At 41.3% G+C, this 115,789-nt stretch overlaps 1 long non-coding RNA gene across 3 annotated transcripts; it reads right to left on the minus strand.

Moving 5' to 3' along the window:
• Window positions 1–15,622: 15,622 nt before the first annotated feature.
• On the minus strand, window positions 15,623–95,081 carry LOC132020641 (uncharacterized). Of its 3 annotated transcripts, none has more exons than XR_009405047.1 (4): window positions 94,884–95,081; window positions 74,137–74,213; window positions 30,585–30,693; window positions 15,623–15,847 (listed from the first exon to the last, which is right to left on the minus strand). It is a non-coding gene; the product is annotated as an uncharacterized LOC132020641 (long non-coding RNA). The 3 variants fall into 3 exon arrangements; XR_009405046.1 differs by lacking the exon at window positions 15,623–15,847 and adding an exon at window positions 22,747–22,940; XR_009405048.1 differs by lacking the exon at window positions 15,623–15,847 and having other exon boundaries at window positions 30,584–30,693.
• Between the last annotated feature and the right edge of the window lie 20,708 nt (window positions 95,082–115,789).

A 115,789-nucleotide genomic window follows, 5' to 3' on the forward strand; every position in this document is an offset into this window, starting at 1 on the left:
TTTCCTAGAATTAGCATCCAGGGTCTTTCTCAAAACAATCTGTGCTCATGTTGATCTTGTCAAACACATGCAAATCTGTTTTTTAAAACTGCAGCACTGTCTAATTAAATTTTCACTCTTTCTAAACTTTGTCATGGAAGAACTGGCACATACACACACTCATCTGAAATCTATGAGAATACATGCCTTGGGTGGTTCTGATGTATGCTCTTCACTTTTATTTTTTAAAAAGTTGCCAAATTCTATTTCTGAGATTCATTTTAAGAGAGTAATTTTAATAGATGCTCATGAAAAGAAGTTGCATGGTTCATTCTGCCTAGCAGGAAAATGTCTGTTTTTTTAATCAAGGTACAATTTATATACAGAAGAGTCACCCTTTTTAGGCATACAATTGGATGGTTTTTGATGAATGTACACAGTTGTGTGACCACCACCAAAACAGTGAACTGTGTTGCCCATCCAAGTTGCCACATGCGGCTACTGCACCCTTAAAGAGTGGCTCCCCCTAAAATTAGAGGTACTGTAGGTATAAAATACACACCAGACTTCAAAGACTTGGTTTAAAAAAAAAAAAAAAAAGCAAAAGATCTTATTAATTTATAGTGAAATTATACTTTACATATAGTGGGTTAAATATTAACATAGTAAAATTAATTTTACCTGTTTCTTTTTCCTTTTTTGCTGTGCCTCTTAGAAAATTAAGTTACTATAGAAAATTAAAAGTTACTGACTTGTGGGGCGCCTGGGTGGCTCAGTGGGTTAAGCCGCTGCCTTTGGCTCAGGTCATGATCTCAGGGTCCTGAAATCGAGCCCCGCATCGGGCTCTCTGCTCAGCAGGGAGCCTGCTTCCTCCTCTCTCTCTGCCTGCCTCTCTGCCTACTTGTGATCTCTGTCAAATAAATAAATAAAAATCTTAAAAAAAAAAAAAAGTTACTGACTTGTATTTGTGGCTCAAGGTACATTTTTATTAGACCGTGCTTCAGAGATTATTTCCAGCCCCTAAAGAGCTCCCTCCTCTCCCTTTGCAATAGATATCATTTTTCCACTCCCAGCTCCTGGCAACCACTGATCTGATTTCTAATCCTGAAGTCTTTCTTTTGGTTGTCTCTAAAAAATATATCCTCTTTTTGTTTTCTATCTTCTAATTTTCCATAATCATCTTGTGTTTTTCTAAAAATAGTCCTTTTTTAACTTTAAAAGATCTGGAAATGCCTTGCCTGATCATTTCTTATAGTTTTCATTAACCAATGTCATTTTCATTAACCAGTTCCAATGCTGACAGGACCACCACCATTGTGGGTAACCAACTGCCTTCCAATGGAGGCACGCACAAGTGGTTCATAATGGAATGGAGACCACCATGCAAACACAACAGCTCTGCTCAAAGATGCCAAGGGAGATCTGAGCCAGAGGTGGGTAACCTACTGTAGATTAATTTTATTTAGCTTTAGGGAAGTGGAGAGAAAGCTTTGTCTGTGCTAAGAAAAGGTTGGACGGACATGTAAAAACATTTACAGGTAGGAGGGGGAGTGAGGACAGGAAGCTCTGGCCCATGGGCAATGCCTGCAGTGGGAGCTCTGTGATGACTGATGATAATGGCCAGAGGCAGCAGGACATCCAAGCTGTATCTCTCCCCAGCCCTCACCCTAGGCTCACCTATTCACATTCTGCTTTTCTTCTAATTCCCTTCTAATTAAAATGAAATTAATCATTGTTTATAATAGGTATTCACATCTTCTGCTTCTATCCACATGTACTCTTTATTCATTCTTCAGTTACAACATACCATCTTTCTGATTTCCCAGAATTTAAGGAAAATAGTGTACGCTACCTCCTATGCATATTTTCTCCCATTGGGTGAGTTTGGGAGCTGCATGCTAGTCTACCTCTGATCTCTTGGGGTTATCAACCTTGAGCACATCTTCCTAGATTTCTATATCTCATTTGGACTGTCCCCTGCACCTTCCCTTTGCAACACCCCAGAGAACCAGAACAAAATCTTTGCATTTTGAGCATTTTATTACAAGTCTTTTAGGGAACTGCAGTAAAATGCCAACTAGGCTCTGAAGTTTCTTGTTTCCTCTGAGATAACTAAAAGCACCTGCAGAGTCTACATTCTCCCCATCCTCCACCCCATAGATTTCTTGTGAAAAACTCTCTCCACCAAGAGAACCAACTGCCAATTCAGATTAATGGCAAAGCAAAAACTAAATGTCCAGATTGTTTGGGATTCATTTTGCCAGGTCTCTGCTTAGCCCTGAAGGGATCCCTTCCACACATTTCTACCCTGACTGGAAAATGGACTAGAAATGGAAAGCCTCCAGTGCAGTGCCCACATGAAACACAGAAAGGATGAGAACTGTGGTGGTCCCTTAGGACCGTCAGAATCCTGGAGAGGCTCACAGACCAGGCACCAAGCTGGGAGACAGAGACACTGCTTGACAACCACAAGGCTCCACCTTTCTCTTGCGGGGATCCAGCCTAGGGGAAGGAGATGATCAGATAATCATACAAACACCAGTATAATCACTAAGTGCACACATGATTCTGATACACAATCAGAGCTGGAAATAAGTTTATGCTTGAATTTCTTTCTAAAGATTTTATTTTAGAGAGAGAGCACCCATGAGCAGTGAGGGTAGGCACAGAAGGGGAGGGAGAGGGACAAGCACACTCCTCGCTGAGCAAGTGGCACCAGACTTGGGGCCCAGTCTCCACAATCCTAAGACTATGACCTGAGCCAAAACCAAGACTTGGACGCTTAATCAACTGTGTCACCCAGGCACCCCTACATTTGAAAAAAAAATTTTTTTTAAGATTTTTATTTGACAGAGAGATTATAAGTAGGCTGAGAGGCGGGGCGGGTGGAGGGGGAAGCAGGCTCCCTGCCAAACAAAGTGCCCGATGTTGGGTTCCATCTTAGGACTCTGAGACCATGACCTCAGCCGAAAAGGTGTAGGCTTAACCCACTGAACCACCCAGGCGCCCCCTATGTTTGAAATTTTAAAATAAAAACGTTTTCTCCAGAGAAGCAGTGCCAATGAAACAGGAAGTAGTTTCAATTTCCTTAACTATGAAATAAAAATAAACCATTTACCATGCATTCCACATATATAATCTCTAATCATTACCAAAACTCTACAAGCAAAGTATTATCTCTATTTTGTAGATGATGCAGAGCCAAGTTAAAAATGGATTTGCTGTTGCTAGAAGTGACCTGGAATTGGACAGGCACTCAATTGGTAGGCACCTAGTTGTTAAATTGATAAAAACAGAAGAGTAGAGGGAGTATTTTAACAGAGAGCTAGGAGAAGACTGTGGATTCCCCACATTTGGTGTTGTGTAAGGCACTACCAGTCTTGGCCTAAAATAGGTATAAGACCCGACATTAGGAGATAAAACAAGACAGGCTATATGCATGTCTGGTAACTGCATAAATAATGCTCATTTAGTTCTCAAATAAAGAAGCAACTGTCTCCATCATGCAAAAGTCTGGCCACGGGCCCCTGGGGAATTAAAGCCAGCCCCAAATGATGTTAATATCAGCAATGTGTATGAGAAGGGCTGTTGGAAGGACTGAATGACAGAACAAACACAGGCTGTTACGGTGCCTGCTATTTTTAAAAATACTTCAACCTAGGCACTTGTGACACAAAAGGGATTATTATTTTTAACCTATACTCTGGGGCAGTTAGCATTTGAATGACTAATCAAAAGCTCATGTAGAGGTGTCTGGGTTGCTCAGTCGGTTAAGCATCCAACTCTTGATTTTGGTTGGCTCAGGTCATGATCTCAGTGTCTTGAGATCCGAGCCCCGTGTTGGGCTCTGCACTGGGTGTGGAGCTTGTTTAGGAATCTCTCTCCTTCTGCTCCTCCCCCAACATCTCCACCTCTCTACCTTTCTTTAAAAAAAAAAAAAAAAGAAAGAAAGAAGGAAAAAAAGAAAAAAAAAGCTCGTGTAAACAGAAAATAAAGCCAATTATCTGCTGAACACCAGAGGGTTGCTGCTTAGTATAATGGTGGCCACAAATGAGTTTTCATCAATGAAATGGTGTTCATTGTGGTCTGTAAGTATCATACAGATATATTCTGTTTATGCTGAAGTGGGCATAAGAACTATCCAACCCAGCTGTCCAAACCTTTCAAAATGGTGCCCTTGCTGAAGACTGCCACCAGTCGTCTTTCTAGATGCTCTGGAAAAAAATATTCTCACCTGATCCTGACAGAAAAGTCAAATCCTGATTCTAGGCTAATGAAACGTTTTGTTCGGAGTGCTACTCAAATACACAAAGGACACAGCGTTAAAGACCTTCCAGGGCAGCTCTGTCCAACAGAACTCTGCTGCAATGCCAGAAATGTTTGTCTGCCCTGTGATAAGCTAGCCACTAGGTACAGGCAGTCACAGAGCACTGGAAATTTGGCTGGTGTGACCAAAGAACCAAATTATTAATTTAATTTGAATTTGAATGGCCGCCTGTGCCTGGTAACTACTCTGTCAGATGGCATAGTTATGGAGCTTATGAAGGAGGGCTGGGCACAGATTTTGTGCCTGCTTGCTATTAAATGCTTGCACATGGGAGACCTACAGCTCTCATCTACTGCGATTGTCCACTAGCTGTATCAGCCCACGGTGTACAACTAAGTCGGCTGAGGCTAGTTCTCAGCAGCCCACCTCCAGAGGACCTCTGGACTCTGAAGGCAGATCTGGGTAATCTGAACTGCACCAGAAGTTAAGATTGGGATAAAAATACACAACTTGGGCAGCTGTCATGGAAATTAAATGAACAAGCCTGTGAAAGCCCTAGCAGAGTATATAGCATAGGTAAGGCTTCATAATATTTAACTTTGCTTTACACCAAAACACCATTCTCCTTTAATGAGGTCCATGAGCTTCGATAAGGTCTTGTCTGTTTGGGAATAAACCTATAACTACAGCATAGGAAACTGTACGGTGTCCACTCCCCATCCCCCAAAAACAGACACTAAATATTTCAGCTAAGAATTTGATTTGGAAGAATGATGCCCTTGTCACAATAATTCTTATAAAACAAAACAAGCTATAGGAATAAGGGGACTTGCCATTTTCTAAAGAACATCTCTTATAGTCTACTTACACTGGGTCCCCCCCCCCCAACATATGTGTGTGTGTGTGTCTGTGTCGGTGTTAAAATACACACATCATAAAATTTACCATCTTAACCATGTTTTAGTGTACAGTTCAGTAGTATTGAAATTAAATTCATACTTACAATGGTTTCTGTCTCCAAAAATTAAGCAACATATTAACATGTAAAGTTGATAGTAAAAGATGTCTAAGGTAAATAAACATCAAATTGAAGAGAGTGACCATGGGAGAAGTGGGGTAGGAGAGAAAAGGAGGAATACAAAGGGTTTTAAGTTTTATCTAGAATGTTTTGTTTCTTTTTAAAAAATTAGGGGTGCCTGGGTGGCTCAGTCTAAACATCTGCTTTCGGCTCAGGTCATGATACCAGAGTCTTGGGATTGAGCCCCGCGTTGGGCTCCCTGCTCAGCGGGGAGCCTGCTTCTCCCTCTCTGTCTCTCCCCCAGCTTGTACTCTCTCTCTCTCATATATATAAAATTATAAAATAAATCTAAAAATTAAACATGGCAAACTGTTAAGACCTGACCGAAATGAGTTTTAAGTATATAGGTGTTTCTTACATTATTTACTATATTTTTATGTATTCTCTTAAAAATGTTTCTTTTTGACAGTATTTTACACTTAGAGAAAAGTTGCAAACACAGTATCCACACATTCCTCCACCCACTCCCTCTAATATCAACATCTTGAGATCAGGAAATGAACTTCGATATAATACTATTGTAAAACTATTAATTAAAATAAGGAACATGTTGAAATCACTCTACTTTTTCCATTACTGTTCTTTACCTATTCTTGGATCCTACCCAGAATCCCTCAGTACTTTAAAAAAAAATGTATTTCTTTACTTTGGAGTGGAGAGAGGCAGAGGGAGAGAGAGAGAGAATCTCAAGCAGATTCCCCCCTGAGTGCAGAGCCCATGGGTCTCCAGGTGGCTGGACCTCACAACCTGAGATCAGGACCTGAGCTGAAACCAGGAGTCAGACTCTTAACCAACTGTACCACCCAGATGCCCCCCCTCCGTGTTCTGTAGTCTTTGACAGCTTTGCAGCCAGCCTTTCCTTGTCTTTTATGACCTTGACACTTGTCAGTTATTTCGCTGAATGGTTCACAACAGGGGTTTGGCTGACACTGTCTCATTCTCAGGCTGTGATTATGGATTATGGGCAGGACTACCACAGAAATGATGCTGAGTACCTAGTGCATCATATGACAATGTTTGTGATAACTTTTTTATTGTTAAAATAGTTCATAATTTCAAAGATAAAAAACAAGCAGCTATGTTAGACTGGGTTCTCCAGAAAAACAGAACCAATAGTAAATATATGTATATGTGTATGTGTACACACACATAACACACACACACACACGTTTATTATCAGGAATTGGCTTATGCATTTATGGAGACTGAAAAGCCCAAGATCTGCCACCTGAAAGCTGGGGAGCCAGTGGCATAGTTTCAGTCCAAGGCCAGAGGCCTGAGAACACCAGGGGAACTGAGAGAATCAATTCCAGTCTGAGTCCAAGGGCAAGGGAAGACCAATGTCCTCACTCAAAGACAGTCACAACAAATTCTTCCTTACTCAGTTTTTTGTTCTAGTCAGGACTTTAAAAGAGTGGGGTGAAGACTAACCACACTGGGGAAAGCTACTTGCCTTCCCCAGTCTACCCATTCAAATGTTAGTCTCATCTAGAAACACCTCCACAAACAGGCCCAGAAAAATATTTAATCAAATATCTGGGTACCCTGTGGTTCAGTGAAGACAATATACAAAATTAACCCTAACAGTAGCTTAACTTCCAAATTAAAACTTCCTGCATATTTAGGTTCCAAATCCCATCAAGCCAAGTGGATTTTAGGAAGTGTTCCAATTTTTAAAGTTATCATTATCACTAGCTTCAGGCCTAAAACATTGTAAATTCATGACATACTATCATTTAAAAAATTTTTTGGAGCACCTGGGTGGCTCAGTCACTTAAGCATCTGCCTTCGGCTCAGGTGGTGATCCCACGGTCCTGGGATCTAGCCGTGTTGGGATACCCTGCTCAGTGAGGAGTCTGCTCTTTCTCTCCCCCACCTCCCTCTGGCTCTCAAATAAATAAATAAAAATCTTTTTAAAAAGTTAAAAAATTCAAAAAATCTCAGAAGTCTTATGATTTTACTTCAAGAGAAAAGGTGATGATGAGCCAGCTTATATTCAGATTAACTGACTCAAGAGAAGCTTGACCATCATTAACACAAGCTAGTAAGAACCCAAAATCCCTTATTTCTGATATCTTATTCCAGGTGAAAGCTGAGTCCTCTTTTAAAGATATTTATTTATTTATTTATTTATTTATTTGATAGACAGAGAGAGATCACAAGTAGGCTGAAGGCAGGCAGAGAGAGAGAGGGGGAAGCAGGTTCCCCGCTGAGCAGAAAGCCCGATGTGGGGCTTGATCCCAGGACCCTGAGATCATGACCTGAGCTGAAGGCAGAGGCTTAAACCACTGAGCCACCCAAGCGCCCCCTGAGTCCTCTTTTAGAATGAACTACACTGCTCAGTATGGCATTCTAAAGAGGTTCTAGGTCATTGCTTCTTCAGAAATAAGATAGTGGAATGAAATCTATATATATATCAAACAATGCCCTATTATTCTGGTTCAAGAGAGAACGTGAGTTTCAGAGACTTTCACTATTGGAGTTGTATAGTCAAATGAAATATACATGTTTATGCACACACAGCTCACTCTTGAACAACATGGCTTTGAACTTATACATGGATTTCTTCTCCCAATACAATGTAACAGCTCCTAAGGCTATTAGTATTTAAGTTTTGAGGAGTCAGAAGTTATGCTCAGATTTTCACCTGTGGCGGGGGCACTCAGTACCTTAAGCCATGTGTTGCTCAAATGTCAACTGCACTTGTATATATAAATATGGAGAGAGAGAACAGTATATAAATAAACTTTCAAATCTTTTCTGAGGCTTCCCCCATTTGAAACTTTTTATCTTCAGGATCACTCTAAATGTTGGTGGTTTAGGCTGGGAAATAATTTTTTTCCAACTTAAATGTTTATATTTAGTTCAAAGCATTCCATTTCCATGGGTAATGGTACCACAGCTTTTCCCTCACCTTCATTGAAAGAAAGCTACTCACAAATGCTTTTCTAGGTTCCCAGTGCTCTGGAAGGCAGTCACAGGGAATTTTATAAAAAGCCAGAGCAGAGTGATTTAGGTCTCATTATGCCAAAGAGGAAGGTGGACACCCATTTTAAGTCTTTTGGCCCACCACAAATGTGGACACCACTGTTCTGGGCCATTCCCATGTACCACACACCTTCTGCTGTCTCTTAGAACACACAGCTCCACTCAAAGTGGCTTCTTTCAAAGAAACAGTGAAACATGGGTTTGCTTTTGGGCTGGGTCAACTCTCCTAGGGATCTTCTAGGGAGAAGGGAGGCAGTCAGCCCCTGAGAGACAAGAGCATGGAGAGGGTAGGAGTAGGGGCTTTAGACCCAGACTTCCTATGTTCAAATCCAGGTTCTAGGGTTTATGATCTTGGAATGTCAGCAAGTTATATAACTGCTCATGCCTTTTTTCCTTCAACTGTAAAACGAACAAATAACAATACTCAGCCGATTGGTTTGCTGTGAGGATTAGACACGCACACAGAAAATGCCTGTGTGCCTATGCCACATCCACAGGACCTGGCATGTAGTAAATGCTCAATAAATGCTAGGGAGACTGTAGGTCCTGATTCCACGCCCCAGTGGAATTAATCTAGGTCCCCAGTCACTCATGGGAGTTGTGATCACCTGCAGCTGTTGGGTAGGAGATATGGTTTTTTCCCCCAACTCCATCACCTGAAACAGAATTGCCTAAAAAGTCTTATTTAGCAGAACCTAAAATTTAAACCTGAGCAATAGTCAAAAACCTGAAGCACAGCAGGCTTTAAATGTAATCTCATCAGGGGCACTTGGGTGGCTCAGTGGGTTGAGCGTCTGTCTTAGACCCAGATGGTGATCTCGTGGTCCTGGTATTGAGCCCCCAGAGCCCCTGAGTCAGGTTTCCTGTTTTGCGGGGAGTCTGCTTCTCCCTCTGACCCTTCCCCTGCTCATAAGCATGCACACAAGCTCTCTCTCACTCTCCAATAAATAAAATCTTTTTTAAAAATGTAATCTTGTTAAATGGAAATAAAGAAGAAAAATATTTAGAAAGGATCTTAAGTAATGGATAGATTCCAATGAGTTGAGGTTCTTTTAAGTAGACTTGTATTTTTTGGCTTTTTTCTAGAGTGTGTGTGTTTAAATTCATGCCTCTTTTTGATAAATATAAAAACCTTATGGTTTCTCTTAATGCTATTTAAAACTTGACATTTTTACAAAATGGACCAAAAGCAAATCTAAGCAATGTTATTTTAAGAATATACTTGTTCAAACTACACATGGGCTTTATCTCTAAGAAACTGAGTAGGTGCCCTAGTCCCTTCCTGGAAATCACTGAACTGACCAAAAAGCAGAATTGTACAGCCTCACAGTTTACACCAGACTGGAGGTTGCTAGTTTGCAGGATGACTTTGTTATAGAAAAGGTTTTTTGGTTTAGTCTATGCAGCTAAGAGCCCTTGATCCTATATGACCCACATTTATCCTCAGAATTGCACATTTGGAAACAAGAGTTTTGAAACAATTAAAGATTTACTACCCCACAATACAGCAGTGAAGGCAGAGTGACCAGATTGGATCACTGTGGGGCTATGATCTGACCAATTCCCAAATAATTTCATGATGCCATTAGAAAGGGAAGGGTTCACAACAGTGGTTAAGGGAAGAGCAGTCTGGGAAGTGGGAGGGCTTGGTTCTAGAAGAACCAAGACATCTTATGTTACTGGAGGCACTTAACAGAACTGGACAAAGATTCAGTTAACAGAATTGGTGTAAAATGCAGGCTTACCCTTGCAATAAGACAAAAGCCTAGCTTCTTCTTGAAGAAGAAAAGGGAGGTCCTCAGCACTGCATTCTTACAAATTTCTCTATATCCATCTTCACTTTCTTCCTTCCAGTATCAGGGTATAACAAGCCTGTCCCTCTAACCATGCCAGGAGTCCCACCCTTATCCTCTTCAAAAGCAGCAGTCAATCTCATATTTTGAAACTCTCCCCCCTGTACTGATTCCTTGCTCCTTTATTATTTGGGGATTTGGTGCAGAAACTAACCTTGACTAAGTTTCCTCCTCTTACTTTCTTATTCAGATATTTCTAAAGTATAGTCTATATTCACTGCTCTCGCTTCCTTTCCTCTCATTCATTTCTCAACCCCACGCAAACCTACCGATTCCATTGTCATAGAAGTCCACCAATAACATCCACGCTGCCAAGTCCATTGTTAAGTTTTGTTTTAATCGTGCCAAGTATTTCAATATATTTTGAATTGCCTGGAAGACTGCCTTATAAATGAATACCACTATCTTGAGTACAGTCTTACAAGATAAAAGTCTAAGCTCCCTAACAGGAGTGGAAACCCTTTCATGATCTCCCTGATCCCAATTTACCTCATCAAGCTTGATCTCCCCACACAATCAGCTGTTTTTCACCTGGGTGTCCTTGCTCAGGCTGTCCCCTCTGTTGGAAAGGACCTCTACCCCAACCCTTCTATCACCTTTTTAAGAAAGTGAGAGAAACAGCACAAGCAGGGGGAGAGGGGAGGGGGAGACAGAGAATCTTAGGCAGGCTCCACACTCAGCGCAGAGCCCTACAACAGGGCTTGATCTTACAACCTGAGCCAAAAATGAAGACAGTCAGATGCTTAACCAAATGAGCCACCCAGGTGCTTCCTCCTGAGCCTTTTTACTTCACTAACTTCTACTTATACATACTCAGATCGGACGTAATCTCCTCCAGGAGGCCTTTCCTGATATCTCCACCCCAGTCTCACCGTGGCTGCCTGAGGAACCTCCTTTCGTTCTCCCACATTATTTTTTAAGTCCTGCTGTTACACTTACCGTTCTGTCCTATAACAAACTGTTTACGTCTGTCTCACCAAATAAGCTCTACACTCTCTTAAGGCAGGAGCCATCTTCCATACCCACGTGACAGGAGGGAAGGAACCGCCATTGCATTTGCTCTTCCACCCTCAGGGGGGATCCTCTTCAGACCCAGACAGGATGAGCACAGAATCGGGGGGAGGCAAAAGGATAGCTCTTGTGGCTTTCTATCACTTTTTTTTTCTCTTCCCATATTTCTGACTCCAACTTGGGTCCTTGTGTTGCCATAGTAACCAACAGTCCCAGAACAGAGACCTCTGGCAGTTGGACTTCTAGTCACTGTGAGTCAGGATCTGAAGGATTTCTAACATCCCCAGTTTATGGCCCAGGAGCTGGCAGCGCCTTTTTCATGTGGGCAGCCGCCAGAGCACGGTGTGACTGTGTGTGTGTGTGTGTGTGTGTGTGTATTTCTTCCACCCCCACACACCTACTGGGGCATCACAGAAAAAGCTGCACTAAAAAATGCCAACAGATGGTGGGAGGATGGGTATCTAAATGGCTATAACCTTTCTGGAAAGCAATTTGATACCAACTCCAATTTATCTGTGATCTTTGATCCATCAAAGCCACAGATATATATATAGAGGGAGACACAAGGATTTATTGATAAGGGGGTTTATTCAAGACTTATTAAAACAGTAACAACCACTTAATGGTCATCAATCAGAAAGTCATTAAAAATGACAAAAGAGCCAGTACAGGTTTACTGTAGGGTATGCCAATAAAAGAGAGTGATCAACAGCTGATGTGACACCCACACATATGCAGGTATGTGTATGTATATGTACAAATACACAGGTACACACATATGTACATATAAAGAAAAAGAAAAGGAAATCCACCAAAATCTTTCCAGGGATGGTTATCCATATCTCTGGACAGTACGATCATAAGCGTATTTAATTTCACCTTCATACTTTTCTGCATTTTTCAAATTTTAAACGATGATCATTTTTTTCTTTTGCAACGCAAGTTGTTTCAACTGCAGCAAGACAGAAGACAAGCAGGAGCAGGTGGAGAGGATTAGCTGAGAGGGTTTTCACACAAAGAAAGGCATTTTTTCAAGGGAGGGGGGTAGCTTTTTTTGTCCTTCCTTAAGGAATACAAAAATTGGATGAACTACCAGAATGGCATAGTAACATACCGAAAAAGGAATGAATAACATTACTGCTTAAATACTGTGACTTCCTTCTTCTCCCCAATCCCACCAAGTTTTTTCGTTCTTTTGAAGATTCCTGAGTTGAGGGAAACCTGAGAATGAGTCCCTGAACTCCATGGCGCACACAACCTGCAGCAGCGACCGATCAGACAGCACAGACTGCAGCTCGCAATCAAACCTGAGTCTCTCCGTGGGTTATTTCCCCTCCGAGGACACCTTCTCCTACGAAAACACCATCTCCTGGGAAGACAAGTCTCCCAAGAGTCTTCCAATCCTTGTCCCTCCTATCCAAGGGACATGGAGGACAGAGAGTACAGGCAGACTCCTGAGGAGACAAGACCAGATTCGGGACGACCCAAAGCAGTTCTGCAAACTCAGCATCACCCTGGCCTGGGATGTTGATGTGGGCTCAAACAATTCAGGCTCCGTAGCTAGTTGGGACCTAACTGGAAGCAATCAGTGGATCAACAAGTACCCTGAAGAGAACAGAAAACTGACTATCAGTAAGCTAGACAGTCTTGTACAAAAGCTTGAGACATTTCTAGAAAATCAGAAAGATGACAAAGATGATGACTCTGCATTCCCTGGATCTGCCCAGGAGGAAGATTCCCAGTTGTTTGGCAGCTCCCCTCTAGACATAGCTCAGGTCAGTCATCAAGAACATGATACTTGTCAGGACTTCTCCTACGCCTGCCAGCATGAAGGCATCATTCAGTTTCCACAGATTCCACCAAGACTTCGGGAACATGAACTTGCTGAGGTGAGCAGACAGATGCCTCACAGGCAAAAAGGAGATGGACCTGGTTGGTGGGGGTGGGGGGAGCAGTTTGAAATGATGCATGGAGCATTATTCCCTGCTTTAAACCAAGGTCAGCCTCCCTCAGCGCCTGACGTGGCAGGAGAGTGAGGGAAAAAGGAAGGAAAGGGGTCAGGGTGGAGCTGAAGGGAAAATCCTGAGGAGCACTGAAGGAGAAGAGAGGATAGGGAAGTTAAGAAAAGTTATGATACTGCGCCCGCCCCATGTGTGTTGAAGTATTAAAATTTTGCATTTACAGTTGATTATTTTTAAAGATTTTTAATTTATTTGACAGACAGAGATCACAAGTAGGCAGAGAGGAGGCAGAGAGAGAGGAAGAAACAGGCTCCCTGCTGAGCAGAGAGCCTGATGCAAGGCTTGATCCCAGGACCCTGGGATCATAACCTAAGCAGAAGACAGAGGCCTTAACCCACTGAGCCACCCAGGCACCCCTACAATTGGATTATTTTTGATAGAAGGATTTGAACTCTATAAGTGGTAAATATTAGCCAGATTGTTATCCAGGATTTGCATATTTAACTCCTTCATTTTCTTGGCAGATGATAAACCAGTCAACTGCCAACCAAATGACAAGCACTGTAGAGACCTCCTCAGTCTCATCAGGTCAGCCGGAGAAGGAGGACACTCATTCCAGGACATGGGCCCTCTCCTGTGTGAACTTCAGGTGGGTCTTCCGCTGGCTAAGGCAGCAAGTCCTCTCCTCACTTCTCAGGAGACCACACCGCAAGGAGGCCACTGAGAGCCCTCATAAGTTGGCACGAAAGAAAAGACTCTCTCACAGAAGCAAGAGAATCCAACCTCAAGACTCCCTCGAATTAGGACACCCTCTATCGCCAGATTTAACCATTTGACAGCCCCCATTCTACAATCTCCATGAGTTAATTGTTTTCTAATAAATATAACACATACTCTTATATTAGTCATGTCTTCCTCTTCCAACCCACCATCTTGACTCGGGCTGAAAGTTTCTATGTTGTCTGGAAGTCTGAAATATATTCTCTGCGAATTTTAAGCAGTATTAGCGTTCCTAATTTGAAGGCATTCTTGGTCTCCTCCTCCTCCTCCCTTCTTACTGTATTTTACTCTATTTTTATACATTTTCATCTTAATATTCATCTTAATATTAATACATCTTAATACTACATCTTAATACAACTTAATATTAACCCAAATGCCCATTGTCAGAAGGCAGTAGTATAACCCAACAGATTCCCAAGATGGTAGTGTGGTTTTGGTTGAACTTCTATGGCTCGACCAAGTGGCCGAGATACTGAGTCACTCAGGAAGCAGATTTCAGTTGGCAGCGTTTCAGGAGTTCAGACGGTAGATCCGATGTTCCCAGGAGACCTGACTGGTTCTAGTGAGTGCTGCAGTGGCTAGAATGAGTGGCTCACTTGGGAGGAATGTGAGGATTAGGAATGCAACTTAACCACTCCAAGTTTAACCCTCCTCGTTCAGAGATGGGGAAGATAATAATACGAACCTCACAGGATTGTTGGAGAATGAACGAGATAATGATAATTTCGTTGCTGCTGCTGCTATGGCTTCTAGGGAGGATCTCCCCAGAAAACCAGATCCAAGGGACATCCCAGAGGGAGAGTTTAAGAGTAATTCACATTGAAATATTTCCCCCACAGAAGCAATATTTACCCAAAGTTACAGGTTTCTGCAGATCTTGACTCAAGCAAGTCCTCTCCCAGTCCGTTCCCCATGTCTTCTGAAATTCCTTTACAAATGGCAAACTTCCCTCTAAATTTCAGCTTCTTTAAGGAAGAATGTACTCCCCTCTCACCCTTTTGCCCTGACCTCTTCCTCTTAGTGATATCAACTCCCCTCCCCACAACCACTTACCATCCTCTATAACCACCCACAGGCTTACCCAAGAGCCTTCCTTCAGCTTTTGACCTGCAGAGTTCAGGTGCCTAAAGCATCGGAGTCTTTGGTCTCAAATTCCTCCCTTTCCTCAACTTCAATTCCCTTTTCTCCTTTCTTCTCTTCCTTCCTTCCACAAATATTTAGCACAAAGAAGTGCCAGATACTCTTCTAAATTACAAAAACAGACACTCAATCCTTGGGGCTCAGGTGGCTCATTGATCAAGAAAGAAAGCCATGTAAACATTCAACCAGAACAGGTTACAGGTGATAAGTTTGTATGAGGTACATACTGATTACTAAAAAATAATTCAACATGAGGAAGTGAATTGTTAAAAGTTTCGTGTCTGAGGTTGCTTGAGTTAGTTTAAGGTGGAGGACTTGAAGCTGCTGGATAAACTGGTGTGGCATTAAGTGTGCAGTCCTGGTTACATGACTGGTTACATGTGAGACACAGTGGGGATGATATTGCCCGAAGAATAACAGACAGTACGATGGGAGGGAAGACCTCAAACAACAGGGCTTTCTTAGCAATACACTCATGGTCACGTCCTGAGCTTCTTCACAGGCAGACTCCTCACTTTATCCAACTCTCTGAGAGCATTTCCCTTTGACTGGCTCCCTCCAACACCCTCCCCCACCTTCACCTCTCTCTGACTTGGCAAGGACTTTGAGTCCCATTACCGCACCTGTTCAGGAGTTTTGGTCCCTTCTTTCCAGATCCAGCCCAGGCCCCTCCTTCCCCAACTGTACCATAGCCATTGCATCTAGCAGCAATCACAAAGCCTTGCCCTTTCCAGATCTTCTTTCAATTCATACTCACCACATTCCGCAAAGGAGACTCGTGTTTTTCCTAAGGGCCAACACACAAAACACAGGAATTACTTTCTCCATTCCTGAAGAATTCCCCCCACTGCCTTTTCGAGTCCGCCCGCTGCCTGGGGAATTCGTCCTTAAAGACTCCAAACTCTCGAGTTACTATGAGGCCCAGAATGATCCGTCTGGCTTAAGCTGACCACATCCTTCCAAGCCGTCCCCCAGGCCCCCATCCTGCCACGCCCGCCCCCCGGTAACTTGTACTTTTCAGCTCTCCTTACCTAACTACTTGACCTACTGACTTTTAGTTCCTTTTTATTGGAGGATCCTAACACAGTGTCTGGTACAGAGCCGTCTGTCTCTATAAAACTTTTTAAATGATTTGAATATATCTTATTTCTTTCAACTTTTCCTATATAGTTTTTTTTTTTAAGTGAAATACAACAGCTTAGAGTTGCTATTCTTTATGTTAAAAGTCAGGGCGAACAGAGTTAAGAGCAGGTATGGGGATGGAAAAGGGACAGACAGGAAGTGAAAAGAAATCCATGGAAGGTCAAGAGAGGTGGTGACCCACAGACTGAGAAACCTAACCCCAGGGGAGGTTAGGGACTAATCTGGAATGTCCATTCAACAAATATACAAGAAGCCTTAGTGTTGCTTTAGGCTAAAAGGATGATCTGTCTAAAAGATGACATCTCCTACTTTCACGGCACTAGTAACCAGAACTGTTATTTTAACTCTTTCTCTAGTAATTAAGTCAAGCTCTAAGAAAAACTCAACTGAAATGAGCTACTTGGAAAGACAGCTCCCGGTGAATTAGAGGCCCTGTTCATTAGCAAGATGGCTTACATATTTGTGCTTACTTTTCAGTGTTATATAAACCTGCTTGACAGGTATGAGGTTTATCTCTAAAATTCAAACAATGTATTTTACAGGCCTTTACAACAAATGTTCTTTGTAAGAAATAGAATTTGAAATATTCATTGGGGTTATCATGCTACATCTCAGAAAGCAAGTCAAAGTGCTTAAAAACAGGAAATATTTCAATATCTCCTCTTCATTATGGTGTCAAATATGCCATGACGCTATTAGCTCCATGTTAAGCTACAACCAGGTTCTCCACTTTTTGTCACACACATGGGGCTGGGGTTAGAGGAGGCCCATTATACATCAAAAGGACTGAGAGCAAAATGGAAGTGGTCCCTGGAAGGTCCTACCTTTGCTGTGATCTTAAGCTTCGAATGACCGCACTTGCCAGACACACGCTAACCGAAATAACCAAAACATTTTGGAATTCCCATTATCATAATATCCAAAACTAAAACAATTCCTTCAAGTGAACCACTCAACCTTGAAACCCACAAAGTTCAGCTAGTTGCACTAGACAAGTGTTACCTTAGATACTCATATTCTACAATCAATAATGTCATAATGGGCCAGACTGTGGTGAAAACTTACCAAGCATACATAGAGAGCATTCAGCTTTCTCCACAAACAGAATTGGAGACTAACGTAAATTTTATTGCCCACCGCATGCCCATTTTTTACTCAGTAGGATCCCAATGAGAGAAAAAAGTATGTGCGCCGTACCAGCAAAACAAAATCATTTTCTTCAGACTTGCTTAAATATTTGTGCTTACTTTTCAAGTTATATAAACCTGCTTGACAGGCATGAGGTTTATCTCTAAAATTCAAACAATGTATTTTACAGGCCTTTACAACAAATGTTCTTTGCAAGAATTAGAATTTGAAATATTCGTTGGGGTTATCATGCTACATCTCAGAAAGCAAGTCAAAGTGCTTAAAAACAGGAAATATTTCATTATCTCCTCTTCATTATGGTGTCAAATATGCCATGACGCTATTAGCTCCATGTTAAGCTACAACCAGGTTCTCCACTTTTTGTCACACACATGGGGCTGGGGTTAGAGGAGGCCCATTATACATCAAAAGGACTGAGAGCAAAATGGAAGTGGTCCCTGGAAGGTCCTACCTTTGCTGTGATCTTAAGCTTCGAATGACCGCACTTGCCAGACACACGCTAACCGAAATAACCAAAACATTTTGGGATTCCCATTATCATAATATCCAAAACTAAAACAACTCCTTCAAGTGAACCGCTCAACCTTGAAACCCACAAAGTTCAGCTAGTTGCACTAGACAAGTGTTACCTTAGATACTCATAATCTACAATCAATGTCATAATGGGCCAGACTGTGGTGAAACTTACCAAGCATACATAGAGAGCATTCAGCTTTCTCCACACACAGAATTGGAGACTAACGTAAATTTTATTGCCCACCCCATGTCCATTTTTTACTCAGTAGGATCCCAATGAGAGAAAAAAGTATGTGCGCCGTACCAGCAAAACAAAATCATTTTCTTCAGACTTAACATAATGTTGAAATTTCATGGCTCCAGAGGATACACAGGTCTAGGTCTCCCTAGTTACAAAAACAACCTCCAAAATCCTCTTATCAAACAACGAAAGGAAAAATGAAACAAATTATAAATGAATTCCTTAGAACGCCTGGTAGGGTTTTTACCCCGAGTTAAGAATGGTTTTGTTTCGGCAGGAAGGATAGCGAAGTGCCTCAAAAATAAGTCTTTGCATCATGAGTTGCAAGTGGAAGGAGGTCTACGGCAAGCAATGTACTCTCTAATTGCAAGATGCATGAGTAGGCTTTATAGTGCATCGCCAGGAGTCAAGCTTTACCCCCTACCCCCTCACCCCCTCACCCCCCAACAAAGAGAACAACACCTGCTTTCAAAAGTGAAATGAGATCCTCATCAGATAACACAGAATCATTGAGTGAGCCAGTCATGGGTCGGGTGGGTACAAAAGCCTTAAGATAAATTCCCAAAAGGATTATAAACCTAGACCAAGAAATCCCCCTACCAAACAATTTGTTTACTATTCCACCTTTCAAAGGAATTCCACAGCCTTGATGCCCTTTGGATTTCGAATATGCTTCCCAAAGAAATATTTCTGAGGCCTTTTCAAATGGGAGGGTACACATTCAGACTGTGGCTGTTTAATGAAAATTCCTCTCATTATTACTGAATTCTCTTGGTCTAGAAGAAAATCAAAATGGCGATTTAACTTCATTTGTCCTCATCTGTGTTGATGAAGATTTATTATTTTAAGTGCAAATCCCCAAAACTAAACAAATCTCCCTCTCCTCACAGAACTTTCCCATGCACCCACTCACAAAGGCAAACACCAGACAAGTTCATTATCAATGCAGGCTTGGAGAGTTGCTTCCATGTTTCCCTTTCATCACCTCAACAGCCCTCTGTCTTTGGGGCCTAGATTTCTCCCCAAACAGGCATGACAATGACAAGGAGAATTCTTCGCCAGTAAAGTGACCACAAATTCAGTTAGCACCCTATCACAACCACCACCATAACCACAGACGCATATAAGAATCCAAAAAGAATGCTAACCCACTTGCTGTGAAGAGCTCAAGGGTTATACGGAAGCGCTAAATCACTACACTGTACACCTGAAAGTCATATTCCATTGTATGTTAACTAGAATCTAAATAACAACTTAAAAAAATTGAATGCCAAAACCATTGGGTAAATGGCTGTTAGGGAACAAGACATGCACATGGTCTCAGGGAACTATCCAGCAGACTACACATTAGTTATCAGGGAGATTAGGTACCTTCACAATAGAGAGAACTGGTGAACGCCAGCTTAACCAAACGATTTGATTCAGCCTAACCAACATTAAGTATCTTCTATTGCTACCACTGTTGTGTTTACCCTGAATTGGATCATGAGGAATCCAACAGTCAAATGAATCCAGAATATAAGAAATTATTCTAGACAATTCTAGACAACCATCTTAGACTTTTCAAACATGTTTACACTATGAAATACCAAATAGAAGAGAACAAAAAAGTCAGGGAGACCAGACAATTCACAAAGGAGACCAAAGAGACATGATGACCAATTGCTGTTCATAATCCTTCACTGAGTCATTCACCAAATTCTCAAAACAATGATAAAAAAAATTTCTTAATAGATAGACAAATATGAATATGGACTATATCTTAGGTCATTATATCTATATCTTATTTTATATCTGTATCTTAGGTTATTATAATAATATCACTATTATCTTAGATGTTATTATAATAAGAACATTATGGCTACGTAAAAGAATGTCCTTTGTTCTTAGGAAATTAAGAGTGAAGCATCACGGTATTAGTAACTTACTTTCAAACAAACCAGAAAAAAAATATAAAATAGAAAATGAGCAACAAAGATGGGAAAAATGTTAAGAAAAACCCCAATAGATAGGAATCTAGAAGATTGTTATGAAAATAAAACATTACATTTGCTATACTTGTGTGAAAATAGTATGTTAAAGATGTACATATTTAAAGCATTACAATCTTTAAACAGAACTTAGGCATTGATTTCTCAAATGATATAGGTCAGGCAATTCTCTAATCTGGATTCATCCATTCATATTAGCATGCGCCTTTGGATTCACCACAAGCTGCAAGGAATTTTCAGTCTCCTGGGTTAATAAACATCTATCCCACAAGTCCCTCTAACTGTAAAAAGTTGATCCAGTTGAAAGTAGACCAGCATACAGGAATTTTTTTAGAAACTTTCAGATTTTAGGAGTTTATTTAGCTTTTGTTGAAATTTAAAAGACTAATTTTTGCCATTTGAGTTATCACAAGTTCCAAGTAGCCTGGAGACCTCAAGTTTACCTTCAAAAAAGACCTTCTTGGACATTTTCTGTTTTTTCCCAAATCAAGAAACAACCTGCCACTTTATAGTACTAATTCTTGCAGACTGTTTTCAACATTTCCTTTTATTTCCAGCAGTGCAAGAGTGTTTTGCTTTTTAACCCTAAGCAGCAGCATATGCTTACGGTCACCTATAAGGCGCTAAATATACTGGGGAACTTGTGAGTGCAAAACAGTGCTTCTAGAGTCCTTACTAACTGTTTTTGGTAAATTCCTCTTACAGGATTAAAGTTATACATTTTTTTTTTCTTAAACAAATTTACACATTCACATATATTAACACTTTGTAAATAATTCAGAAAGTTCAGAGACTCCTTGAAGACTACTGTTCAAACCCAGGTTCAAAACCCAAAGTTCTCAACAAAACTTTCTGGCTTCAAATCCCAGGCCTACCTCTTATTTGCTGTGGATGCAGCGAAGTTACTTAACCACTCTGGGCCTTCCATTTTATCTACAAAATAAGATCCTAGTAGTACTAACCTCAAAGTGTTGTGGTGAGGATTTAGAAAGAGTGCCTGGCACACAATATGTGCTTACAAATTTTAGCTGCTGGTAGTTGCTGTCACATATTTCCTTTTTAAAATCTTCCTCTTAAAAATCTGCCACAGCTCCTTATGCCTATAGAATTATGTCCAAGCAAACTGTCATTAAATCACTCTAAAATCAGATCCCAGTGTACTTTTCCAGTCTTATTTTATAATGCTCTGCACTCGCCCCTCATGTTCCTTGAGGAATGCCTCTGTACCTTTGCTTATACTGTCCCCTCTCTTCGCAACTGCCCCAACCATGTTAGCCTACCCTGCTACCTACTTACTCCTAAATGCACCCTTTCAAGGTTCATGTTAAACTCGAGCTCTTCTGCAGGAGCGAGCAGATTAGAAATAATCTCACCTTCCTTTGTGCTACCATAGCACTCCCTGTAATAAGTGCATATTTTACCGTGTTTTACAGAAATGTGCTGCCATGTCTCCCACTAGACAAAAGCCCCTGTGTTCTGCTTATCTTTTCTTTTCATGCTCCAAAGTCCCTGGCCCAGTTTCTTGGACATGGTAGCTCCATGATAAATATTCGGTGAAATGAATGGTTAATCTACAGGAAAGAATTGAAACAGATAATATCTGAAATTGCATGTCATTTCCTCTCATATAAAATTTAACTATTTTCTACTTTAATTAAGTCTAGTCCCTGGATATTTTTATTGGGGGCCACCAAGCGTGGCGTAGTGTAGATGTTTCCTGAGTGGAAAAGCTCAGTTTTGTACAACAGACAAAGCTAGTCAACAAAAGAACAGTCACATTTTTCTATTTGAGTAGAAATTGATATTCTACCCTCTTTTTTTTTTAAACTTGAAAGTATCTTTTCTAAAGTCTTCCTATTTCCAAATCCTCCAGATAATGTTCAGATTCCTTCACCCATTCAAATACATTTACTGAACATAACATCCTAGAGGCTGTGCACCAAGATAGTTAGAAAGACACTTCCCTTGAAGGGCTCATAATTGGGGGGGGGGGGGGGACAGGCATCTTGCCAGACACAGGGGACGATCTGGAAGAAGAAACAGACAAGACTGGCAAAGGGAAGAGCCTAAGCAAAAGCCAGAAGTCCTAAAAGGCATGCATAGCAAACAGTGTAAAGTGTAGTTTTGCTTGAGCACAGGGAGGTAAGAGACAGAGAAGTCTGAAGTGCCGGGATGGAAGCCAGATCACGAAGGGGTTTTGAACTGTATCTTCCAGGGAGAATGGAATTTTGAAGCAAGCTATTGAGATGATTAAATCCAGAAAGGTTTCTGATCACAGAAGCATGGCAGTGGGACCGAAAAGGGAAGCTGGCAGCAGGAATAAGAGGAAAAAAAAAAAAAGAAACAGCTAGCCAGGCTATGTGGTGAGATGGAGAAGGACTAAAATGCAGTTTTAGCCCTTATGTAGTTTTCTCAGTATGGTTGGTGGTCCTGCTGTTCCTCTCTCAGGCCAGCTGCAATACCGTCCATGCTACACTACTTTCTCTGACAATTAGTAAGTATTTACATGAGTTAATTTAATAAATATAGGAGACAGGCAATCATCTAAGCTGAAAAGATGCATCAGACTCCTCAGGTGATCTGAAGTAGGTTCATGCATTACCAAGATAACGTCTTCTTGCTCTTCCATTCGTTCATTCATTCATTCTAGTTGCCGCTCCCTCTAGTCGCCGTTCCACTATGTCTGGCTGTGATCATTTCATGTCAAGGACATGGGGATACACAAGACCTTGCTCCTTTCCTCCAAGTGTTCAAAGCCTGGCAGAAGCGTTGTCATCCGTTCAACAACAGGAGTCACTAACAGGGCAAGCTGTCTATAATGGTCTTCATCTCACACGAGGCTGTTTAAAGACATCTTCTGGGTAATGGTCACAATACAAACTCAGAATTCATTTTTACCTTAAATGACTGGTTTGGTACGTGAACTACAGCACTGAACTGAAAAGGGTTGCTGCCACAATAATTGAGATCACTTTGCTTATGTTCCACAACAGGTACCTGTGGATGTGCCATCTTGCTAAAATTCATTTGTAACCCCAAAATCAATACAAGCAGTGTTCTCATGGACACTTATGGGCATGCACAGCGCAGCAAAAAATGTGAGTTGCCTCTGAGCACGGTCCCAGCTGAGGGGGAACAAGGCAATGCTCTGCTTTCTAGTTTCAGATCAGCACTCGTACTATAAACATGTGTTTCTAGGGCACAGGGCTAAGCACAAGAGGGCTGTGACGTGCCTTGCAGAGAAAAACGGGTATGTTAGATAAGCTCTGTTCAGGGATAGGGGGCACTTGGGTGGCTCAGTGGGTTAAAGCCTCTGCTTTCAGCTCAGGTCATGATCTCAGGGTCCTGGAATCGAGCCCTGCATCTGGCTCTCTTCTCTGCGGGGAGCCTGCTTCCCCACCAACCCCCCGACCTCTCTGCTTGTGTCTCTGCCTACTTGTGATCTCTCTCTCTCTCTCTCTCCCCCTATATCAAATAAGTAAATAAATAAAAATCTTTAAAAAAAAAAAAAAGCTCTGTTCAGGGATGGGTTAGAGTGCAATTGATTGTGAATTCAATGCTAATGAATTAACAATATTAAATTCAATGCTAATGAATCAACAATATTCAACAATATTAAATCAACAAAATTAAATATTAAATATTAAATGAGGTGCCTTAAAACAAAAAACAGAAACAAGGCCATGGAGGACACCAGGGTGGCTCAGTCAGTTAAGGGTCTGCCTTCAGCTCTAGTCATGATCCCAGGGTCCTGGGATTGAGTCCCGTATTGGGCTCCCTGCTCAGAGGCGAGTCTGCTTCTCCCACTACTCCAACCGCCTGTTCATGATCTGACTCTCTCTCTCAAATTAACAAAATCTTTAAAACAACAGCAAAAAAGAAACAAAGTTATGTACTCATCAACCGAGAAAATGTTGTGACAGAGACTGACAGGAACCTAAAACTTACACATGCCCTGGGGCCAGTGGCTCAGCATTCACTAATTCAGCACCTGTGGTGACTGCTGCAAATGAGAACGGACTGTATCGATCAGGTAAAGATCACAAAGAGCCATCTGTAGCACGTGATTTTCCTCAGCTGCCCATTCTGAGGATTCCGGAGGGCCACAAAGGGAAGAACCAGAAAACGCTTTCTGAATCCTACAACCCTCCAGTAGAATGACTGAGCATTTTTCCACCCCTCTAGAGTCACTCAGACTCCCAGGGAAGTGCTTGCTGCTGTATTGGCTAGCTAAAAAGGGGAGGCCAGAGAAAGGGCCAACAGGCCAGGGGGTGCCGTGGGTCAACATAAACAGGTGTTTTGGGTGTCACTGTTTTCTGCTGCAACTAGTCTTAGTTGGAAGGTCTGATAGTCCTTGAAGGCCATTTGCTTCCCACTTGATGCTTGTTTTTCTCACTATCCCAACAACACAGGAGATTCTCTCTGGGATACGAGGCTTCAGAAAGGGCTGTTATGTGCCAGACCTCACTCAGGACCCATTTCGACTATGAAGAACCAAATAATCCATTCTTTAATTTCTAAAAGTTTACACACTGCAAGAATATAAATCCCACACACCATCCAAAACTTATGCAAATGCCCCAGGATTCATGTTTCCCTCTGTAAAAGCTAATCCCCTCAAGCAGGAAACAACTTCTGGACACTGATATATTAGAAGCTGGTGTCCTGGCTCCAGAAATCCCATGCATTAGAACCAGAAGCATTCACGAAGAGTTCCATCCTGGGTCTCCCTCCCTCCCAAGGTTGACATTGTGTTTATTTGTCAAACAAAACAGTCATCCAAGTTCAGACCTATTGAAAAGCTTCCAAGCAAGATGAGAGGCCAAGACAAGGGGGAGGAACAGCTAATCAGAAATCAAGGGCAGGAAAAGCTGGACCCAAAATAAATACAGTACAAAATGCCCAGAATAGCCCAGAAAGACAGCTGATGACCTTTTCTTCTAAAATCTCTTAATATCACAGTATCAAATAGCCTATGTATCTAAAATCAAGCACAGAACTACTATCACAAAGGTAAGGAACAAAGTAAAAAACAAAACAAAACAAAAAAAAAACAGAAAAACAGGAAAAGCTGGTGGTTCAGTGACAATTTGCATTTTAAAATACAAACTAAAACACAGAAGACAAATACAATTAATGCACTGTACTGATGAGTCCCTCACTGGCGAAGGATTGACCTCAGTTCAAGGCAATGGTCACAGGAAGCTGTTGAGGCTATTTCAAGCTCTAAAAGCTACCATCATTTCTCAAGAGATAGCATTTTTTCTTTTTGCCGAAAGACTAATGGGTCCTGCTACAATGGCTGTAATTAACCACACTCCTAATTTAAGTTTCCTCTTAAATTGAACAAGCTCTGGGCTGTGCCTTCCCAAGCAGAGGGCAGCATCTTGGTATTCAAGGAACACAAAACACACCTGGGGACACAACCTCATTTCTTTGATTATAATGTACAAAGCCTTGAGCTACTGCTAAATAATAGATTTAAGAATTACTGAAATCCCTTCTCCCACATCCTTGCTCCCTAAGCTATAGAGAGCCTTGGCTGATTGAAATTCTGGAGCCAGAACCATGCTTTTCAAAAAATGTCATATTAACCCACAGATCCACTACATGAGAGCCAAAGTTCCCTTGGACCCTCTTCCTTCTTAAAAAACTGCTAAGACTTGGGGCGCCTGGGGGGGCTCAGTGGGTTGAAACTCTGCCTTCCGCTCAGGTCATGATCTCAGAGTCCTGGGATCGAGCCGCTCATCGGGCTCCCTGCTCGGCAGGGAATCTGCTTCTCCCTCTCTCTCTGCCTGCCTACTTGTGATCTCTCTTTGTCAAATAAATAAATAAAATCTTAAAAAAAAAAAAAAAAACCTGCTGAGACTATATGAGTCAGTATCATCAGAAGTGCTAAGTGCTTCTAATTAAATACATAAATGCAGAGCACTTGAAAAAAAAAAACACATCACCTGTCCCGTTATAGAGCCAAGGCCTGTGTGTGCACACACCCTCCACATATTTTGATTATTTATTTGCTAAATGCGTAAACATTTCCTTTCAGTCTACAGTTGCGCCCTTGCATATCTGTATCAAGGAGAAAAAAAAAATCAAAGTCACTGAAGCCAGTTTCCTAAGGGGTGGGGAGAAAACAAAGCAACTGAGAATAAAAAGAAGCTGTGGCTTTGGCCCAGTGGCGGGCAAAGAGCTCCTGCAGCCTTCAAACTCCATCCACACCCTTGCACACAAAGGAAGCAGCTGCTTAAAGGCAGAGTTCTAAAAACCCAACCACACCTCCCTTTGATTGTAAAGGAGATCCGAGAAGCTCTGTAGAAGAGGGAGAGAGGACTAGATGAGGACAAATGGAAATAAAAATCTTCTGTGGCTTTCATAATGGAAAGAAAGTTACATATTGCCTCAAGTTATAATGAACTAATAAAGCTCAAGACATAACACATATGTGACACGATTCCAGTTAGGTCAACAACCCCCAGCAGCACCTTGAGAATCCACAGTAGGAATTTACCTAGAATAGCAAATGTTTGGTCCACAAAAGGCAGTGGGGACATAGAAAACTTCAACCTCCCTATGATAATTAAAGTGAAAAATACTACCAGGGTATGGACAAAGAGGGCCCAAAGGAACATAGTTATGGGGGGTTGCTTTTCTTTGGGACACCACTATCTCAGCCGCCTGCTCAAAAACCACTACATGAGGGTACCCAAGTGGCTCAGTCAGTTAAGTGTCTGCCTTCAGCTCAGGTCATGATCCCAGGATCCTGAGATCGAGTTCCACATCAGCTCCCTGCTCAGTGGGGAGTCCGCTTCTCCCTCTGCCTCTATCCCTGCCCCTGCTTGTGCTCTCTCTCAAATAAGTAAATAAAATCTAAGACAAACAAACAAACAAAAAAATCCCACTATATGACAAGGTGGAGAGATTACATAAGCATGCCTGCTTGATGACACAGACAGTCCCACAGCCTTCCTCACCCTGAAGAAGAGAAGACCCCACCAAAACCAGAGCAGAGGCTCCACCTCATTCTTATGTCTGGGGCCACTCAACCTCCAAAGGGGTAGAAAAAACAGCTTTCACCATCGCCACCAGTGATCTCAAGAACCATGAAAACAATGGAGAGACCAGGGGGTTGCCTCTGCTCTGGGGCAAATGATATTTCTTCTGTTTGCCAGTTATCAGAACATCTAAATGACTGGAAGTACTGAAGTTTTTAGTTTAAGTTTTCCCTAGATGTCCTCCTGCATCCTCTTATACTTGGGTATAAGAGGACAAAGGACAGAACTTAAAAGTAATAAGTAATAACATGATTTGGTATTTATTCTCATTTTATTAATCCAATGTCATTTCTATGACAATTAGTAAATGTTTTTAAATCAATGTTTGCTTTGATGTCTGGAACAACAAAACAAATCCAGTTTTGGGGGGTGGGACACTCCCAACTGTGTCATGTGGGAACTGAGAATTTAAAAAGGGATAGAAGAGAAGGCCAAGTACAGCTTTCGTAATCCAGCTAGGCCACTTATTTAACTACATTTATTTATGTAGCTTATATATAAATATACACACCCTTTAATGAACAGAGCATGTGTATTAGAGACCATTAATGTGAAAATATATCTAGATACGCTCAATATAGCCTTATATCAGTCACAAGACTCCAGTCATTTAATTTTTTATCTGCTCTGGACATTAACTATTTTGTGAACTTAGGTCATATTTTGAAAACATTCCTTTGAGAATTGAGAATTGAGAGTCAATTCTTCCCAAACAAAACTATGATTTTTCCTTTGTGCAAAATGACCCGACTTCCCCCTGACTCTTAGCTCCACTGGCCTCTTCTTGAACTAACCATGTAAAGCAGTTTCAACAACCAAGAGTGTCTTCACTGACTCACCCTGGGGAGGGACCTGCCAAGAACACATGGACAAATGCTTCCTTTCATCTTCCCTCAGATTTCAGTTTAAGGCGAGGCAAGTAGGAAAATATTTATTAGTTTTCACCATACTTAAAAAAAAAAAAAAAAAACAAAAACTAGCCTTATATTTTAAAAAGAATTACCTGAAAAGTCCTATAAAGAATTAGATGCAGAGTCAAACCAGCAACATCCATAATAAGATTCAGAAAAACAGTAAGAATAAGGACTATTATTTTTAGCACCCATGCAACACACCCAAAAGCACAGGGCTGATACTCTGCAGCAAACCTATCAGATCAGCATGTTAATATCCCTTCTTTAGAGATGAGAAGCTAATCCAGAGAGATCGTGGGAAAAGGTGAGGGAGCTGTGACTTTCACAAAGAATGGTCACACAGCAAGGCCCCCAGGCCCACTCCTCAAATCTGTTTGAAAATACTTTCTTCTCCCCCAGTTTGGTAATTCTACCGATTAAGTCCATCTTAGCTCAAGATTCATACATTAGGGACAGGTTTTTACAAACTTCCTTAAAAGAAAATTAGACTTAAAAAGAAATTTGACAAAATCAGAATAAATTTGTTCAGAAAATGCTTTGAGAGCTGCTTCTGAGATTCAGCCTCCCCGCCTGGATCAGTATCTATTTCTTTATTCATCTCTTCAGACTCTTTAGGTCTCACAGCAGAGATCCTTCCCCTGCATTGTCAGCTTTCCAAGCTCTTGATATGGCTGACAAGATATCCTAAGGATTTCTAGGGTAGCCCAGATGTCTATCACTTCTGGATTTAGTTTCTCTTCCTCTCTGTAACTCCTTCCTGAATCCAAGCAGAGCCCTTGCTGTCAGGGAGCAAGCCTTCCCACACCACACACAGAGCAGACAAGGGCCCACCTGGCCACACCCTCAAGAGCAATCTGCCAAAACATCTTCCATCTGCTCCTGACTAGCACGCCCAGACGGTCAGGCTGAGGCAGACAAATCACCTAAAATCAGCGTGTCTACTTTCAAAGATACTCATTTAGTCCAACAACCCTCCCCAGATCGGCAGAGTCTAAATTACTGAGTAGTCCCTGAACAAACAAAATACAGTCATCACCAGAAGACAGGCACAAAAATATTCACTGGAGCATTTATCTGGTATTCATCCAAACTGGATAACCACCGAAATGTCCAGCAACTAGAAAACAGATATATAACTGAATATTGTGAAAGCGAGGAGAATGGCGGAAAAACTATAAATATTGGAGATAAATTTCACAAATATAATAAGAAAAATTCACCAGGCACAAAAGAATATATAGGACATGGTTCTAGTCACATGAATTTTTTAAACAGGCAAAATGAATTAATCAGTTATTTCCAAGGGCATTTGGGGTGCTGGCAATTTTCCATTCATCTGCGTGCTGTTACAAAGGTGTACTCACTTTGTGACAATTATTCAAGCTATCCACTTATGATTTGTGGGCTTTCCTCCATATTTCCATAAAAAGCTGACTGAAAGAGACCTCAGAGAATATCTGGTCTGCTCTCCTCAGTTGGCATAAATAGAAGTAATTGTTTCCCGTGTATGTTAAATTATTGCAAGGACACACAGGAACTCCATGGAAGGGCTGGGACTGGACATTGTATCTTTTAATTCCCCATCCAAGCACCAAAGCTCTCTCTCAAATGTGGGAGGATGTTTCTCCAATTTCCTTCCTTGTTGTGACTATGGCCAAGGTTTAGAAGAATTAGGATCATATTTCTATTAAGACTCTAGGCTCCTACCAAAGCAGGGTCAGGAAGAGCATTTTAAACACCACTTAGGATATGGCCAGTCAGAAAAAGTCAGTGCCATGTTCACACTCCAGGTTTTGCCACTTACCAGTTGTGTGACCATCAGCATTCTCCCTACCTTTCTCTGAACTTCAATATCCTCATGTATATTCCTGAAAATATTAACTCGTCCCTGAAATGTTGTCATGACAATAACACAAGGTGTCAGAGTAGGGACTGGCACATCACAAACAGAAAAAGTATGTGTTGAATACTGATTGATTTGAATGAGTCAAGTACTTGTCACTTAGCAGATGCTCAAGAAATAGTTAGGTGTTGTTATTATTATTACTGAACAAAAATACCAGGGAGGAAGGGAGTAAATAAGCTTATGTGAAAACATCTCATTTTTCTAAGCCTATAGGGTCATTAACAGGTTGACCCAATTCTCACTAGTTTCGATGTGGCACTGAAATGGTCTGCAGGACAAAGGCAACAAAGGATTTGAGAAGAGGGTGGTACTGTTCATGGGCTACCTGGTCTGTATTTCCATTCCTGGTGCCAAACAGATTTGCTCACAGACTGCCACACCATGTCAAAATTCTATAATCACCCATGTGAGTCATAGCACTTCAAGAATTAAAAAACTTTTCAAGAGTGGGGTGGGTCATCAGTTCTCATAGACTTAATGAGTCAACCAACATAGTCAAGTAACTTTACTACTGGGGAAAAATTTACACACTGAACATACAGAAATTACCTTTCTATATTCAGGCTTTAAAGATCTCAGAAATAAACCATGGAGAGTAGAGAGTTTACTCACATTTTAAAAAGCAAGTCTAAGATAGATTTTTTTCCTTCAGCTCTTCAAACCTCCCATGTACTTATTGGCCAACCGGTCCATAAAATTCTTTTATACTGGAAAGAAACAACTGTAAAAAAAAATTAAAACTAATTTCAAATTAGAGCATACCAGAAAAAAAATAAAGCGGACAGATGATAAATTATTTTACAAGCAATGAAGAACATCTAACAAGGTAACATGTGTAATCAAAAACAAAAAAATCTGGGATGTCTGCATGGCTCAGTCAGTTAAGCACTTGCCTTGGGCTCAGGTCTTGATCCCTGGGTCCTGGGATTGATTCCGCCCTGGGGCTCAGCAGGGAGTCTGCTTCTCCCCCCTCCCTCTGCCTGTTGCTCCCCCTGCTTGTGCTCTCTTTTTCTCCTTTTCTCCTCAAATGAATAAATAAAATCTTTAATATTTAAAAATAAATAAATAAAAACAAGAAAATGTGTTAAGGACCAATAGATTTAACTAATTTCCTTCTAGTTATCCTTCTTTCCTTCTTCCTCTTTTCTTCTCCACCCGCCCCAACCCCAGCACTCCCTTCTCTTTCTTCCTTAGTTCCCAGTTGCTAGGCAACCTCAAATATTCCTTGAAGCTGGAGTTTCAGGAGAAAACCACCAGCATTCCTTTTTATAGCACAAAGTACCTGCACCATGTTAGACACTCTATGAATGTTTGTCAAGTACATAAACGAACCACAATTTTACTATATTTAGTTGTTAAGGTCAAAAAAAAAAAAAAAAAAGAAATCAATTAAAAAAGGGGAAGTCAATCAATTAAAGAAAATCAATATGCAGACAATACGGTAGAAACATATACACCCCGTGTTCTAGACTTGCACCTAGACTTAATTTCCTTACTTCTTGTAATTAACATATACTCGGGGAAAAAAAAAAAAAGATCCCGGTACTATATGTATGGCATGTACATACTCACCAGTACAGTAATAAAATATATTTTGAAGTAAAGGAATATTTAGGAATAGAAGTTCCTTTTGAGGTGCTCACTATTCAAATACCTCCTAATACCTCCATCTAAATAAGAAAGCAAGTATCTCCCAGTTAAGTACTACAGATAACCTCATATGCGGTTATCAAATGTACACAGAGTCAGAGCCAGTCCCAGACCAAATTATGAAGGAGCAGTGTGGCTCCTTGCTTCTTCTATCTATCCTTCTGAGGAGTCAGTGACCCCAGATGTTTAAGTAGGGAAGAAACAGGATCAGCACTAAGGTTCAAAAGGCTTAATGGATAGCTTTCCTGGGGATATTTTCATTTGAAAAAGAGCTTCAAAAGAGGCAGCTGCTTAACACAGAAATAAAATGCATTACTGACAATGGAATTTCAGGCATGAATGGGGGATAAAGGCTGTCTTAAATCTCTCAACTCAGGTAAGCGTCTGTCCATGTGGTCGCCCCTAAAGCTGGCTTCATATATAACCCATACAGACACACCAATCCAGGTGAACTTTTAGCAATTAATCGTGTATACATAGGCAAGCCCAATTTTAAGACTAATGTGTGCTCCAAAAATATATTCATCAACAGTTTTCAAAGTAAGTGTGCAGGAACCCGACTCCATAGATGCTTCTGAGAACGGAGGCCGGAGTGAGTGACATGGGACAGCCGACACAGCAATTTCACTCTTGTCTGTGTTACATTGAGATCCAAGATTTGGCTGGAGAAGTGGTTTCCTTGAGTGCTCATAAAGGGTTGAAATTAACAATTACATTAACAGAAAATTTCCATGAGTTTATACCATAACTGATCTGGAACAATAATCACAGCAAAATCCAACCACCATTTCTAGCAGGGCCTTTGTGGGGGGTCTGAGTTCTAGCTGGGGTCCCAGCACACAGGTCAACCTGGGTCTGAGTAGACCTGAGCTTGGCCTGTGCCCCCTTCTCCTGCCCTGGAGCGAACAGCAGGAGGAAGGACACAGACATTGCCAGAAGGAAGGGACCAACACTGAGGGGACAGCACTGAGATGGGGAAAGCCTGAGGATATTCCAGAGGTGGGGAAACAGGGACCTCTGCAGGAGCAAGACACAGCACATTTCTGTGAGTCAGTTACATCCCCAGGCCCCTTCCCAACCCCATCAGCCTCCTTCCTAGAAACTACATGTGCAAGGTTTAGAGGTCACACATCTAAATACAAATGAGGGCCTATAGGATACAGACGAGGATACAGAAAATTAGTGGAATGTTTTAAAGAGAAGAAAAAATATATTCCATATATTTTATTCCATAAAACCCAATTCTAAACATGTGCAATAAAAAAACTGTTAAAGACTTTAAGAAAGTGTTGCCTGAACTTGCTCCAGAGGAATCCATTCAATTGGGAAGCATTGAGTATTTTCAGTCCCTCCCTTAGCACAGAGCTCTGATTATTTGGCCCAACCAAGACTGAATACATAAAAACACTTATAAACATGAACCATGAGATTTTTTGAGTTTCCATCATGAGCCTTGTTAAAGTAAGTCAAAGATGTCCTTTGTCACACAGTTTTGATCGAATGCAAGCGACTTTAGTCATTTCCTCAGAAACAGACATAAGCTATAAATATGAACTAACACAGCCACTCACAAAAAGGTTCGCTGACAAGTTTAATTTAAAAAGAACACTTTATTAAACTGAGAAGTAAGCCACAAAAAATTCAAACCCATGCAAACAACATTCCTAGCAGAAAAACCTGTTGTGTAATGGCAAGGATAATTACAATAGCCTGTTACTAGACTCATACATTTTTCCTGCACAAAAATGAACAACTACAACAAAAAAGTCTGTATTTATGTTTACTTATTATTTTTTTAAAGATTTTAATTATTTGACAGGGAGATAGAGAGCCAAAGAGCACAAACGACAGGAAGAGCAGACAGAGGGAGCAGGAGAAGCAAACTCCCCGCTGAGCAGGGAACTCAATGCTGGGCTCAATCCCAGGACCCTGAGATCATGACCTGAACAGAAGGCAGATGCTTAACCCACTGAGCCACCCAGGCGCCCCTGTATGTGTGTTTATTTAATAAGACAACCCTTAGCATCTTGCCCAAATCAGATTTCAAATTCTAAGAATAATCCTCCAAACCATTAAGTGACTTCAGTATATCTCTTTGAGATGGGAAAAAACATGACTACTGCTTATTTTCTAAATTACTTCGATCTTCTAAAACATGACTATCACAAGTCAGAATAACATGTTAGACATACTCCTTTAGAGGTGAAGTTATTTTTTATTATAATACCTGTTTCATACCTTAAATGGAATCCAGGAGCGCCTGAGGAGCTCAGTCAGTTAGGCATCTGCCTTCAGCTCACGTCTTGATCCTGGGGTCCTGGAATCAAGCCTCATATCCAGCTCCCAGCTCAACAGGGAGTCTGCTTCTCCTCTGCTCCCCCAAACCCCGAGTCATGTTCTGGGATGCTTGTGCATGCACACTCGCTCACTCTCTCTCAAATAAATAAATAAATAAATAAATAAACCTAAATTGAATCCAAAGTCTCTATGAAGGTATGGCTTAAGTATCTGAAGCAGAGGTCTGGGAGGGAAGGAAAAAAAAAAAAAACACCCATACACAAAAAAACAGCAATCTGTTTTTATAAACAAAGTTTTATTGGAACCCAGCCATACCTATTCATTTATATACTGTCTATAGCTGCTTTTACAGAACACAATGAGAACTGAGTAGCTGCAGAAGAGAGTCTAAGTCCTGCAAAGTATAAAATATTTATTAACTGATCCATCCCTTTAAGAAAAAGTTTCCTGACCTCTGGTCTCTATGTCAGTATAGCACAGCTGACTGGTTAAATACACTCACAGTTGACTAAATGTTGAAATACACACTAATCCTGGCTTAGTCATCTTGTTGGACAATTACCTAAATCACTTAACCTGTGGCTGCTTTAATTTTCTCATTTGTAATACAGTAATAGATAATATTTGTTGCGAACTTATGTACCAGAAACTATTCTAATAGTTCTACTTTCAATAAATGGACAATGCATTCATTTAATTCTGGCAAAAATGCAGTAAGGAAAGTAAAATGATTATCCCCATATTACAGATAAAGAAACTGAGGCACAGTGGTTAAATAACTTGCCCAAAGTTACACTGCTATTAAGTAAGAAAATCAGGATCAGAACTCAGGCAATCTGGGTCCACAGCTGGTATTATTAATCTCTGTGCTATACTGATAATACTTTCAATTTTTGAAAAGTTACAGATAATAAAAAGAAATCTCAAAAGGTTTGTAGGCTAGAAATGTTAAGTAGACATAGTAAAGTATACCTCTGCACAGCTTAAGATAAAGTACCTAAAATAAGAATATAAATGGATTTGCAAGATTCCTCTGATTCTAAAATTAGAGCTTACCCTGAGGTATGAGGAACATAAAAGTCCACAATATTCCATTTTTTACCAAAGTAATCAAAGAACCAAACTAACTAACCACCGTCTATCTTTCCCTTGGTAAGCTAAGGCCACTTCAGAACCTTCAGAAAGTCTTCAGGATAAAGACTTACCAGGGACCCCAAATCTTCCGAATTTTTTCCCATCTAGTCTTATCCTCAGCCTGGTTTACATCTGGGAAAAGGCTGAGCAAACATCCACATAAATTATGGAAAGACTTCTTCACAGCCTGGCAAGAATAACTCTATCCAAATACCAATCTCTGCATGGTTCAGGAAGATGTCCCCTGCTGAATCATCCCCGCCACTTCCTGAAGTTCTCCAGGATGTCTGGAGGAAATGTGTCACCTAAATGTGACCCAGTACTCTTTTGGACTGAAAGACAAGTTTATACAACCCAAATAATAATAAGGGGGAAATATACTGTTAAGTTACTCATCACCAACTTCCCATTTAGATAGAGATGTTCTTAATCTTCTTTTCAGTCAAGCTAGTCTTTCATTGGCTTGTAATGTCTGCAGAGTCATGTCCAAATTCTTGACTTTGACATTTAAGGCCTCCCTTTGCTTCTTTTCCACTCCTACCTCCTTTATTTTTGGTCCTTCATGTAACAAGGACAGCCTATTTCTCTTTCACACATCACCTCTACTCCTGTCTCTGAACCACACTCATTCTGTACTCCATTTTTTCTACTCCCAACACCACATCCAGTGTACAGGCCAAATCACTGCGCTCAATATGGGATATAATTTGTACTTCCTGTGAGGACTGGATCCTCACAATCCCTCAGGGGAAAGAGGTATACAAAAGACTAAATAAAGTTGTATAATTAAAGATGTGAAATCTACTACAGGATGTAGATTACAGGATCTAAAAAGACTTTAGAGAGAGGCTATCACTGAGTTGGACCTTGAAGGAAGGGGGAGGCTCACAGACTGGTTGAGTTTACAAAGTTGGAAGAGTAACCATATGGGATAAAGGTTTACATCGCACATTCCAGAGCTAGATAGGCCTGAGTCCAAAATCCTGGCTCCCTCTGACTGGTGTAGGAGTGATGGTTAAGTAAGTTAGGTGGCTGCCTACCCATGACCAAACCCTATTTGTATCCCATCCTCATGTCTTGTTCAAATAATTAAACCTTCCGTGCTATGTCCCTATGGAGTCTTCCCCTTCTCTCACTGCCAACAAGATTCAGTGTTTCGACCTCTTCATTCATATGGGCATTTAACCACATATTGATTTTCAGTGTTTAAAATATTCCAGAAGTATGCTTTGCCTCCTCAATAAGACTTTGTTATCAAAGAATAGTTTCTTTCAAACAGACCCTTGGCATTTGCAAATTTTTAGGTTCAAGGTCCCTGACAAGTAGTGCTAGCTGAGCTGAGAAACAATTTAAATTATATGCGTGGGCTGTCTGGCAAGTTACATGGGGCCCAGCCAACCATAAACATCGGTCTTCCTACACGGCTTTGTGTTCTGCCCATCCAGGAACTCCTATGAACAGACTTAAAACTTGTTTCTCCCTGGGATGGTCAGAAAAAAGCTCACAGCTAGGGCTAATGATAGAAGTAAAGATCAAGTACAAGAAAGGGAAGGCTCTCAGCCAAAAAAATACACATTAGAGAGTTGAAGAAATTACATGTTATAGTATATTTGCAAATCTGAGGTTGGACAAATGGCTTGGAATTCACCTCTTGTGCTTTAAGAGGGTTCAATATAGGGTGTATGGTGTTCTCACAATACCAAGCACCATGAGGTCAATACTAGCTGAAAGGATAATCTTATAATCTCTGATGTCCCAAAGTCCTCAGTGAACCCAATTTCTTAGCCAAAATCAAATTTCCCTCAAGGTTCCAAAATCTTAGTATTTGCAATGTCTACTGACATATTACATCAAATAAAGCCCACATGGCTTTAAATTAACATGTTGCCTCACAATCATATTTGTAGTGTTTAGTAATGGCTTGCCTTTTTTTTTTTTTTTTAAACGTTTTCATGCACAGCTTTCTTTGCCAACGCTGGCAAATTATTTCCTAGAGAAAGATTCTAATTCAAAGATGCTAGGCAATTTGAGGATTTAAAAGTTGTTATTCTTTTAAAGTTTTCACTGAGTTGATTGAAATGATTAAGGCTTGCTGGGAAGTTTTATGTAAAAATAAACATGCACAGTTGTGTGCGACATGGGACAGTGGGGTGGGGGGAGGGAATGAACATGGCTCAGTTTCCTAATACACCAATTTCTTTTGTGGCAAATACTTCATGAGCTATCCTGAAAATTATATAACAAATATTATGAGCTACAATGTAAAATTTACCTAAGAATGTATTTTAAACAGTTGATTTCAATTAAATTTGGGGCGAGAACTTTAGAGCAGACATTCCTGTTATTTACACATTTCTTGGAGCACAGGCATAGTTTTGTAGAAATTGGAGATGGCTGACTACACTCATTTATGTCCTCAGAGGGAAAAATATTCTATAATTGTTCTGAAGTATGTTCCATCCTTATTGAAAGTATAGGAGAAACAATTGCACCAGCCCTAAAACCTGGCTTTCATACCCAAGAAATCTAGTAGAACCAAGACCTTCCACCTATATCATTGGTTAATGTGTTATTGCAAATGTCACTCAAAAAATATGAAGCCAAACCACTCTGATCCCACAAGCACTCTGAAAAAGCATTCTGAACTAATGTGAAATTTGTATAGTAATTGTTTCACTACAAACCATGACTTCAGTCTATTGGCATATAACACTTTATCATGGCAAACGAATTCTGTGAACCAACATACCCAACAGAGCTCACCATAGCTCTGCAAAGTAGGTTGGCTTTTGATGAACTCTGTCATTGCTGACCCAGTAGAACAGCAGAAACTCTTTCTCTTAAACTGTCCCACAAAGAATAAATTTATTTTCACTGTCAGACTAGGACCATGATCTCTCCATCATGTGTGTTTAAGAAATACATGTGGGTTGACTGACTTATTTCCTAAGAATTAAGCTAGTGAATTTTAAGGAATTATGAAAAAAAAAAAATTCCCTCTCTCTCTCTCCTCCTTGCCTCTCTTTTCTTACTTTAATAGGCCAAATGGGAAGACGCTTTCTTGGAGGGTAGAATGGCCCTGGCAATGATCATCAAAAGCCCTAAAAATCTAATAGCCTCTGACCTGGCATTCCATACTAACTAAGCTAAAATAAATAACTGGACAAATAAGGACACGATTTATGTATATAATTTTCACAATGTTACTTGTAAGAAAAAAATGTAACCAATCAAAATGTCTATCAATAGTACCACTGAAGTCCATTCCTTAGACAGACTATTAAGCAGGCCAAGGTTGCCGAGGTGAGTACCAGTGGATAATAACATAGAAGAACATTCATGGTCTATTAATTGATCCCTTTTTGTAAATATATACATAATAAGGTAAAAAGTCTCTGGTTTTGAACACTTTCTTCTTGATCACTGAGCCGAGAGCAGTCTACCAGGAATGAAGGAAGAGGTATACACACATTCACCCCTCTCTCACTCCCAGGGTCTGTGCCAGGTCTCCTGCCTTCCTCTGAGATAGGCAGTCATACTCCAGCATGCTCCCAGTGGTATTCTTTGTAGGGCAGAATTTCAGATGAATGTGGTTTTATTTTCCTTTTTGCTTTTCTATACTTCATAATTTTACAATAAAGATTATTTTGCCAAAAGGAGCAGAGCATGATGACTAAGGGTATAAAATATGGAACAGATAAGCCTGGGTTTTAATATTCCAAGTCCATAAATTTTAGGCTATCAAGTTACTCAACCCACGGTGCCCATCCAGCAAATGGGCCAAATAATATTATAGCCATCTTTTTATTAGAGACGTTAATAGAAATTCCATGTTGAATAAAGGAAATGATTATTATGTACTATGTAAAATACAAACTAAGTATTTATACTTTTTGAAAGATTTATTTCAGAGAGTACACATGCACGTGTGCATGAGCAGTGGGAGAGGGGAGGGAAAGAGAGAATGTCAAGAAGATTCCCTGCTGAGTATGGAGCCCAAAGCATGTGGGGCTCGATCCCACCACCCCCAACAACACCATGATTGGAGTGGAAACCAAGAGTTGGACACTCAACCAACTGTGCCACTTAGGTACCCCAAAGTGTTTGTACTTTTAAGAAAAATAAATCCAAACCCAGTCTCACAGAAGAACCAAACCAATAAAAACATGGGGAAAACTGTATTTGCAATGGTAACAAAAAATGCATATTTAGCAGCCCTGAATTACCATTTTACACATACCAAAACAAAATCCCTAATAAAGTTTCAGTAATGTAGTGAAATTGCTGGTATTCCATTGTTAGCAGCACTAAATTTCGTATGAATCTTTTAGGAAAGCATTTAGGCTTTATTAGGGTAAGAGTAATGCCTCCAAAGAATTTATCTGCAATAAATAATGTGCCTAAAGCAAAAAATAATATGCAAAAAGGTGTTCATGACAGAATCCTAAATAACGGTAACTAACCAGAAATATTTGAATATCCACTGTTAGAGGAATGGGGAATGGTTTAATTCATCTTGGCATGTCAAAGCAACAAAATTAGAAAACCATCCAGACTGTCACACTGAAGACCATGGAGAAACAAAATAGTCTGATATGCTTTCAAGTGAAAACAACAGAATTCAAAATATCTATAACCCATCCCTATATAAAATATACAGACCTGCACACAGGAATAACTGAGATAAGGAGAAATGTGTGGGAGTAGGGAAGAAAGGCTTCTAGACCGAGGAGCAGTGAATTCAAAAGCAGAGTAGACCAGCAGTTGGACCACAAGACATGGTCGGTCAGCCATGCCAGCTCTTTCTACTGCATGGTAAATAATACCATAAACTTCCTATTTCTTTTCTTTCTTTTTAATATTTTATTTATTTATTTGAGAGAGAGATAGTGAGAGAGAACATGAGTGAGGAGAAGGTCAGAGGGAGAAGCAGACTTCCCATGGAGCTGGGAGCCTGATCTGGGACTCGATCCTGGGACTCTAGGATCATGACCTGAGCTGAAGGCAGTTGTCCAACCAACTGAGCCACCCAGGTGCTCCAAACTTCCTATTTCTAAAGAAGGAAGGAAAACCAAATTTTACCAGTATTTCATGAATAGATTTACAATGACATCCTCTTTCAGTCCAGATGGCAGCCAGTCACATGAAAGGGCTCTCTGAAGGCAGCCTGGGAGCTCCATTGCCATGAGGCACCCTCCGTTCCTGTGCCCTTCCAGTGACTGCAAAGTATTACAGTCTACATGTGCCCATGTAAGCAGATGGATGGATGATATCATTACACCTGAACCACATGACCCCCGTGAAACAGACAAGTGGTTTATAGGAGCCACCGCTGGATGAGAACAGCAGTCATGTAGGCGCAAGACAGCACACACTCGTGAATCTGACACCTCTGCTTGTCCACACTGCACAACTGTACAGCAGCCCTCATTCCTCTAAAGTACAGATGACACTGTCACAGCGAGAAAGGTTCCCGAAGGAAACATTTTGAAAATAGAAGTTCAAAAATATTTCCATCATTATGTTCATCTTTCCCCAAATAATATCACATCCATAAAACCCATCCCATCTGCACTCTCTAAATATGTCGACACAGAATTTTCTAATCTGCCTTAAAATTTACAAAATTAAGAGTCTTCGTTTTTGAAGTCCTATTACAAGTAGGAAAATGCAGCATGTTCCCACTCTTTCTTAAAGAAATGACTGAGCTTCTCAAAGAGGAAAATAACCACTACCGTTTATTGGGGACGCTTTGCTTATGGATCAGGCACTGATCAGTGCTATTTCCTAATCACTCAATCTTCACCACCATCCCTGATGAAGAAACTGTGATAATCATCTCACTTCATAGAGACAGAAACCGAGACACAGATTAAGCAAATTATCCAATCTAGTAAATAAACAAGACAAGAGTCTAATCTAGGCAACAGAACCATGGAAGGTCTGTTCTTAGCCACTCTGAATACTATGCTAGATTACAATTTACTGGCTGATTTCAACTGAACGTTTGTGCAGCTGGTGAATAAAAACAAACAAGCAGTGAACACTGCATAGCTCCCATTTGGATCTGCATTTTCTGAAGACAAACTAACTTTTCAACGATAACAATCGAAAAAAAAAAGTATGTAAGAAAACTATATTTCAACAGAGCTTAAAATTAGTGTATCACAAAATGGAAATCGATTTTTAAAAGGAAGCAAATGCAATCATATTATTCACACTGAAATTATCAACGACTCAGAAAAAAATTCCCAAAATTAAAGGACTGAATATTATGAATATAAAATTATTTTTAAAAACATTACTTTTATGTCCTTTTAATCCCTACTTTTGTGTTTACAATATGTAATACATTAGTGCAATAAATATGTATGTTATTTATAATACATATATGTATACTGAAGGAGATGCTCACAAACTTAATGATTAGCAACACCCTGCTCAGAAGTTTAGAGTTTAGAATATTGCAAAAGGCTTTAGAAGAGAAAACAATTACATTTGCATTTCAAAAAGCTCTTCCTGGAGGCATTGTCAGGGGATGAATTTGGAGCAATGGTATAGCTATGGATCCTGAAGGCTTGAACTCAGCAGACAAGGGAGAAAGCATCTAGGACACTTATCAGTCATGGAGGAGCCAAAGTCATTGATGATGTCACAGTTTCTGACTTGTGGCGATAGTGGATTCAGAAGAGAACACAAACCAAAGTGCATGTGTGGTGGGGGTTGAGGGGAGTGGGCTGCGATGATAATTAAACTCTGATCCATTGAGATCACAAGGCCCTGGAACATCAGGGTAAATGCATAAAAGGTAATTGGGAAAACAGGTATGGAAAGTTCAGGGAAGAGCCTGGGCTCATTCATGGCTGAGCTTCATCTGTTTACAAGTGGTCACCAACAAGCTAAGTTTTGGTAAGCGCACTGGGGGAGCATGCCTCAAGGTGGATGGGAAGGGCACCAGCATTAACAGAACAGGTCGTGGGAACAAAGCCATTGAAGAAGACTGGGAAGGAAGGAAGAGTCTCAGAGATGGGAGAAGGCCCAGGAGAGGGCGGAATGAGGAGGCTGAGGAACTGTGGCACACTGATGCCTGCAGGGCAAAGGTACAAGGCTAAGGGACCACTCATGTGCACACGCCATCAGTGATGTCAGAACATCTGGGCAACACATCTGCTTCCAAAGCAAAATGAGGTCCCTCTGCTACCATTCCTCACCCTTACACATGTAAGATGATCTTGGTAAAGAAAGGCACAGTATCAGCAGGCTTATATCCTATAGAAAGGAGAGAAGCAGCATAATCAAGTTACGATTAAGTAGTCATATACAATGCATCATGTCATTCCTAGAAAAAGGACTTTTTCCACTATTGATCTTGATTTTATAGAGTCAACTAATACAAAGAACATAAAAGTGCTTTCTGAGATTAAGAACAAAACCTCCCTCAGACCCAGAAAACATGAAGAAGTAACTTCTGATGCTACTCTTGCTACATTTGCTTAACTGCCTGGCCAACACTGATGATTCCTCTTTCCCATCAGACCCCAGCAGCCCTCTATCAGGATTTAAAGACGGGCTTTGACGTTTTGACAGAACTATGGATCTGTTCAATGTCTTCTTCTAAGGGGAAATAAAAGCTAGACTGAAGGCATATTTTACTGTTTTCAATGCCCTTAAAATTTTTTATAATGTGGAATTTCTCCATAATGATAAAGGATATAAACTTGATCTTGGGGCTCAGTTCCTGATCATATCTCCTTGGTCTGTATCCTGAGCCAGGATGAAACTTCAAGGAGGCTAAGCAACCCCCTCGGACTTAAAAGTAATGCCACAAGTCGAATTTACCAGCTTTTTTCCCCAGAAATTTTTATTACAGAAAATTTTAAAGGTATATAAACATAAGTGGATTAACACAATGAATGCCATCCACCCATCACCAGCTTCAATAATCAATCCTTATGGCCAATCTTGTTCCATCTGTATTCTCTCCCACTGATACCCCCATATCACCTTGAAGCAAGTCCCAAAAACAATACCATTTCTTCCATGAATACTTCAGTATACATCTAAAAGATAACATAACTGTAAGACTATTTATCCTAAAATTAGTATAATTCTTACCATTAGGAAGAGGAATTTCTATTTCAATACCATCCCATTTGTAGCCAATCGATGATCACATTTCCAAAGATCTTATAAAAGTCGTATTTTATGAAAAGTCATATTTTAAAAAACCATTTTTTTTGCATTAGGATCTCATCAGGGTTTCCCACTATGGCTGGCTGGTAGTTAAGAATTTTTTAATCTGGGGTACCTGGGTGGCTCAGTCGGTTTAACATCTGCCTTCAGCTCAGGTCGTGATCCCAGAGTTCTGGGATGGAGCCCTGCATTGGGCTTCCCAATGCTTCTCCCTCTCTCCCTTCCTCCTCCCCAACTTGTGCTCTTTCACTCTCTCTCTCAAGTAAAATACTTTTTAAAAATTTTTTTTAAAGAATTTTTTAATCTATACATTTTCCCCTTCAGTTCTCTTCTTTCTTCTACAAATTACTAGGTAGAAGAAACTGGGTTATTTGTCCCGCAGAGTACCCCATAGTCTGGCTGCATTGGCAGGTACAATTTAACATGTTTTAGTTCACCTTTAAAATTCAGGTGGCTAATTTTTTTCCTGCCCCTTGTTGCTAGATAAAGATATCCCACAGTGTGCTGAACAAAAATGACGAATCACCCAGGCGCCCCATGCTGTGTGGTCTTTAATCACCATCTTTAACTTCTCTGTGCTTCAGGGTCCTTCACCATAAAATGAACATAACACACTCTACACCTACGGTATGAGAATTCAGCAGGATAAATTCAGAAAAAGGGCTTGACACACAGTAAGCACTCTAGAAAAACTTAAATTAAAAAAGTTGTCATTGTTACTGTTTTTAAATTATTATCCCTAATTAAAAGTGAAACTTACCCTCTCTCAAAACTAAAGCTCAACTTTGAGGTACCATCTCCTCTCTTCCCCCACTAAGTGACACCTCTAAATTAACTTTTACCCTGAAGACTTTTTGCTTTAGTTGTGCTCTTGACAATTTTTGTCTGTCATGGCACTTCAGAACAAAAAACTACCCCTGCTGTGTGATAATATGTCATCCATATTTTGCAAACAGCAGGAGAATCGGCTGTCCTTGAATAGTCACAGATCTAACCTACTTGGTTGTTTAAAAAGCATTCAAGTGAGAGACAGATTTTTTTTTTCCTTAGACTGAGAGCCTACCATGTGCCAAACCTGGCATTTAACACCAGCAACTTCATGAATTCTAATCTGCTGGAACTTAAAACCATTGGATTTCTCCCCTCTTACATTTTAATTATTAATAACCTGAGATTTTTTAAAAAATATTTTATTTGAAAGAGAGAGTACAAGCAGTGGGGAGGAACAGAAGGAGAGGGAGAAGCAGACTCCCCGCCATGCGGGGAGCCAGATGTGGGGCTCGATCCCAGGACCCCAAATCATGACCTGAGCCTAAGATATTTAACCAACTGAGCCACCCAGCCACCCCAAGTGTCTTCATTTAAAATATGTATTTATTGCCCACCACTGGGACACATGCTAGTGGGTGGGGATGAAAAATTAGTAACAGAGCACAGTTTCCTGGAAGAAAATCTGCAGTCCATTAGGAGAGAAGAGAGGTTTATTTATGATCTATACTTTAATATAACATAATGGTAAGTGTCACGGGAGGGGAGCTGTTTAAGAAGGAGATAAGAGCTAAAACGAAAGACTGAACAACATGTAGGATTTCAACATTCCAGAGAAAGGGTTGAGAGCAGCAAAAAGCGAATTTCAGACAAAGGAAACTGGAGCAGGGGGGCTGAAGTGTGGGGGTATTTAGGGAAAGGCAGCAGCTCTGGCTCAAGTATAGGATGCATGAAGGGACAAGGAGAAAAGAGGCTAGAATGATTCAGTGGGGCTAGAACCTAAGAGCCCCTGATGAGTAAGTAGTAGTAAGAAGGCTGGACTAGATTCCGTGGTTAACTGAGAGGTTTTGAGGATTTCTGAACCAGTGAGTGGCACAGTCAGAGCTGTGGTTTCCTATAAATTAATATGGATGCACGGAGGTGACGGGAGTCAAGGGGACAACCTGTTTCCTGATTCAGAAGTCAAGGACCTCTGAGTCAAGTCCAGAAGAAAGCAACCTATGAATACAAGCTATATTGTGGATGGAGGGCATACGACTTGGTGACTGAAATGACAGAAGTGAAAGAGAACTCAAAGTCAGCTCCAGAGTTTGGAGCCTAAAGGTCTGGAAAAAATAGTGGCACCAATAACAAAACTGTAAGTCAGTTCAAAGAGCTGGGGTTGGAAGAGAGATGACACAATGAATCCCATCTGAGTATGTGGACTCTGATGTCCCAGCAGCACACACACAGTGGGCCACCATCATCAACAGAGGAGTGTGGAAAGAGGGCCAGGAAGAGAATCTTGGAGATGTAGTATGTGTAGGATCCAGAAAGTGCAAATAGATGGAGAAGTCGTGTTCAGAGAAGACTCTTCAGGGCAGGACAAATCACAGGATGCAAAGTATGGAAGAGCTTCCCAGGAGTCATGAAGACAGAAGACAGATTGTGGAGCTTAAAGAAATGAGGGAAGAAGTAAAGGCGATGAACGTAGACCCCTTATTTAGTAACTCCATATAAAAAATAAAGAAAAGAGGGGATCTAGGCAGGAGCACTGAAAAAAGAGTTGCATACAGAAGTTCCCCCTTAGCCACTATTTCACTTTCCATGGTATCAGTTACCACTGGTCAGCGGTGGTCCAGAAGCAGGCAGTGAGCTTCCTCCTGACATATGATCAAAAAGTCAACAGCAGACTGACACTATGCATGTGTCATTCAGCTCATTTCCTCTCATCACACAGGCATTTTATCATCTCACATCATCCCAGGAAGGGTGAATACAGTATAATAAGATACTTTGAGACTGTAGTCATGTAACTTTTATTACAGCATATTGTCCTAATTGTCCTGTTTAATTAGTAGCTATTATTCTTTTATAAAAAGAGTGTGCAGGATCAGTGCAGGGAGGGGTAGAGAGGGACAGAGAGAATCTCCAACAGAACCCCTGTGAGCACAGAGCCTGACTCAGACCCAGGGCTCAGACTCATGACCCTGAGATCCTGACCTGAGTTCAAATTGTGGGTCAGACACTTGACCGAATGAGCCACCCAGGAGCTTGAATTATTAGCTATGACTGTTAATTTCTTACTGTGCCTAATTTATAAGTTAAACTGTAACTATAGGTATGTATGCATATAGAAAACATCCTATACATGGGGTTCAGGCATCCACAGGAGGTCTTGGAATGCATGCCTGGTGGATAAGTGTGCCCTACTATCCATTTTTTTTTTTAAGGAAAGGAAGGTCTGAATATTTTTATGCAAATAAGAGGGGAAGAAACAAGTGAACACCCCAGGCAAGAAAAAAAAGGGATAACCCTGGAGACAAAGAAATAGTGGCCCGTGAAAACACTAAAGTAAAAAAAAAAAAAGCAAAGCTTGAAAACTGAAGATGACTAGCTGTCAGATCTGTTTCGTTGGCCTACACAGTTTCAAAAAACGTGATGTGAGCTTGTAGAGATTTCACCTAGAAAACCAGAGATTTGATTTTTCTGGAGAAAACAGAAGAATGGCAACATCAGGCCCAAGCCTCCAGAGGACAACCAACCACAGCTGCTGCCTACACCGGAGACATGCCTGGCACCCTGCAGCCGGCCACGGGCCCCACCTGTGGCCACACTCATTGTGGTGACTTCAATGGCTCCTCCTGGCAGTGGAGTTGGTGACCCCTGACCCAGATCTTTTCAATAAAATGCTGCCGTGATGTCATCCTTAGAGAGTAAGTGGGGACTACAGACCGAGATTTGGAAACTGAAAAAATATTGTAATAGTCATGGAAGGAAATGGTTAGGAAGTCAGCAGGAGATGAATAATCAATGGATTGTTATCTGTGAGTCTGATGGAGGGAGCAGTGATTTGTCGCTTCGCCCGGCAGTGCCCTACAGCCTGGAAGCAGAGGTCACAGGGCAGTCATGGCGAGAGACAGGACGCGGAGGTTTTAGGGTGCTGGGCGGGCCTCAGTGAGGAGACGGAAGGCGCTGGTGGCCTGGGAGAGTGAAGAAGAGGCATCCCAGGAGCCAAGAGCAGATGAGGAAGAGGGAGAGACCTGTTTAAAAACATTAGAGGACAGACACACGTCAGAGGCTAAGTGGAAGGGCTGAGAGACTTGGGAAGCAAGCAAAGGCAAGGAGAATTAGTACAAAAGGGAAAAGTTAGCCCCACAAAAATTTGACCATTAGTGTTTCTTCATCTCCCTGCTATTCAACTCCTAGAAATAACCTGGAAAAGATTTTTTTGTTAATGGAAAGAAAAAGACAAAAACAAAAACAAAACCAGGGAAACATGACCGGACTTCATAAATCAGAGCAGGTTCAGAGGATTATATTTTTGTGCAATGAGCCATGTGAATGTTGAGGAAGGCCATTTTTAAACTACACACTTGACTTCCCTTCAAATATCCTTAGTTATGATTTGGAAGATAAAAAGTACATTCTGTCTTTGTTCTTATATGCAGAGGACTGTATACATTGTCTCAAGTTTTGAAGAAGGAAGGAGATCAAAAGTTCAAAGTTTAGCAAATTCTCAGTGTCTCACACAGCGAATGCCTATAAAAAGGGAAGGAAGAAAGCCAGCCTTCATGACCTGCTTGCCCGGTGCCTGAACCTCTGGGGTCTGCATAGGCCTTAAGTCCCTTTGTGTTTAAAAGAAATACACATACACACAAAACGAGGTGTTAAATGCAGAGAATAATTCCACACTGTTACACCCAGACTGGTAGCCCGGCCACTCTCAGAAAGAACAGTAAGGGTTGGTGGTCCCATGACAGAGAGATGAAGGGGGAGCTTAAAGCTTCATCTTCAGTGCTTGGGTGACTTACTTTACAGCAAGAATGCATTTGCAATTTTTTAAAAAAATTTTAAACTTGAATAAAATGGATCTAAAGCAAGATTTTAAGAATCAAAGAAATGTAAATCAAAAGGAGTCCCTTTATTTCACGTACCACACAGCCTACAACACAATATCTGCAAAGGTGTGGGAAAATGGGAAGTCTCTAAGAGTTGTTGCTGTTGTTCTCTCGGAGACAACACAAGCACAGGGCACAAAACTGAAAAGGTGCAGAGGAACTGTTCTCAAAATTAAGTCTCCTTCCCTCCCCTGTTCCCCAGACACCCAGTTCCTCTCCTTGCAACCAGTTACCTGTAAGAGTTTCCTGGGTGTCATTGAGAAAATCCACTAAATCACAGGAGGGAGTGCAAACTGATACACTTTACTGAGTGACAGTTCAGCATCTATCAACATTTAAATACAGGTACCATGTTGTCTAGCAACTCCACCTATAAAAGACTACAAAAGACAATCTATGTACCCAGATGCCCACTGCAACATTTTAGAGGTAGTGAGTTAATTGGAAGCCAGTTAAATATAGAGTACATCCACCCAGTGGACCACTATGTTGTCCTTATAAAACATGAGAGGGGAAGAAAAAAAGGAAGCTGCTCCCCCCCCCAAAAATCAGTATGAAAGCATTTTCATAAGCTAACAAAAATTTCTCGATATGCCTATGTGTGTATGACCACTGTCATGTCTGGGAGCATAGTCAAACCATTTCTAATCTATGTTTATTAAACACCATTAGAAATGAGAAAGAAGGGACGTTAAGAGATTTTCTTTTTTTTTTTTTTTTTAAAGTCTTTATTTATTTATTTGACAGAGAGAGACACATCGAGAGAGGGAACACAAGCAGGGGGAGTGTGAGGGGAAGAGGCAAGGAGCACATGCAGAGCTCAATCCCAGGACCCTGGGATCATGACCTGAGCTGAAGGCAGACCCTTAACGACTGAGCCACCCAGGTGCCCCAAGATTTTAATTTTTAAATACTATGGTACTATGTGAATGTCACAATGAGCTGTCACAGACTGCTTTGATGGCTTAAGATTTTTAAGAATTAAGTTCAAAAATATAAAGCTAACAGAAATCAGTATTACATGGATGAAGTTAGCATCTGTAAAAACATTTTGCATGTAGACTATTAAAAAGCCAAAGGTATGAGGCACCCGGGTGGCTCAGTTGGTTAAGTCAGTTCATCTTCAGCTCATGTTAGATTCCTGGGTCCTGGGATCAAGCCCTGCATTAGGCTCCCCGCAGAGCAGGGAGCCTGCTTCTCCCTCTGCCTCCCTCCCTCTGTCTCTCATGAATAAATAAATAAAATCTTTAAAACAAAAACAACAAAGGTATCATGGGTACAGACGTGAATATTCAAGATCTGCCCCAAAGGCTCAGGCCTGAACAAATGAATGACTCTACTGAAGGCTGAATGGAAATTGTGTGTGCTGAGGGCTGCCAGGGCCTCGGACCTGGAGAGGGAAGCCGGAACATCCCAGCTACCCACAACATGTAAGTTTCTCTTCTTACAGACCAAACTCAACTCCCATGAAGTGACTGAAAATACTGGGGACGGACAAAGAAAGGTGATGGGCTGGAAAGAAAGATATCTGATAAAGGTGTTCTTGGGCCCCATCTAGCTCAGTGTATGCAATTCTAGCTCTTGAGGCTCTAAGCTTGAGCCACATGTAGGGTGCAGAGATTCCTTAAAAACAAAATCTTTAAAAAAAAAATTATTTCTAATCCCGGGATTCCAGAAGATCTCCAGGAATATTCCTAATCTCAACTTTCTAAATTTCAGCCAGAAGCTGAACTTCTTTCCTGAAAAAGTGGGCATCAAGTGTAGAAGATAAACTTGAATCCAAGAACTTATTACACATTTACCAAGGGGAAGGGCAGAGATGAAAATGCTGTCGACCAAGCAGTTAGACTACTAGACTGCATAAGTGTCCCTCTATCTCTAGCACTGATGTGTTCACTTATTCATGGAAGTTTTCCAGTCCTGCCAGCAGATAAAGCCCTGGAAAGGAGAATGCCCTCTAAGGCAATGATCATTCAGAATCGGCTGAAGGTTGTTACATGTCTTTCCAGTAGCTAACCCAAAACGCCCTTCCAATATTGGTCTTATTTCTCAAACTCCCTGGATTAGTTTTCTGTTGCTGCCACAACATATGACCACAGACTTAACTGTCTAAGATACCATTGTTATCTCACAGTTTCACTAGGTCAAGAGTCTGGGCACAACTGGGTCCCTGCTCCAGGCTTCACAGACAGCAATCAACATGCGGCAGGGTTGTGTTCCTTTCTGGAATTCTCTGGAGAGGAGTTCATTTGGATTGCTGGCAGCATTAATCCCAAGTGGCTCTAAGATTGAGGTCCCCATTCCCTCGCTGGCTGTGGACTGGGGGCCGGTCTAGAGACCACGTGGCTTGCCGCCTCCTTCAAACTCAGCAATGGTGAGGGAGTTCCCCTCATGTTCTAGTCTCTCTGCGTCCCCTGGGCCTCTCCTCCCTCCACGGCCTCCCTCTCTGCCCCATCTCTCTGACTCAATCTTTGACTTTTAAAGGCCCGTTAGTTATTTACCTCAGGCCCACCTAGATAATCAAGGCTACCCTCTCTCTCTTTTTTTTAATATTTTATTTATTTATTTGACACAGAGAGAGAGAGATCACAAATAGGCAGAGAAGCAGGCAGGGTGGGGGGAGGCGGGCTCCCCGCTGAGCAGAGAGCCTGATGTGGGGCTCAATCCCAAGACTCTGGGATCATGACCCCAGCTGAAGGCAGAGGCTTAACCCACTGAGCCACCCAGGCACCCCTACCCTCTCAGTCTTAAGGTCAGCTCATTACTGACCTTAATTCCATCTGCAAAGCTCCTTCAGAACAGTACCTAGATTAATGTTTGACTGAACAACCAGAACAGGCATTGGGGGGGGGGGGGAATCTTTAGAATGATGCCTGCCACATCCATTTCTATTCTAAGATGGAAAAATAAACTGACCCAAGGATTCCAATCTCCCTGGATTTTTCAGAGTCTGATAATGAACTGACACTGCTCTTATGGGAGTTATTTTGATCAAACCTGCAAAGAACTCTGCTGAATAAATATTAAAACCACCTTTATAATCAACAAAACTATGGCTCAGAAGTTAACTTGCCTGAGACCATAGGAGCTCCAAGTAGGAGAATCAGAAGGATATCTGGTTTTGACCATCTTAAAAGGCCCATTTCTTTCGCTATTTCTGAAAGCAGGGCACAATTATGCCTTTAGAAAAAGAGTGGCTATGTTGGTAGAGATAGGCTAAGGAATATTGATGCTTAAAGCAGAAGAGAAGGAAATCCAACAGGATTTAGCAACGAATTGATTCTGTGAATGAAAGGCGAAGGACAACATAGAATCAAACCCACCGCCACTATAAGCACAAACTGAGGTTTAAAACATTAACTTAAAACTTAATTTTATTAATTTAAAACTTTAAAAATTACAAAATAGGCATATCATAGGATACAAGTCCTAATGCTGAGCAGGCGGCAAAATGGCACGTTGAAGAATGTGCATCTACGTGTGTGTCAGGCAGGTGTAGGTGTTCACACATACATCCTTTCACTTATTTTACTAAACAAATATTTAAGAAGCACCTGCTAGGTAGCAGACACTTATCTAGTTGTTGGGCATAAAGCAATAAACAAAACGAAGTCCCTGCCTAACAGCAAATAAACAAACAATATATATAAGAGATAGTGATAATACCATGGAGGGAATAAAGCAGAGAGGAAAGAGGGAGTTCAGAAAGGAGGGATGTTACTTTATATAAGCTGGTCAGGGAAAGCTTTGTTGACATAGTGCTGTCAGAACACAGTCCTGAAGAAAATGAAGGAGACATGCAGTTCTCTGGGGGAAAGCAGTCCAAGCAGAAGGTACTTAAAGTGCAAATGCCCTGGGGCAGGAGTGGGGTTGCAGAATTAAAGGAACGGAAGGGAGGCCACTGCTGCTGCAGCAAAATAAACAAGGTGGGGAAGAGGAGGAGGAGAAGTCAGTGAAGTTAGAGACGCTGGGCATGGAAGAAGATAATGTGGGAGTTTTAGTGTCACCAGGAAGACTCTGGGAGAGATGAAAAGGCATCAGAGTTCTGCATAAAAGAAAAATGGCACTGTTTATCCATAAACAAACTAAAGTTCACAACACTAAATCTAGGAATAATTACTTCTTCCTGATGAGGTGATTATAAATTTCCATTTTCCAGTTTTACTTATTATTTTACAAGAAAAGGTACAGTGCATTAGATATCAAGTTGGTTTTTAAGTGCGCCAAAGTGACCCTAAGGTGGTTCTCTGGGGACAAATGGTTAGGTTGTCTGGCTCTGGATCAGGAGGGCTGGGTTTAGTTCTTGATTTTGTGCACATTCAAGTTGCCTAATGGCTGCCAACCTCCATATATTTTACTTCAGGGGAGGAACTCGTGCCCACATCATCTGGCTGGTTGGATGTAAGTAAAAGACTCAGTACTCAGCTCAGCTCCTAATAAGAGTGACCCCTTCCCCACACAGAGTGGTCTCTGTTCGCACAGACCAACCAAATCTGCTTTAAGCAACAGCTAATATGAGCGAGTAACCGTAGCAGGATTGGGTGCGGCTCACGTGGTAATCTGGGCTGCTTCCTTTTTACCTCCCCTCCACAAGTCACTCTCAAGGACAAACCAGTCTAACTACCAAAACCCAAACTGAAAGGATCCGTTTGGCAGCAAAGAACACCAAATCCAAACCACCAAAACGAACAGACTAGCTTTGCATTTAATTCATCCCTGAGGTTCCCTGAACTCATCTCTCAAACCTTTTTATTCCCTTAAACCTCTTCTTCCTCTTCTGTCATGATCTAAAACAGCCAATAATTTGAACTTAAAATATAGGCCGATAGCTGCTTGTGAAACAAAAGGAAAACTCTGGATTTTCAAAGATTAAAAAAATATATAGGTTTTACACAAGAACGAACTTCTGACTACGTATTTTGAAAACATTCAAATACCTAGAACTCTCTGTGTATAATATTTACCTACCATGTCAACATACATTCTCTCGGCAGAGAAGACTATTACACAGACTTTATCATTAAGGGAAGCCTCAGCCACTTTAAAGTTTAAAGGACATTCTAGTTTAAAGGACAATTTTTGTGTCTTGTTTTCTGAGGAGGAGGAATAAACAACTTTACCATCTTCTGGCCCAAGCGTCCTCTCTAGCGAATGTCAGCTTGGCCCAGTTACACTTATTTTTCGTGTAAGGAAATGGCAGGGTTTGTTCCACATCGACTCTGTGTATGTGTGTAGAAATTTCACCATTTAATTTTCATGTCTGGGAGGAAAGGAGCTTATAATTATGCTGGGAGGTAGAACTGTAATTAGGTTTTCAAATACCATAGGTATCCCTATGATCCAATTTAAAATAAAAGAGAGTTCTGGTACTGTGTTATTGGGTTGGCTTTTTTTTTCCCCCTTGAACATCACATTCCTCAAACCTCAGGAATCATGAGAAAATCTTAGAGTTAAAAAGTGTTTTTAATTAAAAAAAAATAAGCTAATACAAACTGTTATTAGTATTTAGCATGAATAAGAATTTCATACATACCTGTAGATGCTTAAAAATTATTCTGGCTATGAGTTATATCCTGCAAAATAGGTTAATGGCAAGTTTAGAAAATAATCAGCTTAACCTTATTACCTCTGGGGATGCTAATAAGATTTTACAATCACTACAGCTTCCTAACTCTCCAGCCACACAGTGTACTTTATACATGACTCCTTTACACTTACGGTTTGCAGAAGATGAAACATACAGATTTTATAGGTCTTATTCAAGTGTAAGCAGCATGTTTGTGTTTGTGTGTGGTGTCTTGTGTGGAGGAGGGAAGTAGGGCGGAGAGTATATACGCAAATGCTTTCCCCACCCACTCTCAAAGAGTGAGTAAGATCATACTTGACCTATACAGGATAGTATGGAAGACAATACATGCAAATATTCTGCGTAATTACATTTATTCCCACTTTTCTGTACTGCTCCCATTCTGGAAAGGAGAGAGAGAAAATGAAAATAAACATTCCCAATATTTGATTGTATGATCTAATTAATGGAAGTAGCCCTATTCATTTTAAAAACCCCGTCGCTGGTTCTAAACACCAAATAATCTTGGAAACATCTGAAAGTGTTAAGGGAAAAGACAAATCTATGAGAAACAGAGTATGTACACATGCCAGTCAAGCATTTGTAAAATATAAAATGCCTAATAATTTTATTCCAAAGTATTTCAAGAGCCAACTTCCACTCAAACATACCCACTGCATTACAAAAATCCCATGAATGTATAAATGGTATACAAACACCCAAAGTCATATGGAGCATGGTAAGGCCATGTTATGTGAAACACTGATTCCAGGAAATAAAGGAACAGAGCTTCAATATAAAATGGGATCCTTTAAACAACTGAGTAATTCTAGGCGCACGGGATTATCAGAAAACCAACAAAATCAGAGAACCTGTTTGGAAATCTATAAGGAGAGAGAACTTTCTTGAGCACTTGGAAATAGAAGAAGGCGGTTCACATTCCAGTAACTCCAGGTTTTTCTCCAATAAATATTCACTACTCATTTTTCATATAAAACCTATAGGGGAGCATTTAGCACTTAGACAAAACTTAATGTGCCTACAGTGTTGGAAACTTTCTATGAACTGCCCTAATCATAAAAATAACATGTATTCAAAAGAAAGAGCTGTTGCAAGTATCGTTCTGGAGACTTTTTAGGTACTTAGTAACCACTTTCACATTTTGATTTTTTAGATGATTCCATTTGTATTTCCTTCTATTCCCTTACTTGTAGAAGTATTGTGACTATGATTTTACTCCTCAAAACTTTAGTTTGACTTACAAAACATTTTCCTTCATTAATTTGAAAATAACTTAAGCTATGAGCTGTATAAAGCAGGCTCCTTTTTCTTTTTCCTAAAAATACATATGAAGTCAGTCATGAAGGATTATCAAATAACAGGACTTGACGCAATTTCAGATATTGAGATTAAACAAAATCCAAGCCACTTGGTGAAGTCAGTAAACACCTGGACAAAGTTGAGTTTGGGGGGGAGGGGGATGTGATCTAAAAGGGGCCGTTGAGATTTTAAGACTCTTAACCCCTCTCTTACCCCCTCCCTCCAAATATACATGCCAGAGGAAACGTAAACTATTCACTTTTCTTAGAAATGCAGGCCCACACAGATTAATTATTAGCCTCCAACAATCCAACAAGTCCAAGAAGTAACCAGCTTGAAATCTGAAGCAGAGAAGTTAGATGGTTTATTAGTAATTCTATGACTTGCTCTCTCCAGGTCAGTGCCGGGTTGATAGGGTAGCATTTGCCTGAAAGCAGTAGGCAAGAATAAAACTCTTCCAAAACAACACAAATCTGGACAGAATGGAAGTTTCCTGTTCCTTCAGTAAATGACAATTCTAATGTGGACAACATTCAGGTCTTGGGAGGAAGAGACAATCAACAGAAGACTTCATTTTGAATTCCTAATTCCTATAAGCCTAACCTTATCCAAACCTATCACAAAATCTGTGAAACTAGGAATGCAAGCGAAGCCCACGTCAGCTAGTCTGGTACCAATTTTCTAGGTACTGCCAGCAAAGTTTGTTTGGGGATATTCCAAAACTGGTTTTTTACTCTGTGATAACAAATGTTACCATTGGCAGAGAAGGGAAATATGGCTAAAGATTGAAGTCCCGTACAATATTCTTTTCAGTATTTAGGTCTTTCATTACAATACAGAAATGATTGTTAATGCTCTTTGTCACTCCCAGATGACCATGAAAATGTCCGTATTAGCCATCTGTAGGTCAGAAACCTGTTAGGCATGTAGGAAATTAAAAACCTGAACTGGACCTTTGATTTCTCCAACAGAAACTAGCCTATCAACCACAACAAATGACTCAAAACTAGCATGATACTATGCCAAAACATACTTTACCCCAAAAGCAGCAGATGTATTCAGGAAGCAGTTTTTATTAGGCTAATCGCTAATTGCAAAATAGGCTGTATTCATTACTTATGATTCAAGTTAAGTTTCATAATTTAAGTTCTAAGCACTAAATATAAGTTTATTTATTTTTAAGTGTTATTTATCTCAGTAATCTCTACACCCAACGTGAGGCTCAAACTCATGATCTCGAGATCAGGAGTCACATGATCCAGCGACTGAGCCAGCCAGGTTCCCCAATACTAAATATAAGTTTAACATGGACAATTTTTTTTTCCCCAACGAGGAGCCTCTTTCAAGCATAAGGCTATTTTTTTTTTTTTTTGCATAAAGCTATTTTTTAAGTTATTCACAATCTTATGCAAAATGGTGCTCAAAATGCTTAAAGGAATAAATACACAGGGGTCAGGAAAGGAGATAAAGATCAGGACAATTAACATACAACAGGGCTTTTCCTCCCCAAAATAGCATTTCTTAAAAATGATCTGAATCAATGAAAATACAAGCTTGCCAACAGGTGAAAAGCTTTAATTCTGTCGTTGGAGTGCTATATGGTAACCAAGCCATTATTAGTCCTTAGAGAAAAGGAGAAGAACTGGGTTAAAATATCTTTTGCTTTCAATGCTGATTTATGATTTCCTCCACAGAAAAGCGCAATTTCTGCCAAGCAGAGGAACACAAGGCTTAGCTTGACCATGGGGGCGGGAGTGGGGGGGAACAGGGGGGAGTAGCAATCTTTTTTGCATATAATAATCACTTTTATGTAGTCCACTCATGTAAAACACAAAACAAAGGCATAAGGGATCTACAGTCCTGGAAGGATCTGCGAAAATAAAGAACAAGAAAAGCATGTTAAGAGACATTTCCAGAGCTTTTTCAGCTCTCATGAGAAACAAGCGGTTGTTACACTTTCCATGACCTATGCCATGGAAAAGGGATGCCTTTCTTCTGCCATTCTCTCTCTGAAAAAGCAATTTTTTAAAAAGAACCAGAAGGAACCAGCTATTTTACAAAAATCATAGAACCTTATCAAAGTCTATTTTCTGACGCATCTCAATGAATCTCCTCACCCCCTTGAAATGGCTAGACTCATTCAGTTACTGGAAGGGCCTGCCTTCCCTGAGTCATTCTGCCCACCCCACCCCAGCTTCATCTCCCATGAGGACTGTCCTCAGGGATAAAATGATACTTTTGCATGGTTACGCTGACAAAAGTTTTTAAAGCGGCAGCCCTGTCTCCCTGAACACCCCAGGACTTCAAACTCCAGTTCTCCAAACCACTTTGATTAGCTCACCATTTCCAGACCTCTGGTCACACTATATCTCCCCACCCTAACACTGGCAACCTTCCAACATGGCAACGTTCCTTAAAATGGTGGGTATGGAGTCTAGCACAAGAATCTCCAACACAGAGCACAAAGGGAATGTTCTCTCCAGGAAAATGGACGCTAACTTCCATTAAATTAAACGTGGTAAGGTTAACTTTCCTTAACTCTCTGTTAGCAGAGCATCACACATTTGTGCTCAACGACAACCCCCAGGAAGAGTATGCCCAACCAAGTCATCTTCATTTTTAGTTAAGTTTTTAGATGTCAATTCACAACATAACATATAGCCCTGTTCATGAAAATAGTACCCGCTTCACTTCACCGGGCCCTCTCGTAAGGATTATTTTCTGAATTCTGTCACCAGTGGTCTCTCCCAGCTTTGTTTCAACCACAACTCCCAATCACTGATGAAAATGCTGAGTATGAACTCTGCGGTGAGCACTTTGAAATTCCAAATCATTTCCTCCTAATGCACATCTTTTCTGTTTTTTTAACCAAAGAAAATACCAGTTTTCATAAAGCAAGCATTTTAAGCAGAAGCTGAGAAATCTGGTGAATGGTAATATGTCAGAAAGGAATAATTCGTTTAAAACTGTTCTGTTGGGGGCGCCTGGGTGGCTCAATGAGTTAAGCCTCAGGTCATTAGGCTACCTGCTCAGTGGGGAGCCTGCTTCTCCCTCTGCCTGCGGCTCCCCCTACTTGTGCTCGCTTGCTCTCTCTCTCTCTCACAAATGAATACATAAAATCCTTTAAATAAATAAATTATTAATTGATTTTTAAAACTGTTTTGTTAGGGAACACCTGGGTGGCTCAGTTGGTTAAGTGACCAACTCTTGGTTTCAGCTCAGGTCATGCATGACCTCAGGGTCGTGAGATGAAGCCCTGTGTCAGGGTCCAGATTTAACTTGGCATCTGCTTAAGCATCTCTCTCCCTCTCCTTCTGCTCCTCCCCACTGCTTGCCCTCTCTCCCCTCATCTCTAAAATAAATCTTTAAAAAACAAAACAAACAAAACAAAAACTGTTTTGTTGGACCGAGCAGACCACTATCTCTACCAGCATGGATGTCTCTACTATAGTTGTCCCGATGCATGGCTATGCATTCTCTTCAGGATGCATCTTAACAGGAATGCCAGCAGATATCTACAAGTTCCCAGTTTTAAGTAATTTACCATTTAATACGCATCTAAGCACTGAATGTTAACCAGATGCGAATCATGAAGCACCCGTAGTATCAAATTTGTTGAAACACCAGTATTTCCAAAAGTCAGCTCTTTGTGCCCCGTTCAGTTCTGTGAGACAGCAGGTTTATCCAAGGCACAAGCAAGAGTTGCTTATCAAGTGTTTCTTTCATCATTTTTTAGATAACACATATAATTCAGAAAGCTCTGTCTCGTTCAATTTGAAGACCTGGAGGAGAAAAGAGAAGTAGGAACTACTTGTCTATTGGCCTCAGCTGGCTCCATCTCTCTGGTCTAAGAGGATCTCCCCAAAAATGTTCTCAAAGGTATGGAGAATGACTAAGGGAATCAAATGAGGGCCAGTGAGAAGAATGAGGTGAACGGTGGTCTCTGGACTTGTGCCTGTTGAGTCCCTGAGCCTAAGGCCCAAAGTGATGGATGTATTTTCTTAGGGACCTTTTCCTCACCACAGACAAACGCTGCAGAAAAGAATGGTTTTTTATTCAGTTCACAGATCACCAATTCACAGAAATCCAATACCCGGAGAGAGTCAGCCACAGAACATGAAGGCTCCTTGGGGAGAACCCATCAAGCTCCAGGGACTTTCCCAACACATGTCCTGCATTATTCTGGTCACATCCACAGAAAGCCTTCCTGAGCACCCTTGGGTTTCTGCAGGCCGATCCACGAGGCCCACTCATACAAGCAAATGGACCGCCAACGACCTCCAGCCTCTGGACAGCTGAGAGAGCAGTAAGCCAACGGCCTTCAGCCTCTGGACAGCTGAGAGAGCAGTAAGCCAGAAAAGGCTGTGGAAGGACGCTACACAACAGGGCACAAAACAGCATTCATCCAGGGCCCTGCTGAGCACAATCCCCAACCCAGCTGGACGGAGTGGTGATAGAGGCAACATTATGGAGGGCGAGCTCAGACTTGTCAGTCACCCACTTAAAGAAGTTCTGCTCTCTTTATAGCACTGTAAGTCCACTGTAAGCCCCACCCAGGGCAGTGACCAGAGCCGGGTCACAGCAGATTAAATTCAGTGTTACCAGATAGCCCTCAGCCAGAGGAAAGAAGACCCTTTTTCCCCTGTGAGGCACAGATTGGCACCACAACTAGAATCCCACCGCTGGTATGGTGGACTGGATAAGAATATACTTTTCCTCCCCGGTCCTCAGCCTCTTCTGAGCCTTAGTCCATTCCACAGCTGGGCCTCTCTCAAAGCAACCCGAACAGTTGTTCTCTGCTCTGGGCAGCCCTCCAGTACACCTATACACACAGCGTCAGTGTCTGACCACAGTTCAGAACCACTCAGCGAGACGCTGACTCTCAGGTCGACTGTCAGGGATTAAGGCAACAAAATGGCACACTGACCCAAAAAATAGCTGCAGCTGAATTCTCTTCATTAACAGTAGGTTTGTGTATTTATTTATTTTTTTTTAAAGATTTTATTTATTAATTTGACAGAGAGAAATCACAAGTAGACGGAGAGGCAGCCAGAGAGAGAGAGAGGGAAGCAGGCTCTCTGCTGAGCAGAGAGCCCGATGCGGGACTCGATCCCAGGACCCTGAGATCATGACCTGAGCCAAAGGCAGTGGCTTAACCCACTGAGCCACCCAGGCGCCCGAGGTTTGTGTATTTAAAAGGTGTGCAAGGAAAATGTCTATAATACTTTCCCTTTGGGGGTACCCGGGTGGCTCAGTCAGTTAAGCATCTGCCTTTGGCTCAGGTCATGATCCAAGGTTCTGGGATTGAGCTCCATGTCAGCTCCACGTCGGGCTCTCTGCTCAACGGGGAGCCTGCTTCTCCCTCTCCCTCTGGCCTGCCACTCACCCTGCTTATGACTCGTGCACATGCAGTAAATAAAAAGATAAAATCTTTAAAAAAAAAAATTTCCCTTTGAAATGCAATCCACAGGTGATCGGAATTGGAAATACACCACCCATTTCCATTCACTGACAACAGAAGTCAGAGACCGACAAATTCAATATTTGGCGTTAAAGGCAGGCACCCGGGTGAACTAGTTAGAACAAAAGCCACGTTAGGACCCTCCTACACTGTTGGTGGGAATGCAAGCTGGTGCAACCACTCTGGAAAACAGCATGGAGGTTCCTCAAAATGTTGAAAATAGAACTGCCCTATGACCCAGCAATTGCACTACTGGGTATTTACCCTAAAGATACAAATGTAGTGATCCAAAGGGGCACGTGCACCCGAATGTTTATAGCAGCAATGTCCACAATAGCCAAACTATGGAAAGAACCTAGATGTCCATCAACAGATGAATGGATAAAGAAGATGTGGTATATATACACAATGGAATACTATGCAGCCATCAAAAGAAATGAAATCTTGCCATTTGCGACAACATGGATGGAACTAAAGCGTATCATGCTTAGCGAAATAAGTCAAGCGGAGAAAGACAACTATCATATGCTCTCCCTGATATGAGGAAGTGGTGATGCAACATGGGGGCTTAAGTGGGTAGGAGAAGAATAAATGAAACAAGATGGGATTGGGAGGGAGACAAACCATAAGTGACTCTTAATCTCACAAAACAAACTGAGGGTTGCTGGGGGGAGGGGGGTTGGGAGAAGTGGGGTGGGGTTATGGACATTGGGGGGGTGTGCTTTGGTGAGTGCTGTGGGGTGTGTGGACCTGGCGATTCATGGACCTGTACCCCAGGGATAAAAATATATGTTTATAAAAAATTAAAAATTAAAAAAAAAGCCACGTTAGGATTAGAAATGTCTGAGTCAAAATAATTTTTTTTTAAGATTTTATTTATTTATTTGTCAGAGAGAGAGTGGGGGAGAACACAAGCAGGCAGAACAGCAGGCAGAGGCAGAGAGAGAAGCAGGCTCGCCGCTGAGCAAAGAGCCTGATGTGGGACTCGATCCCAAGACCCTGGGATCATGATCCCAGCCGAAGACAGCGGCTTAACCAACTGAGCCACCCAGGAGTCCCTGAGTCAAAAGAATTTTAGAGGCATGTGGGACTATCTTACCTACCCCTCTGTTCTAAAGATAAGGAAACCACTGGTCAGCCGTGGTGTGAGAAAGTAAACACACCTGGAATACAGTCCGCTAATCAGCAATTAGGAATCCTCGTTCCACAGGTTCCTTCAGTATTTTCTAACACCTGTCTACTTAGGGGCCAGACTGTCAAAATTTATTTTCAAATGACAGAAAAACTCTCCACTTAAAAATAATCTGCCTTATTTCTAGATGGCAGCTTGACACACAATCTTCATAGCCTTTAGCAGCACACCAGTTTGAGTTAAAAATCACTAATTCCGGGGCGCCTGGGTGGCTCAGTGGGTTAAGCCGCTGCCTTCGGCTCAGGTCATGATCTCAGGGTCCTGGGATCGAGTCCCGCATCGGGCTCTCTGCTCAGCGGGGAGCCTGCTTCCTCCTCTCTCTCTCTCTCTGCCTGCCTCTCTGCCTACTTGTGATCTCTCTCTGTCAAATAAATAAATAAAATCTTTAAAAAAAAAAAAATCACTAATTCCATAAAAGGAACTAGAGACAAATGAAAAGCCAAGTAGTTGAGTTGCCACAGACATTTGGCCACCCAGCGTGTGAACACAGATGGGGCTCTCCTGTGGCCTGAGAAGGCAGAACACGACAGAAAACCTGTCCATCTGTAAGTGAGTGACTTCAATTACACAAAGTCATCAAAGAGTACGTTTTCCCCTCCCCAATTTTTTTGGATTTCCAAGACCTTCCATGCAGCCATCCTCCTAGGACCCAAACAACTGTCTGATTTACAACATTCCCTCTAAACAAGGTCAGGTGTTCTTTAGAACTTTATTTATAAATCAAGTCAGTTCCTTCTAGCCAGTGCCAGTTTAGAAAGATGGTACCAGCACGGGTCCCTAACCTTGGGTGGCCATGATTATTTTTAATTATCATAGTAGTTAGGGATGAAGAGATGAACATTCCCATTTTCCTTCCGGTGCCACTCATCATCTTTGTGAATTCCTCCTGACTGAAGGTCTGGGTCAGATGCTCCCAGAGGACAATGAGCAGCCTTCTACCAGATCATACTCTTCTGGAACCTTAACCAGATCTGACATGATTGTAGATAAAAAAAAACCTGAACTCTTAAGTACCATGTTACAAAATTTATTTTTAGAACTAGCCCAATGGGCACCTGGGTGGCTCAGTGGGTTAGGCCTCTGCCTTCGACTCAGGTCATGATCTCAGGGTCCTGGGATCGAGCCCTGCATCAGGCTCTTGAGATGCTCAGTAGGAAGCCTGCTTTCCCCTCTCTCTCTGCTTGCCTGTCTGCCTGCTTGTGATCTCTCTCTCTGTCAAATAAATAAATAAAATCTTAAAAAAAAAAGAACAAGCCCAGTGACCTTGGGACATTTTCTGTGCGTCAATTTTCCCATTTGAACGGGAATAAGAGTACCAATCTCCATTGCCTTGTTTGTGTAAAAGAGAACATGGAAGTATCCACCTGAGATCACGTGTAAAGAGCCCCATGCTCTTATGAATTAGAGCACATGAAAGCATTGCCACATCCCAAGTAGTCAGTCAATGATCACCAACTATTACACGGCTGCCCTTCGGAGTCCTAACACAGTAGATGTCCTCTTCTCTGTGCTTGTTGTACTTTTTACCAACCAGATCGACTGCAAGTTCTTGTGTGTGATGAGAAGAGAACATGTGCTTTGAAATTAAGCAGGAATGAACATCTAGGTTTTACACTCTACTGCATTTCATTGATTAGAAAGAGATTTTTTTCCACATTCAACACTGCTGAAATTGGAAAGTGTCTTCCATTCAGTGAAACTGGGTATGATTATCTCTTAAGCAAGTTATTTAATCTCTATAAAACTGGTAATATCACCTTCCCCTCTTAGTGTTGGGGGAAGGATCAGTAACATAATTATGCTAACCCCTAACACACAGCAGGCAGCTTGATGTACCACTTCATTCTGCACCCTTATGGGCCCAGTGTCTTGTACAAAAGATGCTTAGGATTGAATATTTACATATATTTAACAAAGCAACCCATCATCCATGGAGATTTAAAAACATTGCCCAGACCCATTCCAAGCCAATGTGTGTGGCTCTCCCAGCTGGAGCCATCTCTAGGAAAGATCAAGGGGTTTCAGTACAGGAACTCTCAGGAACGGCAACGTATGGGCACGCAGAGACCTGGGCAAGGCCCTGCAGCTGCTCTCAGTAACCCAGCAGAGCCTCGATACTGTCTAACTCCCTGCAGATACCAAGCTCAGGATCAAAGTGCGACAGTGGAGCCAGAGGGTGTAGGAAGTGGCCTTTTACAAATCCTATAACCACTCCTGGCATGCAACAACACTTAGCTCATTTTTAAGCACTTACTTCATTAGGGTCCCCTAAACCCTTTACCATAACCCCGTGAAATACAACCAGCTTCATCCACATTCCTGTTTTCTGAGGCCCAAGGCTGAAGTCACAGCTGAGTGGCGAAAGTCTGCATGGTTCCCAGGACTGGGCCCTTAATCACTGTGTCCTCTCAGGCTGGTGATGCCACATCAGCTTGACAAGGAAGCAGGAGGCCCCCACACGTCAAGGTCTTGCCTTCAAAACAGGCACACAGCATCCTCTCCAGGGGCGTGTCATACCCTTCTGCTCCAGGTGAACAAGGGCAAAAGCAGGTAGATGTGCGGAGCGGTTCTCTGTGGAGCGCATTTCCAGGCCCTTTGGTGCTGACTCGGTCCTCAGGCTCTAACAGGCAGCCCTAACAGGCGGTGTTTTCTGTTGAACCTTTGTCTGTTTCTTTTATCCCTGACTTATTTCCCACAGCTCCAGATCACCTCTGCTTTTCCCTTTTCTTGATAGGCTTCCTCCACCTTTTTTCTTTTTTAAAAATTCTGGTTCTTCAAACTTGAGTTACCTCTCCCCACACGGTACCACACTTCTTGGCAAAGAAACTTCTTGATTCATCCCCGGCAGATGTGAGTCGTAATGATAACTCATAGCTGGAGATTCCATCTGAACTTTCCAGAATGCCAACGCTCACGTGGAGGCATGTCAGAAAGATGGACAAGCCGGAGGAAGACACGAACCGCATTACAGCTTGCCTTGCTGGCTCCTTGCACGATCACATCACCTGACACTCTAGAACTCAGACCAAGAAAGACCAGCGAAGTAGAGAGTTTAAGAAGACATGGTACGTGTTCGACAAACTCACCTCAGCCTGTCCCCTGCAACAAGGTCACGATGCTACATTAACTTCCTCCTTGTCTGAGGAAACCTTGAAAGCTTATTTTATGCCATCTCCCATTTCCAGGCAATACAATGAACCGGCTGGCAGATCACCTCCTTCACAGGCAATCACCAATCGCCCATCCCTCCGAGGTGAGATGTATGTCTTATACAGAATGTATCACCAGGGCAACTGGCGCTGTTCAGTTTCTGAATAAGGAAGAGTGACCTATTTACCTCTCCACTACACCTGGAATACAAACAGGTCCGTGACATCTTGCGCTACGGAGCTCCTGAGCGGCAAGGCAAAGAGGACAAGGGTTACACAGGAGTGGATGGGGGACTCGCTGGGAAGTGAAGCCCACTGGTCAGAACACACACCTTTCCTCTGTGCCAGGCTCAAATCATCAGACTTCCCTACCTCCGGACCCCACAACACACTCTAACTATGAGATGACGGGTCCGCAGAACCCACCGCCACCTTCACTCGCTAGGAAAAGCAGAAACTAAGGAAGACGCATGTTCGCTTTTGCAGATATGATTAATCTGAGGTTGGAAAAGATGTAGGGCGGTTTGGGCCTTATTTAGCCATCCCACTCACAGCACAGACCATGCCAGACAGTTTCAGACATCGGCTGAGTACAACTGGCTTTCGGAAATGCCAGAAAACCAGTTCATTTTTCAAAGCACATTAACTTCTCTTCCAGCCATATAACTCCTAAATTATTATCCTCAACTGTATCGAAATGCCCTATCAGGTGACTGGAATTTCAACACAGGCTATATTCTCCCATATTTGCTCTCTCCAGCTATCGGGTCCCCTGGAAAGTTCTGAGTTTGATGATTTGTGTGTCTTTTTTTTTTTTTTTTAAAGATTTTATTTATTTATTTGACAGAGAGAGATCACAAGTAGGCAGAGAGACAGGCAGAGAGAGAGAGAGGAGGAAGCAGGCTCCCTGCTGAGCAGAGAGCCCAATGCGGGACTCGATCCCAGGACCCTGAGATCATGACCCGAGCCGAAGGCAGCGGCTTAACCCACTGAGCCACCCAGGCGCCCCTGGTTTGTGTGTCTTAATCTGCGCTGCCTGACTTTTGTGGTAGTGACCCACCAATTCTATAAATTCAACAGGAGTTTAAATATTCCAGAAACAGATGCACTTACGTACACACAGGGTTAACATTCTAAACATGCAGTAATACCCATGTGGGCAAAATCACTTAACAGGTCAGCCATTTCACACATACAGAAGCTGGCCCCAGCTATACCACCACCAGGTGTAAAGATTACCCAAGTATCTCACAAATGTCTGAAAAGCCAGAGATCCGTTTATCATTAACAAAAGGGTATGACCTCTTCGTTCAGTTTTTCTAAGGGATCCAAACTTTCTGACTGTAGATAAAGAAACCGTATATGTTGGAATTTTGGTGTCATCTATTATTGTTTGTTTCTTTTTTTTTAAAAAAAGATTTTATTTATTTATTTGACAGACAGAGATCACAAGTAGGCAGAGAGACAAGCAGAAAGAGAGAGAGAGGGAAGCAGGCTCCCTGCCGAGCAGAGAGCCAGATGCGGGGCTCGATCCCAGGACCCCGAGATCATGACCTGAGCCGAAGGCAGCGGCTTAACCCACTGAGCCACCCAGGCGCCCCTGTTTGTTTCTTTTTTAAGGGGTTAGCTTCTTTGCGACAGGTAAGAAGACATTGGTGTGTTTCATCCAAACCCCACTTTTAGAGCTGGCTGTGCTCATCCTGGCTCCCAACAGCTCGAGAGAAGGCCCCCAGCCAGCTGCAGGAGACTGCTTCAGCAAGGTTAAGCCACCAGAGGGGATAGCCAGCTGCCAGCAATGAGCTGATTCAGGTATACAAAGGTCCAGCCCCTCACCTCCACTACGGCCATCCTAAGACCAGAGCTCCCCATATGGGCAGCTGGGGATTCCACTGCAGTGGCATTGCTGGTCAGCTTCTCCTCCACGGAATCCTACTACCTTTTCCTCAGCCCTAAAATCCTTCAGCATCCAATTCCTGGTCTCAGTAGGCTTCCAATGCACCTCATCAAAGACAGGCTGTTTGCTGTTTTCTAAGTGTAGAAAGCTATTTTTTCAATTCTCCTGAGGAAGTTATAGGCCCTACACATGTTCTATTCCAACATACTATTAGAGGTCCTATGAAGGCTGAAAACCATCTTTGAAAAATAGTGTTGGCTCGGTTCAATAATTGCACGTTTTTGATAGTCAGCCCAGAACACTTTCTGAACATCAGCCCAATGCAGTCAACAGGGACAGGAGTGAAATAATGCCCCGGAATATCACAGGTTCACAAGGAAGGAAAGTGAGACATCGCCAGGCTAGCGATCTGCACGTCACAACATCATGGGGCACTGAAAACTGACACCAGGTCATGAGAGGCCGGATCTGCTGTTTTCAACCTCAACCCATGGAGCCTGCCCCTCCCCACATAAGGCACACTTGCATCAGGAGCTCAAATCCTAGGAAATCAGTCTAAGCTCCTTAAACAGTTCTACATGTAAGTATGAAACAAAGTGCTGAACGCTTTATCCCCAGCATTGCAAGCTTTCCATAAGAGGAAACAATTCTTGGAGCCGACAGGTAATAGACGACTTTGCAAGAAAGCAGATGCAGACGGGCCTGAGCAAGAATCAAGACCCATGGCTACGGCATTGCCCAGAAGGCACTACCGCTTTCCAGAAGAACCTTGAGGAACCATCTCGCAGTCATTCAGGCTCTAGCCCAGCTGAGGGCGGAGGATGGAGTGAGGGAGATCACAGAAGCAGAAGTCTGAGCAAAAGCAGGTACTGGTGCAGTGTCTGTATCTTATTACCAAAGGTTTGGGTTCAGAATGTTAAAAAATGTAGATAATGTACCCCATATGAAAAACTCAACTTAAAATCACACTCCTGCTTAATGTTTTACCGTTTTTACACTTTGTCCAGTTTGACCCTCACAGCTCTCCCTGTGAGGGCGGGGCTAGTATTAGTAGCTCACTTTTATGCCCAGGACCACACACCTGATCCATGTGGGGATCAGACTGCCAGATTCCTGGTTCAGGGTTCTAGCCTATAAAATCCGCCAATTTGCAGTTTTTCTATATATTTCTCCAGGATTCTGTGCAAAACCCCCAGACTTTGCTGCCCTCCTACTACATGTGCTCCCAGCTTCATAGCTACAAATCTGGATTTCAGAAGAATAAGGACTACCCATGCAGGAGGTCCTAAACAGGGCCACCAACTACCCTCAGACATCTCTCTTTCTCAAAGACTTGAAACAACCCAGACACTCTGTTAGCACCACAGCTGACAGCAGACTAAGGAGATCAAGTTACAGGACCACCAGTGTTCGATATCTCTAACTAACCCGGTTCGTGTCAGCCAAACACACAAGAAGCGGGGTTGGGGGAAGAGCAAAGGCTAAGGCTCCCCGATTTCTTAGACACAGTCACAGCTCTTAGGAAAGACTTCCACCCTGCAGTAGGATTTGCTACTGTCATTTGAGACACTTGGTGGATTTTACTCTTGCCAAGTTGGCATTCTGTTTCTGCAATGCAAAAATGCTCAGACTGAAGAGATCAGATGGGGATTTTCACGTTTTGAGGAACAGAAGCGAGCCTCTTTCCGCCTCAGGTGGATGCATTACAGCTTGGGGGAGTGCTAATGAGAGCTAATTACTCTATTTACTTCATAAGCCAACCAGCCAGCAACAAGAAATGCCTGGGTAAAACTCTCGGCAATCTCAGGCTTGGTTTCAAAGGGCTGGTGCCAAAATGATCTGGCTGAAGTGACGGGCTCAGGGCTGCTCAACTGGATTGTTATCTCAAGATCACAAAACACAGGCCATCTTTTGGCCTGTGTATCCCGTAAATTAATAGTCACAGCAGCATCAATTTTATTCTTCCATGCTTAATCTACTCTCTTCGCCGTTATCAACACTCCCACCTGTGCCCCCAAATGTCCACACTGGCTGTAAATTAAGAAATCAAACATTAGGCCTGAATTTTAGGAAAACAACTGTCTTCCTACCATTGAAACTGGGTGTGGCATTTTACAATGTCCTACACTCACCTGGCAATAGTCACAAGATTTGGCCAACAGTTCATTCACTTTGATCCTTGAACTCTAGACATAAGAAAGAACTTAGAAATCACGTAAATTTCACTTAATCATTGATACTTAACTGAATCCATGTGTTAAGTAAAGCATATACATATGGCATGAATTATATAAAAATACAACTAATTTATGACTCTAATTTATATAACTTATATAAATTACATTTAAAAGAGGCTTTCTCATCCATGTTTCTCCATTCCTGCCATAGTCGGGTAAGGGGTAGGAGATGGAAAAACCATAGGACAACAGATCTAAATTTCCCAGAATAAGAACAAGAAGGTTAGTCATTAACTCAATAAAGCCTCAACCATATTAACCTCTCCCTCCTCCAATACTAAGATGGTGTATTGTTGAAAATGCAACCATGGCTTCAGGGACAAAAGTAAGAAGATTCAAGACACATTTTAAAGAAGATTGCCAAAGGGCATTATCTTCAACTCCACAGAAACGAGGCTGCATTGGATTATAATATAACTCTAAGCTAACATTTATAATTACTTGGCTCAATTTATTAAAATGAAAAAATCTAAATAAACACAAGGAGAAGTTAAGTGGCCAGAGCAACCTCACGCTGAAATTCTTCAGGCAGAAATAACTTCCATATTATTAGTGGAGGCTTTTTATGTGGATGACAATCTAACATAAGGACTAACCAGATCCAACTCAATTTATATATGGTATGAAAAATGGAAATTTAATAATGGTTCTCCTGAGTTACTTAGCAACCTTCTCTTCTCTCATGATTTTCTATGTTTTTTTTTTTTTTTTTTTTTTTTTAAAGAGAGAGAGAGAGAGAGAACAAGTGCACAAGCAGGGGGAGTGTCATGCAGAGGGAGAAGCAACTCCAACTGACCAAGGAACCCAACATAGGACTCCATCCCAGCACCCTAGGATCATGACCTGAGCCAAAGACAGACGCTCAATGACTGAGCCACCCAGGCATCCCTATAACTTTCTTTTTAAGACTGCTTTGTTACCTGAATGTTTATAATACATGGGACAAGTAAGTAACATGAATGATGCCAAAAATCTCATCTATGTGTAAAGGAATGACTAGGTTATGGCCCTTCCCAAAAACTGCCTGTGCTTTTTTACAGAAACGTGTAGACAAACATGTTTTACTTTGGCTGTGAGTACAGCCCTAAGCTGGGGATTCATCACAAAGTCGTCCAAGCAGAAGTATTTCAGAGAAGCAGCTGATATCCGTAACAAAAAACAAAATCGACTCAACAGGATAATAAAGAGGCCAGATAAAGAAACATTTCTTGCACAGAAATATAAATAACATTTACTAAAATTTCACAAGTCTGAGCAGGTTTGCCAGTTTTTCTAAGATTGATTTAGAACAGTAGCATTTTAGCTTTAAGACTAGGTAGTCATCATGGGACGCCTGGGTGGCTCTGGGTGGTTAAGCGGCTGCCTTCGGCTCAGGTCATGATCCCAGCGCCCTGGGATCGGGTCCCACATTGGGCTCCTTGCTTGGCAGGGAGCCTGCTTCTCCCTCTGCTTCTGCCTGCCACTCTGTCTGCCTGTGCTCGCTCTCGCTTCTCTATGACAAATAAATAAATAAAATCTTTTAAAAAAAGAAAAAGAAAAAAGACTAGGTAGTCATCATTACTGAGCTCCTGCAATGAGTAAGCCAGGTGCTGTGCTAGGCATCTGGTATATGTAATGTCAACTTAATCTTTCTCATAGCCCTGCAAGGTAGGCACCGTTGCTTCCACTGACAGACAAGAAACCACGGCTCAGACTGGACAAACCACAAAGTCACAATGTTAAGATATGACTCTACTGGGATTCCACCCAAGATATGGCTGACCCCAAAACCCAAAGTTGCTGCTACCTTCTGCCCAGCAGTACCACTAAGAAATCACAACCAGAAATTACAACGATGGAATTATTTCCTAAGTACAGAGGATCAGCTCTAAGGTCAGAAGCTCTAGATTTTAATTGTGCTTCTATTGAGTGGTGGTTTCCTCCAAATTAATGGAGATGAAAATAGTATTTAACCTCCTAAGGTTGAGGGGAAAAGCATATAAAAAAGCCCTGGTCGCGGCACTTTTCGAAACAAGTAAGCACTATTTGTATTTGCTATTATTACCTTCTTCCTCAAGCCTCAGCTGGTGAACAGCACCTGGGGAAATCCACCCACAGGGCAGCAAATTACCTTGATGAGGCCTGAGCAACACAAAGCCTGGAGCCCAAGAGAACGAAACTTAAGGGGTAAGGAATGGAGGGGGCTTGGGTACAGTCTCTGCTCAGTGTACCTTCTCAGGCACTAGTAAATAAAATAATGGTTGTGGGCAAGCTCTGTGCCAGGCACAGCCACATTCACTAGACAAGCTGCTGGCCCCAGTTAGTCAGCCAGGTAAGAATGGATGGAAGCTCCTGCCTTCAGGCAAGCTCACATCTACCCTGTGGTAAAGGAAATTCAGACTAAACAAGCTACCGCCCTCCCGACTTGAACCTCACTCTTTCTCATCAACTTTCCCTACTCACTCATGCTTGCCCACACCCCCCCCCCCGCCACCACACACACAGAGATGGGGAGGGCTTTCCATGGTACAGAGGGTGCCCAGATTCAACCAAGCACTTGAGGCCTGTTCATCCCCATTAGGAAACTCTATAGTGGTCCAGAGTAGCAGAATTTTAAACATTGACAATTCAATACAGTGACTTCCAGAACAGAGAAGATTCATTTCAGTACAAAGGAAGGTTGAAGACTATGAAAAAAAAAAATCAAGATTTGACTCCATAAAAGTTTTATGATTCTATAGGACTAAAAACAAAATTAAAAAATAAACCAAATAGAAATTAGAGGAAAAAAAAAAACGAGGTCAAAATATGTGCAGTAATGATAGAGGATTAATAAGTAAAATACATAGTCTATGACAAATGAGAAAAATACGAATACCCAATAATAAATAATAAAAGGGCAAAGTTCAAGAACAGTTTGTTAAACAGGAAATGCAGTCAACAGTCATATAAACATGTTTGATCTCATTAATATCAAGCAAAACAGAAAAACAAAGTATTTTTTCTCTTAGAAAATTGCCAAATATTATTAAAATGAGAATAGCACTCTGCTACTGGTGGCAAAAATTAGTACACACTTTTTTGGCAACCAATACCAATATCAATCAAGATACCCATATGCATGACCATCCTTTTGTTCTACTTCTGGTCATCTCTGATAAAAATAAAAATGATCTGAAAGAAAATGCTGACTGCATAAGATGCTCATCAAATACTGAAAACAGGCTCTGCAATCAGATTAAATAAATCACAAAATATCCCTAGACAGAATATTTTACAGTCCTTAGAAATAACATTTACAGTTATTTTTGTAGTGTGGGGAAAGGCAAATAAAACAATGATAAGTAAAAACAAATCATATACTTAGAATACTTCAAATATTCTAAGTAAAATAAATAAATTTATAAAAATATATAAATATATAAATTAAAAATATACAAATTTTTAAAATGGACAGAAACACAGCAAAATAGTTGTGTGGTAGAATAACTGTTTTTTATAACATCTTTATGGTTTTCCTATACTACAAAATCTTTGATAAGGTGCATCTCACTCTTGTACTTACAAAAAAACATAAGTAACAATCTCCCCTGCAAACCCACAACAATAGAAGGAAATCCAACAACCCTCCAAACCACTCCCACAATTACCCGAGCGTGCAACAGGCAGGTAAGGCAGTAAACTGAGGGGAGAGAGGCTTTGTTTTAAGTCTGGGCCTAGAAAAACAGGAGGCATCTTGATGTGAAAACAAAAACTTTTCATCTTCCACTTGTCAAAGCATATTTTGGAAATTCATTAACCAAAACATTTTCCATCAGAGGATTTAAACCCACACACCAAAATTATCTCCACAGAATAAACTAGTTAAGCAACCAGGAAGTTTACCAGGAACACCCTAAAAATTAACAATTGTTTTTACGGCTCTGATAAAGCCAGCCAGCTCATGTTGGTACACAATGTAACACAAACAACCTCTCCAGTGAGTCCTCTGAACAGGAGTGCAAGAAGTCCTTATCATAAGGTTTTCCTTGGCAAGAATAACAGATGCCACGGAAATTAAGCCTTTTGGGGTTCACCTTCCTAAAAGCTGATTTTAGGGGCGCCTGGGTGGCTCAGTGGGTTAAGCCGCTGCCTTCGGCTCAGGTCATGATCTCAGGGTCCTGGGATCGAGTCCCACATCGGGCTCTCTGCTCAGCAAGGAGCCTGCTTCCCTCTCTCTCTCTCTCTCTCTGCCTGCCTCTCCGTCTACTTGTGATTTCTCTCTGTCAAATAAATAAATAAAATCTTTAAAAAAAAAAAAAAAAAAGCTGATTTTATAATCTTAGAGATGGCATCCATTATCCACCTTCATCTTCACAAACCTACCAGGCAGGGTTTCTCCACTTCAGCACTCCTGTCAGTGCAATTCCTTACAATTCCTTGCTCTGGTCCATGCACTGCAGGGCGTTCAGCAGCATCCCTGGACTCTCTGCTCACTAAATGTCAATCCTCCCTCCATCCCCAGTTGCAACATGAAGAAGGTTTCCTGACATCACCAAATGACTCCCGCAGGGCAAAATCACCCCAGCTGAAAACCAGTGGTACAAATCACGTGCTCTCATTGCCTGAATTTTACAAAGGAGGAAACAGACACAGCGAGGCCCATCTAACTTCAAAGCTCGAGATCCAAAACTCGGTACTGTATGGGTGCACAGGTAGGAGGCAGATCTTCTAGTATAACCTACGATACACACCCATCTTTTCTACTTGGTCCCTATGCATCCACCCCCACAGAGCCTGGTTGAGTCGGCCTTGGTGCACACCATTCACGTAAACCATTTCTCTCATCATGTAAACATTTATGAATAATGCCAGATGAGAGTCTGGCAATAAAGGCACAGTCATGACCTTCGACAAGTATATAACCTATTTGAAGAAATAAGACATAGCCATGGAGAAGCTATTCGGAGTACCAGTTTGGAAGAACACTGTTTCCTCACCTGTAATATGGAAACGATGTCAGGGCTGATCCCATAATTCACTGAAAGAATGCGAATCACGTTCTTTTCACGAAATAGGATTTCAAAAAACAGCCAGATATCAAATGCTTGGCAATATATAGGCACCAGCACAGGATGGATTAGAGTATCTCAAAAATCACTGGGCTGGCATGAACCCTCTAAAACACCCTGAACCCACCACCCCTTGGTACTTGAGCATTTGAAAATCCAAAAATTGAATTACCTGTTTCCAGCAGAGTTTGCGGGAGGAGCTCTGACAGAGGCTCTCAGCAAAGGTTTCCTGAATGGCTTCAAGCAGGCCTGGAGGAAAGAAAAGGAAGGATTCAAACAAAGAGAAGAGCCAGGAGTAGGAGAAAAGGTGGAATGGACTCAAAGCACTCCGGAGGAGCAGAGCCTGGGCCTCAACCCAGCAGGACAAGGGAAGGCAAGGGTGGGAAAAAAGGTCAAGACCAGAGGAGGTCATCTGGTGATCTCTAGGTGATCTGTAGTGTCGCTGACAGGCTAGAGCCAAGAAATACTTCTAAAAAAGTAACCAAGGGCTGGTACAGCTTTGTAGCACCATTATGAAGGCGGAGAACTTAATTTCTCAGACTAAAAGGTCAGCATTCCCTGAGGACAATCAGCAGATGCTTGCTTAAATTTACATAAGTGAAAGTGATGATTTTCCAGAACAATGAGTCAATCTGCCCTAAAAGTAAATCCAAATAGGTTCTTTCCCAAGTCCACAGGTCCTCCTGTTCTGTAAGGGCATCAGCCCAACACAAGGACACAAGAGCCCAGGGTAGCCAGATTTCCTGATTTTAACATCTGGATATCAATTAGGTGAAATCTCCCAAACTTTAAGTATTGGCCTAAATTGCTTTAAATACCGTGAAGGTCAAACCAAACCTATCTCCCTGCAGTCTCCACCCCAGGGCCCCCAGTACAAAAACCCTGTCGTTAGCCACAGCCTACAGGTCAAGTAAAGCTTTCTGGGATATTTGGAAGATCTCTCCGGCAACGTGTCACAGAACACAGGGAAGAAACTAACTGTAGAGTATATAGAGCCTTCAGCAATGGACTGTAGAAAGGCCCCATAGCGCTCCCCCCCCCCCCGCTAAATACAAACCGGCCCTCAGGTGACACCTCAAAATATCCACTGGCCAGGGGTACCTGGGTGATGCAGTCGGTTAAGTGTGTGACTCCTGACTTTGACTCGGGTCATGGTCTCATAGGTCATAAGATGCGGCCCCATCTTGGGCTCTGCGCTCAGTGAGAAGTCAGCTTGGGGATTCTCTCCCTCTGCTCCAGCCTCCACCCTCCCCACGCTGCTCACTCTCTCAATCTCTCTCTCGCTCTCAAATAAATAAATAAATCTTAAAAAAATATATATCCACAGGTCCTAAGTGACCAATGGGCTACTTACAATTAAGCAGTTACCAAAAATGGGAGAATTCCACACATCAGCATACCTCCTCATTTCCCCATTTTAAAAAACCTACAGTAGTATGTTAATAAATAAATAAATAATTAATTAATTAATAAATAAATAAATAAAGCCAGCCCCCACTCACTGCCTCATTACAGAGAACCCTCCTCTGCTGTCCTGTCCACCACCCCCCAGGCCCTGAGATATATTCAATAAACTTCTCCCTCCTTTGTTCTGCTTCAGGTGAATTCTTTCACTGCTTGTGCCACTGGCTTTGACCCAATCATCACCTCATATCTGGGGATCCTCATCTGCTCAGGAGACACATCCCACTTAAGACACCATAGGGTCCAAAAAAAAAAAAATAAAAGACACCACAGGGTCTACATCAGAGCTGACAGGGATGTGAACAAAGGCCATGGCGGAGGTAATAGAGAGTGATTCAAAAAATGTATGAGAGGCAAAAATAGCAGTGCTGATGGCCAGGAGAAGGTCCCTAGGATACCAGAAACAAACCTGACCCATTGCAAATTTTGACAATGAAAGGGAGTCTTTAAGACCAGCGGGAAACAGGCTTAAATGTGCACTTTTTGACCTCTGAGAACAGGGCCATCCTCATGGACTTGTGACCTGTGTCGTCACACAGGACTCCATGCTCAGAAAGGCTCCATGCTTGGTTTAATGATCTGCTGTCATCATTTTGAGATTCTTAATTTAACTTCGAACTTGTGTTTTGTAAGTGAGGTCTGATGGGGAAATGGAGCTTGCATGTGAGCAGAAGAGATCCTGCTCAGTGTGTGTGGCCACATTCTTACACAGTGTTTGCCATGACCCAGAGCACAGAATTTCTGTGGATTCATGAGGCCTGGGAGCCCAGCAAGACTAGTTCAAGGTAAGTAGTTACAAAGACAACTAAGTGAGCAGGTAGGTGTTGACAGCTCCCAGAAGCCATGCTTTCCATTCAAAGGAACCACAACTCCCTTTGCATATAGAAACAAAGCAATGTTTTTCTAAGATACAAAACCAACAAAAGAATCCTATCATATCCTCTTACTTCTATTACATTCCTGTGTTAGCTGATCCTGCACACTGAAAATAATGGCATAGAAGGAAAAGGAAATATAGGGCAACCCATGGTTCTTTTTCCTTTCAGTCCTTCGTTAAAGCCAGCCCTTTCTTCCATAAGACAAAGACTAACAGAATGTAGGTATCAAGAAGTGAATAAGAGTAATCCATTAGCTTTGGGCAGTGTTTCCACATTCTGGTAAGAACAATACACATATGCATGTACAAATTACAAAATCTGAAGTGTATAATTTCAGTAATTCTGCAGATGTGTCAAATAAACTTACATTTGCATTTAACGTTGGACTTGCACCATATAAAGCGTACAAATCATGCTAATAATTTAAATTTTTAATTTCTCTTCACTTAGAACAATATTAAATAGCAAACGAGGATAAGTCAAGGGAGAGAGTGTAGAAGGAAAAGCTTTTTATGCTAGTACCTTTAACATTGCTTTTTTCATGCTTTTTGAACAAGGAGAAACACATTTTCATGTTACACAGGGCTCAACAAATTCTGTGGCCGGCCCACTGAGAACCATTGCAGTCAAGAATATCATGCCTAAAATGTTACACATGGGGCACCTAGGGGGCAGAGTGGTTGACTGTCCAATTCTTGGTTTCAGCTCAAGTTATGAGCTCAGGGTGGTAAGACCAAGCCCCATGACAGGCTCCACACAGCGGAGCCTCACAGCAGGTGTGAGGCCCGCGGGGGATTCTCTCTTACCTCTCCCTCTGCCCCTCCAGGCCCCACCCCACCACATGCTCATGCATTCTCTCTCAAGTAAGTAAATTAAATCTTAAAAAATAAAATAAAATAAAATGCTACACACACCTAGATAAGTTCCTCCAGATGTCCTCCAAAGTAACCCCCAAAAGAGCCACTTATGGACAGATGGCGGTGATGATTTTTACTTCCATGCTCTGTTACTGAATCACTTTTCCCTTTTCCCCCAGGTACCTCACATCATCACAACAACACATCTGCTGAAACAGTGCAAGCCTTTGTCTTTCCAACTAAAGTGAAGACTATAGAAGACCTTCCCCAGAGCAGCATCTAAGGCAGAGACCTCTCTGCTGGGCATCCCCCTTCTACAGAGTGCTTCCCCGAGCTCTGGCACTGCAATTTTCACCAAACTCAAGCTGTTTCTCACCACTCCGAGTGCTCGGGTTTCCCCTGGGAAGTGGTTCTGTGTAAGTCTGGCTGTCTAAAATGGCCTCCTTCAAATACAGTCAAGTTTTCCTTTGTCTCACTTCATTCTCCTCTTCTGTTTGGTACCACCACTTTCCACTTCGATAAATTAATTTCCTGCCTGGAGATACATCCTGGGAAATGTGTCAGTTTGTATTGTTTAGATGAGAGACTTCTGTCATTCTTTCAAACTTTTCCTCTGCACCAATAATCCTGACAGCCAGCCTCTTAGGAGCCTAAGTAGCTTGTCTATGAATTTCCTTTCACGGCCTCCTATTAGACTGAAAAAATGCAGACTGCCTGCGGTGAACTTACTCAACTCTTAACCCTTCCGATCACATCTTTTTCTATTTCCCCATCCTTTCTTCTAGCCCATTTAAAGAAGGGCTCTTACGGAATTCAGGGCTAACCGGCCACTCTCTACCTGATTGTTAATGCTGCTTTACCTGTACCTGCTTCACACCAAACTATCACAGCATGCCTCTCCTGGTTTGATTCCTTGAAAGGCTGGGCTACAGAGCCACCTATGGTGCATCCCCTCCCTTACAATCCTCATTTTTTTGCACTCTGGACTACATCTCTACTGGGCTACTGAACCTGCACTCTCCAAGTTCATGAATGACCTGCTGGCTGGACCAGGGGCAGTTTCTCGGACCCATCCTTCTAACGGGTCTATTGTGCCAGATGGCAAGGACAGTCCACATGTGTTGGGTCTGCTTCTTCCCTCTGCTACCACCATCTTCCCCTTCTCTGGTGGCTCCTGCTCTTCCTCCTCTAATAAATTTCATTAGTCTGATCATGTCTAAATGTCAAGAGTTCCTTGAAGGATGTGTATCACTTCTATTTTTATTCTACATCTTCTTCAAAATAGGTAGAGGCAATTAGGAGATACAAACTTCCAGTGGTAAATAAAAAAGTCACAGAAATTGTGAGCACAGCAGAGGGAATGTGGTCAACAATATTGTAACAATAGTGTTTAGTGACAGATGGTAAGTACAGCTATTGTAGGGAGCACTGCAGAAAGTACAGAATTGTCAAATTGCTAAGGTGTGCACCTGAGAATAATATAACATTGCAAGTCAACTATCTTCCAATAAAAAATTTAAAAATAAAATTGGCAATATTTGGTATATTGTACACAGCATAACAAAGGGTAAATAACTAAATTTTTTAGTTAAATTTAATTTTTTAACTAAATTTTTTTAGTTTCTGAAGTATTTTATGGTTTGTTGTGTTTCTGCAGATTATGGGCATTTCTCTAAGACTTCCAAAGGTAAATCAAATGAAAGATGAGCTCTACTCATTACTTTTCCATGACAGAGGACATCTCTTCTTGATATAAAAAAATTTCATGGCCTAGAAATAATTGATCAACATTAGATTCAAATAAACTTCAGCATGCCACATTCTGTCATTACCCTTGCCCCATATTTTCTAGTCTTTTAAAAATATTTGACTATAAAAATGCTAATAAATATATATACTATTTTAAAAAAAGAATTCCCTGAAGGCACCATACTTGCTTCTCTTTTTATTCTACACCTTCTCCTTTAGTGTGTTCATCTATTCTTACTCATTATATATAACAGCTCCATGGAAACGATCCATCAATATAGGATTTTGCATAAACTCCAAATCTAAATTTCAATTTCTTCTTAAAAAAGATTTTATTTGACAGAATGGGAGAGAGAGGGAAAGGACAAGCAGAGTGGCAGGCAGAAGGAGAGGGAGAAGCAGGCTTCCCACTGAGCAAGGAGCCTGATGTGGGGCTCAATCCCAGGACCCTGGGATCACGACCTGAGCCAAAGGCAGATGCTTAGTGACTAAGCCACACAGGCGTGCCTAAATTTCAAATTCTTAACATCTTCATGTGGATAAAATCAACTAACAGATTTTAATGGCTTTTAACATGCCAAGTACAGAAGTAAGCCAGAGGCAGTAATACAAAGTAGTTGAAGATACTGACCCTCGAGACTGTATGCACCTGCATTTAAATACACTCCAACAGAGGATAGTCCAAGATGGCAGAGGAGCACAAGACCTTAGTTATGTCAGGTCCCAGGAATTCAGCTAGATAAATATCAAATCATTCTGAACACCTGTGAACTCAACAGGATATCTAAGAAGGAACAGTTGCAACTCTGCATATAGAAGTGATCACTTTCTGCAAGAATGACAAGACAGAAAACTCACATCAAAAAAGAGAACAAGAGGCCATACTGACTGCCAGGGATCTAATCTGTATGGACATAAGTGAGATGTCAGAACTAGAGCCCAGAATAATGATTATAAAGCTACTAGGTGGGCTTGAAAAACACAGAAGACACTAAAGAATCCCTTTCTGGAGAAATAAAAGAACTAAAATCTAATCAAGTCAAAATTTGAAAGTCTATTAATGAGATGCAATAAAAAATGGAGGCTGTAACTGCTAGGATATAGTCTCTATCTCTCTTCTGAAGAGAGAGTTAGAAGACAAAATGATGGAGAATAAATAAGCTAAGAAAATGAAAGATAAACAACTAGCAGATCATGAAGAGAGAATTCAAAAGATAAATGATACCATAAAGCGAAATAGTATCGGAATAATTGGGATCCCAGAAGAAGATGAAAGAGAGAGAGAGGCAGAAGGTATATTCAAGCAAACTACAGCAGAGAACTTCCCTAAATCTGGGGAAGGAAATAGGCATTTAAGTCCAGGAGGCAAATAGAATCCCCCTCAAAATCAATAAAAACAAGTCAATACCCCAACATATAGTAGTGATGCTTGCAAATCTCAGAAACAAAGAGAAAATCCTGAAAGCAGCTCAGGACAAGAGGTCCATAATTTACAAGGGCAGAAAAATTAGATTGGCAGCAGACCTATCCACAGAGACTTGGCAGGCCAGAAAGCACTGGCATGATATATTCAGGGTGCCAAAGGAGAAAAGTATGTAACGAAGAACACTTTATCTAGCTAGGCTGTCTTTCAAAATAAGTGGAGTGATAAAAAGCTTCCAAGACAAAGAGAAACAAAGAATTTGTGATCGCTAAACCAGCCCTGCAAGAAATAATGAAAGGAATCCTTTAAGCGAAGAGAGAACCCAAAAGTAACATAGACCAGAAAGGAACAGAGAGATTATACAGAAACAGTGACTTTATGTGTAATACAATGGCATGAAATTCACATCTTTCAATATAAATGGGCTAAATAGCCCAATCAAAAGATACAAGGAATTAGACTGGATAAAAAAAACAAGACCCACTGATATGTTGTCTGCAAGAGACTCATTTTAGACCCAAAGTCACCTCCAGACTGAAAGTGAAGGGATGGAAAACAATTTATCATGCTAATCAACATAAAAACAAACAAAAACAAAAAACTGGGATTGCAATCCTTATATCAGACAAATTAGATTATAAACCAAAGACTGTAATAAGAGATGAGTATGAACACTATAACATACTTAAAGGGTCTATCCAACAAGATCTAACAACTGTAAATATTTATGCCCTTAACCTGGAAGCAGCCAATTATATAAATAATTGATGACAAAATCAAAGAAACACATTCCTAATATGTTTCCACACCTATTCACTGCAATGGGCAGACCATCTAAGCAGAAAATCAACAAGGAAAAAAGGGCTGTGAATGATACCCTGAACCAGATGGACTTCACAGATATATTCAGAGCATTCCACCCTAAAGCAACAGAATACACATTCTTCTTCAGTGCGAATGGGACATTCCTCAGAACAGATCACATTCTGGGTCACAAATCAGATCTCAACCATTACCAAAAGACTGGGATCATTTCCTGCATATTTTTGGACCATAATGCTTGGAAACTGGAACTCAATCACAAGAGGAAATTTGGAAAGAACTCAAATGCCTGGAAACTAAAGAGCATCCCACTAAAGAATGAATGGGTAAACCTGGAAATTAAAGAAGAATTTTTTTAAATTCATGGAAATAAATGAAAATGAAAATACAAATGTTCAAAACGTTTGGGATGAAGCAAAGGCAGTCCTAAGAGGGAAACATAAAGCAACACAAACCTTTCTCAAGAAACAAGAAGGGTCTCCAGTGGAACAGAGTGGAGAGCCCAGATAAGGACCCTAAACTCTATGGTCAAATAATCTTTAACAAAGCGGGAAAAAATATACAGTGGAAAAAAGACAGTCTCTTCAATAAATGGTGCTGGGAAAATTGGAAAGCTATGTATAGAAGAATGAAACTTAACTATTCTCTTACACCATACACAAAGATAAACTTGAAATGGATAAAAGACGTCTACGTGATGGAGGAATCTATCAAAATCCTAGAGGAGAACATAGGCAGTAACCTCTTCAACATCGGCCACAGCAACTTCTTTCAAGAGCTGTCGCCAAAGGCAAAGAAAACAAAAGCGAAAATTAACTTTTGGAACTTCATCAAGATCAAGTTTCTGCATAGAAATGGAAAAAGTCAACAAAACAAAGAATCAACCCACGGAATGGGAGAAGATATTCACAAATGACAATACAGACAAAGGGCTGATATCCAAGATATATAAAGAACTTCTCAAACTCAACACACACAAAACAGATAATCATGTCAAAAAATGGGCAGAAGACCTGAACAGACACTTCTCCAAAGAAGACATACAAATGGCTAACAGACACATGAAAAAATGTTCATCATCACTAGCCAACAGGGAGATACAAATCAAAACCACACTCAGATACCACCTGACACCAGTTAAAATGGCCAACATTAACAAGACAGTAAACAATATGTGTTGGAGAGATGTGGAGAAAGGGGAACCCTCTTATACTGTTGGTGGGAATGCAAGTTGGTACAGCCATTTTTGGAAACAGTGTGGAGATTCCTTAAGAAATTAAAACCAGAGCCACCCCATGATCCTGCGATTGTACTATGGGGTATTTACGCCAAAGATAGAGATGTAGTGAAAAGAAGGGCCATCTGTACCCCCAATGTTCATAGCAGCAATGGCCACAGTTACCAAACTGTGGAAAGAACCAAGATGCCCTTCAACAGACTAGTGGATTAAGAAGATATAATCCATATATACAATGGAGTATTATGCCTCCATCAGAAAGGATGACTTTTGTACCAACATGGACAGGATGGAGGAGATTATGTTGAGTGAAATAAGTCCAGGAGAGAGAATCAATTATTATATGGTTTCACTTACTTGTGCATAAGAAATAACATGGAAGTCATTGGGAGATGGAGAGAAGGGAATTGTGGGAAATCGGGAGGGGGAGACAAACCATGAGAGACTGTGGACTCTGAGAAACAAACTGAGGGTTTTGGAGAGGAGGGGAGTGGGGGATTGGGTGAGCCTGGTGATGGGTATTAAGGAGGGCACATATTTCATGGAGCACTAAGTGTGGTACAGAAACAATGAATTTTGGAACACTGAAAAAAAATTTTAAAAAAAAGAAAAACAAGAAAGGTCTCAAATACACAACCTAACCTTATACCTAAAGAAGCTGGAGAAAGAACAGTAAATAAACCCTAAATCCAGCAGGAGAAGAGAAATAATAAAAATCAGAGCAGAAATCAATGGGCTAGAAACCAAAAAAACAGTAGAACAGGAGCTGGTTCTTTGAAAGAATAAGATAATTAATTATTAAGTAACAAGAATAAGATTGATTAATTGGTTAATAAGATTAATAAGTTAATAAGATTAATAAGGTTAATAAGATTAATTGGTTAATAAGGTTAATCGATCTTATTAACCCTTTCCTGGACTTAGCAAAAAGAAAAGAGTAAGGATCGAAATAAAATTATGAGTGGAAGAAGAGAGATCATAACCAACATTGAAGAAATACAATTACAAGTACATATTATGAGCAAAAATATGCTAACAAACTAGGCAACCTAGAAGAAACGGATGCATTCCTAGAGACATATAAATGACCAAACCTGAAACAGGAAGATAGAAAACCTGAACAGACCCATAATCAGCAAAGAAAGTGGAGCAGTAATCAAAAATCTCCCAACAAACAAGAGTCCAGGCCCGGATGGCTTCCCAGAAGAATCTACCAAACAGTTAAAGAAGAATTAATACCTTCTCTTCTGAAGCTGTTTCAAAAAATACGAATGGAAGAAAAACTTCCAAATTCATTCTAGGAGGCTAGCATTACCTTGGTCCCAAAACCAGACAAAGACCCCACCAATAAGAATGACAGACCAATATCCCTGATGAACACAGATGCAAAAATAATCATCAACATATAGCTAATAGGATCCAACAGTACATTAAAAGGATTTTCACCACAACCAAGTGGTATTTATTCCTGGGCTGCAAGGGTGGTTCAACATCCACAAATCAATGTCATACATCACATTTATAAAAGAAAGGACAAGAACCATATGATCCTCTCCACAGATACAGAAAAAGCATTTGACAAAATACAACATCCTCTTTTGAGAAAAATTCTGCAGTGTAGGGATAGAGGAAACATACTTCAATAACATAAAAGCCATCTATGAAAAACCCACAGCAAATATCATCCTCAATGAGAAAACACTGAGAGCTTTTCCCCTAAGGTCAGGAACACGGCAGGGATGTCCATTCTCACCACTACTCTTCAACATAGTAGTCCTAGCCTCAGCAATCAGACAACAAAAAGAAATAAAAGGCATCTCAATCAGCAAAAAAGTCAAACTCCATTCTTTGCAAATGGCATGATACACTAGAAAACCCAAAAGACTCCAAGCCAAAATTGCTAGCACTCGTGCAGGAATTCAGCAACGTGGCAGGATATAAAATCAATGCACATAAATCAGTTGCATTTCTATACAGTAACAATGAGACAAAAGAAAGAGAAATTAGAGAGTCGATCCCATTTACGATTCACCAAAAACCAAGATACCTAGAAATAAACCTAACCAAAGAAGTAAAAGGATCTGCACTCTGAAAACTATGGAACACTTATGAAAGAAAGTGAGGAAGACACAAAGAAATGGAAAAACATTCCATGTTCATGGACTGGAAGAACAAATATTGTTAAAATGTCTATGCTACACAAAGCAATCTACACATCCCACGTAATCCCTATCAAAACACCATCAACATTTTTCACAGAGCTGAAACAAACAAAACTAAAATTTGTATGGAACCAGAAAAGACCCTGAATACCCAAGTAATTCTGAAAAAGAAAACCGAATCTGGAGGCATCACAATTCTGGGCTTCAAGCTCTATTACAAAGCTGTCATCAGCAAAACAGTATGGTACTGACACAAAAACAGACACACAGATTGATGGTACCAAACTGAGAACCCAGAAATGGACCCTCAACTCTATGGTTGTCTAATCTTTGACAAAGCAGGAAAGAATACCCAATGGAAAAAAGTCTCCTCAAGAAATGGTACTGCAAAAATTGGACATGCAGAAGAATGAAACTGGACCATTTCCTTACAAGCTACACAAAAGTAGACAAAATAGATGAAACACCTCAATGTGAGGCAGGAATCCATCAAAATCCTAGAGGAGAACACAGGCAGCAACCTCTGTGACCTTGGCCACAGCTATTTCTTGCTAGACATGTCTTCACAGGCAAAAATGAACTACTGGGACTTCATCAAGTTAAAAAGCTTTTGCACAGAAAAAAAAAAAAAAAACAGGAGACAAAACAAAACAAAAGACAACTGACAAAATGGGAGAAGATATTCACAAATGACATATCAGATAAAGGGCTAGTATCTAAAATCTACAAAGAACTTATCAAACTCAACACCCAAAGAACAAAAAAAACAGTCAAGAAATGGGCAGCAGATATGCACAGACATTTCTCTAAAGATATCCAGACGGCCAACAGACATATGAAAAAATGCTCAACATCACGTGGCATCACAGAAATACAAATCAGAGCTACAATGAGCTACCACCTCACACCAGTCAGAATGACTAAAATTAACAAGAAATGACAGGTGTTGGTGAAGATGAAGCGAAAGGGGAACCCTCTTACACTGCTGGTGGGAATGCAAGCTAGGGCAGCCACTCTGCAGAACAATATGGAGGTTCCTCAAAAAGTTGAAAACAGAGCTACCCTATAACCCTACAACTGCATTACTGGGTATTTACCCCAAAGATACAAATGCAGTGATCCAAAGGGGCACCTGAACCCTTATGTTTATAGCAGCAATGTCCACAGTAGCCAAACTATGGAAAGAGCCCAGATGTCCATCAACAGATGAATGGATAAAGAAGACGTGGTGTACATACACCGCCTACCACACACACACACACACACACACAATGGAATACTACTCAGCCATCAAAGAGAATGAAACCTTGCCACTTACAACAATGCGGATAGAACTAGAGGGAATTATGTTAAGGGAAATAAATCTGAGAAAGACAATTATATGATCTCACTCACAAGAAATTTGGGAAACAAAACAGGGAAGCATAGGGGAAGAGAGGAAAAAATAAAACATGACAAAATCAGAGTGGGAGACAAACCACAAGAGACTTAATCATAGGAAATAAACTGAGAGTGCTGGAGGGAGGTGGGTAGAGGGATAGGGTAATTGGGGTGATGGACATTAAGGAGATCATGTGATGTAATGATCACTGGGTATAAGACTGATGATGAATCACTGACTTCTACCTCTGAAACCAATAATACATTTTATGTTAATTAATTGAATTTACATTAAAAAGTACTGTGTCCAACATGCCTAATCTAGGGAAATTTGTCTAGCCTCTCTGTGGCTCAGATTCTTCTGTAGTATAGGAATAACAACAATACCTTTTCTTTGGGCTGATGTAGGTATTAAATCCAAGTTAAAATATGGAAGGTGCTTAGAGCAGTGCTTGGTACATACCAAGTATTTGTAAGCATTAGCTATTGCTATTATTGTTACTGTCATTCTAAATCTAAATACCTAGTAAGACAAGTACTATTACTTTACCCATTTATATAACGAGAAGAAAAAGGTAAGTTATTATGGGTCATGATGGAAATCTCCAACTCCAACTCCAAGTCCAGAAATTTACTTCCCATTAAAACTCAACTTTCACTTGCGTGCCATTTTTCTTAAGATTTTATTTATTTTATGAGAGCAAGAAAGAGAAAGAGAGAGCCCGTGCACACACGCAAGTGGTGGGAGGGGCAGAAGGACAGGGAGTGAATCCCAAGCAGACTCTGCACTGAGCATGCAGCCCAACATGGGGCTCAATCTTAGGATCCTGAGATCATGACTGAGCCAAAAACCAAGAGTCAGATGCTTAACTGACTGAGCCATCCATGCACCCTGATGCCTTTCTCTCGATTAATGTTTTGCCCCTCTCCCCACTCCTCACCACTTATATTCCAATAATATCCAAAATACTATTTCTAAAGTCATCTTTATAACGTAATTTTCATAATTCTCCCCACCTTTTTTTTTAAATTTTTTTTTTATTTTTATTTTTTTGACAGAGAGAGAGATCATAGGTAGGCAGAGAGGCAGGCAGAGAGAAGGAAGCAAGCTCCCTGCCGAGCAGAGAGCCTGATGCAGGGCTCCATCCCAGGACCCTGAGATCATGACCGGAGCCGAAGGCAGAGGCTTAAATTCTCCCCACCTTTTAAAAAAAATCTCATTTAAAGCATAATCTTGTCACTCTCTTAACCCTCTAAGGGCTGACTACATTACATCTCTTAATATGGATATCTGTACCTTCTCTTTCTCTAAAATTAATTTCACTGCACTCTACATTTCACAGCAAAGCCCAGCATGCTCATCTGTCTCTGTCACCCCCCACCATCGTTGCCTCCTCAAAATCTCCTACTCCTTCAAGACTCATTCAAATCCCACCTTCTTTAGGGATCCCACCTAACTCAACCCTTTATTTGAGTGACTGATCTTTCCACACCTACCTCCCAAAGACCCAACAAACTGATTTTTTGAACTTTAATGCTTTTTATATTTCAGGACTAATGCATGAATGCTATAAAATAAACATTCTTAAAAAATTAAAGCCCCTTTCATCTTCCCTGCCATGGTTGGCTCTCATGAGTCACCCATTTAATAATTTTTCATGTATTAACAAATATAAACTACAGAACTGCTTGGCTGTTTTGCTTAATACATAATAGACATACTCTAAGTCAACATTTTTTTCCAACCATTTTAACTGCTAAACAGTAGTCTAAATCTGTTTTTTATTATGGGCCATTTCCTTTCTGCCCCCATCTCCCAGATGGGAATATTCTCCAGGGTAAAGGCTGTTTTGTTCTTACATCTGCAAGAGGACCTCATTCCAAGACCAAGAATTCCTTAAACAATGTATTATCATATTTAGTCCTCATAACCACCCAAGTATTCCCATTTCACAGAAGACAAAAGCACAAAGCCAATAGGGACAAGGGATTCTAATCTACACTTATCTGACTCTGGAGTCCACACCCTTCATCCCCAGGCTATAGCTAATAAATTTTTCATAAGGACATCCTCTTTCAAACAAAGCTGGAAGACAGAAGAGCTCCAAGTATTCTGGTGTAGGTGGGTAGAGCTGAGGAGAAGACATGGGCACTGGCCAAATGGCAATTACACGCAGGCGAGTGGTTACAGCTATAAAGCTAATATACCATTTAGTCCTTCGATCTGTGTTTACTAAGAACCTACTAGAAGTTGAATTACTTGCCTCATCCTCAACAGGCTCCCCATTACACTCTCCCTCACAAGTAGCTGCACCATTTGTTTTAAGTCTCTGTGCCTAATGTGCCATTATTATTTTTATTAATAATTTCTAACTATTTTGAAATTATTTCTAAAAATTCTATGAGACAAATATCAGCACCACCATTTTAAAGACGGGAAAACTGAGACCCGGAGAAGTTAAATCATTTGGCAATACTACATTATAATAAATAACAAAGCCAGGATTCAAGCTGAGGGTATGTGTGGCTTTAGACTGACCCCTCTTGTTACACAGAATGCTGCTTTTCAACTCTTAGAGAAAAGATGAACTATGACTTTTTAAAATTTAGACTCAGGATTACATTTGGCTACAAGTAACAGACCCAACTTCTGTGGTCTAACCAAACAGAGATTTTCTTTTTCTCCCAGAAAGTCAAGAAATGGACAAAGTCTGGTTAGCAGTTTCAAAATGCCATCAGCTTCTCAGCCTACTTAACCCTTAAGCTTCTTGTATTTGGTCACAAGATGGCTTCTCCACTTAGAAAACAGCCTTCAGGGGCGCCTGGGTGGCTCAGTCGGTTAAGCGTCAGCCTTCAGCTCAGGTCATAATCTCAGGGTCCTGGGATCCAGCAGGCTCCCTGCTCAGTGGGGAGTCTGCTTCTCTCTCTCCCTTTGCCTCTTCAATCTTAAAAAAGGAAAAGAAAAGAAAAAAGAAAACAGCCTTCATGTTCCAAGGAGGAAAAAAGTACAAAGGCCAAAAGTTCAGCTCGGAGAGGCCATCCTCTTATAAGACCTTTTGAAAGTGGGGAGGAGGTCCAACCCACCTACTTCCATTCCATTTGCCAAGACTACAGCACTTAGACACCCTACAAGGGATTCTGGAAAAATTAAGTTTTTGTTGTTTCTTTCCCCCACTGCCAAACTGGCCACAGTGGCAAATCAAACAAAATGGGGTTAGCTGTAGGGATGACATCAGTGGGATAGATTCTGGTGGCATCTAGCTGCGTCTGCCCATAAGGTGACATAGAACACAAGTCACCCTAGAGAATCAAGGTACTCTGAGGAGAAAAAAAGCATTAAAAGAATCTTAATTCCCTATTTATTTATTTTTAAAGATTTTATTTATTTATTTGACAGACAGAGATCACAAGTAGGCAGAGAGGCAGGCAGAGAGCCACTAAGCAGAAAGCCTGATGCAGGGCTCCATCCCAGGACCCTGAGATCATGACCTGAGCTGAAGGCAGAGGCTTTAACCCACTGAGCCACCCAGATACTGCTTAATTCCCCATTTAGAAGCTTTTGGTTGCACAAAGTTAAAAACCAATGGGGGTGTGAAAGAATCCATAGCAGCTGACCCAGAATAAAAACAGAGAGAACCAGGTGACTTCACACAAATCATTCTGGCCATCTCACAGGTTCAATGGGTTTAGTGTTCCCTCAGAGTCCTCCACTGTTTTCCTTCCTCCCACTCACTCACTTCCCAGTTAATATAGAAGAGACCCTACAGGCTCACTGGACTCTTCTATCATTCATAAAGAGTAGTAGAGCGTGTCCAAATTCTGATTCAGACAAAGTAAAACCCTCTACTATGTGTTGTCATAAGCAGCAGCATCTTTAGACACAGATAATGGTTGCAGAAACATGACTTAGGCAACAACAGCAGTTACACCAACAAGCTAGAATATTAAGAAAGTAGGCCATCAAGTTCTAGCCTTATTTTTACTTTCTCCCAAATAAAGTCAACTCCATAAACTGTCCTCGCAAAAACCTCATAAAACTCTGTGGTGGTGAGATGACATCTGTACAAGTATTATAGAGAGAAAGGTGACAAAGAGCCAGCAAAAAAGGACTGGATCCTGCGAGCTAGATCCTACATATAGAGATATAAGATAACGTAGGCGTCTTTAGCGATATGGTAGAGCACTACGTGTATAGCATGAAAGAATGAACACCCTTCCCATTGAGCCTCCCCCTTCTTCCCAAGAACCTCCTTGCCTGCCTAAAGAATTTGGCCACTGGGATGCCTGGGTGGCTCAATCAGTTAAGCGGCTGCCTTCAGCTCAGGGCATGATCCCGGAATCCTGGAATCAAGTCCCATGTCGGGCTCCTTGCTCGGCAGGGAGCCTATACTCTCCCCTCTGCCTGCCATTCTGCCTGCTTGTGCTGTCTCTATCAGATAAATAAATAAAATCTTTTTTTAAAAAAATCTGGCCACTTGTTTATGAATGGGCTTGTCGATGAAAACAGCATCTTTACTCTCTCGTACCAGGTAAAATTAAGTTTGTCCTTGTTAACAAACACACCCACACAGAATCAGCCACCTGCTCTCCTGAACTTGCATCTATTTTATGTCAAATGCTTAATTTTCCAAATTTAAGAGAGATGTGGAAACACCTAGCCTTCCTTTGGAGTTCAGGGGGTGTCCATGAAATCTACAGCCAGCCCCAAACTTTACAGTACTTGATCTTCTTCCTCCAGGATCCACAGTTGAGCCATGAGCTTTGCCAGAATGATTGATGTTGACTAAAATTTAAGTTTGTACAATTCCTTCAGTCTTGGACATTTTTAGGCACACCCCTGTACAAAAGCCACCAAATGATCCTTCTATTCTTAACTCATTATACTTGCCAACAAAAACAAGAATTTGCATGTGGGCCAGTCAAAATGTGAGTCACAGCAAGTTCTGGGGAGACACAAAACCCAAGTCCAGTCACAAACTATGACACCACATCCACCAGGACCACACTCAGAGTCCAAAGCCACATTTCAGAAATACAAGCTCTTCAATGATATAGACAGGTACACATTTCACTCAGACCCTCCTCTCCCCAACAAAGGTGGCTAACAAGTGTGCAAACTTCAAACTCCTGGGGGAGTCCATTTTTCAATCTAAAATCCAGTTGTTTGGCATTTTTAGATCCTTCAAAATGGAAAAAAATATTAAAGCAAAAGTAATCCTCACCACTTGGCCTTTTGAAACATTGTCGTCCACTTACACCAAACTGGCATCAATAATGACAAGATTTAAAATAAACAGCGTAAAAGAAATAGAAGAGTCTTTGTATTTTTTGTAGGGTGGGTTGGTTCAGTTTGGTTTCTTTTAAGCCATTACCTCCAATGAATAAAGCATCAGTCTTTGTGGTTGTAACATATGTGACAAAAGCTCTCAGCCTTTTTGACTAGGAAAAAGGTTCTGACATGCATGGTGAACAGTTTGAGGGAAAAAATGGCATAATAAACTAGAGCTGAATCAACTGCACAAGCCCAGAGCAGTTTTAGGACAGTGTCCACTTTTGGACAGTTTGATGACCGATTTAACTGTGAAATTATCAACCTTTAGTTGAAGGCAACTGGTGGCCAGAAGACACTTTGTTCCATTTATCCCCAAACAACACCCAGTGTCACTAATCTCGACAGCTCTGCATCTCATACTTACACCCATCTGTTCAACCACAGCTAAAAAAAAATAATAATAACCCCAGCTCACTGAAATATTTTACGATTGGCTGCTCAATTGTGACTTTTTTTACTTAATTTCAGAACTAATATGGCTTTCTAGGGAAATCTCTGGGAATAAATAGGCCATCATTATGCAATATCTCTTGCCTATCTTTCCACTCTGAAGCAGTATTTCTTTAATAAAGAATCAAGACACACACCCAGTATAAATAGTCCTTCTTTCACTCCTTGTTTTGAAAAGGTAATTCAGATCAGGTCAGAAATGTAATAATATCTTTGAAAAGACAGAATCAGATGAATGAGGTCTTCTTTCAGTTAACAGTTTGAACAATGTGCTATTCGGAATTGAAGAGCGCGCGAGCATGGGTAAGAAGGGAGATGGAGAGAGAGAATCCCAACGACACTCCCCACCGAGTGGGGAGCCCAGTGTGGGGCTCGAAGCCAGGATCCCGAGATCATGATGTGAATCGAAACCAACTGAGCCACCCAGGCACCCTGGAAACCTTTTTGAATGGAAGATGAAAAACTCAACAGGCTGATTTTAATATAACAAACTACCAAGATAATCTAAATTAACTATAAAAATACAAATATTTCCTGAATATGAAAGGCATGTTTTTTACAAGGAGTCAGCTAGTTGGTAAGAGGGGAAAAGTGACCTTGGTCTCATTTATCTCATGCTGGTACAGTGAGGAACAAAAAGACTACATAAGCAGTTAAGCTCTCTCTCACTGAACTTGTTTCCAAAAAATGTCTATGATGCCCTTGAAATTAGGCACTATTGATCTGCAACTACATTGTGCCCTTCATTTCAAGTCAACATCTACCTGCCCACAAAGGCCAGATTATCCTATTTTTTTTTAAAAGTAGCTATTGGAAGTATGACAGTTGCTGGTTAAAGAGAATTTAACCAAAACCTGATCTTACCCTTCTCAATGACTCAATTTATCTTTCAAATTCTGTCCTTTAGGAGTACTTTGTTTTACTCTACCATATCTGTCTTATAAACACAGAGAAAGGGAAATAAATATGTTAAAATTAAGTACATAAAGTAAGTGTTATTACTCAAACTGCAAATGAAATTTAAAGCATTAGCATATTCAAGTCTCTAAGCCAGGACTAGTTTCCCTGAAAGAAAGCGTAAACTAGAATTTGGCACATCAACGCAACACCATGAAGACGTTCTTTACTTGACTGGTGATTACAAACTGCACTTTGAACACTGTATTAACCAAGGCTCCAGTGAGCTCACATTAACCCCCAGGAATTCTACATTACCTCCTCTTTCCCAATGAAAAAGGACACTGGAAAATACAGTGTGTTTTATGTACTTCCCATGGAACAAATAGAAGAGACCCATTTCACAGCCATTAAGCAATTGCTATTTTTTTTAATTTATTTTTTTAAAGATTTTATTTATTTGTCAGAGACAGAGAGAGAGCACAGGCAGGCAGAGTGGTAAGCAGAGGCAAGGAGCCTGATGTGGGACTTGATCCCAGGACACTGGGATCATGACCTGAGCCCAAGGCAGCCGCTTAACCAATTAAGCCACCCAGCCGTCCCTAAGCAATTGCTATTTCTTAGCCCCAAAACACAAACCAAAATTAAAATGGCCTTAACTTTTCCAGGAAAACACACCTTCCCTTTGCAAAAAGACTGCTCCTTATCCACCCTGTACTAAATTTTTTCAAGAACCAAGAATAATACAGACCCAGGTGTTTTATAAACAGCAAAACAAAACACTTCTTTCTAGCTCTGAAATCTGACTGTCCTCAGCTAGAAACATGGAGAACCTGGTCTATTAAGTCCTGTGTTCCCTATTTCTCTCCATGGGTTTCTAAGACGTAATGTGCCTTTTCTTTCTTTCCTCACCTCCTGGAAATTCTCTTTCATTCAAGGCACCTGGGATGCAGCTTTTGCATCACTATAAAGTTCACACCTGACCTGGCAACAGAAGGATCCTCACTGCTGAGGAACAGTGATGAATAAAAAGGGAAACTTGACTCCCAAGTCTCAGCCCCTACGTGGTGTTTGTTTTGTTTTTGTTTTTGTTTTTGTTTTTGTTTTTTCTTCTTCTTCTCCAAAAGAAAGAGCCTCAAGCACTGGTAAGTGAGGGTTCTGAATCAGTTTATGGAGTTAATTCTGTTCACCAGAAAGTCAATCACAATGGATTAGCGACCTGGGTACACAAGATCTCCCAACAGGAAAAAGGTTTCAAACAGGAAATAAACAAAAATCAGAATTCTATACTTCCACTTCTCAAAATATCTTTTCCTCCCAACAACCAACGGCCTTTCCTAACTTCTAAACTTGGACACTAAATCAAGTTGCTCTTCTACTGCTCTCTGCACTTCTTATTGAAAGGAAGGATTTGTTTTGGGTCCCACATGTTGAAAGAGCCACGCTCCTGTAATTAAGAGTTTGTATGCCCTGCCTTCCACCCCATTTCCCTGTGAAAACTCTTTTCCAAAAATGATCCTTGAAAACGCAACTACAAGCCCTCATCCTTTTCTCAGGCAGCCACAGGGCGCAGATCTGTAGATTCTCAGCAGCTTTCCTAACCCCACCAGATCACAGTTGACTATGAAATTCTGTTAAAATGTCAGAGTGAAAAAGAGTTGGGAGTTTTAGAAGTGTGCCCCCAAGAGACGAATTTTCCCACAGCTCATAATTAAAACACCCCAAGTGAATGTCTCACATCCTGACTAGACCATATAAGGGACATTTTTACATTAATATATACGAATATTAAGAATAACAATGATACTCTTTCATTTAAATCACCGTGTAACAGGCCACAGGGAAACTAAAAAAAAAAAAAATACAAACCTTTCTTTCTCTCTCAAGGGGCATAATTTTTGAGTCGAAATTTTATAAACTTGTGACATCTTTAAATACCGCCCCCCAACACACACACACACACACACACACACACACGTTCTCGAATCGGGGTTCTCAAGTATTACTGGGAGACCACGGTGTGGGGGTCTAAGGACACAAACAATATCTTACACGTCCACCGTGGAGGTACTTTTCACCTATGTGCTAGCTGGGAGCCCCAGGAGTTAAGCCCTTTCCCCCCCAAAAGTTCCCGTTCCCCCGGGGAAACAGGAGTGAGTTGGAAAGGAAATCGAGCCCGGGAAGAGGAGGAGCAGCTGCAACACCCAGCTGCAACCACACAACGGTGCCCCTTCCCTCCGGTCTCCGAGACGAGCCAAACGCCCTTACCTGGGGGGTGGAGAGCCGCCGGCACGACTTCCAAAAGTTCTGGTTCACCTTCCGTCCGAGTTCAAAGCCCCGGCGCGGCGGCCCCGCCGCAGGCTCTCAGCCCGAACCCTTTCCCGTCCCGCTCCCGCCTTCCCCACCCCGCCGGCCCTACACCATGTCAGGAATCCGGGCAGGCACCGAGCTGGGAGCTGACATCACTCCCAGTTCCAGGTACCTCCCCTCCCCCCTCCCACTCGCCTTCTCTCCTCCCTCCCCGCGGGAATTAGCCAAAGAGCGTTCGCAAGGGGGTGGGGCCGGCCGCGCCCGGGCGCCCGCCGATTGGGCCGGGGGGCCGTCAGTCAGAGGAGGCAACTAATTTTATACATTCCTCGCCGAGCGAGACCCGGACTGGGAGTGGGTGGTGGTTGAAGGGGGGAACGGCTGCCTTTCCTACTATCTTTAAGAAAAGGAGGTGATGGTCTGGGGAAGAGCCTTGCGGGTCGCGTTTTGAACTAATCTCGGCGCGTTGACAACCACCCGGAGCCGAAACGAAACTAACCCACCCCAGCCCCCTTTCTAGGGAAAAACAATTGCTTCGGTGTCACGGGCAAGTCCGAGTCCCGCGGCGCGTGGAGCAGAAAATGGCTAGCTTTAAGTCCGGCAGATAAAGGAAGCCGCCCGCTCTCTCCCCTGCCCTTTTATCTTGGGGCTGCTGGGTGTTCCCTTAGATGGGGAATTGAGAACTTCAAAAGCTCCGGAAAGGTTTGGAAGAGAATCGTAGAAACCGCGACCCAGCTCTGAATGGTTAACTGGTGGCGTTATCAGCCATGTGCTGCTTTTGCTTTTAGTGGTGAGAATCACACCACCCGAGCTTTCGGGCAAATAAAATTGAATCTCCGAAGTAAGGAAAATCACTGTTTACCTTTTTAAGTACCTTAAGGCTGTTGCTTTCTTTCGTACACTTCTGAAGGGGCGGGGAGGGGGGGTGGAATCTCACAATTGACTTGAACGAGCCACATGAGAATAATTACTGTTGAATGGAGCCAATTGCAGTGGCTGAGCTATCAATTAAGAATTAACTAACATTTACTCTTGACGGATATCATGCTGTATAATCCCCTTGGCTAACAGAACAGAATGATTCTCAGGAGACAGTTCTTTCAATTTGCCTAACGTCTGATCCAAGGCAGAACTGAATGGTGAACCGTCGTTCTATTTATATTAGATAACATATTATCCATTACCTTCTGGAAATGTAGTGAATTAAGTATTGTTTCTGTTGGTTTGTATTGTTGGTTTTTTTCATTGATGACAACATCCCCCATATTTCACCAGTCTGCCAAAAACTGTAGACAGATGCACAGAGTCAAACATTGATCAAACTTGATCCTCACAACCATCCTGTAAAATGTTATCAGCCCCACTTTAAGATAGAGAATCAAAGGTTCAGCCAGATAATGTAAGTTGCTCCAGAGCCTCCAGAACTGGGGCTGAAACCAAAATCCATTGGCCCCCCTCACCAACCATTTTTTTTCTCTTCACAGTGGCAATTGCTCACAGTGGACCTCGTTCAAACACCATAATACTGAAAAAAATCCACACGCCCAGGCGTCTGTTCTCTCAAATCTACATTCTATTACCACCACTATGCTGTTTGTCAGACCTATGCTATTCCAACCTCCTAACATATTTCCGACTCCATTTTTTCCCCCACTTCTAGGTCTTTCTATGCATCACCACCAAATGAGTTTTCTAAAACACTTCGGTTTTGCCATCAACATCTTCCCCTCTAAATCAGGCTTCCTTTTTCTGCAGTTCTTAGCTAGCCACTGAAAACTCTCCCTAACAAGGGGTACCTGGGTGGCTCAGTGGGTTAAAACTCTCCCTAGCATCCTTTGTATTTATCTTTACCACCTCATCTCCTACTTCACTCCAGCGAAACCCAAACTGGTCTATCACAGATCCCTTGATTCTCACCTTCTGGCCTACCTGGAATCCCTGCTCTTCTGTGTGTGAAGTCTTGCCCTTCTCTCAAAGCCTAACTCTGTCCTAGTCCTCTGTGTGTGCTATAGTGGACTGTAAAAGAGCTTGGGGTCCATTGCCCAGTTCTGGCACTTACTTGGTGCCTAACTGGGTGAGTCACTAAAACTTTGCGTCGGAAACCTTGATCACCTCCTTTATAAAATGGGCTAATAATACATGGAAAGTAATTGTAAGGGTTATTGAGATTGTCCAAAGGTATAAACATGGTTAAAACATGGTCCAGTTTTATATATTTCCTTATCTTCCCACAGGATTAAGCAAGCTCCACTAAGACTCACTAAAAATACAGGACTACAGAAAAATGGATCATCATATCACCCTGACCCCCCTCCATTCTTTAATGTACCCAGAACCCAAAAAATCTCACAGCCAGACACTATAACTCTCTCTCTCTCTCTCATATATTCACCAGAACCCTTCCCTTTTCCTCCTCTCCCATCATTCATGCAACAACCCTTAACTTCTTTTCTGCCCAACCCACTTAACCTGCCTCTTAGCCACTCATCCTTCCCTTCCCTCAGTCAGAGACACACTTATCAGTAGTGCCTGTTGCCTCTTTTGCCCCCCAGATGCCTTCGAACAGTGGCCCAGTGACTACCAGTCTTCTTCCAGCCCCAGTCACAAGAAGGCTGCATCTAGGCTCACATTCTACAACCGACAGCAGTTGGGGGAGGGAATGTCCCACCCCCACAGGGATGGCAGGATAGAATAACAGGAAGTTGCCTCCCATCCCCTCTGCAGCTGGAGTGATAACAGCTGCCATCAGAGTCCAGAAAGCAAAAAAGTCAAGAGGAAAGCTGAAAACAGGCGGGGGCTGGAACAGTAATGTTCAAACCAGGGGTTTCAGAGTGGGTGAGAAGGAACCAGTGGGTAAGATTTCAGCCTCCTCCCTGCACTCTTTTCTGCTCCCCCTTAACAAGAGTTAGAGCTTCTCTTTTCTACATTTAGGCTTCAGCATAATGGTTCATTTTAAAAAAATAAAGTATGCATATGTATACTGACCTCTGGGTATCTTGGAGAAGCCCCAAAGGATTAGAACAATGCAACAGAAGTGAAATAGGATGCCTGATGAGCGGACACCTGGAATTTCCCTACTATCTTGGATTCTAGCTGGCTTAATGGAAAAGTCTATTTACAGCTCCTGTGGTTTCAACACTAATTAACTCTGTATGTCTAGATATCTATTGTCCACCTAGTTCTTCCTATGGTTAGACTTACCTTTAGTACCTATGAGTTGTGCCAGATACTAACACTATGGGGTATGGGTGAGGAGAGGAACATTTTGAAAGCAGGAGAAACCCTGCAGAGAGTAACAAAAATAGAATTTGAAATAGACCCCAAAAGTCATCTGATGCAACCCCTATTGAATGCAAGGAGCCCTTCCATAGCATTCCTGACAAATAGCCTTGTTGTAAGCCCCTGGTTAGATTCACCTGGTAACAAGGAGCATACGAACTCAGAGAGCAGCCCACCACTCAAAATCTTTCTCCTAAGAGGCAGTTCCTGCTTTTCTGATTTTCTCTTCCAAAGACTCGGGCTTGTGTCTCATTTAATCCTCATAACCACTCATTAAGCTAAGTGTTATAATCCCCCTTTTAACATAAGGAATCAAAGGCTCAGCAAGGTTATATAAGTAAATTGCTCCAGAATACCTAGAACTGGGATTGAAACCAAGGTCTCTGACTACAAGCCTTTTTCTCTTTATACACCTGAAGCCTTGCCTGTCCACAGTCTACCCTTTTCCAGTTCTGTCCTCCCTAGTAACCGGGAACAGGCTAACTCTTCATTCCTCATCCCCAAGCCTGTGCAGGCACGAGGACACATGCCCCACTTAGTTTATTTAGATGCAGATACCAAGAGAGGTTCACCTGACTCGTCAAGGTCACATCACATGCCTGTCTGGCCTTCACAGGCTTCCAGCAGCCACTCTCGAGAACACTGTCCTGATCATTCTTCACTTTCCTTTCAAAACACTTGAACGTGTCCCTTCACTAGGGGACAAAGCCCAAACTCTCTTTGGGTATCCAAAGACCCTTACATCCCTTACATTCTGGTCTCCAACTTACCTTTCTACACTTAGTGATCCACTCTTCTTCATACTCCCATGTTGTGCAAAGTTGGCACCCATATTCCCTAATAAGTTTTTTCCTTAATCTGACTTTTGCCCATTTCTAGTAAAATCTATCTCACGGGGTTTTATGAGAATTTGAGGAAACACCACCGGCAAGGTGATAGAGCACATTGCCTGACACATAAGACATCAGTAAAGATAGCTTCCTTTTTCTTACGCCACAAAACAATTGTACTATTATTTATAGAGAGAGCTTATGTTCCTCACTGACTAAGTTTCTGAGGACAGGATGCCAATTTGTGTTATCTTTAAGTTCTTTAGGGAATCCAAAGCCCTGCTTCACCCTATAGACATTCAATAGAAATTCACTGGTACTGACTGAATGAATGAATGAATGCTGTCTTTTGCTTAAAACTTTTAACCTGCCAGGAGCTAACTCTTCAGAAACTCATGAAGAACTGGACCAAAGTTGTCTTAAAGGATGTGGGTGCCTCAGACTATTCTTACCCTAGTCACACTGCTAAACACAGAGTGAGTTGGACACATGGTATAAATCATGAACCCAAATTCAAATGAAACAAGCCTAGCTTTAGAATTCTTTCTAAAGGAAATTGCGGCTTATTCCGTCTGATTCTAAGCATGGCATTGGTGATAACCCAGGCACCATTTTAATATCCTTTAGCTGGATACTAGGCCACTGACATCATCTATGAAACCAACGTTCCTCCTTATTCCCTTCCTGCCCATGGAGACAGGTTAGAAAGAAGACCGGTATCTCCCTTCAAGTAGGGTCTTATTTCAATAACTCTTCCCTTTCAACCCAGATTGTCCTCGTTATTCTCTGGTTACCTGCCAGACAAATCCAAAAACCCAGCTACATTCAATTATCCATTTTATTATTCTATTTTTAAATGGAAAACAACTTTAAAAATAAAGACTATTGCTTTTCATGGTCCTTGATTAATGTTCAATTAATGGCTATACTAAACAAATTGAATTCCCTTAAATAGTTAAGCCCATTTACAAACATAGTTAATTGAATTTCCTAAAAAGCGTGTCTGGTTCCTCTACTCTGAGAGAGTCCAGAAAGATGGCTGGTCAGTCCTTCCAGGACACAGCAACAATTCCTCTCTTCTGTTCCACGCAGATGATGGGCAGAGGGTTCTTCCCAAGCAGGCCAAACCCAGGCTGTCCAGAGATGACAAGTCACTGCCATTCCTTCTTAAAACAGGCACTGTGCACAAAGCCTTGTTAGAGGTCCCGGGAATGCACCCAATCAACAGCAGAGCATTATTCATAACCAGTAACTCCCACTTTAATTTTCATCTGCCACAATATTTAGTAAGGCTCATTTTTCAAATACAATATCATGGCTCACTACTAATCAAAATTTACCCCCCTGGAGAGTTGTAGTGTACCCCATTCTCTGGACGACTGTCACATATGATTCCCAGACCCCAGACTAATCCATTAATTTCTACCCCACTCACCTTTTCACCTGGACAATCATTAATTTACTGTTGCTTTATTCAGTCTCTCCTAATCCTTAACTAGAATCCTTCTACTTAACTAGAATTTACATTTTCAGTGGCAGCTTAGATTTCATTTTAGAAACTCCTAGGGGGATGAAGAGGAATGGGCTTTAGTAAGCACAGATGTAAAGTGAAGATGGGATGACGGGTTCAAATAAATGGTTTTGTTAAAGGGACTTTTGTGGCAAGTCGAAACTAGTTGAGGATTAACAAATCTTTAGGCTAGAGCATCTGATCTCCCAAATCCTATAAAAGTTGGGTTCTCTCCTGCTTTCCCTAGCTCCTCCAGATTCTATCTCCAGAAAGACCTTGTCACTGAAGGATGCTGACTGTGTAGCATGTGAATTGCCAGTAATTAGTATGGTGGTTTGTTAAACTAGCCGGGGTATTAAGGAGGCAAGGAGAAAGTGGCTCAGTCATCACTTTAGTATGTCTGTCTTTACGTGATTTGAACCTTGTTTCTCCTGTATCACCCTGATATAATTTCCATTTGACCCTATATTGCTCAAATTCTGAATTAGTCATAGTGTAATAGCCATAGAATTACCTTCTCTATTGTAAGATGCTACTTCTGAAAAAGATCATCACCCATTCCTGAATAAGAGGAAGTGTAAGAAATAGCACCTCCTCTTTGGTAAAATTAAATAAAGCACTGAGTTCTAAGACATAGGATCACTTGACATTTTGAGGATCACTTCATCATCTATAAATGGGATGACATCAATGCTAAAGAAAGCATTGGAGTGGAGCCACAAACCCCTGGATGCTGCCAACCCCACAGCTTCCTTCTAACAGTCCAAAATGGTTCTTCACAGAATTCTCAGTTAGCAGCCCGAGATCTTTGAACGGTACTGACTGGACCATGGATTCCCACCTGAATCAAAGACGGTCGAGTATAAGCTTGCCAACAGCATGGAGCAAACAAGCATGGGAACTTACCAGCAGAATTGCCTACTAACTAGTCTCAGTGTCCCCATCAGATTCTCTCTCAAGATAGTGAATGTGAGACACATTAAAAAAAATAATAATAATAGCAACAACCCAGAGAGTAAAGCAGAAAGAAGCAGAGAGGGACATCGAATGAAAGCAAGAAACAGAAGCATGAGTAAGTAGCATTATGAAGTCTAAAAAGTGAACCATGAGACCGTAAACCCCAAAAGAGTAGTGGATAGTAGCAGCAGAAGTAATAGTGAAAGAACAATGATGATAAAAATGATGATAATAGGAAACACCAATTTCTCTCTGGTACTTTTTTTTTTAAAGATTTTATTTATTTATTTGACAGGCAGAGATCCCAAGTAGGTAGAGAGGCAGGCAGAGAGGAGAAAGCAGGCTCCCCGCAGAGCAGGGAGCCCAATGTGGGACTCGATCCCAGGACCCTGGGATCAAGACCTGAGCCGAAAGCAGAGGCTTTAACCCACTGAGCTACCCAGGTGCTATAAATATATTATATAAAATATAATATATTTAAAATATATATTAAATGCTATAAATATATTAACTCCAATCTTCTGAGGTCTGTTTCCATTTCACAGATGAGGAAACTAGGCCACAAAAGGCTAAGTAACTTGCCCAAAGTCCCATGCTAGCGTGATTCAACCCAGCTGAGCACTATAGAGTCTGTGTTAAGAGGGTAGCTGAGTTGGTGCGCCTGGGTGGCTCAGTGGGTTAAGCCGCTGCCTTCGGCTCAGGTCATGATCTCGGGGTCCTGGGATTGAGTCCCGAGTCGGGCTCTCTGCTCGGCAGGGAGCCTGCTTCCTCCTCTCTCTCTCTCTCTCTCTGCCTGCCTCTCTGCCTGCTTGTGATCTCTGTCTGTCAAATAAATAAATAAAATCTTAAAAAAAAAAAAAAAAAAAGAGGAGGGAAGCTGAGTTAACCAGAATAATAGACACATAGCCTTACTGTTGAATATTTAACCATGCTCCCGTTCGTAAAGGCTTGATGGCTCAGTGGTTTCCGGCATTTCCTTCATTCCCCGGGTAGTCTCACACTAAATCTCCACCGCTTTAGGTAATCTGAACTCCTGAAATAATCTTGCACTGGGACTTCAAATGAGACAATAAATGTGAGAGCATTTTACCTTCCCTGAAATAAATGGCCCAACTGAAGTGTTTTTATTCTGAAAGAAGGTGAAAGTTCTGAAGAGGCAGTCTGGTGATCAAGATTGAATTTTTCTCGTAATCACATCACTCTGCAACATAGCTTTGCGTCAGGCTCAGTTTATCTTGGTGGTACATTTTTCCACGCACTGTGGGAATTTTAGAGTGTGTTCGTTTTCAACATGTAATTATCATTACATATTAATTAAATATAATTATATTAATTACATGACCCTGTTCTACCTCATTCCTTCCCTAAGCAGCTAGAGCGAAGAGGCTATGATTACAGGGGCAATGAACAAAGACCCAAAGAAAAGCAGCTTGAATATTGTTTTATCCTTCCACCACCTCTCACAACAGCAACCAGATCACTTAGGGTATTGAAGGAGTTTTAATTTATTCTAACTCTAATGAAAAAAATCAGGACATACATTGCTACCATCTTCTTTTTTCACAAAAAAACTAAAAACTTTTCTCAATCAACCCCATTTTGCTTTTATTGAGCCCATTCGTGAGAGTCCCACATATGTGATGACAGTTGATGCTTTCTTACAGGGCTCCTTTGCAGGGTTCTGAGCTTTGCTTTCAAAAGGGCAATCAGTGGACATTGTTGAATCAGTGCCTCCCTCAGCATGTTAAGGACAGAAAAAGTTGGAGCTTAGATTCAACCCTCCCTTAGCAGAGGTTGAGTAGCAAGACATTGAAGTCTGCTGAAATACTAGCAGAAGATTTAGAACTTTCTGGGTTGTACTAAATATTATTTCCATATGGTATCATTGTTTGAAAAGTTGTTAGCATTGGGCATTAAATTCTGATTTGTTCAACGCACTGGCTTCTCAGTGTTCTTAGAAGGTAATAAACATGTAAAAGAAAATAATCACCCCTTTCCAAAATGCCACTCAAAATCCCCTGACTTTACCTCATAATGAGGACTAATCTTATAAGAATCAGCTTTCTTTGTCCTGTCCTATTTTAGATATTAGGGTTGTGTTCCGTTGCCTTCTAAAGCTTTATTTATTTATAGAATAAAAGAGTCATATGTGTGGAAATAATAACACTTTTGTCAGAAAGTCAGGCAGCAACTTGGAAGCTCCAGGGTCCAAGTGCCACTTTCAGCGGAGCACACTTCTACAGACTTGGAGAGAGAGAAGAGAAAGAAATCACGTACCCTGTAGCAGAGACCCTAAGACTATAAATAAGCAAATTATTGAACAGCCTGCATTGTTCACCCCAGCAGAGTCTCTCAGCTCTGAAATGTCCCTGCCTACTCCCCGTATACACTCTCCCTTCCCCCTGACTAATGTCTCACTGACCAGAAATAGGTGAAAAAAGCCCAAACTATTCTTTCCTGTGACCCTGTGACTCAACCTCCACAAGACTTTTAATGTTTAAACTTTAAACACCTTTGTTGGTAACCCTTTCATGTTTTCTGAGAACTAAGTCCTAGAACCTGATTTAATCTTCTCAGCAAATCTAAAGGTAGGTCCAGTTATTATCACAACCTTCCAGATAAGGAAACTGAACTGGTTTTAGAAGCAGAACTGGCTCCATGGGCGGGAGATGTGTGGAGTCACAAAGGGCCCATGCTTAGAGGGGCCCCATACTTGGTTTAATCCGCTGTCACCATCCTGAAATTCGTAATTCCTTAAAGGGCCCCACATTTTCATTTTGTACTGGGTCCCACAGATTACATAGTTTATTTTTTCTAGAAGGAGTAAATTTCCCTAGGTCCCTTTATTGGTTTTCTAGGGTTGCCATAATGAATTACTGCAGATTGGGTGCCTTTAGGCAACAGAAATTTTTATTTATTTATTTATTTATTATTTATTTATCTGACAGATCACAAGAAGGCAGAGAGATGGGCAGAGAGAGAGAGAGAGAGGAGGAAGCAGGCTCCCTGCTGAGCAGAGAGCCCGATGCGGGGCTTGATCCCAGGACCCTGAGATCATGACCTAGGCCAAAGGCAGAGGTTTTAACCCACTGAGCCACCCAGGCACCCCTAGGCAACAGAAATTTATTTCCTCACAATTCTGCCAGCTGGAAATCCTATCAGGGTCCGCAGGATTGCTTTCTTCTGAAGCTGCTCTCCTCGGCTTGTGGATGGCTTCTCCCTTCTTTGTCTTCACATGGTCTTCAGGATTAAGGCCTATCCTATGACTTAGTTTTAACCTAATAACTGTTTTAAAGACACTATCTCTGAATTCAGTCACATTCTGAGGTAGTAGGCATTAGGTCTTTGATATCGAAATGTGGGGGGAGGCAGGTATGGAGAGACAACTCAGCCCATAAGAGTCCCATAACAGGGGCGCCTGGGTAGCTCAGTGGGTTAAAGCCTCTGCTTTCGGCTCAGGTCATGATCCCCGGGTCCTGGGATCAAGACTTGCATCGGGTTCTCTGCTCAGCGGGGAGCCTGCTTCCTCCTCTCTCTCTGCCTGCCTCTCTGCCTCCTTGTGATCTCTGTCAGAGAAATAAATAAATTCTTTAAAAAAAAAAAAAAAACCATAACAACCGGTGTGTGGAAGAGCCTCTAAGATTTGTTCTATTCATTATTCTCTACGTGTCTTCACAAATACCTATGTGAGTTGTAAAAGTGCCTCTTATCACCCGTAGGAGAAGCAGAGGCATAGAAAGGTCAGTACTTGCTATCATGAAACTAAATGGCAATACAGGAAATGCGTTACTACAATGTCAGCGCTGGGTTGAAACCTCAGCTCTCCTGGCACTGAATCCCCTGCTGGCCCAGTACCACCTTTTGCAACCTACACACACAGACACTGCTGCCAGGAAAGACGGGCCCTCTCTACAATTATAGGTTCTGGACTCTTTGCCTTTGGTAGATTTCAAAATAGCACAGTTGACTGTTTCTAGCCAGGAAGAAAAAATCATTACTCTTCTCCTCACAAGTTACACAAAGGCACCTCTGTGGACTATATCCAACATACCATTGTGTCACGGTTTTATCTTGTTCTTTCACTGGCTCCAAGCTGTGAGTGTGAGCAGGGTGAAGTGAGTTTGTGGAGATTAACAGGAGAGTAAGGTAACTCATTTAAATGATAAAACAGGAAACCCATCTCCAGTTTGGACATAGATAGTGTTGGAATGTGAACAGATCTGGAGTCCGGACTAAAGACTTGGGCAGTAGTAAAATATGGTGTGGCAAGGCGGGCAAGGGAGGCACCAGATTTCTTCTTTTAAAGGAAAGCGTCCTTGATGCCTGCTGGGCAGAGAAAGCGTTTGTCGTGCTTTGGCTCGCAGGTACAGTGATGTGGGAAGGATCAGAGAGGAGGGACAGGGCTTTGGTCTTCGCCCTGGCCTTGATGCTAATGGTGGGCAGTATACTTCACCTCTCCAGACTCAACCTTCTTTTTGGCAACATGGTGCTTTCAAGTCTCATGCCTGTCTCTCAAATTCAGTATTGTTGATGGGGTGTAACAAGTTCTCTTTGTAAAAACAAGAGAGCATGGCATATACATATAGTTTTTCATTGATACTCCGTTCCCAGTTATCGTAATGTGATCTTTTATAATTTATTAGTTTTTAAAAAGGCATTTTCCTGGAAGATTAGAAAAACCATACATCAGCAGGGAAACCAAACAGTACTGTGGCCAGATGATCAAAACTAATATGACTAATGAGGGGAAGATGGACTTTGTATGCCTGCAGATATGATGCCCTGAGAAGGACACAACACCACTTAGGTGATTTTCTGGGCCATGGGGAAACATCAAACAAACCCAAACTGAGGACCTTTTGTAAAATGACTGGCCTAATCTTAAAAATGTCAGTGACATGAAAGGGAAAGAAAAGTTGAAAAAAAAAGCTGAAAGTAGGTTAAAAAAAAGTTGAAAGCAGGTTAAAAAGACAAATTACGCACAAGTATAAGTCGTCTTATATATTCGTCTTATATATTCCAATGGGGGGTTGATATTCAATATATTCTAATAATATATTAGGAATATATTCTTAATATATTGAGCTGCTTAATTAACCAACCCTGGAACCAGCCTGGCTGCAGACATTTTGTCACATGATGTAATAAACGTCCTTATTCTTTAAGCCAGTATTGCTTAGTATCTGTTACAGATAAAAGCATACCTACAGTTAATCCTCTATTTTTAAACAAGATAATGTGGCCATTTGCACTGCTCACTTATCAAACACATGTAGCAAATTTCTTCCAAAGGAAAAAAGTCATGGGACCAAATCTGGGTTTTGAGCATGTGGTGAGGTCACTAGCCAGAAGCTAAAGGGAACAACGAGTTTCTAGATTAGGACAGGCAGTCCCAGTCATGCCCAGAAACTGAGAATGGGAAGGCCAGTCTTACTCTCTGGAACACCTCTGACTCTGGAATATGTACTGGGATTTAGACTTGCTTTGGCTTCCAGAGGGGGATTCAATATGGGGAATAGACAAGGTGGAGGAAGCAGTAAAAGCTGTAGCTCAGTATCCATGCCTCAAGTATAGGCCGGGTGAAAAGTGGACCATTGGCCTTTCCAAGCCTATGTTAATAACCTTTGCATCAATGTGACTTCTGGGAAAAGTGATCAGTGGCAGAGATGATGCCAAAGAAGGGCAACGTGGCAGGTGGTGTCTGAAAGCTACAGCACTGGTGGAGGCTGAACTTGGCAAATCAATGTTAGTTCACTGATTCGTTAATAAAACTTTATCAAGCACTTGTTATTTCTAAGTAATGTTATAGATGCTGAACATACAGGGCTTACCATGGCATTGTTCCTGCCTTCACAGAATTTACAATCCATGTTTGGAAGGTTGTGTGTCACACGAAAAGACTACAGACACTGTACTCAGATAGATGAAGATTCAAGTTCTGACTCTTCCATTTATAGTGGGACAATGGACTTATCCTTTATGTGCCTCAGTTACCTTATGTAGAAGAATGGAGATAATGGGGTGCCTGGGTGGCTCAGTCAGTTGGACATCCTACTCTTGATTTCAGCTTGGTCATGGTCTCAGGGTTGTGAGATGAAGCCCTGTGTTGGGCTCCACTCTTAATGGGGGATCTGTTTCTCTCCTTCTCCTTCTGCCCCTCCTCAGCTTGTGTGTGTTCTATCTCTCTCTCTCTAAAATAAATAAATAAGTCTTTAAAAAAAAGAATGAGGATAACAATAATATATGACTCATCAATTCACTCTGAGGATTAAATAATGAAATGTGTATGAAACACTTTTCACATAGTGCATGAAACATAGTAATCATTTGATAAACAACATTATTTTTTATTATTATATGTGTAGTTTTTGTTACATAATCAGTTAATAACAATCATTGTTACTGTTGCTATTTACATTTGTGCTCTTCTTGTGCTGAAGGATAGAATTTTGTTGATAAATCTGAGTGCAGCCTTATCTGCAAGGCCACCAAAGGAGGTCAGGTTGATGTGTGCAGAGTCTTGCCTGAAACGCACTAACTACCCTCTTTTCCTCAACACCTTTGATGTACACACAAGAAAGTGTGAGTGTGAGAGGCTGTGAAGGTCTCAGAAGCCCCAGGACTATTGTCTTTTCACATCAGCCATATTCTTACCTGGAGAGATTACTTCCATCTGAGAGGGAGCAATATACTTTTCCAAATGCAAAGAAAACACCATTCACGTTGGGAAGGAATTTGTGTCATTAAAAACTCCAAAAGTCAGGGGCTTTTCAGTCACTTGATTTGCTATGAAAGAACTTTCCATTTCTCCCTAATACTTCACTGACCATATTTTTGAGGAAGAAAATAAGAAAATGAGAAAAAAATTATTCCTACATCCACACTTAAGAACATTAACTGTGCAGTGTGGACCGAATATCACATGTGGTATTATTCTGAAAAGGCCTCTGGATCTCATCAAGTACAAGTACAGGAGGACGTTTGGCCATGTATGAGACTGCTTCTTAGTCAAGTGTTCTTCATCTGGTAAACTCAAATGTCGCAATAGACACTACTGCTTGTTCTTACTCAGGAAAGGAAAATAACCACACAAACAACACAGGCATTTGGTAAAGTTCTAAAAGAACTCCCTTAATTCCAACATGCATAGCTTCTTCTTTTACCTAGGCCATGTATCAGTCAAATGCATTTAATTATGTACTTGATAATACACTTATTAAAACTTTTACTTGCTACCATTTAATTCCAAAATGGCTGTTACCCATAAATTAAAATTTGTCTGGATCCATTTACAAAAGAAAATGAAACTCATTTGTCTTATTTACATATACTTTTTAAAAAAAAAAATCAAACTAGACTTTGAAAAGTAATTATCTCATCCACCTCTGTTTCCACCTACTCAGTTTCCCTCCTTGGATCTACAACTAAGAGTCTGGAACAATACAGACCATAGATTAGGCTGTTAGCCATTCACTGATGCCATTGAGCATCCAGGCATTTTTTGTTTTTGTTTTTGTTTTTTTATCTCTTGAGGTATCCATCAGCCTTGCTCTAAGGGTTGTAGGGCTGAACTAGATTGTACATTCCTTTCATGGTTGCAAGAGGACCTAAGGAATTTCAAGCACTAAATGTGCACCCAGTGAAATCCGAAAGTAAAATAAGAGATTTTTCCTTCTACTATCTCTTTCTAAGGTAAAGGAATCTTGCTCAGACACTTCCCCTCCCCTGGTAGATATACTCTCAGGTTTCACTGGTCAGAAATGAATCACATGTTTGCTTCTAAACCAATCATTAGGAGCGCCTGGGTGGCTCAGTGGGTTAAATCCTCTGCCTTGAGCTCAGGTCATGATCACAGAGTCCTAGGCTCTTTGCTCAGCAGGGGGCCTGCTTCTCTCTCTCTCTCTCTCTGCCTGCCTCTCTGTCTACTTGTGATCTCTGTCTGTCAAATAAATAAATAAAATCTTAAAAAAAAAATAAATAAACCAATCATTAACAAAGGGATCAGGGCCTTGTGTAAGCCAATTAGGATCTGATCCCCAGTGGTACAGGGCAAGGATATCTTTCTCAACAGTAAGAAGGGGAAGTGAGGCATGGCGGCTGGGTAGGCTTTGCTTCATTATTATGAACTTTGCCTTATTTCTTAGGCTATATCACTTGGAGATTATATCAGTAAAATCAGTCAATTTTAAATCAAGGAGAAAGAAAAACCCATCATCCCAAGCAGTCAAACAAAAACCGATGTGTCACTTGGTCAGTAACTATTCTATGACAGAGTTTAATTTTTTTTTATTTTTTAAAGATTTTATTTATTTATTTGACAGAGAGAGATGACAAGCAGGCAGAGAGGCAGGCAGAGAGAGAGGAGGAAGCAGGCTCCCTGCTGAGCAGAGAGCCCGACCGGGGCCCGATCCCAGGACCCTGAGACCATGACCCGAGCCGAAGGCAGCGGCCCATCCCACTGAGCCACCCAGGTGCCCCTATGACACAGAGCTTTAATGAGTTTTCTCAAATGCATGTAGAAAAAAAGATTCAAAAACTGAAATTTTAAAAAAATTAAAAATTAAAAACTAAGATGGTTTCAGACCTTATGAAGTTAAGACAAAATTGAAGCTAATCTCCTAGGTGACTAACAGGCCCTCTGACAGAAGAGCTGTCCCGTCTCTCACACCCACCCACCCTTACATATATCACCCCTCACTGCAAACTAATGTCCTATGGAAATCTTTACCTTTCCCCAGTTCTGTGGGATGGCAGGCCTGGGACCCTTAATTTGAACATACCGTCTCGTCCACCTCTAATCTAAGGTGGACCATATAACCTTGGACTCAATTTCACCTGCCAGTGAATTTAGTTTTGCTGCCTTGAGACTTAATAAGTACCAAACGCCTGAGTACATTTGTTCCCACCAATTTGCCCTCTCCTCTCTAGCCCAGGGTGATTATACAGTCTGTGTGAATAAATCCAGTCATGTAACTGGGAAATTCATTTGTCCTATGTGGAGCATGTTTTTCTCCTCTTCCTCTAATCCTTTATCCAAGTACAAACCTCTCACAGATCTAGCTAGCTCCTTTCCTCCTATGGTTACCTATCCTTTTTAAACTTTGACTCCTTCACCCTGGATATAGCTCATTCCTTTTCAGACTTTTAGCATTCGGAGCAAAATAATCCCTCAGGAAATTTTGCTCAGTAATTATGATGCTAGTGTCCCCTTTCAAATGGACATATTTTCTGATATTATGTGTATAGGTAATGTGGTGTCCATAAATTTTCCTAGTTTAGTCTCTGCTCTTGTGGAGCTTACATTTCAACAGAGACAGATGAATAATAAACCTAATAAATGAATAAATTATATATATGTTAGAAATCATAACAAAATAAAGGAGGAGAATTGGGAGGGATGGAATGCGGATGCGAGGATTGCAATATGAAACATGATGGTCATATAGGTCTCATTAAGATGACGCCTTTAGGGGCACCTGGGTGGCTCAGTGGGTTAACCCTCTGCCTTCGGCTCAGGCCATGATCTCAGAGTCTTGGGATCAAGCCCCAATTCAGGCTCTCTGCTCAGCGGGGAGCCTGCTTCTCTCTCTCTCTGTCTCTCTCTGCCTGCCTCTCTGCCTACTTGTGATCTCTGTCTGTCAAATAAATAAATAAAATCTTAAAAAAAAACCAAGATGACGCCTTTAAAAGTTGAGATATGATTCACATACTATAAAATCACTGTTTTAAAGTATACAAATTCCGTAATATTTAGTATATTGACAAGGTTGTGCAACCATCACCACTAGTGAATTCCAGAATATTTCATCACTCTAGAAAGAAACCCTGTACTCATTGGTAGTCACTCCCTCCCTGCCTGCTGCCAGCCGTTAACCTACCTTGTCTCCATGAATTTACCTATTCTGGACATTTCATGCAAATGGAATCATACAATATGTTACCTTTTGGGTCTGGCTTCTTCACTTAGCATAATGTTTTCAAGGGTCATTCATGTCGTGGCATGTATCAGTATTTCATCCTTCTTTTGTGGTTAAGTAAACACTTCATTGTATGGGTAGACTATATTTTGTTTACTATTGGTTGATGGCTATTTGGATGGCTTTTAGTTTTTAACTGTTAAGAAATGCTGCTAGGAACATTCATCTACAGGTTTTTGTGTGGACTTATGTTTTTTAATTCTTTTGGCTATATATCCAGGAGTGAAACTACTGGGTCATATGGTAACTCTACATTAACTTTTTGAGGAATTGTTTTTCTAAGAGACTATTTCATTTTACTCTGTCATTAGGAGTATATCAAGTTTCCAATTTCTACACATGCTCACCAACACTTAACATTATCTGCCCTTTTTATTATAGCCAAGGGGATGACATTTGAACTAAGATTTAAAGGCAACATGGAAGTGAGCCATGTGAATATTCAGGGCACAGACTGGCAGGCAGAGAGACAGCCGGGGCAAAGCCCATGAGGTGAGAGTATGCCTGACGTGCTCCAGCAACAGCAAGATGGACAGCGAAAGTGGAGTGCTGTGATCGAGGGGACAAGTGGAACAGAATGAGGTGAGAGCCAATGGAGGGTCAAGTACAGGTTGCTGAAGGCCATTGTCAGGATTTTGGTTTCGTTTTAAAAGAAATGGGAAGCCACAGAAAGATTTTGGAGCAGAGGGGTGATGTGATTTTACCTACATCATAACAGTATCATTCTTTTTTTTTTTTTTTTTTAAAGATTTTATTTATTTGACAGAGAGAGATCACAAGTAGACAGAGAGGCAGGCAAAGAGAGAGAGGGAAGCAGGTTTCCTGCTGAGCAGAGAGCCCGATGCGGGACTCAATCCCAGGACCTTGAGATCATGACCTGAGCCGAAGGCAGCAGCTTAACCCACTGAGCCACCCAGGTGCCCAACAGTATCATTCTTACTGCTGAATTATATGTGGACAAGGGTGGAATCAGGAGAATCAAAGAGAGAATTGGTAAAATTTTGCAGTAACAGTGATGTTATTATTAAGAGCAGTTGCTGTCAAGGAGATGGTGAGGAGAGCTTGAATTCTGTATATGCTTTAAGGTAGAACCAAAAGATCTCCTGCCAGACCTCAAGTGGAACATAAGAAAGAAAGGAATCAAAATTTGTGCTTCAATGACTTTCTTTCCTTTTTTCTTTTCTTCTTATCTTTCTCTCTTTCTCTTTCTTTCTTTCCTTCCTTCCTTCAGAGAGAGAGAGAGAGAGAGAGAGAAAGAGAGTGATTGTGAGCAGGGGTGGAGGGGCAGAGGGAGAGGGAGAGAGAATCTTAAGCTGACTCGCCACTGACCATGGACCAAGATGTGGGGCTCAATCTCAAGACCCTGAGATCATGACCTGAGACAAAATCAAGAGTCTTGTGCTTAACTGACTGAACCTTTCAGGCACCATCAGTGACCTTCATTTCTAGAAATAGTGTATCAAGAAGTATATTCAAATTCACTTTTTCTCGATTAGGTCAAATGAAAAGCTCTTTTTTTTTTTTTTTTAAAGATTTTATTTATTTGACAGAGAAAGGGTGAGAGCAAGAGAGAACAATTAGGGAGAAATACAGAGGGAGAGGGAGAAATAGGCTCCACACCAAGCTGGGAGCTCAATGTCAGGACCTGAGCCAAAGGTGGAGGCTCAACCAACTGGGCCACCCAAGTGCCCCAGATTCAAAGTTCTTAATTAGGTAATCTCACATGTTTAAAATATTGTCCATGGTAGTAATAATAATAATAATACCCTACAACCTATTAAGTGTTGAGTCCTTTAATCCAACTATCTCATGAGGCATGTACTATCTTCCACTATTTATACATGTGTGAACAAAGACAGGATTAATAACTGACAGCTTCCCTAATTTTTGTCCCTGTTTCCAACTTAGAACCAACTCATAACCATTATGAAGGATACCCCCCTTCTAGTTAGCCCATCTACATCTCCCTCATGCCAGTAGCCTTCAATCAAGATATACCTGAAACCTTCCTCTTTTTTCACTGTTAAGCTTTCCCACTCCTCTGCCTTTCTTGAGTCTCTGTTAAGACACAAGTCATGGTGGCTGACTTGTTGCTATAGCAGGTTTGGTTATGTGTTCTCATTTGGTTAGTCTTCATTTGTTTCTACAGGTGTGTTGGATCAAACTCCCTGGGAAAGGACTTTAAAGTTGAGACTCAAGTGTAGGTTTACTGGGGAAGAGTCTCTAGATCATTCCCTGTGAAGGGGATGATGGGGACAAGACGGGGCAGAGAGAGAAGCTGCACTGTGACATAGTTGCACTAGAGCTTTAATTACTCTCATGGGGAGCTCTGAGTCAGGTTGGCCCTTCAGAAATGTACCCTGGCCTGGATCACTTGTTGGATGCAGAGTACCCTTGGGAAAGGAGAGGAACCTTAGGCAGAGGAGATCTCTTTGACCACAGACAAGTTCAGGGGGAGATCCTAGCTGTGAACTCTCAGCAGCCAACACTCTGGGGAGCTGTGGAACGAGTGCTGGGATGGACTTCGGGACAGAGGGAGGGTGGAGATTAGAAGACCCTACCAGACACACAGTTGGCAGCAGATCATTACTCTAACATAAGCTTTGGATCCAAGTTTAAATCTCCTTTCACTACAGTATAGCTGTCTTTGCTCAAAGAAACATGACCAATGGAGACTTTGTGACCATTTATTTTCTGTCCTCCTAATCCAAAACCAAGACCATATTTGTAAAATGACTCTGAAATTTTTTAGTAAGCGATTGTGTACATAGTGGTTGACTCAATTGAATATGGCATTTAAAAGATCTGAAATAAAACCCAACCAACCAAAGCAGTTAACTGAATTACCGCATAAAGGCATTTAGATCATCTTAATATTATGGTACTTTACTAAATGTTTCCCTCTCTCAATAGAGTAGAACATTGTGACATCCAGCTTTCCAGCTTGAGATGTTGGCAAATTGAAAATAAACTGATGAGAAAATAGTACATTTCCCACTTTAAGGCTATACATGCCCTAGTGAAAATTATTCCATCTTAGTTTAGATATTAATAAAGCCTATCTAAGTAATTAGTAAAATATTAATTTTATTCTTAAAATAATCTAGTTCCCTTATTTTCATCACTAGTGTTATATGATTATTGCAGGACTTTTAACTTTAATTGAGTTAATTAAATTCAATACGTCCTTTTTGGTTTTATAAACAAAGCAGCTGATCCTGTATCTAGTAACTGGAATTTTCCTGAAGATTATAAAAAACATATACCAAGTTCTGTCTACCAGTTGGTCTGAATAGTCCCTTTAATATTTGTAAATAAATCTGAGACTTCAAAAAGAAAATCTGTCTGCTAGCATGTTCTCTCACAATCACATGACCTTTTGAATATATTACTCATCGTTCCCAGAGCTTTTGGCTTTTTCCCTTTTCTGTTTGTCCTGGAAATTCCCTCATCCATACTCACTTCCTTCTCCCTTCCTGCAAAAGGAGTCACCTCTTGATTAACCTTGTATGGGATCTCAGTCAAATTGTAATTCCAGGTAGTTTTGCCCGTAGCATAGCATAGCATAGCATAGCATAGTGGTTCTTAAACCTGGAGTCTTAAGACTTGTTATGGGAATGTATTAAAACAGAAGATATTAGAGATTCATCCAAGATCTAAAGATTCAGAATTTCTAGAGGTGAACCTCGGGCAAATGTATAACTGAATTTCTCTTTGTGGAATTTTGTTAGGTATCATAGCCTGAGAGCCACTCACAAGAAAATGTTGCATTTCTAGCAAATGATACAGTTTTCTGGCTTTAGAATGTCATGATGAAAGTGGCATTTGGGATCTATTCTTTTCTGACATTGTGTGTATCATAGCTTCTGGAGGGGGAAACGATAGGCTAGCTTTTCCCAGCAGTAATCCATTTGTATAATAAGGCATAGCAGAATGGAAACTTTATAAGTGTAAGGAACAGGGGCTGTTTGAGAAAAATTGCTATAGAAGAATTAGAAGGACCTGGTGATTTCTAGAATGCTAAAGCCGAAAGATAGTAAAGGAGTTGAAGGTTCCATTGAGAAAATGGCTATGGCATAAAATTATTATTTTTTATGATGGAATTATTGAGCAAATATTAAGTGTAGCACAAGATGAGGTGATAGGGAGACCACAAAGATACCAACACATAATTTAATTTGCTTCAATAGGTATTTATTGAGTATCTGCTATGTGCACAGCATTATCCTAAAGCGTGCCAAGACATGGTTCCCAAATCTAGATTTGTATTATGTTTGGCTGGGGAGATTTAAAAAAAAAAGATTTATTTATATT

This window comes from Mustela nigripes, chromosome 6, assembly GCF_022355385.1.
Source record: "Mustela nigripes isolate SB6536 chromosome 6, MUSNIG.SB6536, whole genome shotgun sequence".
NCBI lineage: Eukaryota > Metazoa > Chordata > Mammalia > Carnivora > Mustelidae > Mustela > Mustela nigripes.